General features: G+C 31.7%; 1 long non-coding RNA gene across 1 annotated transcript; it reads right to left on the bottom strand.

The window, feature by feature from the left end:
• Positions 1-34,685: 34,685 nt before the first annotated feature.
• LOC118600442 lies at positions 34,686-125,366 on the bottom strand. The gene is made up of 3 exons (XR_004950109.1): positions 125,317-125,366; positions 37,837-37,883; positions 34,686-34,714 (listed from the first exon to the last, which is right to left on the bottom strand). It is a non-coding gene; the product is annotated as an uncharacterized LOC118600442 (long non-coding RNA).
• Between the last annotated feature and the right edge of the window lie 18,813 nt (positions 125,367-144,179).

Below are 144,179 nucleotides of genomic sequence, written 5' to 3'. Positions count from 1 at the left end.
AGCATATTACTGGCAAATTTTAGATGCAACATGATCAGTTTTGTGTTTTAAATGCATCTGGCAACAACAGAAAAAGTATGAAATAGAGAAGGAAAACACTAGACATGGGAACACCAGTTAAGAGACGACCACAGTATCCCAAAGAGAAACAATGGGGTGAGAACTATAGTCAGCAATTTAAGTCATTGACATTTAAATAAGGGAAACCCATGCAGAATTTACTGATTTAGCAAAACCCCTTTGGACTTTGCCCAAATTCTTAGAGTTCCTTGAAGTTTAGTATGCCCATCTTATAACTCTCACCTATGCTGCTGTCAATGGCTCCTTCCTACAAACTCTTCCAAAGAATTGTCCTTGCATAAATGCAGCAAACTTGCAGTTTATATCTCCTCATGATTTACTGACATGACTGGCCAATTTGATAGTATTTGGGGTAGGACTGGGAGAGAATTGGCACAAAAGACTAGTTCTCTAGCCTCAACAAACTAATTCTGTAGGGCAATTTTTACTTCCTTCTGGATCAAGCTAAGCCTAGACTTCACTTAAAACTTAAAACATAATTATTTTGTTTTCCGTCTTGTTATGGACTTAACTGTGTGCTCTGAAAATTCTTATGTTGAAATATTAGCTCCTAAGTTGACTATATTTGCAGATAGGGCCTTTAGAGAGATAATTAAGGTTGAACGAGGTCTGATAGGACTGGTGTCTTTATAGGAAGAGATATCAGAGATTGCTCCTTCTTTGAACATAGACTTAGGAAAGGCCATGTGAGCACACAGGGAGAAGCCAGAGGTCTACAAGCCAGGAAGGGAGGTTTCAACAGGAAATGAATTTCCTAGCACCTTGTTCTTGGATTTTTAGCCTACAAAACTGTGAGAAAATAAATTTCTGTTGTTTAAGCTACCCAGTCTGTGATATTTTGTTATGCCAACCAGAGGAAACTAATACCTTCTCTCTCTCCCTCTCTCCCTCTACCTGTCTCCCTCTCCTTCCCGCCCTCATTCCATCCTTATCCCCTTCCCCACCACCCTCTCCTTACAAGTTTCTCTTGATAGAAAACCCTTAAAATTATCACTTGCATAAAAATCACCACCTCTGGGTTTGGAGAATCTGAGTTTACAGAGTGACTTATTAAAACCTGAGATTGGAGGAAAAAATATAGAGACCTCCAAATTTGAAGTTGTGACATTGCATGTAGATATTGGGGAGAAACAAAGAATGTGATTCTTTCTGGGTCATTTACTCAGGGTGGTATTTTGTCAAATCCTTTACTTTATTGGGTTTCCATTTCTCCATTTAAATTCGATTACTCTGACTCTAAATCACTGGGCATTCTGCTTTCTGTACTAGATTGTTAACATTTTAAGTGTATAAATGACATTCCACTTATTAATTGATGAAGACCCCCTAATCTTTGAAGGTAGTGACTGATCTTACAATCTCTTCACTTACTAATATTCTTCACTTATTAATCTCATAGAAAGCAGTACAAAGAGGCCAAAGGAACCACTCATATATTAAGTACAAATCAATGTTCCTTTCTAAGTGTGTGTGTGAAGACACCTAGGATATGCATGACATTAAATATGTACATTTCTGTTACTATTTTAGCTCTTTCAATTAACTATGGTCATTTGGGGAAAAGGTAATTAAAATTGGTCAGCTAATTTTTGCTTCAATTCGGACATTTAAAAGGTGAGCTTTTCTTTTCTAAACATGTTCCGTTCCACGTCTGCAGAAAGCTTATAATATACACCCATGACAAAGTAATCTATTCACCTTGGCAATACATACAAGATTCTGGAAAAGAATCAATTTAAAAAATGTAAAAAAGTCAGATTGGCATTATATGGGCCGGAAAACACCATAATCGCTAAAGCAAATGAGAGCAGACTGTGTAAAAACCATTCATCAATAATTGACATGTGTTGTATTTGTAGCAGGATGTGAGTTTGTTGAAAGTCCTTATAATTTGGCAAGCTTATGAAGAAATGAAATGGAAAATTTTAACTGGAGGACAAGAGCTTGGAATGTGAAAATACTAATGATGAGATCATTAGTAATGGTTACCAAATGATTTTAAAGTAATAGATATTTATCTGAAGGTTTTATTATAATTCATATCATGTGCAGGTAAAAATAAGTCTTTCCATGAAGGAATTCTGCAAGACTCTTCTTGGGGTTTGCTCACTCTGGGAACTGGGACTTTAACTCTAATGGGCTAGTGATAGATATCAGTTAATGGTTTTGTTGTTTCACATAGAGAAAAAGAAATTTATCATGGTAAAACTATAATTTGATTAAACAAATAACTTTCTATAATGAGAACATACAATTTACACGCACACTTTTACATAATAGTAAGTTTTAGTGTCTGACTCCAATTCTATCTCAGATTGAGATTGATACTAATGCTAAACCAGAGTGATGGAGATAGGGTGAGGATTGGGGTCTTTGCAAATTCAACCTAAAGCATTTCCTTATTTTCCAAGAACTGGGTTGGGTTGGGTTGGGTTGGGTAGGGATTACTGATTAGGCTGATGATGCTTGCTCTGGGACATATTGGGTTTTATTAAGAAGACTGCCTTTGATGAAGCCCTTGCTCACAGTGCTCTATGGAATTCTTTCACTTTCCTTGTTAGCTATGTCCCAGAAATGACACAAATCTGCAACTCTAACATAAGAGCATTGTTTCTACTCATTTTTCACCAAAATCTACAATTTTATTCTTATATGACTGAGTTCTATCCCCCTGGAGTATAAAGAGTATTAAAAGCTCTCTTCTTGCTTCAGAATATGAACTGAAAATGGACCCTACATTTAACCGTTACTGCGAAACATCTTTAATTATTAAATCATTAAATATTCTTCTACAAGGGTTGCCATAGAGTGATTCAGGACTTTGCTTAATCATGATTTTGATGGTTATATATACAAGTGAATTAATTATGGTAAGAAGCAGCAAAAACACTACAAATACAACCCAATTATTTCTTAATTAGCATTTGTAAAATACATTCATTGCTTTGTGACAGAAACTATGCGACAAAATTCAGTATGTTCTTTTCTAGAAGGTTAATAAGGAGTTGGCAATTGAGGTTGTAACAAAACAGATATTTCAGCAAAGACTGTATATCCATTCATTTCTGAAGAGGAATTTCACAAGTTTTATTACCTTCATATACATATACATACAGAGCGACTAGTTCCTCAAAGAAGACCCCTTACGAAAGAAGTTTTTAGATTCTGTAAATAAAGTCTTTACATAAAAAGCAAGTGATATTTCTCATGTACACTTATTATGAAAGGAAAGATGAACTATATGAGCTAAGTTTCTTTCAAGTACATGACAAAGACACCTATATTCTTTTAACAAGAATTGTGAAAAGAAAATATTTCATGAAGAAACTTTGGTAGAGTTGAGGTCCCCATAACCCTTTTTCCCTGCCCAAAACTTTGAAACACTGGTATGTTGTAGGAATAAAGGGATTCAATTAAATGTATATTTGTGATTATGGTGGTTTAGAAATAGATGATAATGTCAAACAATTGCTGGATTCAAATAATGTTACCAAGACTAATATGGCTCTATATGGTCTTCAGTTATTTTGGCCTCATTCTTTAAAATTATTTTAAAATGTAAAGATGACTATATAAAAGAGGACACATAATAAGAGAAATATAATAGTTACTGCACTAGACATTAAATCAGAAAAGTAGGAATTCTAGCTCAGTTTAGCCACTTATTTACATATTATCTCCACAAAATATGTTTCTCATCTATAAAATGAATATAAAAACTTTTAATTTATAAGAAGGCAACAAAAATATCTGCAAATGACTAGTGAAAATAAACTATCGCACAAAGCATAAATGTTAATATCACTTCCACTTTTTCAACTGCTGACTTTCTAAATAATCCATTGAAATAACCAACTGGTTAAGCAAAGAGAAGCTTATTACTTACTGCAGTAATGGACAAACCACACTGACACTCTTAGTAGTAGTGTCTCTGAAAAATAGGCAGTAAATATTCATAAGGATTAGAGTTTGATTTAGGGTAGATCTTTCAATACACTAATCCATAATACATGAAATAGTAATTGAGAATTGGTAGACCAAGAGTGATGAAGGTTTTGAAAGTGTCTTGATGAATGGCCATTCGTTTGATAAGAGAATGGTTTTTCTTGTTGAGTGATCCATTGCCCTGAGAAGGTAGGTCAATGGAGCAGTCTATTATTCACATTAAGTAGATTTTCAAGAAGTTTCTGAAACAAACAATAATTTTAATATTATCTTCCTAGGTAAGAATTTCCTGAAAAAGTAAAATTGTGCCAATTTAGATAATTTTAGTTTTTCATCCTATCAACTATGTGTTTGCACACAGTTTGTTACCATCACAATTATGAAGCTGAGTAGATGTTACCAAGTATGAGCTATGCTGAGGCATTCTTCTACTTGGTACCAGACAAATCAAATCTTATTTAATTCTAACAGCTAGTTTATGGTGTTATTACCATTTTAAAGATCCAGAAGGTGAGGTTGAGCATTTTTCCAATGTCACAAATCCTGATTACTCTAAGAAAGCCAACCCATACACATACAAACATAAAAAGTAATTTATAAGGCACTAAACTTTTAAAATATGTATTTGCTCTCCCACCAGTGTATTTAAGGTAAAGTTGTACATGTGTGTCCACTTTAATTCAGAAATATTAGAGGCACAGACTAGATTACTACTGCTCAGGACCCCAGGAGGACATTAAAATACTGTAAAATAGTTTACATCTTTTGACTCTTACTGAAGTTATTAAACAATGGAACACACTTGAGAAATTACCTTAAAATATTATCATTTTCCTACAATAGAAAAATAAAGATAGATTAAAAGTTTTAAAGATGTAAATTTCTGGTTCTCCAGCACATGAAAAATCATTATATTCAATGAGTTAAAAGAAACAGGATGTATAACAGAAAGGTACTGCCATATAGGAAATGTTAGTCTTCATCAGACTGAAATGGGACTGAAAACAGACTTGGACAAGCTCTAAATGGTTACAAATTCCAGTGACTGCCTCACTCTCTAATCCAAGTGTCCTTTACTTCTCATATTTCAGAAGTTAGAGTTACCACTAAGAAGGGGAAAAAAGAGTAATATACAGGTTAAGAATAAATGCAACTCTTTTTTTAAAGAGAACATTATTTAACAAAGACCTGTTTATAACAAATTCATGAGTATATGTTTTTTGTTGATTGTAAATTCAAATTTACAGTATATATTTTTATTATAAATGCAAATGATGAATTAAAATTAATTTGAAAGAAAATGTATCTATGAAATGTTCTGTAAGTCACTGATTTGAAATTAATTTGTATTCTAATTCAGAAAAAATTCCTCTGCATCTACAAAAAATAAACATTTGATTACAAAAAAGTGGAAGTTTTCCTTATTCATTACTGCTTATGATTAAGATTCTTTTATAATTAGTTCACCTAAGATGAAAATTTTTATAAAATTATTTTTTAGAAAATTAATGAGATATAAAAGGACCATATAAAATATGAAGTAACAAAAAAACTGAAACTCTGTTGTTGAATTTGCGTATCAAGCAGAGTATGTGAACAACTTTAGTTTCTATATTTCGGGGCCAACTTTGAGAAAATCAAAAAGCAATTAGGTAAATCACCAGAGTTATAAAAATTGGTTATATGTTCATCACACAAAATTAAGAGATGCTCTCCTTGGTACTACTAAATAATATATTCTTGAGAACACAGAAAATATCTTAAAGTTATACATTTTCCTAAGTTTATTATTTGCTCAAATATTATACATTATTTTTACAGTTTCAGAATATTTGATCACTAAAAGCTCATTTATCATATTTGTATAATATCAAAGAGCTATCTTTGGAATATCAGAATGTGTTTAAGGAAAACATTTGATAATCAGAATAATGTAAAATACATCGAGGATACAAATTGTACATTCGGTTTGGAAATATGATACATTCTGGTTTTTCACTTTTTGTGTGTATATGTGAAAATTGTGCTTCTACCTCTGTGAAGGAAAATCTAATGTTCTAACTTTAATTCAACTAATGCAAATTTAAATACATAGTATAAATGATAAAGCAATGATAAAGCAGTGGTTTTTAACTAGGTGACTCTAATCTATAGGCGTGAAGAAATGGATCTAAAAACCATGTAAAAATTTACAAAAGCTTAATGCAATTTATGAATTTACATGCAAACAGTGAAATAAAAATTATAAAATTACTAATGCTGTTTGTGACAAGATAACATAGGTATACACATGTTTCTTTTTTTGCCTTTTCAACATAATTAAACATATTTAAAGAACTTATGGTATTCTGATAACATTTTTTTAAATTTAATTTTGTTCAAAAACTATATGCCCCTGTCTAGCAGTAATATAAAAAATAAATCAGTTTTTTTAGTAAATATGAGATAGGAAAAAAAGCATGAGTGACATGAATAAATAAAAGAAAGTGATATAAACATTCTTGGAAAGTTTTGGCTAAATATTAGTTGGCTAAATAGATATTTATATATATTTAATATAATGGCACAATTCTTTTTGATTTCCACTTATACTGTATTTTTTAAAATCATTAATATTTATACAATTTTGTATCTATGCTTGTCATTTTCCTATGTTTTTTCCCAATCTTTGGTATTAAAAGTATGCACACAATTTCTATCCTTTTCACTTTATACCTTATTTCACTCACACTATAACATTTGTTAATTTCAAATTACTGTTCACAAAGAAATACCATAAATGTGATTTCATTTTTAACACACTGTGGGGCAGAAACAGTTTTGTACAGGGGCAAATTACAGCCGGGACTCTCCCAATCTAGTGTGTTGTTTTAAGTCCAACATAGACTGCTGAGTTTCGGTACCAGTTATAGCCAGGCATCATTTAAGTGGATTTATGGGTAAGTATTTAGACTTGGTACATTTGGAATACAGCATAAAATTATTTTAAAATTGTTTTGTTTTTGAAATCTGTAAATTATTTCTGTGCATTTTAAAAAAGATTTGTGAATAAATGTCAGAATATTCAATAAAAATATACTATATACAGACTTTATATTATTGTTCTTGCCTTATGTTCTCAAAGAAAATTATATTACAGGATCGAAACATTATAGGGTACTTTTAGTTTGACAAAATTAAATAGTCGTGATTGATTTATTTTCAAATCTAATAAAATAGATATTGTTTTGAATTTCTTAATGTAACTGACAGAGATTCTTGAAAAGCTCAAAATTCAACTGTGTAATTTTCATTTATTTCTTTGGTTATAAACTCTTTCCTTCCTGGTTTCCAACCTGAGACCACACGTCTCCTTTGCCTTTTGAAAGGATGCTCTCTATGGCCTCTAGGCAGCAGGGACATTCATTTTTTTAAAAATTCTTTTCAATACTCCAAAGTGTTTAATCATTTCATTATTCAAACAGGGAAATAAAAATACTGGAGATAAAGTGACTTGACTATAAAACTCAATATCAAGAAACAGTTTTTAATTCAAATATTTAGTATAACTCTGGTGCCAAAATAAAATTTTATCCTTATAAGATGTTACTCTTATAAGAATAGTAACATCTATATCGTGTCTTGGGATCAGAAATGGGAAAATGGAAGGCATGGAAGCCTTCTTCCAAAGGCAAGAAATGCCATTACTTCTTTTCTTTCTCTCTCACATTCAATAAATGAGCCTTGTCCTGTTTTTAAGGGCCTTCAATCAGTACTCAGTTTTTCAGCCTATGTGGTCAGGCAGGGCTGATTTGTGTAGATAAGCTAAAAAGCACCACCTGACACTATGTGTAGCATATAAGATATTGTGTTAGTGGTAATGGAGAAAACTCAAATTGTTAGTGAACTGTAAATAAGAATTGGAAAATGTTCAAATCTATGAATCTAAAAATAGGGTGGCTTTGTATTTTCAAGTGGATTGTTTGGTATAATTGTATTTATTTCAGCCACATCTTAATAGAGTATTAGTTAAGTATTAGCTTTCCCATATGAATAATTAATCATAAATTATACCACTATTTTTGGTTATTTATATTTATATGTTAAATACTGGTGATTTTCAAGGGTTTCTCAAAATATAAAAATTCATATTAATAAAGAGTAAAAATATAAATTTTCAATAAGGTATTATTCTTTAGGAACAAGTTTTTATCATTTCTCGAAATTTAATATGCTAATTTTGTCTTCCGACAAATTGCTTCTGCTAATGGAGTATGTGCAGCTACCTACTTTTTCTCCTTTCCTTGAGCTGTGGTTGTACACTTATTTGTTTCCCAGAGTAAAGATCTGTTGCATTCAAGTCTATGAAGACAAGCTGGCTGTCAGACAACTTTCTAGTTTTGTAACACTGGTAAATTTGTCCAATTTCTCCTAGCCTATTTTTTTAATCTGTTAAATGAGTATGATCATAGGACATTTATGCTTTATAGGGTGGTTATAGGGGATAAATAAAATTATGTATGTAGAGTACACAGCAGAGTTTAATAAATGTGAGTAGTTTATTGATAGTAACTATAATATTAGTTATGTGATTGTTCATTCATTAAAATATAATTTGTTCAGTACATTTCTGTCAGGAAGTGATTGGTCTAGTAAAAGATAAGATATAGTCACTCAAAAGGGAAATAAAAAACAAAAAGCACAGCATTACTGACCACAAATTTTCCTAGAGTTTACCATGACATGGCTAAACTAGGGCAATGACATGCCAACGAGAACAAAAAACTCATTTTTTGACCAGTCATTACACATTTAGCTTTTAATTTACCATTTAATAATGGTAAATCATTTTGTTTTCTTCTAGATACTTTATTTTTATGCAGACATGCTCATATTCATTTCTCGATTTAACTTATTTCAAATCTGTGGAGTTGTAGTTGGAAAGTCAGGGTGTTGGCTACCTTTTAAGACCATATGAAGATACACATGAGTATATTTGGACATCTGTCAATTGCCTCTGTTTCCAAGCCAAAAATATGTTTGAAAAATAAGTTTTCATGCTCAAAAGAAACTTGTATAAAGCTGTAATGGCTACTGCCTATCATGTGCGTAGTAAGAAATTATGCATGATTCTTAATATGAATATTTATGTAATAATAATCAACTATTGGAGTTAATAAATGTGATTGTAGAGAAAAAATTGAGTTTTAGTAATAAGTATCTACAAATCATATATTTTCACAGGTGTTTTAAAAAATGTATTTCCATAGCTTATGGTCGATTTTTCATTATGTATATATATTAATAGTTAATATATAAAAATTTTAAAAATCAATATTTTATGAGATTTGAACCTGAAAACTATAAATTCTTCAGGGAATTAGTAGTTTCTATGTAAATGCTATTCATAAATGCTTTTGGGTATTATTATCAGGCTTCTAATCACAGGTTAAAGATCCCTAACCTTTATCAATTGAAGAAATTAATAGAGATATAGTAGTATGTACTGTCTAAAGATAGCTAAGTAATATGCTAAAGCACAAATATTTCACTTCAGTGCAATTAACAGTATAGTAACCTCTAGATCAGGAAAGTTTGAAGTCAATAGCTGAGAACCACTTGAGTGGACAGTGATTGATTTTGCTTCCTCTAGCCTATAGGGGCTGATTGATCTAAGGTTTATTTTGTGCTAGCCTTTTCTCTATTCCAAGCCTAATGAGGCATAAGGGGTGAAGTGAAAATGGAAACAATGGAAATAGATTTTGTCTGTATGGGGCTAACAGTGTACTGATGAAATAAAAAATTAATCCAAACCTCTAATTGGAATCTTTTAAACTATGCTATCAAATTTTAGATTTTTTCTCCCTCCTTCCCCCCAAAATTATTGTTTTACATTCCAGCAGTTCAATTTTCTTCAATTAAACAAATAGTTACTGAGTAACTTCTGTGATCCTAGAACTGGCAGGATATGTTTAGAAGGAACATTTTATTTAATATATTTTATAGAAATGCCATTACAATCAAAGATTCTGTTGCCAGAATACATAAAAATGTACTCTTAGCTTTCTGCTATAAACAACATTTGTGAGAATCAATCCTATTAGTAAATACTTGTTTTGATGATTTATTGACGAGGTTAAAAATAAGTGCTATTCGAAAATACTAGCTCTAAGACTCCACTGAGCTCGTTATAAGCTCTCAAACTATTAGCACATGGTACCTTGAGATTTGAAACTAGACATATTTACAACTAGAAAAGTACATTTAAAGAGTTTTGTAGAAATGGTAGTTAAGATATAAATAAAAAAATGTTTCTTGGAAGAAAAATATATTAAGTATAATTGGTCACAAGAAAGAAAGATTTGATATGGCTAATAAAAAATCATTGTATTTGTCTCTGGAGTGTAGTTTTATAAACATAAACTACATTACTTATTTAATAAACATTTATTATGTTCCCTCTTACTCCAGCTAATTAATTTCTACTCAGTCTTCAGAATTCAGCTTACAAAACATTTCTTCAAAGCAATTTTCTAAACCTTTAGACTATGTCAGGTCTATTCTATTTATAGCACTATAATTCCCTTTCTTTCCTTGTACTTACCATACTAGTAAAGGATAAACGATTGAGTAATTAGTTTTTCCATGTATATGTACAGTGAATGAGGGCAAAAACTATTTTTCTTGTTTATGTCTATAGCTTTAGCACCTAGCACAAGGCTTTTCACTTAATAAACACTAAATTAAAACTGTTAAATCAGTAATTGCATAAACCTGTCAGTACTATTTAAGGCACTAAATGTGTATAGTCAAATAAAGCATGGGAATGTCCTGGGGAAGACTAGGTGTTGGGAGAGTAAGATGAGTAAATGAACAATTATAATTTAATGAGAGAAAGCATGAAGGTGGAAAAGGAAATTGTTGGACTTCAGTTTTAAGGAAGTCCGAGTTGGCAAGATGATACTCTATAAACAGGACAGAGTAAGTATTCTTAGCTGAGGGATAGCTTGCATCAGTAGGTTACTCTGGGAAATGAAAAATAAGATGAATCTGAGACTGCAAAAGGTTTATTGGAGAGTTAGACCTGTGAAAGGAAAGTGAGGGATGCAAGATTGAGCTGTGGAAATTTAAACTGCAATGCAAGTCTGATAAAGTCTCTGACAGACCAATGTGGAGCATTGGGGCAAAGGGTCCTGGTTACAGGGTCCTGCATTGGGCAGAAGTGGTCAGGCCCTATTACCATACTCTTACTCACCCATTGTTTGGGGTTATCCTGAAAAGAGTATGAGTCCTTGAAAACTGAGGCAGACATGAAGTGGTACAGCTGGCCAACATAAGCTGTCCATAGTCCTACAGCTAGGCAGTGAGTCTTCCCTTAAAGGGATTGCCTGTCTGCTCCAAGCTTGGATGGAATGGCATGTGGAGCAACTATCTCTATTTCATACAATGCAGGGTATGCCTGTTAAGACAAGAGCAAGGCATGTGGCTGGTGACAGGACCAAAGCCAGGACTTGAAGGGCCTTGTGCATGTCTCTGGGAAGTTTGGATCTTATCCATAGGCAGTGGAGGCCTTGGAAAGCTTTAAATAAGGAAGCAATGGGAACATATTTGCATCCTAAATCTCCTCTTCAGTGTTAAAATGAAACCACAATGTAGGGCTATTGGTGAGGAGCTGTTAGAAAAGCCCCTGTGAAAGCATGAATACAGAGGTTGACACAGGAATGGAGAACAGGGGTAAACTAGAGAGACTCTAAGAAGGCAGGCTCTTTAGGATGTGATGACTGATTAGATTTGAGGAAGAAGTAAGAGCAGGAAGTCTGGACCACCTCCTAATTTTCTATGACACATAATTTCCATATGCTCTGAGAATAAGCTTTAAAGGAAATAATAAAATGAGGCTCGCTGTAAACTTCTACCATTCAAAATGTAAAGTTGTCCAATTATCGCAGCCAGATCCTTTATCATCTCTCTATAATCTGGTTCTTGCTGTGATTACACAGCACTGTGTCTCAGACTGGCACCAAGTGTCAAAAAAATACTACTAAATATGATATAAAGCATGGGAGGAGTCTCGGGATCTCAGTCTTGAAGGAAAGCCTGAGACAGTGGTAGGAGAAAGTAAATGCAGAAAGCTGATTATTAAAAATAATAATAACAAAAAAAGCAAAAAATGCCTCCATCACATAGATATGAAATGCAGTGCTATGAATTTACCCTCTGAATTTGAAAGAAAATAAAATGCCATAATTAGTACTGAGTTACATTACTGTTGTTAATTAAGTGTTCAATGAAACCTTTATACAGAGTACACAGCTGAATTTAATATGAACATAGGCCATTTAATCCCTGATCTCAGGATATTTAGTCAGCACCATTCACCAAAAAACAAGCACATTCACACCTCTGACTTTACTCATATACTGTGGTGACTTTTTCTCTTCCCTCTGTCCTAAAATTTCTACTCATTCAACAACATACAGCCCAAATTTCACTTTTTCTGGGTTTTTGTCTCTCAGGTTCTCCCATGAAATAAATCAATGGCTTATTCCCCTTTGCCTCCATAGACATTTACACATATGGATATAGATATATACATATAGTTATTTAATTATAACTATATAATGATATTGGAGACTATCACTTGATCATATTAAGTACTACAAAAAAGTATAAATAAAATATAATGTAGAGATAAAAAAATGAAGAATATAAGAATAAAGGAAGATTTTATAGTTCTTATTATAGAGTTGAAATTTCTTATCCCCGACTTAAGATATCTAAACCCTAATAATCCCTTAAGATGAAATAAAAGTAAAGCTTCATTTGAAATTTTTCTAGATTCATAGATTCAAATCATTCTTTGAACTCCCACATAATTTCAAAATTTTCTTCCTCAATAATTCTATTTTTATCTCCATTTTTATTTATATTTCTATATATGTGTGTGTATATATATAAGATATCTATTATATTTACATATATATATAATGTCTCTTTTCTTATTAGCTTACACTATAAGCTCCTTGAAAACAGATTTCTTATAAATTCATTCTTTTGTTCCCAGCAGCACTTAGCACAATGTGCTATGGTATAAATTAGTATTAAATGTTTACTAAATGTATTAATGAAATATAATTTTCTTTATTGGAGTATTTTCCAACATAAAATGATATCTAAAGTAGGATTTTCCAACCCTAGCATATTGACATTTTCAGTTTTCCTACAGATCTCATTAAACATTTGAACATCATTTTGGTCTGTCCTGTGCATTGTAGGATGCCTATAGCATCTCTGGCCTCTATTCACTAGATGCCAGTAGCTTCCGGATCCCTCCTCACAATGTGAAAATCAGAAATGTTTATAGATGTTGTAAAATGTCCTCTGGTTGGGGTGAGAGGGCAAAATTGTTGGGAGCCATTGATTAAAAAGATGAAACTACAATTGTATAATTACTTTTAATTTTGGTAAGCAATAATCACTCATTGACCCTTGTATCATGCAGAGGACTGTGAATAATATGGGGGTTCATAACATTATTAATGTGTATTTATCTAGAAAATGAGAAAACATAAAGGAGACAGAAACTCAGAATTAGTAAACATTGCCACTGCACATTCTTTTCATAGCAAACATTTTTGATAGTGATATAAACTGACACAAATATTTTCAGGGTCAAATGCAGACCAATACAAACCATCAATCCACATGGAAGTACATAAGCTTAAGTACTCAGCACGAAAGCATATTTTGAAAATGCATTGTATTTTCACATTTATATAGATACTAATATAAATTTGAGTTAGCATTTTCTTTTATACCTTGCTATAAAAGTCAATTGGTTTCTGTTATTAGTAATCTTAATGATTTACTCTATCAAATATTCATTAAGCATGAATTTTTTTTCCCAGAAGTTCCATTAGCATACAACTGAATAGACTTGGTTATAGCTCTCAAAGAACTGAAAGTTAGTGGTAATAAGCTATTTTATAAAATAAAACAATATAATGTACTGGATTCTATACTACAGATGAAAATATTATAGAGGCATAAAAAAGACACTCAGCTCAGTCACAAAGTCAGTATAAGAGGACCCGGTAGTGTGATATAGTTATGGTTACAGATAAAGCTTTAAGCCTGGAGGCAAGGAAACCACTTCAAAGCCTTTTATAATAATCTAGAAATGTCAAGGGCTGAAATAGGCCAGTAGTTCGAAGAAGGCTGGGGAAAAAAGACAAACTTCAGAAATACTGAAAGACAAATATTATTAGAATTGCATGAGTGACATGACGTGAAGTTTGGTACAGAAAGGATCGAGATTGTTCCATCGGAATATAACTATAGGTAACTGGATAGTTTGGTGTACCGCTAATTGAGATAAGAATAGCAGAAGCTGAAAAGCTTTAGGAAAAAAGACCTTGGGTTCCCTGTATTTTCACTGACAGTAGTGCATACGTCTGAGGCATTTTACTTGGGTTGATTCAAGGTTAAAGTAGGTGTTTTTTTTTGTTTTGTTTTTTGGTTTTTTGGTTTTTGTTTTTTCGCCAAATGGGTATAGTAGAAGGAATGGAGATAGATAGAAATTTGAGAGTAATGGTGAGAAAGTTCTTAAGATGATGAATCAAGGGTCTTAGGCAGTCTACAAAAGTAAAATAACAAAACCCCTCTTAGACTCTGGAAAACTATTAAAATCAATGCAATAAAAGTTTTAGAATTTTATAAAGTAGGTTCACTATATGGGAAGTCGGGATGGGGAAACAGTTTGTTTTCAGCAAGTGAGGAGCTGAAACTTAAGAGTTCTTATTTCTGAAAGTACTACATGGTAACAAAGTTTAGGCTATCATCATGGTGTGTGTAATGGACATAGTCAAGGTAGTTGGAAATAGCTAGCAAATGGTGTTTAAATAAAACATTTACATGAGACTTGCAGTAGGCCAGCGTTACGGCAGGATTTAGAGTAAAGAAAAAAATATTTAATGGAAATGTTTTCAGTGCCTGACCAGATCTTGAGTATTAAAAGGAGTAGAAAACCATATGGAATGGACCTCCAAAGAAAAAACAAGAGTTGTGTTATTCCTTAATGTTTTAGAATTTGCATTCAACACTGAGGAGGTAGTCAAGAAACATCTTTCACTTGAAAGAAGGACACACTTGTCACGGGCAGGAAAATATATATATGAAATTAATCAAAGCTAAAGCAATACTTGCTCGCTGATATAAACTGACACTGATTTCACTATTTTTCATTCACTTTAATGTTGTTTGGGAGCTACTGTATAAAAAGCCCAAGACAGAATGTTATTTAAAATAAAGTCAAGACTTGGAAAGCACTGTAAAATTTGATTTGTCCTGATCAAAAAGCAAAGCATATTTAGAGAGAAAATTTGTCATTAATAATAGAGAAATGTTCCCAAGTTTCATGGTACAATTTTCTTATAAAGTACTTAAGTTCTTTGAGTCTTATATAAAAATCATCAAAACTCCATTCAAGCATGCTTCTCTGTATAATAGTGTTGAGATTCTTCTGTAGTAATAAAATGGCTTTAAGATCCTTGAGATCAATAACCAATTGAAATGTTGGAAATATTTCAAAGCATGGTAATCAAAATGAAGATACTGACTAGAGGAAGCATTAAAGGAATCAACCGAATGTATGCAGGAAAGCAAGTGAGAACAGATTATAGTAGACTTTATAACAATAGTAGTCCCCCTTATCCACAGGATTATATTCCAGACCCTCAGCAGATGCCTGAAACCCTTGATAGCACATACCCAAACCCATACCCCCCCCCACACACACATTTTTTCCTATACATGCATGTACTTTACTGCTTTCGTTTGGCATATCTGAATTGTCAACAACACTACTCTTGTACGTTGAGGCCATTATTAATTAAAATAATGGTTATTTGAACATAAGCACTAAAATACTAAAACAGTAGATCTGATAACTGAAATGGCTACTAAGTGACTAAAGGGTAGGGAGCTTATACAGTGTTGATGCTCTGATGAAGGGATGATTCACATTCAAGGCAGGACAAAGCAAGACAGTGTGAGATTTCATCAGGCTCCTTAGAATGGTGTGTAATTTAAAACATGAATTGTTTACTTATGGAATTTTCCATTTAATATTTTTGAACTGTGGTTGACTTTGAATAACTGAAAAATGAAGAAAGCAACCACTGATAAGGGAGGATTATTGTACATAAGATAGTATACTCATATCTGCCAAGACTTTTAATAACAAAAATTATTATTGGGTTGCTAAAGGTAATTATTACTGTAACTACAAAAGTATAATACAGTACAACAGAAGAGTACATTTTACATTAAGCTTGTGGAGAGTGTAGAATCCTGGCATATTTTCCAAAACCCAAAGATGGTGCCCAAACCTCAGTTGTTATAAATAGTAATAGCTTTATAACATCCTTTTTCTTCCCTTTCTTTTTCTTTCTCTCTCTACCTCCCTTCCTTTAATCCTTTCTAAGAGCCCATAAAATAGAGCCAGTAACATTCCCATTGCATAGCTTGAAAAACAAAAGTCAAAGGGTTTTCATGCCTTTTCCAATGTTACGCCATCAAAAGTTTCAAAATTAAATGTAGATGTCATTCTTTCAATTACAGCCCAAGTGAATGAACACCTTACTTATGCTTAGAGCTGAATAGTTCTTTGCAGTTATCATTTTGCTAGTAAATTTTTTACTCTTTTCACATTCACATTAACACCAAGAAGTAACAGGTAGTGTAGTATGGCTCACTACTACACTAACAAGAGGAAAAAGACTATATAGATTAAGAAAATAAAATATATTAACCATAAAATATCTTATAGATGCTACATTCACAGAAAGTGGTTAAAATTTTATTGGAAAATTCATATCAGGCCTTCATAATCTCCAAGTGCTCAGCCTGAGGAAAAGGATCTACCATCAAAACACTTAGAAGCCCTTTTTCTTGCTCCATTCTTTCATTTAACAAACATTTATTGAGCACCTACTATGGGTTAATAGTAAAGACAACATCGAAGAAAAGAGACATTCATTTTTGCAAATGAAAGATATAGAAAATAAACAAGATGAGCAAGGAAAATATATATTATACGTAAGCTGGTGATAATGAAGTAAAATGAAGGAGAAAGCAGGAGTTGCAACTTTAAATAAGGGCAATCATTAATGAGAATGTGACCTTTAAATGATCTACAGGGGTAATGAGTCCTACTACACATAAGTGAAGAAGATTCTAGGCAGTGCAAATAGCAAACACTAAGTTTCTGAGGAGGAAGCATGCCAGATATGTCCCAGAAAAGAGGAAAACAGTTTAGTGGAATTCGGTGAACTGGAGGAGTGTAATAAGAGGTATGGCAGAGAGCTATGTGTGAGGGGTAACAAGTACTATCATCTAGGGCCTTGCAGCCCATTTTAATGAGTTTTTCTTTTACTGAGTGAGGTAAGAAGGTATCTGAAGATTTCGGTCCAAAGTAACATTATCTGACATATTTTAAAAGGCTTCCTTCATTAGAATAGACTGAAGAGGACAAGGGTGGAAATAGGGAAACAGCTTAAGATGGCTGTAAGAATCCAAGCAAGTCATGCTGGAGTTTCGAATTAGAGTGGTTATAGTGGAGATGAAGAGCACCTAGATTCTGCATCAACTGTGAAGGTAAAGATATCAGGAGTTAATAAAGGATTGCATGTAGATTCTGAGAGAAAGAGTCAACAAAATTATTCCAATTTTTTTGTCCTGAAGAATTAGAAGCATGAAGTTACTAATAAATGAGGTTAAAGATAATGGGCTACAAGATTTAGGCTCTGAGTGCCTATAGTCAATACCAATATTTTAGGATAACCTGCCTTTTTGTGTCTTGATATTTGCTTTTCTCATGTTGGTTTAGTTTCAAGTTGTATCAAAACATCTCATTCATTATATCTATTAATAATAAAAATCCCAACTCTGTTCACATGTCTTCAATAAGATCATATAATAAATGAATAATGAAATTTTAACTCATGTTTGCCAGTTTGAAAGGCTGATAGTTTTATTCTCACCAGAGAATCAGACCCTCTCAACAATAACTCTTTATTTTACCCATCAATTTGGCAATTTTTAGCCTACTAAAATGTCAACTTGCCAATTTTAAGTTCCCCTACTTTGTAAGTGAAAAGAAGTGCAAAGATGCATTGAGGGATACAGATAACTCTTTAATTAATTACAAACAATGTATTTAACTTTTTTTATTTTTGCATTAGGGACAATGGTGACCTCTAGAAATAAACAATTTTTAAATGATTGTAGTCATAAACTAGAAGAAGGCAAATGATATACAAAAGAAGAATCGAAGGCATTAAAGTTAACTTAGCCCTTCTTCAATTAGTGAATAACTGAGTCCCTTGGTAGAGTCACATAATCTAGTTGATCCTCAGCCTTCATAATTATTACCATGCAATTGTTATGCTTTTTGAAAAAGTTAATAAGATAATGTAAGCAAAATATCCGAAGAGACATGAAAAATATTAAGTGCTAAACTAATGTTAGTTTATAATTTTCACAGCTTCAAGAAACACAGATCTAACAAATGGAAAAAAGATTTAGATCACTGAAAAAAAAATAGATGGTACATCCCATAGCCTCAAGTATGAACCAATTATACTTTATTCCTCTTCTTTATCTTCCTCTATGTTTCGCAAAAGTTATTTACTTCTGTGTTACGAAACCATTTCACTAATGTCATTCCTATGTGTTTAGAGGCAGAATGATTGCATCTAAAATTTTAACACAACTATTTGGCCATGAGCAATAATAAAAATTAAGTAAATGGCAGATAATGTTTACTACCAGTTACTGTTTTTATGCTAAACAATAGGCACTTTATTTTCACATTCTTAGTTTTCTTTTAACAATTATTTTCATGTTATAAAAAAATTAATGCTGTAAAGAGCACAGGCAAATTAAGAAACTAAAAATGTGTGTACATGCATATTTGTGCAGCACTAATACTTTTAATGATTAAAATTAGAACACAATAGTGTTATAGTAGATATCGTTAAACGAATATCACTTGGACAGATTAAATATACTTTTAAAATTTTACTAAATCAGAGAAAAAATTACCAATATAAAATTAGAAAACAAATATGATTATTCTATTTCAAGGACAAATTTAAAATTTTAGTTTTCAAGGAAACAGAAATTTTCTGAAATTAATGTTACATTATAGGTAGGTACTAGAAGACAGATTGTGAAAGATCATGAAAATTACATCATCTTTAACAATGACCTATATGTTATTTTCTACAAAATAGAATGTTAACAGCTAAGGCATTTACTTCTAAATAGCAATGCTGCTAAAAAGTTTGATAAAGTAGCTTGGATAAAATCATCCCAAAAGAGCCATATGAGGGCACTGAAGTATTTGCCATTTATTTCACTTAGCCACAAGATTTTTAGTAGTAATATATGTTTAAGTACTCCCAAAAGTACGTTCCAAATTGTACACTCTTTGTATCAAATTTAAATCGGGAACATTAGATTGATAACTTAGAACTCTACAACTCAAATTCTATCCCTATGTCAGCTTGGAAAATTGGACCAAAATTTAACTTATCTTTGGAAACTACATAATCAATATTCCAAAATTTGTTAACAATAAATATGAATACAAATATTCAAGAAAGAAAAATCAATTACTGTCATTTTATCCTGTTATTTCTCATTTTTTTTGAAAGCAAAAGTAATTTAAAGGATACAAGACATCTTTTCTTGAAAACTATATTAATACCAATCAGAGTCCCTTCACAATCTAGGATTAAATTCATGTTTTAGGTTAAGCAGCTATTAGTTACTAAAAGGCACAATATATCTTAGTGAAGTAATACACTCTTATCAATTTACATATTTGGATAGCTTAGTTGATTTTTTTTTCACTTTTAACTCAGCAAGTCATTGAAAATAAATTATTCTAAATATAAAATGAAATACAGAGAATAATGAGAATACAGTAATATTCTTAAGAGAAAAATAAGAAAACATGACAAGCAAGTTCTTCTATATTAAAAATTTAGCTAGATCCAGTTGTGCCTTTTTCCCCCTCTAATGCCAGAAAGAATTTCAATTACATACTTTCTTTACTAATGATTTTTTCTTAGGCTAGACACCCATATCTCAATGTCTAAGGCAAAAGCATGTTTGTAGGAGCAGAAATGAAGAACTGGATAAGTGACACAGAGGAGGGGAAGCTAATGCATTGGTGCATTATTGACTTAGCCATAAATTTGTGTGTGATTAATTCTCAATATTGCTAAGACTTGTTGAGGAGCCTTAGGAAAAGTATCTCAGAACCATGCCCTCTGAAGATGAAAAATGGAAACAATTATTTGTCACTCTCTCCCTTCATGAAATAAAAGACTGCTCTATGATACATTAACATTTTAGTACTTTCGAGTTGTACATGGGTGAGAGACATAAGGTTCCTATAAAACCTCACATCAAGGCATTAGAGACAAACTAGGGTAAGAAGTAAGAGGTGCAGAATACATGCTTGACATGAGACACTCTCAGGTTATACTCAGTCAAAATCAGTTGCCACAGCTATGCTGGTATGTTAGATGAAGACTAGAGAATTTGGAGTACTTTAAAGAGATATTTTATACAATCAATTTAAGTCCCACTTATATAGATATATGTATATTTTACTTAATCATAATTCACCCTATAGTTCCCTTCAGCCAGATTCAAATTGTACGGTTACATAAAAGACAATTATTATGACTAATTATATCCCTGCTCCTCTAATTCACCCTGAGTCCTTAACTGATATTCATCTTTTTCCTTCTATCCTTCTCTACCATGTATTCTAAATTTCTTGATCCCTCATTTGTCATATCAGCTAGTCAAATGTTTTTTTTGTCTGGTGATATAATTTAGAATGTCATTCTGGAAATATTCTCTCAATTTCCTTATTGTTTTGGGACCATGGGCAGGTGTAGGCCAGTAGAAGTTAGGATGAATGGGACCCATGTTATGTTTACTTCTTGGTTCCCATTTTTGTTTGTTCGTTTGTTTAAGATGTAGCACGGCATGTCAGTCATTGGTTCAACATCTATGCTACAACTTGGATGATAGAATTCAACCCTCAGTGATAGTCCCTGAGCTAGTCTCTTTGCTGTAACTTTATAAGGTCAATTATTATTCTTTCAGTTTAGATGTTTCTCAATGACAAGATATATTAGAAGACTAATGGGTCCCATAGTCATGTGCATATTGTAGAAACTCTCTGTTATAAATTGAGACACTTTTGTTCCAATGTAATGTTGGAAGGATATCATGCTAATAAATCAGGATTCTGTAAGCATTTATATGGTGCTGCTGTCTGGCAGCACTTAATATTATCAATAGGCCACCACTGTTGATGGATAACTAGTAAGTAACACAGTCCCAAATCCTATCCTATGGGTATGCCTTTTAGGGCTACTTCCAAAAGCAGTGCCTGAAACCAACACTTATAGTCAGGTAACTTATTGTGGAATGCCAGGTAGTTGGAGTGAGGAAGAGAACAAAAATTAATATAAGAATGGTTATGATGCTAAGGGTTATAAAGCTACAGCTGAGTGAATCAGTCCTCGATGCCACCAAAACTTTCTGAGGAACTTTATGAAATATACCTCAGAATTAGTCACACAGGGGACAAATGAAGAAAGCATTTATCTGTTGTCTCCTATCCCCATTGATAAAGTATTGCCCTGTGAATCCTTAACTCTTCTACACTTCCAAGTAGTGCATTCATGAGAATCAAGCAATTCTTGCAGGCTTCCCAGCTGGCTTCCTATACTGTGTCTTCAGAGAAGCCCTGGGGCAGAAAGTGAAAGGTGCAGGGGATGCAATCCTGGCAAGGTGCAAAGCTTGTGGAAGACTACACAGAATAAATATAGTGTAGCTGAAATAAATGGGAGATAAAGGGAAGAGACTATGAAGGTGACACAAGAGCTCTCAGGAGGCCCAGTACTCTCTAGTAGTTATCGAGGTAGACATAGTAAAAGTGAATTCTCATTCAGTAAGTAAGTACTCTGTTAATATGTCTTTCTATTTTACCAGGGTAGATCAAGGTGAGCTATCTATATCTGTATCTATCTGTATCTATATCTATCTATTATCTATATATATCTCCAGCCTCTGGATTGTATAAATATAGGCTAATAAGGCATTATTAAATACTACTTTAAGAAAATAAATGGCAATTACAATGGATATATGTAATATACATTAATTTTGAATGATTTTGTTAGTCAATGAAAGGATTTGATCCATTAAAAATTAATAGATGAACTTCCACTAAAAATATTACCTAAGTCATGAAAATTGGATATTCTCCCACACAAGTACTTCAGAGAGAGTTTCAAAGCAAAGAATTGGAGGCTGGCAATTTATCCAAGGGAAATTAATGTTTTTCGAGGCTTTTGCATCAGAGGTTCGATGAAGCAATTGCTATTATTGTTGTTTTCCCTTTTATAATAAAATTAGATAAATTAAAGACATTAATTATTGAGTGAGCTAAAATAATATCAAACTAGTTAATTGATTTTGCTATCCCATACACTTACCCTTTATCCTGATTTAGTAAAGACACCAGGTGGCTTTATTTCATTCATTAAAAATGAATGTTATTCACTCTTTCGTGATGTACCTAGAGCATTGAGTTTTTGGATAAGATTTGTGAATTGAATTGTTAACACAATAAAAGTGTTTTTCAGTACACCTTGTTAGGAGTGTTGTAATTTATTTCCTAGGCTAAATAACATTAAAAACAGAGTTTTAAATGGCAACTTTTCTATAAGGATAATAAAACTAATATCAATGAAATGCTTACTGTGTGCCATGGACCGAACTAGATTCTGGTGGAAAAAAAACAAATACAACTCAATCCTTTATCTTCATTGCCTAGTAGAGAATTTAAGCTCATTTTTTAAACTCAATGGTATCTTTGAATTAGAATTTCAAAACATTATATAATTTTTCTCTGACACATGCTAAATTTGAAATTAGTAGGACAAATTTACTGATTTTTAATGGTGCTATATTCTCCCAGACATATCTTGCCAAGATTGCAGCATTTTTACCCATTCTTATAACCATATCCCAGAAAATAACAAGCTCTGTTGATTTGTCTCTACTTGTGAGTTTGAGTTGTTTGCTTTGAGCTTACCTTCCTTCCCATCATTGTAGGCCAGGCCCTCATATTTCATACGTGCACTATGATAGTATTCTTTTTTTCTTGCTTTCATGCTCTTACATGCATCCTTAATGCACATCATGACTTATAATTTGGGTGACCATACATTTCAGTTTTGTGACCATACATTCTATGGTAATTATTGAGAACAGACACTTTTAGTCTCAAAAATTATCCGAGTGATAAGTTGCATGGTCATCCTACCTATGATGACACTAAATTCAATTTGGTTGCCTTATACTTCTAAAGTCTTTCAATGACTGAAGTAAAAACTTTATGCAGGATTCAAAACCCTCTATAATTTGACCACAATCTGTATTTTAAATATTAACATATGTTCTCACTTCTCAACCTACCTAAATCATTCTCTTTCTTTAATGATCTTTGTGGCCAACTCAAATTCCTTAAAATATTATCTTTGATCCCTTCCTATGAATAATTTTCTTAACTTACATATTTCTTTGAAGTTCTTCTACTCAGTTCTTTAATGAAATGCTACTTGCACATAAAGCTAGACAGAGAAAAATACAAAGTAGATAGAAATGCAGTAATGCAAATTAAGAAAAAATACACTTATGCACATACACACTTGTCCTGTCACATACATTTTGGATGTAGTTTGCTAGTTACTAGCAGTCCTGGCAGGTGTTTATTAAAGGTATTTTGAAGACCTATAAAAAAAGCAAATGAGAGTGAAGAGTAGAAGTCATGCCAGATTAAAAGGTGAAATTCCCCAGAAGGCTCTTCCATTTTGTGTGTGAGTGTTTGGAAGTCAATCATATGCGAGGTTAGTAAGGTCAACTAAGATCAGTGTAGGCCATTAAATAGCAGCTGGTCAGAAAAGCAAATATCTGGGTCAGCATGATTATCAGCATTCATGGCAGATAAGAGTCAGCTATAAGAATGAAAATAGCAGGGAAACCACAGATGTCATCAGAAATATAAAGATGATGTGGCATGAGAGAATTACCCAACAGAGCTATCCATCCATACTATTGAGTAATGGGACAGAAAAGTCTACAGGAGCTGAAGAAACATATAAAAGACATGTATGCATGATTCAGTGAGGCAGTTTTTTGCTTCCTGCCCCTGGTTTATAGTAATAAGAGCTGTTAGTTTATGACCAGCGGCAATATATCTTCAACATATCCAGATAAAGTTTGAAAAGCATATTTAAGTTTCACTTGCCTCAGCTGACTGCTTGATTTATTCATAAAATATGTATTTGTTAAACAAGTTAATTTCTCTTTGATATTGAGGTGGTCAATATAACCATAAAGGAATTGTAATAATATTTTAATTACTTAACCAAAAATTTCAAAAACAGATCACATTTTTATATCCAGATACCTTATATTTATTTGCTCAGTGTAGCAGAGAGTCTGCTAACTGCTCACTGAGTTTATATGGTCCCTCTCTTCTTCCTAGGCACATAACAAGATAACATATCTTAGCTTTCAATTTGATATGTTCAGTTTACTGAAACCTAAGTAATGAATTATAGGTAGAATCTATCTCTTTTCTAGATTAAGGCTTTTATGAAGTGGCTATTTTTCCTCAATATCCTTTTACTCCCTCTTCTAGCCAGATGCAGATAAGACTTTAGGTTTACACTTTGCAATACAATAGCTACTAGCCACATGTGATTATTTATATTTTAATTAATTAAATATAATTATAATTCAGTTCCTCAGGCATACTGGCCATATGTCAGGTGCTCAAAAGCCACATAAGTCTTGGCTACTACAATTATAAAATATGTCTATCATTACAGAAAGTTCTATAGGACAGTGTTGCCCTCGACAATGGTGAAACAAAAGTACTGAAATAGACTGAGCCCTGAATCACCACAGGAAAATTGCATAAAAGCCAGTACCATTTAATTATGTCTATTATGTGAGTGAAAATGGAACTTGCACTATGGTTGAGGCATTTTATAGTTCAAGCTCTATATTGTTACAGTTGCTAGTTACCCTGACTAGGACAATCAGTATGATATAGTTACAGAAAATGAAGTTTCAGTTAACCCAAAAGATAGCAGTGGCTCATTATCAGACACAAAGCTAGATTGGCATCAGGTGAATTGGATGGTATTTCATTTCTATGGCAGACAACATATGATACTCAGGTAATTATAAGTTCTTTGTAACAAAATGTGATTTCAGTGTCCATGTGGGGCATATATCAAGTAAGTCAAGACAGTTCAGAGTTTGAGTACATGTGGAAACGGTTTATTTTATAACTAACCCCATTTTCATTACACAGTACAAGAGATTCTCATAACTAAGTTTGGGAAGCCACTGGTTCTTCTACTGTTGGTCTATTCAAGGACAGACAGAAATTGAGGCTGTATAATTTCAAGGCATCAATCAACAGCAGATGTACACTCACAAATCTTAGAAAATCAAAGAAAGAATATCTAAATATTCACTTAGAATGATGACGTTAAACTGAAGAAAGGACTTAGAAAAGGGTCTTAATTATTTATTAGGACATCTTTAGGATCTTTATCAAGGGAGTAAATTTTATGTTGCGATTCATCTGTTCTGAAAATTGAAATTATATTTTGGTCTTTGGCCAACAGCCAAGAAAACTGGGTATATCAAAACTGGTTATTCTTAAAAAAAAAAAAAAAATTGGTGACTAGAAAAACAGTAAAGAGAACATAGTAGATAGAAAATGTATCTTTTCTCCTACACTGAAAGAAAAAATTCAACTGAAGTATAAATCTTCAGAGAATGAAAAATAACAGATTCCTTTCAGAGTGAAAGAATTTTTTTTTAATTTTTTTTTAATTTTTATTTTTTTCTTTATTCCCTGCATTTACTACAAGGAAAGCAATAAGAAAAATGTGAAGAAGCTTTTATGTAATCTTACAAAATAGTAAAAAATAATCACTCTTGTACCACTAAGCAGTGATATGCAGGAGAGTAATTTACTCTATGAGCCTTTTACTTTAGGCAGGAAGGTACACTTGTAATAGTTGTTTAATCTTAACCTCAGGATTTTACAGCTCATGAACTTTTGTATTGACGTTAATGAACAGCGTAGCAAGGTAAAATACTGATCAACACAGACATCTTCATTTCTTTAGAAAATTAATAAGGAGAAATCTCTAGATGAGAATTTACTGTGAGTGCCTTGAATTAACTGCTTTAATGGTGAGTCTTGATTGAGAAAAAAAAAAACGTTTTGTAGGTTATGGTATGGGAAATTACCACACTATATCAAGTCATCTCCAAATTTCATTATTTTTGTTTTATTCCCTGTTACCATTTCTTAAACAATGAGCACTGAATAAGATAGTAGATTGGTAATTAGGAACTGTTGGAAAAAATTCAGTTCATTAGCAAAATAATTAACTGTTTCTTAACACTTAATACTGCAATGAAGTATAATTAATGGTGCTATACTTATTGATACAAAGAAATAGAATTTTCAGAGAATAACACATAAAGAATCTATTTTTCTTGCTTTTTCATAGGAGGGTGCTACCTATAATGTGTAGTCATTCTGTTCTTACCCTAATTGTCCATATGTCCGTAGAAAGATTAGATGCAGGACACTGAATCAGTACTTTGTTTCCTAATAACCTCAGTATTAAGTAAACATAACTGTTTGGCAAAATCAACGAGTAGCAGAAATTAAACAGCTTTGGCCCTCCCTGGGTCATATATCTTTCTAGACTATGTGCCTCACAATGTGACTATATTTTTTACTATGAATGCTGAAGAAATAGAATTATGACTGCAGGTACAAGGGTGTGGGAATACTAAAAGATCCAAGTTACACAACTATACTTTTAAATAGAATCCTTCCCACTAGCCATAAAGGTGCAGCAACACTAAATGAACCATGTTACCCAGTATCTTACCCAGTGTGAGTTGTTATAACAAAGTACCATAAACTGAGTGGCTTATAAACAACAGAAATTTGTATTTCATCATTCTGGAGACTAAATGTGCAAGATCGGGGTGCTGTCATCTGGTTCTGGTAAGAACTCTCTTCCAGGTTGTAGACTTCCAACTCTCCTTATATCCTCACATGGCAGAATGAGGGCTAAAGAACTCTCTGAGTTCACTAATTTAATTCATGAGGGCTCTACTGTTATGACCTAATTACCTCTCAAAGGTCCCCACCTCCTAATATCATCACATCGGGAGCTAGAATTTCAACATATGAATTTGTGAGGAATACGAACACTCAGTCCATAACACTCTGGTATTCTTGCTGTGATCACTTTGACAAAAAGGTCACATCCTGCCATGTTACTTGCCAGAATCCTATTGCTCTTTTAGAATGAACATGTTAGACAGATGAAGACTATCAGAGGTTGAGGAGAAAAGTATGTGAAGGTCTTAAAATTTGTATCAGAGCAAAGGTAGAGCACACATCAATGATGTGGCCATTTTGTGTTAGAAAATTATATTTTGATTTCAGGAATGAAGGTCAACAGTTATGTTTGACAAAATGAAATATTGTCATGATCCTGTCATAGGAGACTTATAAATGGAGTTGTTTTGTTATTTCTCTTTGACATTTTGAGAATTTCAATATAAAAACTTTGAAAATTCAAATAAACTAGCTCTCTATATACTACCCAGGGAATAATAGACTTCCATAATTGGAGACTCCAGAATCTGTGTGATAAACATCATTTAATCAGAGGACCTGATTCCTCATGGAAGACAGAGATTTTCTCAATGAGCATGTCATTATCTGCTTGCATAGAAGCCATTTGGCCCTGATATGTGGCAGCAGGCATGTTTGTACTTGAGGTTGTTGGCTATTTTAGGAAAAACAAAGCAATTAACTTCATTAGTTCTAGATTTTTTCCCTTTCTCCAGATAATGAAAAGTGCATAGTTAAAACTTTCAGTAGCGTATTCTTGGGACAAGACCATGTGTGTCTATCTGATGTCTTTTTACTGGGCATCGCATCACTCACCTAACCAGATTTGATTTACTTTTAGCTCCCCTGAAGGAGAGTTTGGTTCTTTGCTCTGGAGCTTTGGGATTCTCCTTTAAAGAGCTCTCTTATTACTGGGTACCACTGTGCATTTTTTTCAATCTTTCATGCTTAACTGGTGCCACATTTACAGGGCCACATATTTGATTCACTCTGCAGTTTCAAACTTTGTCTTATATCCACATTTTTGGGAATCTCAAATTTCATGAAGCCCCTCATAAAGACAGATTCAATGTTTTTTGAGTATAGCTTGAGAAAGAGAATTAGCAACTATGTGTCTTAGCTCAGAAGTGAGCACTAAACTACTTGGGACAATCTAGTTTAGCAATGTTATTAATCTACAGCTAGAATGGGACAGATCTCCACTAGAAACAATGTAAGACTTTTGCCCCTTTTTTTTCCTTTCATTGTCTTTACATGACAGTCTCTCTCTCTCATCGTCAATATGAAAATAAATAAAAGTCTTTAATAAACATGAAGAACACTATGAGAAGAATTAATCAGCTCCTGGTACCTCAAGATCCATGTTTCCAAGTTATCCTCATCCCCTACTAAATTTCAAAAGGTTCAAAGGGTTTGGTTTTTGGCTAATCACCATGCTTCCCCTTCCATATTCATCCTCCAGTCCAGAACTAATAAAACTGTGTTGGTTCATTAAATGGATTTGCAAATCTGTACTTCTTTGCCTAAATTCATACAGACCTTATTAAATGTTCAAAAAGTTTTAATTTTCTAAACCAGATGGATTAAGCCATTCAGTAGAAATAAAGATATTGTCAGGACTTGTGCTCCAAACATTTCCTCCACTCTTCTCTGTTCTGATTACACATCAAGATTATATGATTATATGATTACATGTGAGTTTTGTATAAATATAAATTCCCACACCTCATACCCAAAGATGCGAGTTAGCAAATGAAGAAACATACAAAGTGATAGTATTACACATAATTGTAATGTATGTAAATATAGCATTTATCTATTTTAAAATATCTTTTGAAAACAGAATTTTAAGCACATCTACTTCAAATGTTTCTACTTTCTTATTAATAACAGCAGAAAACCAGGTAAAATTTAAATCATATTAATCTCACAATGACCATTTAATAAAAGAAGCTCAAGTACATTTCTCAAAATATTTTATAATTCAGTTACAACACTGATGTCAATCAATGTTAACATTATTAACCAATATTTTTCATTCGGTTAGTTCCAAAAATTGTGTTTGAAATAATGTATTCTGTTTTTATTAAAGCAGGTAAATTAATTGTTTTATAGTATCAATATGCAAAAAAAAGAAACAAAAAACATAGCATTGCAACTATCAATTGAATAGAATAGCTTTCTACTTGTATAGTAGAAAATTCAAGTTTTCTAAGTCATGTGTGGCACAGAAATACAAGGTAGACTTCTATTCAAAGAATAAACACAGTGGTTTACTCAGACATTCAGATATCAAATCTGTTGCTAGCAGAATTATGATTTTATATTTTATTATTATATATTCTTATAAATTTATTAATTTTAATGTTATTAAATTTCCAACTTTAAAGATCTTATTTTACATCAAGACATGAATTCATTTGTGATTAAAAATGCATATTATAAATTAGGAGTCCAATTTTGTCTCTTCTGGACAGACTATTATCATAGAATATGTTCATTTTTCCCATGTACAGGAATACCAAAACTGTCATATATCAATTTTCCACACGCACACACACACACACACACACACACACACACACACACACATGCATATACATGCATACACAGACATAGATACACATTTGGTTTGGTCTATAATAATTATCTCATAGGATAAAACAGTCTCAAGATATTAGCAAATTGAATCTAACAATATATAAAAAGAATTTTACACCATAGCCTAGGGAAATTTATTGAAGTTATGCTAATCTAGTTAAACATTTAATTATGAATTAAAGTAGTCCACCACTTAAAAAAAGACTAAAGAAACCATATGATTATATCAATAGATACAGAAAAAGCCTTGACGAAAGACAACACAATTTTCAATGAAAACTCAGTAAATTAGGAATAAATGGAAGCTTCATTATTTTATTTTTTAAAAAATCTAGAAAAAGCCTACAATGAATGTTATACTTGATAATGAGAAACTGGGTGCTTTCCCCTAACATAGGGAATGAAGCAAGAACATCTCTTTCACCTCTCCTATTCAATATTGTACTAGAAGTCTAGTTAATGCATAAGGCAAGAAAAATAAAAAGCATAAAGATTAAAAAGAAAAATATAAAACTGGCTTAATTCACAGATGTTTATCTATGAAGAAATCCCAAAGAATTAACAAAAAACCTCCTTGAACTTATAAGCAGTTATCATGTTTGCCTATTACAAGGTTAATTTATAAAATTTCATTGTTTTTTATATAGCAAAAATTAACAATTGTAATTTGAAATTAAAAACACAATAACATTTATATTAATATCAAGAAAGTGAAATACTTTTGGATTAATGTAACGAAATATAGACAGGATCAATATGATGAAAACTATAAAACTATGATGAGAGAAATATAAGAAGGTCTAAATAAATGGAGAGGTATCACATGTTCATAGATAGGAAGACAATATTTTCGAGATGTCATTTCTTTCCAGTTTGATCTATAGATTCAATTCGATCTTAATCACACTCCGAACAAGTTATGTGGATCTCGACAAACTGATTCTAAGGTTTACATCCAAAATCAAAAGACCCAAAACAGCCACACAGCAGTGAAGAAGAAATTTGGAAAACTAATAATACCAATTACAAGGCTTAATATAAAAGTAATCAATATAGCATAATATTGAATGAGTAAACATATAAGTCTCACAATACATATAAGTTAAATCGTTATGCTGCATGCCTTAAACTTACAGAATGCTATATTTCTACAGCTCAATAAAACTGGAAATAAATATATGCTGTCTCCCTACCAAAAAAATAAATATACAGGTCAATGAAAAGGAAAAGAGCCCAGAATTGGACTCACACGAATAGAGTCAATTTTTTTTTTTTTTTTACAAAGAAACAAAGGTAATGCAATGAGGACAAAATAGGCTTAAAGCAAATAGTATTGAAAAAAATTGGATGTCCATATACGCCCAAATATTAACCTAAACACAAACTTTACATCTGTTAGGAAGGTAATCAAGAAGACTGTAGCAAGCTGGACCTGGCAATTGGTGGCTCCCTAATCCGTCTGCTATGCTTAGAATGTGTGCCGTTTGCCTTCCCCACATTAAAAGCTGCCCAAGGGCACAGCTTTGAGATAGTAATGCGGTGATGAGACCATCTGTGCTGAGTATATGACTGAACCCAGGTAAAGTTTCTATATAAACTTTTATGATTAGGCGGGTGGATGCAGAAAACTACTCATCTTGAGGCTGCTCAAGACAAGTGTCGTAAGTAAGTTCTCTTTCTTATTAAAACTGCCACCTTTGAATCTGGAGTGGTCTGCCTTCATATTTGGTGTCTCCCTGCCCTCTGCCTATGGGGGCTGGAACGGTTTCAAAATACACCCAGGAAGCTCTGAAGGAGGTTGCAACCCAATAACAACTTTCCTAAAAATTAACTCAAAATGGATCACAGATCTATGTGTAAAATGCAAAACTATTGAACTTCTAGAAATAACACAGGAGTCACTAGAGGTGCCGCTGGATTTCATGAATAGCTTTAAGATACAACATGAAAGAGGGTCCGTGAAAAACATAAGTTGACAAGTTAGACCTTATTAAAACTAAGGACGCATGCTCTGCAAAATACACCTAAGAAAATATAAAGACAAATGAACAACTGGGAGAAAATACTTACAAACCATATATCTAATAAAGGACATATTTAAAATATATGATGAACCCTTAAACCTCAAAGATAAAAAATATATTAAAATATAGGCAAAAGATTTAACAGATGCCTCACCAGAGAAGATATTCAGATGTCCAACAAGCATATGAAAAGATGTTTTACATCAAAGATCATTAGGGAAATGTGAATTAATACAACAATAAGATACCAATATATACTCATAATAATGGCAAAATTTTTTTACAAACTGTGACAATACTAAATGCTGGTAAGCATGTGAAGCAACAGATTCATTGCCAGTGGAAATGCAAATGGAACAGTCACTTTGGAATATAGTTTGACGTTTTCTTAAAAAGCTAACATTTTCTTACCATATAATCCGGCAATCTTTCTCCTATGTATTTATCAAAAATAATTAAAAACCTATGTCCAAAAGACCCTGTACACAAATATTTATAGCAGCTTTACTCACAATGTGAAAAATTGGAAGCAACTAAGATGGCCTTCAATAGGTGGATGGATAAACTTTAACATCTATACAATATAACATTATTTCACAATAAAAAAATCTATCAAGCCACAAAAATATGGAGAATTCTTAAATGTATATTTATAAGTGAAATAAGCCAGTCTTTAAGGTATTATTATTTTGGAAAAGGCAACTCTATGGCATTCTGTAAAAGGTAAAACTGTAAAGAATGATGGTTCACATGATTTCATGGGCAGGGGAGAAGGGATGAATACATTGAGTACAGAAGATTTTAGGCTGATGAAACTACTCTGTGTAATAGTGTAATGATTGACTTGTTACACTATATATTTGTCAAAACCCATAGAATCATTCAATACAAAGAGTGAACCTTAATGTAAACTATGGTCTTTAGTCAATAATAATATATCAAATTGGTTCATTATTTATAGCAGATACACCACATTAATGCAAGATGTGAGTAACAGGGAAATCTTTGTGTAAGAAAGTGAGGAGGGTACATGAAATCTCTCGATATTTTTGTTTTTTTCTGTAAATATAAAACTGTTCAAAAATAAAGTCTGTTAATTTAAAAAAAAATTTGAGAAATTTTTAGGTTAAGTGTTCTTTTTTCAGCATAATAAAATCATCAGTTCTATATATGTACAACATTCTTGTAACATAAGATTTTTTTTCTAAAGTGACTCGATACTTAGCTTTTAAGTATTGCCAATAACCTATGTTAATAACAACTAGTATAATACCAGACAAACTAATTGTTATTTTACTGGTGAGAATAATTGTGCCATTAAAGTCTTCCCACTGAGGTTTCTCATTAGAACAAGTTACAGTGCTATAACATTTGCCAATTAGGAACAGATTTATATCCAGATTTATAGTTAATTCCTTAGTAATTCATCAATAATTGATTTACTTAAAATGTTTTTACTCCAAAGAGGCCACACTTTCTATATTCATTAATATAATTCCTCATCCCCATATTTACTTTGTACCTGCATTACTTTGATAAAAATATCTTAAGTTTGTAGAAGTAAAATGCTAACTGGCTTCTATCAGTTCCTGTAATACAGAAGTTGTATATGATGTTTTCATTCATAAATATTTTATCTAGAAATTTCTCTAGGAATCAGAGACTGTCACCTTAATTTTTATAGAAGAGGAAATTTAAGCTCAAAGAAGTAAACTTGTAGGAAGTGGTAGAGTTGAGATTTATATCAAATTCCTTTTGAAACAAGCAAAAATCTATAACATTTCATTATACTGTTATACCCTTTTCCATAAAGGTGAAGAGAAATCTGTACAATTATAGTAATTCTCAGATTACATTCTAAAGTATGAATCAAGAGCTAAAAATGTCTCCAATAAGCAATTCTGACTGCATTATCTCAAATGACCTTCATGAGGAAAAGAGGGACTACCTGGAGAAATTGACTGATTTGCATAAAGAACTCATCATTTCAGACTTTAAACAATCTTCTATAATAGAAAAATAGGAAACTTGATTACCGAAGAAAAAAAAAAGACTGATAAAAGTGGGTACAATGCAGAAATGGTATGAAAAGGCTAAAGACTCAAATAAATCAAGCTTGCAAATATATTACTATTATAAATGAAGAGAGACATAAATGAAGGAAAAGATCATAGTGTATGTGTGATGGATAGCGGAGACCTGCTTTCTCTTTTTTTAATCTAAAAAGTACTAACTGAACAGTAATAATAATAAAACCTATAAGTAACCCACTGATAGATGAATCATAAAGATAATCTAAACAAATTAAATTTAGCTTAAAATCTCTTGGTCCGAATATTCTACTGACGGATTTAGATAATAAAAATTATAGAATTGGTAATCTTTGATAAACCTTGGGAAAAGAAGAGGTGATAAGAAAGCAAAGACCAAAAAATGTTCCAACTTTCTAAAAATAAAAATCAATGGATTTTGAATACCAGAAGTATTCTAAATTAAATGTTTTGGAATTCAGTGTAAATAAATGCTGCTTTGGGGACATTAAAAAATAATAATAAAATAAAGGAAGATCTGCCAAAAAGAATTCCTGAGAAATTTAGGGATTAGAAGTGCTAGTTTGTACAATGATTGGACATGATAATAGAGTTTAATAAGAATGTAATATGTTTAAATATTTATGAGAAAAATCAACATTTCTTACCTCTTAAGGCCTCTTGGACAGAACTTCTGGTAGTTGCTAAGCAAAAAATAAAAAAATAATAATAATTAAAAATGAGGAGTGGAGGAAGATAAAATAGTGTTACATGCTAGGGATTGAATAATCTCTATAATCTCAATACTTGATCACTTTAATCTACTGTCCATTTGTTAGGAAAACATGCCCAAACTAAGAGCCCCCACTGGCCTTTTCATTTCTTAATTAAACAGAAATGAACAATCAAGGATTATCACATATTTGAGAAACACACCAATAAAAAACAGAAAATAAAGTAAGCAAATAAAAATATGTATCAGGAAAGAAGCAATTATAAATAAGAGAACACAAACCAACCTTTTTACAGAAAATAGCACCTCACAGACCTACGTTTAAATAGTAATCTTAGAGCAAGAGAAGAGAGTTCATCAATAAAACAGGAAGAAAAAAACAAAATATAAATAAATGCTTACTAAAACTAAAAACATGCAGAAAAATAAGGAAGTAATTAAGAAAATCTAATAAATCAATTTAGATAACTCAATGACTGACTAGCAGAAATTACAAAGGGGGAAATAAAAACTAAAAAGAGAAAACAATTAAATGATATAAAAAAAAAATCACAGAAATGGAGGATATATGTTTCCAGATTAAAATGACCCACTGAGTTATTCCTTGACAAATTAAGAATGATGATCCTTAGAATGTCACAGTCAGTCACCTAGCAAGTTTATGGAGAAATGTAAGGCTGCTTAATTTATTAGTGTAATATTTTATACTAAAAGGAAGAGACAATTATAAAAATTGCTATGTGAGAGTAAAATAGGGTGCCTATAGTAAAAAACAAATCACATTGACAACAGGTCTTTCTTCAGCAATGATAATTACCAAAAGTAATGTTGAAATTGATCAGACTTGAAGGAAATGTAAGATTTTTGTATAAAACTGTTCTTTTCCTTCTGAGACCCAGATCGTAAGGACGACATATATTTTTTATTTAACAGTTAATTATGTTATTCAGTTTCATATACTCTAATTTCAATTTCTTTTAAAAAAATATTATGTGCACGGAGAGAAGGTGGGCCTGAAGTGCATAAAATTTTAATCAGATTCTTTGGTTCCTGGCACATTACATCATCAGCCAGAACAAGCACACTCTTTGTCATGCTGTTTTTAAATTTTTCTTGTTTTTCTCTTTCTTTTCCATCTCTCACACTGAGAAAAAGAATAGTAGCTTCTGACTTCTGGGACCGACCTTATATTCCCATCTAGGATTTGCTCTTCCTATGCTGAATCTAAACTGTTTTGTGTTTCCAGTAAGGTACTCCATGACTCTGATAGATCAGGACAAAAACAAGATTACCTCAGAATTATTTCTGAACACAGACTAAAACATTGTCACTCAAACTACAGAAATGAACATACATTTTCCTATTTTTTAAAAATAAGTGGCTGCTGCTCTTTTACAACTTTAGCTTTGATTAATTCTTTTTATCTTACAGATTCAATTTATTAAGATAGCCAATGGTAAATTGTCACCTGCTTTCCTGACAGCTTCCAATTCAAAATTGAGCACTCTCCGAAATCACCTAACAAGTGCACAAATGCTATAAATTTATTCAACATCCTCTTACTACAATGCCCCATAGTTCTCTATGATATTTGTTTTTCCTTGTTGCAAAGTGCAATAAACTTAAATTATTTAAGTATAGGTACGTTCTTGTCAGTCTTTGGCTGGGGGCATTGATAATATCACTGCTTTCCCATTTGCACCAACCTATAGTCACCATTTGTATGCATATATTACAATTTAGTTATTCATGTTATCTACAGTAGGTCGCTTCTTACTCTTTGCTACAACAATCACTACTAAAATGAGAACTCCAATAAATGTGTCTTCAGGGCCTATAATAATAGAGACACAAGCAGCTCCATACTCAGGAGTGCTATAGCAAGACTGAAAGATGCTCTATTGTAATATATGCATACAAATGGTGACTATAGGTTGGTGCAAATGGGAAAGCAGTGATATTATAAATGCCTCTAGCCAAAGACTAACAAGATTATATGAAATTAATATAATGTTATATATATTTTTATCTTGATAAAAAAGAATGGAAATCATAAACTGGTTGTCCTATATTAAATAAACACCCAAATTTATGAAAGTTTGTTGAAAGGGAAGAAAACTGTCATTGTACAAATGAAGTCTCAAAATTGCCTTTTCTTTTGACTTTGTGATCACAGAAAAATTTATAATTTATACATAATCACATTTATCAAAACTTCCAGCATTATTTCTATAAATTATTTATAGAGTACTATCCCAACAATAGTCAAATAGGTTTTTTCAAAAACACATAAACTTGTACAATGTTGTAGGTAAATTATATCTCAGTAAAGCTAGAGGGGAAAAAATATAACACACCAAACTTTCACCAAGATAGACTACCATTAGGAGAGTAGAAATAAACCAGTATCAAAATTTAAAATGGTTAAAAATTATAAAGAAAAATTTCTCTGACCGCTAAGATGTTAAATAAGAGATAATAACAAGTGATAGCTAGAAATGTCTCCAAACATTTTTAAATTAAACAGCACAAATTTCAATGACCTATGGGTGAAAACAAAATTAAAAGGGAAACTACAAAACATTTTTAATTCATTTAAAATAAAAATGCATGTCAAATGTGAGAGATTCATTTAAAGCACTGTTTAAATGGCAATATTTAAATTTAAAGGAATTCATTAGGTAAAGAAAAAATATATTTAAAATTAATGATCTAATTATTTTACAGCTACGAAATTACCAAATTCAACAGAATAGTAAAGATAAGGGTAAAAAAAAGTAGTAAGTGGGTAAGTAATAAAGAAAAAGTAATAAAAACAAAACTCTTCTTTAAAAAATAATAGAATAAACTTCTAAAATTATCGCAAAAAAGAAAAAAGTCAGGATATAATGGAAGATGGGGTATCACTTTTGATTCTAAAGATGGGTAAAATTAAGAACAATTTTATGCCAAAATATTCAATAACAGATAAAACTGACACATTACTTAAAAGACACAAGCTACAGAACAGCCATGGGAAGAGATCAAAAATCTAAATAATCTATATAAATAACAATATCAAATAAATTGTATTTTAATTGAAAGGCTTCTTACCTGAGTATTTCAGATTTAAGAGGCTTCCAAGGTGAATTCCACAGCACCTTTAAGGAAGACATAATGTCAGTGTTACCACAATCTTTTTCAGAAAAGCAGAGAAGTAGGAGGTAATAATACTTCCAAACTCAATATATAAAGCTACTATTACCTTAATATAAAAATATGAAAAAAAATTAGCAGAAAACTAAAGATTGCTCTCTCTCATGAACACAGACACACAAAAATACTTAACAAAAATATTAGTAAATATGTACATAAATTATAACACAGTAAAAATGATCCAAAACATTAGCATATTATATCTAGCATATCTATAAAAATAATATTATAACCAAGAAGAATTTATCCTATAAATGGTTCCTTGAACATGTGAATGTAAATCATTACATTAAAAAGGAAAAAAATTGCATACTATTTCAATAGATGCAAAAAAGACATTAGACAAAATTCAAACTGGGAAGAAAAGGGATCCTCCTTAACCTACTGAAAGTCACTGTAAAAAAAATGTATGTGTGATATCAGGTATAATAATAAAAGACTGGAACTTTCTCTTAGGAATAAAGGTGATAATGTCTGATCTCACTATTTCTGCTTAACATTTTACTGGATATTGCAATTTACTAGCCATTGCAATAGAGCAAAAAAGGAAAAAGAAAAAGTCACAAAGCACTGAGGAATATATAAAACTGTCTAGTCACAAAGTTTATGCTAATAAAAAATCCTAAGGAGTCTATAAGAACACTGTTAGAAGTAATAAATTAATTTAGAAAAATGCAGATTACCAGGTGAAAATATAAAAATTAATCTTATTTACACATAATAGCAACAAATGATAACAATTCTAAAAGAAAAAAATAAATAAAATTAAAAAACATGAAATGCTCAGGAATGAATTTCACAAAATATAGGCAATGCACATTAAAAATTATAAAATCTGTCCACAATATGCAAACACAAATAATTAAAGAATTCTTATTCAAGAATATAAACACCAAATAAAAATGGTCCCAAAATTGGAAAGACATTTCACAAAAGGGAAATAAAAATGGCTATTAGAAGAAAAGATGTTCAATAGCATTACCTATCAGTGAAATCTAAACAAACCACAATGAGAACCTTATAGACATTAACTAAAATAGCAAAAATTTTGATGAAGTACAGACAATACCAAGTATTGTTGAGGATGTGATATAATGTGAACTCTAATGCACTGCTAAATAGTGTAACCATTTTGAGAAACAGTTGGCAGTTTCTTAAGTTTTCCTTTAAGATATGAGGCAACTATATTCATAAGTATTCAACCAAGAAAAATGAAACATGTACAAAAAATCTTGTATATGAATGATTATAGCAACTTTTTTCACAATAGGCCATATTCAGAAACAGGTTAAGGGTCCATCAATAGAAGAGAGAACAAACTGTGTTATGCTTCTTTAATGGCATAATATGTAGCCATAAAATACAACAAATGACTGATATACTTGACACTTTCTCAAAAACAAAATGATTAACAAAAGAAGGCAAACACAAAAAAGTACAAACTGGATTATTTCATTTATAAAAAATAATAGAAAGGCAAGACTAAAAAGGCCAGGTGTTGATAGTACTGATGTACTAAACATAGCATGGGTAAATTTACTTTTTAAGGATGATGAAATATTACATACCTTACTTGGCTTTACATATCTGTTAAACCCACTGAACACTTAAAATATGTATATTTTATCATGTTCAAATTAGGTCTTAAAAATATTAGTCTCCTTTTAAATGATTATGACATGGTCCTTAGCCTTTAGGAGGTAACCAATGGAAAACAAACACTTTTACTTCTTCCATGCTTAAATAAGTCATCATAGCAGGGGATAACAAGCTCAAGGCCTGTGGTCCACCTTTAGCCTACAGATGTCTTGATTGGACAGCACAATGTCTAAAAGAATATATTCAAGTGTTTTTAGTTGGAATAGGTTCTTTCTACTTCAACACACTGCCCACAATTTCTTGTTTTTAAACACTTGGCTTCTAATATATATACTACTCTCCTGGCTATTAAAGACATTGGAATATGCAACCTCTGAATTTGGGCAGAATATTTCCATATTATGTCCACTGCCATAATCAGAGGTAGATTCCACCAAATTCCAGAATCTGAACTACCTGTTTTTGTAATGCTACTCACCCTGGCTGCTCACCCTGGACATTTTCACTTAACCTCAGATTGTCCTATATGTTCATCATTACTGAAGCAGATTCTTGGGCAATAGATTTACGTGCTTCATTCAAAAATTCTAAGAAATACATTACTGACTCACTGATTCATCATATAATCATGCATATATTTAAGCCTTCCCATTTTCACATGCTTACTATATAATATTTTAATGTATATTTACTTTATGATACTTTTTGATCCAAAAATTACTCAAAATATAGCGTTAATATGGTCTAATAACTTTATAAAGAAATACTTTTTCATACACCACTCTACATTTTTTTGTTGTGTATAAGTTGTTCTAATGTTAAAAATTTACTGACTTGATTTGTATTGTTTATGATGCTCTTTGACCAAACATAGTAATATTCTTATTTGATACAGCCATGAATATTTTATAAAATTAAGACATTGGTGTCAACTTCTTTTAGAGGAAGAGTTTTCTAAAATAAGACCCACTTTAGCTTCATAGGAGAGTAAATTTTTAAAGATAATTTGAAAGCTATACGTTTCACATCAACAGCTTTCCTATACATTTTAAGAACTGGTGATAATCAATTTTAATGCCTAATGTGGACTACTTTAGATTTATATATTGTTTAGATATAACTGCATATCTTTGGAATATATTAGGAATAGTTACATTAGAGAAATCATGTCTAAATGCCACAATCTTCACTGTGGGGAGAGTCTGTACATTGCTGTAGAATTTCAAAAGTATTCTGTAATATATTTTGTTTCTTTTTCAGACATATTTTGAAGCTCTAAATTACAAGGAGAAAGTCATTAGAGATTCAAGGAGAAATCTTCAATAGAAGTGAGTTTTGGTTTAATAGTGTCTACTTTTACATGACTAGTTATTAGGAGCCCATCAGATTCCCTGGGAAGGCTTCTTGTATTTGTTTGGAATGTTTTCTTTGGACAATGTAAATCTAATTTCTGAAAATGGCTCTCAATATTACTATGACATAGAAATAAGTGAACGAGTAAGCCCAAACTAAAAGCTGTCAGAAGAGAAAACTTCACTGAATTCAATGCTGAAGTGAAAATATTTGTCAGGTCACTTAGGATTTATTTTGGTTTGCTACAGCTAAAAGGTGTTAATTATAAAAATCCATTTACATGTTAGTGCTATCAAAAGTCCTTTTTAACTTGTATGGATTCATTTCCTATTACTTATTTATAAAAATAAGTGCATGAAAGTGGTAATAGACAAATAGGTTATGCAGCATTGAAATTGTCATGGATTGTATTTTCAAGCAAAACAATTTCTCTTTTTAAACATATTTTTTCTGTTACAATCAGTTGAGTCTTAATCAATTCATGTAAAATAAAGCCATCTTTATAACATGAAAGCTAATATTTCCCATTTTATAATAAAACTAATAGATATTTTTACTTAGATTTTATGATACTTTTAATATTTCACAATAATTTTGTCTTAGGGAAAGAGAACATTATTAATAAATGAAATTATAAAGTGCAAATATCATCTTTGACATTAGTCATCACTAAAATAATTTGTTAAGAACTCATGTATTATAAGAACTGATTTCCATAAGAAATATGAGATTTGAAAATTTTACAGAATTAAGACAATAAAAACATTTCTTTAAAAATGTTTCATTTAAATGCATATCAGTTCTAAAGATAATCATAACAATTATTTCCTCATGAATAATAACCCAGATTTCAGCATATAATAATTAATCGCCTTGCCAGTCAATGAAATATATCATGTATTATTTTTATTGCTGAGAAGCTGCTTTTAGTAGTCATAAATGTGTGATTAAGAATAGAAACCCAGAGATAGATTAATGTGAAGCTAATGAAGCTTAACTTTCAGAGCTACTCACTATCAGGGTCCCCTTCCTGGGCTTTAGGAGAAGTTCTAGTATGTGTTCATGTAATCATATATTTTTTTAAAAATTTGCAAGGGTGCTATTTTAACTACAATTGAGTAAAAACTTTATACTTTATAAACAGTCATTTTGCTGGAATGGTTGTGAGCATTTGCGGGATCCAGGAAAGGAGAAGTTGAATTTGTGTTACATTTAGTTAAGGCGTAGAAGATGTGAATGCGGTGACTTCTATGTATAGTTAGAATAAAGCAGCCATCTGGTAGAGATGAGCTCCGCTATGCCAATTTCCCTAGCATCAAAACACAGAGGTGCAGGGGCTGAGAGCATATCATGATATAATTTGCCCATGGTGCCTCACACTGGCTATATGGATGTAGCAGAAGAGAAAGTCTACTATGAACAGAATAAGAAGATAGTTATGAAAATCCTCCCAAACAATGAGCAAAATCAAAAGTAGAGACTTAAATTTAATGCCCAGTCAACTTTTCCTATCGGGAATATTCTTAATAATGCAGTATATGTAATTAACTATAATTATGCATGCACAATATTTTTTCCTTTTACTTTTTCTGATGACAATCATGCAAAAGAGAATTTCTAGTTTGTGTATCCTATATGTGTAGAGGTGCTACAATAAGCAGATTCATGTGTTGAGTCAAATCTCAAAAATAATAAAATTTTGATAAACTACATTAGAGGAAACACCGAATTACCTTTGTATTTCCTCTTTAGAAAATTGTTACACAGTCATGGTTAGATGAGGAAATCTGAAGATTCAAGCCAAAAATATGGGAACAATTATGGATATGTCAGGAGATTAATATTTATTTCTGAATTTTATGATGTTTGTGGTATTAATAAGCAATGTTACTTTATTGTCATTTCATTTCTCAATATAAAGATGTTAAAAGAAACCATCTAATTTATTATTTATAATCTTGTATCCTGTTTTTAAAAGAAACTCTCAAAACTTTAAAAACTTTAGGCCTCAAAACACAATTCTTCCATTAGAAACAATTTTCACATTTGATCAATTAGATCAATAGTTTTAGAAATTATTAATTCTTCCAAAGGAAACAATTGCCATTCTCCTAAATACAAATGTCTGAGAAATTGCATTACTAAGCTTCTTATTTGTCCCAAGTATAGTCCACCATGTAAAACAAAACAAAACAAAATCCACACGATGCTTGTTTCAAGCAGATTTTCCTGTGATTCCTGCTGAGTTAGGGAATGCAGGTATCCAAAATTTCTGTTCAATTGTGAGAATAGCAAAATAAATTTGGGAGAATATTTATTAAAGTTAACAAATGCAGAAATCTCATCATTTTTAAAAAATAAGTTATTTTTTTCTATTTTGAGTAATACATAATGAATGCAAATCTTGTTATACAAAATATCGTAAATTATATGATTTATCTAATCCAAAAAAAATCACCTTTAAATAGATTGTAACTCATTTTGAAAATGGATACCTGTTTTAAAAACACCTCCAAATAGGTTGACTCTAGTTAAATAATTGCGATGCTTAAAAACATTACTGCTCAGTAACTTTTCTTCCCTTTTACTCAATATTCTTTTGTTCCATTAAAACTCCTTTTCTTTACTATACAGTCTATATGGAAAATGTTATTTATTGCCTTTATTAATATTTTGTATTTTATCTTCAGAAATATGTGACAATGAAGAATCTCATCTATAAGCTGAAATAGGAGTAAAATAACTTTTCTCCATATTTTTCTGTTATCATCTTGGTGATGGAACTTAAGATACATTTGAATTTCATAGAATACTTTAAAATGAGTCTATAAAATTTAGCTATAAAAATCAAATACATTCAAATTATCACAAATTTAAAATATAATACTCAAATTGCTATACCGATGCTATAAAGCCTTTCATTTTTCTTTCTTAATTAGTTTAATTATGTGACCAGGTGCCTTAGGTTCAAGCCTTTATTCACCATTCATTTTAATTTATTTTCTTTCCCACTCTAATATTTCTTTAAAAAATAAACTATTTCTTGTGTCAGTATATTTTTGCATTAGGAAAATATTCTGTTGTCAAATAATTGACAATGTTTTATATAATATACATTAGAGATTCTTTGCAAATAAGTGACTCTTGAGGGCCCATAAAACTATGCTTAGCAAGAGGGTCTATGTAAGTTAAGAAGATATTGAATAATAAATGGACCCTGAAAAGTAATATTTCATATTAGAAGGATTTCTACATATAAGGAACTAAGCGGACTACTTATAGTTTTATTTTCTTTGTTCTTAAAATTAATTTTTGGTATGTGGAAAAAGTATTTGAATATTTGAATCACTTCTTTTTTGCAGTGTCATTGAGAAATAATTAACATGTAACATTGCGGAAGTTTAAGGTGGGCAATACAATAATTTAATATATGTATATATTACACAATGATTAGTACGATAAGTTTGGTTAACGTTCATCTCACATAGTTATAAAATTTGTTTTTTTCCTCCTTCTGAACTTTTAAGATTTATTCTCTTATTAGCTTTCAAACATACAAAACCATCTTGATATAGTCATCATATTATACATTACATCCCAGAACTTATCTTGTAATTAGAAATTTATACTTTTGGCTATCTATACTCACATCTTGCTCTTTCTAAAAGCTTCACAAGGAGGAAATAGCTTTCTTCTTATTTTGAAAAAAATATACAGTGTCCAATTTGAAATAATTTATCATATTACCATTTTTTAAAATTCCCTTCCACTAATTTTTCCTCAAAATCTTGCTATATCTTTCCACGCTACTATTGGAGATATTTCATTGCAATCTCTTTGTCCTCTGCTAATCTCTTAAATCAAGGGTCCCCAACCCCTGGGCTGCAGACTGGTATCAGTCTGTGTCCTATTAGGAACTGGGCTGCATGGCAGAATGTAAGCAGAGGGAAACCGAGTGGAGCTTCACCTGTATTTGGAGCTGCTCTCCAGGGCTAGCAGTGCTGCCTCGGCTCCATCTCAGATCATCAGGCATTTGAGTCTCATTAGAGTACCAGTGGTCCCTGGTGCCAAAAAGGTTAGAGACTGCTGCTTTAAATTGTTTTCTTCCTTAGGCCTCTCTTCTAGGTTCTCTTCCCTATTTCTACAAAATCTCTCCATGGCTTGAATTCATGCATAAATCTCAATGAAGAGCAATCTTGTATCTCTAGTTCACTCTTCCTTCTGAGTCTCAGGCATATGCTGGACTGTTTCTTGGGTGTCATTATTGGATACCTCACATCATCACACTCATCATGACCAGCACAGCCCTTTAGCTTTCTCCAGCCATCCAAATTTGAGTGTTTCTGTCATTGCTTGATCAACAAATCTGACACATTAATCATTCATTCTATTATGAAATTGATATAAAATTCTGTCAATCTACATATTTAAATATATCTAAACTTTCTCATGGCTATTTCTCCACAGTTGCCTACCAATATCTTCCACAATGCAGCCAAATTTCCCAATACTCTTGCTTAAAAACTTTAAACAGTTCCCCATTCAATATAGTATACCAAATTTTAAAAATATGGTGTCTTACTCTGTTGGGGCTGCCACAACAAAATACCACTGACTGGGAAATTAAACAACACAAAAGTATTTCACAGTTCTGGAGGCCTATGATCAAGGGCAAATTTGGTTTCTTGTAAGAGCTTTCTTCACTATTTGTATGTAGTCACCTTCTCAGTATATCTTAACATATTTCCATGGCACATGTCCACCAGAGATAGAGTCAGCTCTCTTGTGTCTCTTCTTAAAGGAAATTAATCTTATTGGATCAGGGCTCCAACCTCATGCCCTCATTTAAACATAATTACTTCTTTAGAGACCCATTACCAAACACAGCCACAATGGGGATTGGGGCTTCAACATATAAATTTTAGGGAGACAAACCATTCAGCCTGTAACATTAGACAATAAATCATGAGTTGATTTCTGCTATGTACTCTTTCTTTGTGTGCTAAACTTTTTCAATCTATGCTCGACTGGACTAAATGTTTTAATGTTCATTCTATTTAATGAGTTATTTATTTGTGTTTTGTTTTGTTTTGTTTTTAACACCTGCAATATTCTAGAAAACATTTTCATTATCTGGGGCAACACCTGAAGTGAAACCAAATACTGTTTTTTACTTTCATAAAGCTTTTAATTCTCATGGGGAAAGATTTGTAAATAAATAAGTAGTATCTCTAAAGATATTTCCAAAGCTGGAATATTCTCTATCTCCTTATATCTCTACCTCACCAAAGCCATATTCTCTCATTCTCTCTCTCTCTTTTTCTCTTGAAGCCATATACATTTAATAAGAACTCATTGAATATTGTTTAATACTATACTGCATTTCTTATACAATACTCCTGAAAGTATTTTGCTAGGAACACTAATTATTTGGACTACTAATGGGTGTTATGATGAAAAACATAAAGGTTTGGTAGTCAATACTGAATTTAATAATGTTCAATTTGTTTATTTACTACAGAAGTACTCGAAGCATTTGATAAGAAAATGTGAATTATGGATCATAAAAACATGTGTTTGCTTTTTACAAATGATTTTATTACCTAACCTTTTCTCACAGCATATCTCATAATGGTTAATCTGTATAGCTAACTTTCACTCAATACCCTTACAATCTTTTTCTTTCTCCACAGTCAGATCAGTGATAAGTCTTTCTGTAAGCGTTAATGTTGCACTGTACTCTCAATATCTGTAAGCTAATGAGTGACAAAGTTGTAATACTTCCACAGATCAAAGAATCATGTGGAAGTTCTTTAAACAGAACTATTTTATACTAGCTCATTAATACTTACCATCAAAGGCACATGCAAATGTGAAATCCTATTGTCAAAAGAACTAAATAAATAATCTCATTAAAATTTAACCCAGAGTGCATGTATAAAGAAATAATTAGAGTTTTCATGATAAACATTTTAAGAGGTAATTAGTTCCAATGGGAGGTCTTAAGATTATAATTTTTTTGAAACTTGTTGGCTACTGCAAAAATGCTCATATAAACATAATAAAAAATAACAATAACATCAATATAAAATACCTTGTTAGTTGACCATAATAAATATGAACAATATCATTAAGCTGAATTTCTTGAGATCTGCAATCAATCATGAAGCAAAGAACAATCACAAGAAGTAACAAAGAGTAATTCTGAAAATGTAGATATAAACTATCAGAATAGTTAAGTTGCTTGTTAAATTTCTGGCTGTCTCTATGAAATATGGATTCTGATTCAATAAATCTGAGGAAAGCTTGGATTCTATGTTATTAAAATTCCATTAATAAGGTATTCTGAAGCTTTCCCCACAGTTTTAATGTTTTGTTTTATTCCACAGCACTCTTAGGCCAAAATAAAGACAAAATAGTTTGTTTATTGAGTGGTTACGTCTAAATAACATTAAGTATTTAAGTCCTAAAACTGTAACAATCATTCAAAACTTAATGAATGCAAAGTAAAATGAAAATATGTTTATTTTATTGTTAACTAACATCTATTACTTATTGTGATGTATGTAAACAACTTTTGAGCCTTATAAAATTTCTCAAACTTTGGACACTATCACCCTCATTTTAGGTCTCACATTGATTTTTATGCATCACTTGCCCCTTGTCACAGCAACTATGAAATCAAACTATTGATTCTATGTTTTTATGCTTTAACTTAAATGACTCATATTCAGAATCTGCTTTCTAGAACCCTAGAGTCATGTTGCAATCATAGAGAGGTGTTGGTAGCAAACAAGGTGATACTATAGGTCTCAAAACAACAGGTATTAGAGCAACTGTACTGTGTTTTTAACTTCATTTGCATATGGCCATTAAGTTATATGATTTTAAATTATTACAAACCAACTCTAAAGAACATATATTGCTGCTTAGTTGTAGCATGCAATATAATTTTACTATGCATAAAAACTGACAAATTTTCATGTATTTATTCATCCGTATCGTGTATCACATTCGGTATTTTAAAATATTTCAATTTGTGGATCTTTTTGTCAGATGGACAAAATGTTAGGTTACTGAAGTAGTATAATAGTTATACATGTATAGTGCTGGGGGTCCTCAAGACCATCTTAAGTTTGATGATTTGCTAGTACTCACAGGAATCGGATAAACTGTTATACTCACAGTTATACTCGCAGTTTATTACAGCAAAAAAATAATACAGATTAAAATCAGCAAAGGGAAAAAGCATATGGACATAGTTGAGGAGCAATGAAAAGCAAACTTAAGAGAGTCAGAGAGACAGTGTTTATTTTTCCCAGCAACAATATGTAACAATGTGTGAAGTGTTGCTAACCAAGGAAGAACACCAGGTCATTCTCCTGGATAGTCAAGCCAATAAGCTTTACTGAGAGTGCAAGGGGTCAAGTTGACACAAATTTGCACGAAGGCTTGAATATACAAAAAGAAGGTATTCACCATTAATCACATTATTAGCATAAACTATCTAGTTTGGCCCAAGTTCTCAGACATACACAAACACTACTATACTGCAGAATATTTTAAGGCTTGGAGCTCTGTCAAGTTCAGATCTTTTTCTTGAAAATTTATAGGGTTTGTATAACCCAGCCCTGCCGAGTTAATCCTTTACTGCACATCTATAATTTGGCTTCATATTGATATGAACCGTACTTCTCTTGAAATTATTTTTTAATCAGTCTTTTTACTATATTTGTCCCCTGTATCATTTTAAATTCTCAGTTTTGCATTACTTCATATCTAAGAACTCTATTTCACACTTTTTTTCTTGTGCCATTAATCACCTATTTTATATCTTTTTACATAAAACGATATCCTTTTAAATTCATCAAGTACAGTAGGCCCCCATTATCTGAAGTTTTGGTTTCTGTGGTCTCAGTTATGATCGACTAGGATCTGAAAATATTAAATATTTTAATTAAATAAAAAATACCAGAAATAAACAATTTATAAACTTTAAATTGTGATGAAATCTTGTGCAGACCCATTTCATCCCACACTGAACGTGAATCATCACTTTGACCAGCATATCCATGTTGTATATGTTGCCTGCCCATTAATCACTTAGTAGCTCTCTTAAGTATCAAGTTGACTATTGTAGTATTACAGTTCTTGTGTTCAAGTATCTCTCATATTACTAAATAAGGTCCCAAAGTTCAAGAGTAGTGATGCTGGCGATTAGGATATGCCAAAGAGAAGCTATAAAGTCCTTCCTTTAACTGAAAAGGCATGTATGTATAGGAAAAAATATACTGTATGTAGGGTTTGGTACTATCTGCAATTTCAGACATTCCATGTGGATAAGGGAGGGAGGCTACTACACATTGATAAGTAAAAAAATATATCTGATACTATATGTAAAAACAGAATTGGGAAAAGTCAATTAAGTATATTGTCTCTTGGACTTCAATGTGGACTTAAACAGTCCTCAAACGTATGACTCCCTATTTTTTTTTCTATCTAAATGATAAATATTTCGCCTTTAAAATTCTTAAAATTAAAAGCAATCCACTGAAGTCAATTATGAATAGATTCTTTTTCTAAAACAAGTGCTAAATATCTCATTAATTCTACATATACAGTATCTACAATTTGATTAGTAACACTGTTTTGGCACAAGATGTTTAAAATTGGGTGTAACTTAGAGGTCTTTCTGTTTGATCTACTTATTTTACATACTAGGAAATTAAGGGGTAAAGTAATTGGTAACAGTTAAAAGGAAAGGTTTCATGAGTAACTATCCAAGAAACAAAGTAAGTTCATAACTTAAAAACTCAATGGTAAATATATATTAACCATCAGATAAATGTAGTTAATTAAAATCACAGTGACATAATACCACACACTCACAAGAATGGTTAAATTGAAAAATGATGGAGAAGATCTATTTCTGAAAAGCACTCAAGTTAAAAGAACTTTTACATACTATTGGTGGTGGTGATAGTGGGGTACTTAATTTTGCAAACATTTTAGACAACTGTCAGTATCTACTAAAACTGAATATATGCATACCCTATGCCCCATAAATTCCACTGCTAGAAATAGAACTAACATGCTTAAAAGAAAAATTTCATATACATGTTCCTGATGCTCATATTGTAATGCCCCAATCTAGATACCACCCCAAAGTCATTAAGTATAGAATGGATGTATAATTTCTATTATGCTCACACAGTAGAATACTACACAAAAACGGGGATAAATGATCTCAAATGATATACAATAATATGGTTGTGTTTCACAGACTTAATATGAATGTTCACCACTAGAAGTCAGGAATTTATAGATAATACCAAAATGGAAAAAACTATGTTTTTAGTAGTCTAGATAGAGCATCATTGGGGTGGCAGTTGGTCAGAAATGGCTACTTAATAAGGGGTCTCTAGAGTCTAGGGAATATTCTATTTCTTAATTTGGGTGTATTATCTAGGTGCATCCAGTTTGTAAAAATTGTTATATAATTATCATTTGAGCCCTCCTCTGAATATTAATTTTTTTAAATATAAAGTAAAATATAAAAATAACACAAAACTCAAACCTCTAGCAAAATTTTTTAAGAGAAGATTAAGATGTAGGCAATATTAGGAATATAAAAAACAGTTACAGCTACAGAAGAGATTAACAGGATAATAATATAAAAACGTTTAAAAATAAATTTTTAAATAAAGAGGAATTTAACAACTTGCTAAAATAATACAATGAAAGGAAATTTAACTTTGGGTGAATACACAATGCAATATACATATGACATATTATTGAATTAACCAATGTCACTCCAATAAATTTTTTAAAAACATAACTGTCCAAAACTGACCCAAGTAGAAAAAGCCTGAATAGACCAATTAATGTAAAACAAAAGAAAACAAAACAAAAAATAAAGTTCTAATTTTTTCTATAAAACAGTTCTATTAAAAATAAAAGAAAAAATAACTTATGATCTTATTGTTAATCTCTTCCAAAGACTAGAAAAAGAGAAAACATTCCCAACTTACTCATTGAAGCCAGTATAATAGTGCGACACAAGAAAGAAATATTAAAAACTGCTATTGTTAATGCAATTACTATAAGTATAAAACATATTATAAACTGAGTTTTCCCAAGGAATCAAAGAAATTTCTAATAATGGAACATCTCTTAAAGTAATTCTTCAATTATAAAAATATTACAGTTTATTAATATCATCTACATAGATGCAGAAAATATTTGATATAATGAATGTGTATTCATAATTTAAAAAAAAAACTCTCACCATACTAGTATTAAGATATTTTTACCTAAAAATGACATTACCCAAAACCCAACTGATAAGAATTGAAATTTTGTCATGTTGTATAAATTGTATATTACTTAAGCAAGATTAGTTATTGTTGATGAAAAACTATTTTTGTACTTCAATTTTTGCACCTTCAATTTTCAATCATAATTTAATTCTTATATTTCTTTTGTACCTTACAGAATAGCTATAATTAAAATAATTTTACATCATTTTTCAAGACTTACTAATTTTATTTTCAGATTTTATTGAAGGAGCTAGCACTTCAAGAAATCTTTTAAAATAGTATTTATCATAAAATACCTTCCTTAATTATGACTAATATAAATTCATTTATTAGCTTAGCTTTTAGTATGAGTGTTGTAGTTTATTTTTCACATAAACCTTTACCATATTCAGGAAACTTCTTCAGTTTATCTTTTCTCTTTGAATTTATTTCAAAATTACTGTTAAAATGCTGTTTTGCATCAATATAAGCATTCATGTTTTTCCTTTGGTTTGATTTAAGCAATTGTGTACAGAATAATTTCAATTTCAAACAATTTTTGGATGTCATTAACTATATTAGGTAATTTTAGTTTCCATAAGTTTGCTTCAATTTATATGAGCCTATTAAATGTCATATATAAAATCAGCACTCTATTGTTTAGGTAAGAGGAGTTTATGGATCAGCGACAAACCAACAGATGAGGAAATCACATAAAAAGATGTTACTTTAGGTAGGAAATAAATAAACCATCGATTCTTTTAAATTTTATTTTAGATATCTTTCAATGAAAGTGTGGATGACCTGCCTCAACATTTGTTGTGCCTTGGATAGAGTACATGCAAATGAAGATATATATGTCAAATATCTAAATATTTAGGATTTTAAATAATGCTTAACAAAGGTTAATAAGTGTGGTATTATTTAAATAATAGACCAATAGATCCTTTGAAGAGAAGAGAGAGCCAGGAATAGACCTACATAAATATGGTCAACTGATCTTTGACAAAGGGAAAAAAAATGGAGAAAAGATAATCTTTTCAACAAATAGTTTTGGAACAACTGGACATCTATATGCAAACGATGACTCTAAATAAACATCTTCAACTCTTCACAAAATTAACTCAAAATGGATCACAGACCTAAACATAAAACACAAAACTATAAAGCCCCTAGAATATAATAGGAGAAAATCTAGATGACTGTGGATTTGGCAATGACTTTTTGATACAACAACGAAGGCATGATTTATGAAAAAAAGAATTTATAAGCTATAATTCTTTAAAATTAAGAACATCTTCATGAAAAACACTGTCAAAAGAATGAAAAGATAAGCCACAGACTGAGATAAAATATTTGCAAAAGACATATCTGATAAAGGATGGTTACCCCAAAATATACAAAGAACTCTTAAAACTCAATAAGTAAATAATACAATTTTAAAAATAGGCCAAAACCTGAATAAACATTTTACTAGAGAAAATATATAGATAGCAAATAAGCATTTTAAGAAATGTTCCACACTGCAAGTCATCAGGGAATTATAAATAAAATTGAGATACCACTACATACCTATTAGAATGGTGAAAATTCAGAACACTGATGACACGAAATGCTGGTTGAGGATGTGGAGCAGTAGAAACTCTTATACATTACTGGTAAGAATGCAAAATGATACAGCCACCTTAGAAGACAGTTTGGTACTTTTCTTACAAAACTGAACGTACTCTTACCATATGATGCAGCAATCTTTGTTCCTCAGTGTCTACACAAAAGAGGGGAAAACTTATATCCATGCAAAAATCTAAGCACTGGTGTATATGACAGCTTTATTCATAATTGCCAAAATGTAAAAGCAACCCTTCAATACGTGAATGGATAAACTGTGGTACATCCAGACAATGAAATATTATTCAGTGCTAAAAAGAAACAAGCTATCCAGCTATGCAAATACATTTAGGAAACTTAAATGTATGTTGCTAAATAAAAGAAGCCAATTCTAGAAAGTGGTGTATACTGTATAATTCCTACTTTATGTCTTTCTAGAAAGGTAAAACTATGGAGACAGTCAAACAATCATTAGTTACCAGAGGCTGTATAGAAAAAAGAAGGAATAGATGGAGTGCAGAGGATTTTTAGGACAGTGAAACTACTCTATAGAACACTGTACTTATAGATTCATGCCATTAGACATTTGTCAAAACCCACAGAACCCCAAGAGTGAACCTTAATATAAATTATGAACTCTGGGTGACAATGATATGACAATTAAAGTTCATCAGTTATAACAAAACCATTCTGTGAGGGATGTGGATAATGGGGAAGCTATGCATGTGTGAGTATAGGACTATATGGGATATTTGTACCTTCAAAAAAATAATCTATGTTCTACTCTCTTAATTTTTACAAAATACAAGATAGGCAGCCATTAAATTTAGAGTTTTATAACTCCCCACAGTTCCACCACTGATGCCTTATTCTTGACCTATCTCTTTTTATTTTTGCACCTAGTTTTACTCTGAGTCTTGAGAAACCTCATACTTGCAGAGGCCTAGCCCTGCATGACCATGACACATATACAGCCCATGAAGTCTTGAGCCTAAGGTGTGCACAGCAGCTATGTAATTCATATTTATAAGAACAGATCCAGGAATCAGGCAACACAGGCTCCCAAAATGGGTTCAAGTTCATTTGAACAGGAAATGCTTATAATGTGTGACATATAAGCATGGGTATGAACTCAGATGAATAATCCCCTTGGTCATTGAAATGAAATTCAATCAATAGAGGACTGGAATGAGACCATCTGAATTATACAGTCTACTAGAGAGACCCCTTTTGCCCAGGTCTAAGGACAGTGTTTCAAATGATCCTATTTCTAGAGATTTTAGAGTTGGTTACCATAAGCAATCCTAAACTAAGGACATCCTGCTCAAAGTATTCCATAAACCAGGACTCTCCTAGCAAATATCACTGGTCTATTTACCAGGAAATCAGTTATCATACTGTTTACAAAGATATTAGACAAGGTCTAATAATTATGTCACCTGCCTTCTTCCTTTACCCAAGAATACCCTCCCTTCTATTCTAATCGTAATCAAGAATTAGAAGAAAAATGAATCACAGTCCTAATACTTAAACTTCTTCATCTGCATTATATTTTTTCAGAGAATGATAAGGAAAAAGAGTATCAGGGACTTATTCTATGTTGCTATTTTCCCAGAAGTCTAATATTTTTTTCCTACATAACATGAATATTTCAAATTAGTTATAAGAAGAATACATTTCTTTTATAATAGAAAAAAATCAATAGGATATTTTTCTAAAGTCTTTATGGCCATAGAGCACAGAAAAATATTGACTCTTTAAAGACATGACTTCTTATTGTAATTTTTATTTTCTACTTAAATTATAAATAGAATTTGTCATCCTTCAAATTCTGAAAGCTATAAATAATTCATTGTAGTTAATAATGGACTTTTCCTCTAAATTAATTGCTAAATAGCTCATTAATTCTACACATACTGTGTATGCCAATTTGTTAACTAATTCATTTTTTTTAACTTCTACAAATGATAAAAAGTAAACAAGATGAGTTCTTCTTCTTCAAAAGATAAGGTAGCTTTTTAGGGAGATTTTGTATGTTTGTTTATTTTTAATAATCTGTACTTTGGCACACTGTAGGAATTCATTAATTTCCCACAGATTGAAGTTTTTAAAGCTGCAAAATAATTTATAGGCATTCTTTGTTTAATCTATCTACTTCTCAAACTAGGAAATTGAAGGAGTAAATTCAATGTACTGTCAATGAGCTCTATTTTGTCTGTCTTCTCAACACATTTTATATACAAACTCAAGTAATTTCTAAATTTGCCATTGTGATATTCAAATTACATTCTACACTTATTCAGTTGCTTCTAAGCTCATTTCAATATTTTTATTTTAATTAAAATATAATTTATTTTACCTATAAACCTGTGTGTATTCAACCTGCTAGTCTATTGAACATATCATAATTATATGCATTCTATTAAGCAGTAGAGTCACAACTTTTACTTTTAAGCAACCAAAACTGAAGATTTAACATGTTTTAAAATATTGTATTAAATCATCTAAAATTCTCAACTCATTTTTAATTCAGAATTGTCACAAACTGACGATTCCTACAAAATGAAAAGATGCCAGTTTCAACTGAACTTTAAATCAGTCAGAGAAAGGGCACAGGAATTCCGGGAAACTAATAAACTTAAAGTACTTATTAACTTTCTATTTCCTTTATATACACACACTAAATACAAAGATGATTTGTGAATTATATGCATCATCTTTCTAGTTAATTATATTCTAAAATAATCTCTAATGACACTGTAATAATGATACTATATAATTAGGTCTATTTTCAGACAATACTTCCACCTTAGAATTGAGTGCATATCCTTAAAACAATTGGTGCTTTTGTTAAGCATATAAAGTAAATGGATTCATATTTCCAAAGTTAGTTGGAATATTTGAGTAAATAAACATAAAATTATTTGTAGGAGTTATTTTATAAAGATTTTTATAGAATAGCTAAATTGAAGCACTTTGAAATTATTCAAATTATTCAAAATTTGAAAAAAGAAAATATTTATAAATAATAAAAACTTGGTTCTGGCTTTATTGTTCTGAGTTTACATTTTTCGGTACCTAAGACATATATATTTAGTCTCTATCATGTGACGAGCAATATATCATTGGCTGAAGATCACAGAAAACCAGATTTTTCTGGAAGGGAGTTGCTGTTCCCATGGAAGGCACAGGCCAAAATTTCCAATTCAAAATATAGTAGGTTAAGTCTAAATATTGTGTATGTGCAGTGTCCTATGAGAACACTGTTGAGGAGAACTAAATTCATCTGACAGGCTGGTATCAAGGTAAATACATCAAAGAGGAAATGAGAGTTCACAACCTGGAACAGAGGAAGACAAATATATTTGCTGCACTGTTATAGTAGTTTTCAATTTAAAGAAAAAAACCAACTTAATACTACTTTTATCATTTCTATTTAGTGCTTTTTAGCAATACAAACACACATTTCATATATATATATGAAATGGGAAAAAAACAAAAAATAATTACAGATGAATGGTATGATATTACTACTAAGGTGAGAATATTTACTCACTACTACTCACATTGACAAAAATAAAAATGTAACGTATTTTATAACAAATCGAACTTATACGTAAGCATAGATCCCACTGGTTACTCGAGGAGAAAGTCTTTCATATTGAATATTTGAGGAATTGAAGTGTTTTCTAGTTTAAACAGTCACCCTTAGATAATTCAGCCTCTATAAGGTAAATACATAGTGTTGCAATTATATTCCTCACTCCTACCTGATTGCTCCCCTCCAAGATAACACCTAATTGTTATTTGCAGAAGCAGGTAGCTTAAATGATTTCACGACGCAGGGAATAGGAGCTATGATCTATACAGAGTTCATACTGTTTTCTGCAACAGTCTGATCAAATCATGGACTGGGTACTGCAGTGAAAACATCCTGGTATACTTTTAGATCCAATGTGTTGTCACCACTGCTTCTGTACCTGTTTTTAGCAAAGAGAAAAAAGCCTCGTTGTTCCAACTTCAAGCTTCTAGTGAATCATCAGTCATCTTAGCACCTTCTGGCTCACTATCTTGGGAATGTGGATGTTTCCTGATTGTCTTCGTGGCATATTAATACTTAATAAGATACCTGACAATGATGGGGAGATTCACACACAGGCATCTGATCATTTGTGACCCCTGCCATCATACCCCTAATCTCTTTTTCACAATCTGTCATATTTGGAGTATCAGGTTTCCTACCTAATCCACTTGCAGTAATTTCTGTCATAAATCCTGCTTAATACCATGGGATTTGTTTGCTGTTTTCTTCACGGATTTCCAAATTGTGGATGATGACCAGAGAAACCAGTTGAGAAATAGGAAAAGACTGAGCAAGAGGGTTTCCAAAAATATTATTCCTGCCGGAAAACCCAAGAACATCGTGTTAAAGTTTAGCTACATAATATGTAAAGGCAGAAATTTCCCATATGTTAATGAAAACTACCTAGAAATATTTAAGTACCTGGTATATTTCTGTATATAAAGCCAAATGCAAACATATTTGTATGGGTTCATTTGATTATGTTTATATAGATTAATTTTGCAAAAACATTTTAAAATAAATTATATTAATTTGGAACAGTGTAAAATTACAAATAACTTTGGAATCTAGTTGCTAATCAAGAAATGAGACTATTTCATGCATCTGTGACTGCAGAATTTCACACAGAAATTTCTACATGAGTAGCTCTTTTTTAGTACATACCACAAACAACAGGGCATGAGCCAACTGCATAGGCTCTTTTCTATGTATTTTTCTTTAATTTATCTAAATATAATTATCAAACACGATATCAATACAGGAATGATCATTATTATAAATGGCTTTGCCCTTTGAATTTCATTATTTTAATAATTCTGATGTTAAAATATGACTATGGGATAAGACACCATCTGTTATCAGATATAAAAAAAAAATTCCCAAATGTACACTTTAAAACTCTACAATTAGTCAACTGTTACAAAAATAATAATTTTGTAAAATTGACTGAAAGATCAATTTTGGTCTTCTTGTCGAATATCAAAGCTTCTAAAAAAATTAGTTACTCCTCTGTGAGCTCAATAATTTCTACTTCCCCAGGGAAACATTTTAGAATTTGAATGGCATTTAGTCACCCTGAATGGATCATTCGTTCTCCCTGACTTCATATTCCTAATACTAACTTTTCTACCAAGGTCATAAACTACAGAAATAATTGCCTGAATTTAAAGCAGATTGCTACTTCTTAGTGACACATTAACCACCACAAACTCTATAGAGATCAGCTTTAGTGGCAATGCTATGAAAGTGTATAGTGATGACTGCCTAGTGAAACCAGCAGTTTAATATGTCTCTAATTATGATTCTTCTACATCACTGATGTTATAATGCAATGTCATATTTATTATTCTTTTAAATAAATGTTTCATTTTGAGCTTTATTTACTTGTGAAAATAAAATTTAAATTAAGAATACACATATAATATAGTTCATATATATATATTCATGACTAGCATATATGTATCATGAATGGCAATGATCATTAATTTATATTTGATTTTCTAGTATATGTAATTTGAAAGGCATTTGTAGTTTGTGTCTCAGTAAGCTATTACATTGCAATTCATAATTTCAGACTTTATATTCTTATCATGATTTGAGGCAGGATAATACAATAATAAGTGCTGATGCTTTAGAGTTTGAGAGCTCTTACAATTATTTCTGAGAATAAATAGTAAATGTTAGCTTTACAATAGTTTACAAATCCAAACAATCACAATTTCTTCCTTCAAATGTAATATCCATTATATTTAAGTATCAGAAATTGACAGGAGGACAAGTAGGCAAAAACTCTCTGAGGAAAGAAAAATCTGAGATAAATTTAGCTGTCTAGGCAATTTCACTCAGCAGCAAGGTAAGGAATCTCTGGATCAGAAAGCTGTGAAGAGCAATAGTAGTTTAGGGTCTTTTACAGCTACAGAATTTATCGAATCAATGTTTGGCAGATGTTAGTTTCACTGATATGAAAAGTAGGCAGGCTCTAAATTGATAAAGATATTCCAAGTGGGCAGTTGGATATGTAGGAATTTGAGTTTGATGCTGATAGTCTTCAAGCTAACAGTCCTGGCCCACTGTGAAGAAATAAATAACATAGGGACCAACATGCATGGACCATCTTTAGCCTATTTTTATAACAAACCTAGAGAAAATCGTAGGTCCTAAAGCCATAGGACTGCACTGTAGAATATCTATGAATACAAGTGGATTGCTATTAATGAGTGTGGACAGGAAATCCAATTGTGTCCCGGACTGTGCTCTGTTTTGAGTCAGGAGGCGTATGCAGATTTGATAGGTGTCATTTCCAGACAGAAGTTTTTAGGAGCTGCTGCTTGATTCTTCTATCCCTTTCCAACTGTTTTAATGACAGTCAATATTCATGATGAAGACTCAGTCTTCTGGAGTGAGTGAGTCCAACAGAGAAGAGTACACCAGCTAAGCGAAGATGACTATAAAGTGTAAGAAGCAGATTCTTGCTGTTTTAATTTACAAAGATTTGGGCACAGCATTAACTAGCCAAACATTACTAGAATAACAAAAATGAATTTTAGTCCTGATTCTGATTTGGTCATTTGTTCATGTAAATTAAATTTACCATCTTACTTAGAGGGTGTGATTTTTAATCAATTTCCCATAACTAAAATTTTTTATAAATCTCATTTTAACAGTAGAAATAAAATTGAAGCAGGCATATTTTTCAAGGTGTAAGTCATTTTTACTGACTCAATCTCACTTTACCATTAATCAAATTTTAAGAACATTGTATAAGTCTTGAGCTTGCTTTCTCGATTTTGTATAAAACAAGCAGCATTTTCACTCTTAGATCAGACACAATTCTGTCTTATGCTTACTCTAAATTTTATCACAAGACACAAATCGTTTTGTCATGAATCCACTACTGGATAATATTTGTATCTTTAAAACTGTAATATAATTACTAATAAAGAATATTGAGGTATCTTTTAGAAATCCAGATATATATATATATATGCATGTGTGTATACATATATGTGTGTGTATATATATGTATGTATGTATATATGTATGTATGTATGTGTGTGTGTGTGTGTGTGTATATATATATATATATATAAATTGTTCTTCACCCCTTTAACACCAGTACAAAGCTTATATTTCCCAATGAGGATTTTTCTGTGTAATGTGATAGAAACATGGCAAAACAAGAGAATAGGAAAAATTCTAAGAATATTCTTTGAACACCTTGTCGAATAGATTAGAGTATCTTAATGCAATTTTACTAGACTTAAAATCTCACAATGTCTTTTTCAAATATCTGTTATACTAATCTTTTTCTTTTCTCACTCACCTCTGCCTCCTTATTCCAGGCCCTTGTTATTTTAGATCTGGACCACAGCAAGCAAGAGTTCACTCTTTCCTAAATCTTCCTACTTAAACATTTCTATCTTCCCAAACATCTTTATTTCAATCTTATGCTCAAAAACTTCTAATAATTGCTGCAAGATAAAGTCCAGTGGAAATCTTTCCCTCTATCCCTTCTACAGTAGCAAAATCACAGCCTATTGCTTTTCACAATAATCTTCTTTTTCATAGACTCTCAATTTCTTTCTCCAACATCCCCTCGAAATCTCTTTATCTTACAAATTTGATGTTGGGAAGTCTAGTTTTACCAGCATAATGTTTGTTAGGTCATTGATGCTCAGTACATATTTGATTATATCTCTCTATAGAGAATATTCAGAAGTTCTCAATCTTTCCTCAGCTGATTTAAAGTGTGAATTGCCCTTACGTGTAGATTAAATCACTCCTAATGTTACTGAACGTATAAAATAGATTAAATACATTTTCTATGTGGTCTTTTCTGTCCAATTCTCAGAGCTTTACATTTTGGGCCAGTTGTTTCAGAGTCATATTTAAAGCCACTATTCAGAATACACACACACACACACACACACACACACACACACACACACACACACTTACTTCATTGTTAGAGTAGATTTAAGTTCACAGTAAAATTGAGCTGAAGATACAGAGATACTTTACAGAATATCTTTTTACAGAATGTATTTTCTTTTTACAGAACATTTTTCAGCACTAGTAATCTAGAAAAAGAAAAACATTTGCTATCCCTCTAAGCCAGTCATGGTTACAGTTTTTATATAACATGAATCTCACAGAAAAACTTTTGCTTTTTCAGTAAAATGTATTAGCTATGTTAAAATACAGCTGTAGCTAAAAGATAAAAACTTTCATTTCTCTTAACAAGAGGACATGTTGAAAAAAAAGTGATTATTATGATAGAGCTGAAGGAAATATAAGATCCTGCTTTAAGATATAAGATACGACCTAAAATGCTAATCAGAAAATCAGAGCTAATAAAAAAAAATAAATTCAAAAATAAAAGTGCTAAACAAGTGTTGAGATTTGGGGCAGTACAGTAGATCATGACTTCAAAAAATGATAAAATACATTACTGTCAAAAATTTTAATACCTAGGAATTTTTAATTTTTTTTTACATTTTGACATGTCTGAACATATAGGTTTCTTATATAGTTCATGATTCTTTGATAATTAGATGCATTTTTAAAATTTCATGGTGGTGCATAAAATAATAGCTTGTGTTATTATAAATTACAACTTAGATCCCATGAAATATGGTAAATATATATTTTGGGGGTTAATATTAAAAGTTAATGTTACAGTGGATATTATAATTGAATTCAGGAATCATTTCTTTTCAAAGCATTTAAATTAATACTATATTATGAAATATGTATAATGTATATGATGAAAGGAATTATCAATAATCCATTTAAAGTGCCATATATATGTATTTATAATCCCTTTAAAGTGCCATATATATATATCAATAATCCATTTAAAGTTCCATATGTATATTTCAATAATATGTTTAAAGTGCCATATATATAAACATATATATAAATAAAAACATATATATATATATAAAACATTCCAGGAAACAGTAGTGATATAGCATTTCTGAAGCATGTTTATATATGTATAGTGGTGTGAAATGAGACATTTAAATATTTTACACTTTGGCATTATGAAATATTTATGCTAAAACTCCCACAAATGAAAAGAATAAGGTCGACGAAAGCTGTGAAAGTCAAATGCTTTACTTATAAGAATGTCTTTGGAAATAGAATATGAGTATTTACCCTTAAAAAAATAATTGCATGCATTCACTCCATGCTTTAAGATTTAAATATTGATATTTGGCTGAAAAATATTTATGTGTTTTGTTTTCAGTTTGGAGGGTTATCTTCCAAAGGCACTATATGTCAACTTAAATATAAGTTTTAAAACATCTCATGTTTTTATGTACATAGATAATAGCTGTTTTCATTATTGAATACTTGAGTCATATTCTTGACTTGAGTAATTTTTTTTCTTGATTATTCTATTATGATAATCTTTGACACAGAAGACATATTCTGAAATATATTGGCACAGAAAACTCATATGTAAGAAAGTAAAAGGTCCCTGATTTTAAATTTATTTTATTGCATATGTTGAAAACTGCCATCAAAGTTCAATCATACTTAATGTTATCATCATTAAAAAGAAAATCATGTACCCACTAAAAACAAGTAAACAATAGCATTGTCTTTGAACTCCTTGTGTATGCCTCCAAAAAATATTGTTCTTTTTGTGCAAATAACTGCTATTCTAATATTTTTATTAATACTTTCCACATTCCTTTTTATTCCAAAATGACATACTATTTAATTTTGCCAATTTTGACCTGTTTTGTTTTTAAAAATTATGTGCTTAAAGTTACACTCCTAAGAATAACAGATCTGTTCCTTCATAAGTTCTCTTGCTTCTTGCCCTAATTGTTAATGTACCTGCAGGCTTATTAGCAAAGCAGCAAATATATTGCTAAATGGCTAAATGTTAAGAGGAAAGGTACCTAATCTTATAGTATGAACTGCTATTTATTGTCATTGCTTTGCTTTTTGTTCAGCCATTTGGAGTTAGTTACTGGTGAAAACTGGTCCAGTGCAGCATAATGCGCTGATGTCCACTGCTATGATGACTTAAAACAGCAATGATGTACAGAGTTAATAACATTACTTTAATGCAGATGATGGAGAATACATTTAAGTGTAGTTGGACAAGACGAGTTATAGCTAAGAATTTCAGTGCAGGCACTTGGTTCAGCTTCCTGAAAGTTAGAACCGTGCACAGAAGCAGTTGCATTAGAGAATATAGGTTTGTTTGCCAACTGGATGAGTGTTTGTTGGTTGTGTTTTACCATTCTATATTTCTGCTGTTGTAAAATATAAATCACAGTGAAAAAGAGTAAAATTTTGATTTGTCATTATAAGACGTGAACGGGCAGGCATATGTCCAGCATTGTTCCTGCATTTCACGTACCTGCCTTCCTTATTGAATTTCTTTTTATTTCCTTTTGTACTTCTCTGCATAATTATAAATGTGCTTCTCTACATAATTATATTATCAATTTTTAATGGTTAAGTTATGATGCATGAATATATAAAAACATTTTCTCAAATTTTATTTTAAATTGTGCAGCAGACCCTTCTTATCTTCTGTATCTTCTACATATGCAAACATTTTCTGTGAAAGTCTAGATACTAAACCGTTTACGCTTTACGATCCATACAGTCTCTGTTCCAACTACTCATCTCTGCTTGTGTGACACAAAAGCTACCACAGACAATATGCAAATATGCAAATACATAAAAAGTGGCTCTCTTCTCATAAAACTTTAATTATGGACACTGTAATTTGAATTGCATATAAATTTCAAGTGTCCTGAAATATTTTTTTATTCCTTCAATTCTTTAAAATTATAAAAACTACTTTTAGTTTGTGAGCTATGGAAGAACAGGCAGCAAGCCAGATTTTGCCCACAAACTGTAGTTGCCAACCTCTGTTCTAGATCTGTGCTTCTCAAGCTTAGGTACATATTGGAACTAGGGCCTAAACCAATTAATTAAATCATAATTCCTATTAATAGGGTCTCCTGGTCTTTGTTATATTTCAAAACTTCCCAGATGATTTCAGTGCTGAGATTCTAATCTATTCTAGTAATGAAGTCTTTTTTTTTTTCAATCCACGGTTTGAATTTTTTCTCCTCTATTTACACTCAAATAATATCTACCTAAGCTCAATTAGTATGTGTGACAAAAGTGTTAGGGAATTGCAGAGCACTCTGTATACTCTCCACTCTTGTGAGCAGGTGAATATACTTATTAGATCAGGAATTAGGGGGTCTAGTTGAGGTACATGTATCTTTGTCCTAATCCCCTTTTCTAGTAAAATGCAAAAAAAAATTGCACTTTCTTCCTATCCCTCACCTCCTGGTTGCCTGGTGCTCTGAGACAACATAATTCTTGAAAAGTTACTTCCAAATATAAACAGTTGCCTTGTTCTTTTTCTACGAATCTCTTCCAACTGCACTTTCCTCATAAAATTGAAAACTATGGAATGCATTGATCCACCCTCTTACAAGCCTTACTTCTTATTCGGTTACAGTCTAAGATTTGCAGTCTCCATCTGGGTGCAGTAAGATCTCAGCACACCTGAAGGTAAGGTAGACCCTGTCAACCCTCTAAAACCTGCTAACAAAGCAAGGCTAAGTTAATTAGAATTACTGCAATGATGAAGGACATTATTCTGACTAATTTTCGTAGAGTCTCAGAGGAGTAAAGTCAAAGGAGTACAGTAACTCCTCACTTAATGGCCTTGATCAATTCTCTACTTTGAGAAGAAAGGATGTAGAACAAAACCAAATTTGCCACAAGCTAATTACTATAAACAAGAGTTAAATTCCTAAGGCTTCTCATTAGCATTATAAAAAAACAATATTTATAATAATGAGGACTTTCTTTGAGAACCTGATGTATACTTAAAGGATATAAGGGACTGGGCTGAATGATCTAAGGTGGATTTTTTAGGAACTGGACTCAGTGATTCTAAGACAGATTTTGTAAGGTAGAAAACACACTGATAAAGAAGGTTACAACATAATAGTTTTATCTTAGTAGGCTTGGTGAGGTGAGAGTCTCTAAGTAAATTTTGATGATCAGCAGATAATTTTGAAAAATAAGCTATTTTAGTTCTTTTCCCAGGTTTACCTTCTAGAAACAAAAATTTCTTAGGTTAAATTGATAAATTGTTTTGCCTGGCCACAATAGTCTTTAGCCCAGCGACAGGAAATTATCTTGCTATCAGTTCTCAAGGCAAAAAGAGTGGGGGAAAACAACACTCTGCTTATTTCATAAAGCAACTCCTCAGAAAAGTGAGTGGGCAACAGTTTTAAATTTGTTTAGACCCTAAAAGTCTGAATCACAGAGACAAAAGTGGAAAGGTCCAAAACACATTTTGTATTTTTAGATTGGGTTTATTTCGTAAAGTACAAATTTCAGGTATTAAAACAGCTTTTTTTTTAAATCTCATGATTAATAATGAATTATTCCTGATTCTATAAATAGGTTGTTCAATGTGTAATTTTCTTTTTTTATCACCAAGCAATTCTCCAATTTTTAGTAGAAACTGACTGTCCTACAAATCTAACTAAATTCTGAAACTATGTACCTGGAGGTAGCTTCAGAACCCACAGGTTAGGGGCTCAGTGGTACAATACTTCCCCAACTTAGATGCCAATCACAAGTCCAGATTGTGCTGCTGATCAACTGACTCTTAATCAGAGTTCCCATGAGTTTCCCCTCAGGTCTGATTAATTTGTTAGAGAGTCTCAGAGAACTCAGGAAGCTAGTTTACTTACCAGATTTTCACTTTATTACAAAGAATATTAAAAGATACAAATGAACAGTCAAATATTGATGCATTGGGTGAGATGCAGAAAGGTCCAAAACACAGGAGTTTCTGTCCCTGTGGAGTCTGGGGTACATCACTCTCCCAGCATGCAGATGCATTCTGGTTCACAACCTGTAAGCTCTCCAAACCCTGTTCTATTGGGTTTTAATGGGAGTTTCATGACATTGGCATGACTGATTAAGTCACTGGCCATTGGTGAGTGAACTCAATCTTCTCTAGTCTCTCTCCCCTCCTGGAGGATGTCAGGTGGTGGGACTAACTAAATATTCCAATCTGTTTATCACATGTTTGGTTCCCCTGGCATCTGGCCCCATCATTGGGTCACCTAGGGGCTCTCCAAAAGTCACCTCATAAACAAGTAAGACACCCTTCTTAGCACTTGAAAAATTTCAAGTATTTTAAAGAGCCCTGTGCCGCTAATGAGGACAAAAAACAAACACATTTCTTATTGTAAATAATAGTATCATGGTTTGCCTGTTACTGCTTTTATTGATGTACTGTTTTCTTTTTTATGTGTCTATTTGTAGATACTTTATACAAAGTTAAAGAAGTCTGCTTAATTGTGTAACATTTTGAAAATAACTTCTTATTTAATAACTTCCTATGTAATAACGTGTAGGTCACTAACAGTTCAGCATATGTAGGTACCTTCAAACTATCTGCATTAGAACTAATTAAGGCTTTCTAGAGGATACAGAAAAGAAAAGCTAGATGATCTTGGATATGGCGATGACTTTTTAGATATAATACCAAAAGCATGATCAGTGAAAGAGATAATTGATAAACTGGACTTCATTTAAATTAAAATTTCTGCTCATTGAATAATGTCAAGAGCACGAGAAGAAAAACAACAGAAAGTGATAAAATATTTGAAAAAGATATATCTAATGAAGGACTGTTACCCAAAACGTGCAAAGAACACTTAAAATTCAGTAGGAAAAGAATCTGATTAAAAAATAGGCCAAGGACCTTAACAGATACTTTACCAAAGAATATAAGCATAGGAAAAGATTTTCCACATTATGTCAGCAGGGAAATGCAAATAAAAACAATGAGATACAACTACATACCTATAGAATGACCAAAATTCAGAACACTGAGAATTGCAGACACTAACAAGGATGTGTGGCAACAGAAACTTTCATTCAATGCTGGTGAGAATGTACAATGAAACAGCCACATTAGAAGATAATATGTCAGTTTCTTACAACTAAATATGCTTGCACTATATGATCCACCAATTATCTGCCTTGGTATTTGCCCAAAGGTGTTAAAATAATGTCCACACAAAAACCACCTGCACAGGGATATTTACAGCAGCTTTATTTATAATTGCAAAACTTGAAAGCAGCCAAGATATCCTTTAGTAGGATATACTCTGGTATATTCAGACAATGGAATATTATTTACCACTAAAAAGAAATAAGCTTTCAGGCTATGAAAAGATGTAGGGGAAACTTAATTGCATATTACTAAATAAAAGAAGCCAATCAGAAAAGACTACATACTATATGATTCCAACTATATGACACTCTGGAAAGAGCAAAACTATGGAGACAGTAAATAAATCAGTGGTTGCCATAGGTTATGGAGTAAGGAGAGAGATATAGGTGGAGCACAGAGGATTTTTAGTGCAGCGAAAATACTATACCATATGATGGACATATGCCATTATACATTTGTCTAAACCCATAGAATGTACAACAGTAAAAGTCAACTGTAAATTGTAGACTTTGAGTGTTTAAGATGTGTCAGTGTAGTTTCATCAATGGTAATAAATGTACTACTCTGGTGGGGGATGTTGATAATGGGGGAGACTATGCATGTGTGGGGCAGGGAGATATATGGAAAGTCTCTGTACCTTCCCCTCAATTTTGCTTTGAATCTGTTCTAAAGAAAGTAAAATCTTAATTTAAAAAGTCTATGTTATATAAGCCACCATTCTGCTATTTGCCGTTGAAAGTGTCTTAACTGATACACTGCCTTGTGAGGTAATTATTGTTGTTATTACCATTATCCAGATTTTCAAAAAATATAGTCAGAAAAGGAATTGGCAAGTTGATTAGGTAACAAAGCAGGTGTCAAAGCCAAACTATATATCAGCTGCATCTGATTTCAGTGCCCAAGCTATTAACGACATTGCTATATTTCCTCTCATACTACTCTACATTTAATTAAACATGTATATAAAAATAATGATTTACAGTTGAAAGTAGTCCTGTTATAATCAATTTGGAATGGAGAAACATGTATTCTTTTCTTTAATTTATTAACATGACTTCACTGAGCTTCAATTTTTTTATTTATAAAAGTGAAACAAACAAGAAAATCATCATGCAGGCATGGTTCTTATGTTAAATAAGATATTGAAAATATTTTGAAGCAGCAAAATCCTATACCAACATAGGAATTGAGGTAATATTTATTAAAGTACATTTAATATTTTATTTTGTTCTATATATATGGAGATAGGTTCTGAGAATGCATCCTTAGGCAATTTTGGCATAAGAACATCACAGAGTGCACTCATACAAACCTAGATGGTATAGCCTACTGCACCCCTATGCTATATAGCATGACCTAGTGCTCTAAGGCTACAGGCTTGTATAGTATGCTACATACAAAACAACATAAGATTAGATCAAGCACAAGGGGAAAATGATGCATTCAAGAAGAGATATGGTAAACAGGAAACGTATGAGGCTGCTGCTTGAGTAACACAACCTACTGTTTGACAGCAATTTTTTTTTATACATAGAAAGTGTATACTCTAATATAATGATAAATAGTATAGTATGGTAAATACATAAACCAATAATAAGCCTTTATTATCATTATCAAGTAATAATACTGTACATAATTGCATGTTCAATATTTTTGTAAGGATGGCAGCACCAGCATCACTACGAACACGTGAGTAATGCGCTGTACTACAATGGTAAAAGGCTATAATGTCATTAGTTGATAGAAATTTTTCAGCTTCATTATTATCTTATGGGACAATCAATGCATATGGGGTCCATAGTTGACCAAAATGTCATTGCATGGCACATGACTATATTTCTGTACCAATCAATAGATTTCTCAGAAAAAAAAAAAATCTGTTTTTACAAATATTTTATTAGTAGCTTTTTGCTGTTTTTTTTTTTTTCACCATTCCTTGTCTCTTCTAATCTAATGTATGCTATTGAAACTAAAGATTATGACTTCGCAGCTTTTTATCTCCACGGTCTTCTGAATCATAAAGTAATACACATAAAAAATGTTCAATAATTTTGTTGAATGAACATGATATTTTATTCTTTTGCATCAGTACATGGTTTTCCTATTATTTCCTATGAAGTATAAGATAATGCTTATCTCCAACATTAACTGAAAACACAATATCAACAAAAAGTAACTTATCTTGCTATAGCTTAGTGTAGAAGAAACTCTCTCACTTGTTATTCTAAGGAATAAAGCAAACTCACCAGAAATGTCATTTCTGAATTCACTTCAATCGGCTCAGATTTTTGGAAGAGCTGAAAAGTTTGGAATAAAAAGGAACCTGCTGGGAATCAATAAAGTTTCATTTCCACTTGCAGCTTTTTTCTACATGTTTTTTTTCTTTCCACCTATTTATCTAGCCACCCATGGTCCGCAAGACACTGAGAGCATAAGCTTAAGTGAAAGAGTTCTGGCAATGTATTTAGAAGCACAGCTTTCTTTCTTATTCTTACAATTGCCAAAATCTATCTTTTATTATAGAATTCTTAGGGTTTTAAAAATTAAGTGCCACTAAATGCAGCAAATAATTGAACTACACTTAATCCCCAAAACGATGAAAATGTAAGAGTAACACTAGATAGTTGATGCATCTGACCTTTTAAGTATGTTAACACCACTAACAGAAAGAAGAAAATCAAATGAAATAGATGGTTTAGTTTATGTCTTGACACAATTTCTACAAAGATAATATCTATTGTGTAAAATCAATCTGCTTACAATTCATCCATCATATTTTTTTATTCCCCATTGGCAAAACTAAGAACCAATATTATAATGCATTTTATGAATCAGAAATATTTTACATTGAATGTTTATTTGATTCTATGTAACCTAAAAATAGTGATTATTTTAGGTATGTGAATATAATTTTTAAAATATATTTATTATGCATTTACTATAAATCAAGGAAAATCTTGAAAACTATATTATTATTTTTATTTCAGAAGCCATTCTCAAGTATAGATAAAATGCCAGTTTTACAGATTAAAAAGCTAGGATTCTGTGACAAACTTACATAACTCCATTTCTTGGGCTTTTACAGAGCTTCATAAAATGTGCAGGCTCCAGATTGAATAGCAAAAGAATAATCAAGGTCTTGGTTCTATGGTCAATAATTGTGTAGCCCTAAGCAATTCTCAACTACTCTATATGATTGTATCTGTCCTAACAAAATGATAAGTAGTCCATCCATTCCTTTTTTCCTATACCATTCATTCATTGATTTATTCATTTAATCGCTCAATATTTATTGAGAATATAATACATATTTAGTCTAGCCCTAGTCTCAAGATCTAGAAATATAAGATGCAAGCCCTATATGAAGAGACTTCCAGTATACTGGAAGAGACATAATTTAAAACCCTAATTACAGTGCTAGGGATATAAATGCTATAATAGTGACATACACTTGGTTCTACTTAGAACACAAGAAAAGTGCTTTTAATTCAGACCCAGTCTTTTATCTGAAAAGCTTCCCAGAGGAAGTAGCATCTGAACTGAGTATTTGTGGTATAATGTCCTCAAGTTAGTATCCAAACTCTAAAGTAAACTCACTGTTTTTAGCACTCAGTAAAAATTTCCTTTATTGTCTTTATTTTCTGGGTCAATTAAAATAAGCACCAGGCCCTTAAAAAGGCCAATTTTTGATGTTGAAATACGAACCAGGCCCTATTGCATCTTTTCTCATCCTCTTGGTTTTAGAGATAGGTGGGGACTCAATAAGAAAGAAAAAATAAGGTGTGTGTATCCTTCTGATGAAGAACCAATGAATGAAATAATGGAAGGTCTTTGATGTCAGGTAGGAAATGAGCTATTAATGAACAAGAGTCTTTGGGGTTTCTGGACCCCATTTCCAATATGTGGAGGAGTGGAGATTCCCCACATATCCAATATCAGGACACCTGCTGGTCACTATCTACCAGGAGATCGTGTCAGGTTCGACATATTGAGGGTTGAGTCCTATGAGACTGCCCCTGCCCACCTATACAGATGACAATGACAAGCCCAGGTTATCAACTGTGCTTCTGACCAACTCATTATAGATTAGAGGTTCCAGCATCCCCCCTCCATTCCTTTGTGGTCAGATACCAGTTAAAAATTCAGGCTGTTACCTGTACTTCTGACAAGTATCTATAAATCAAAGTTTCCTACAACCCCCTTCTGGGGTTTTATTAATTTGCTAGAGTGCCTCACAGAACTTAAACATTCTATTACTAGATTATCAGTTCATTATGAAAGTATATAACTGAGGAACAGTCAGATAGAATGCACAATGCAAGATATGGTGAAAGTGAGTTAAGATTTCAAGAACTTTAGGCATCCTGTTGTGTGCTCTGGGAAAGAGGAAGGAGGATAAAAGAAAAAAATGAAAAGCCTTATTTCTTGTTGAGTTTGCTCCCTTAAATAGCCTTTCTGGAATTTCTACACTTCTATTTATATATTATATAGACAATTTTAGCTACAAGTAATAGTAGTAGTAATAATAGTAGTCATCTCTGCAACATACTTGGGACTCAGGATATATTTTGTGGGCAGAGTCAGCAAGATTACTAGTGTTATACATATAAGAATTGAAGAAAACAAGGAATTAAGATAACTTCTAGGTTCTGGACCTGAGAAAATGGGTGGTTATAGATAACATTACCTGAAAACAAACAAACAAAAACAGGTTTTGAGTCAGAGAGAAAAACCAAGATTTCTGTTTTGATATTATTAAGTTTTCAGTACTTAAAAGACATGTAAGTGTTAATCGAAGTTTATATAAATTTAGGAGAGAGGTCAGGATTAGGGTTATAAATTGAGACTATAAATAGCTTGACTATAGCAAAAAATTATCTGCTAGCAAAAACCTGTTTCTCTCTTTGAACTGACATGGCTTTTTATCTCAATTATGGCATGTATCTCTTTCTAACTTAAGTAATAAAACACTTGTACACTAGTAGTCTATTTACAAAGCACTGCCATCTAAATCACACCATTACGTTGTCATAACATGATTTATAACCAGGATCTGGGAGGGGGAAAAAGATGCTATTTGCTTTGATTATATAGTCTTAGTTCATCAGAATTTATATTTTTAAAATAAATTGAAGGCATTTAATAACATCTATATAGAAAATTACTGATGATTGATTATAAATGACAAGCTTAAGAGGCAGAAAATGAAAAAAAATACTTATTTTATGAATTCATCCATCCATCTACCCATCCTATCTATATCTAGCCATTTATCTACTACATAAGCTACACACACACACACACAATTAAGGCATATTATAAGCATATCTATAATAAAGAAAATAATAGAGTAAAAGTTGTTATTCTTTAAGTTTGCTATTCTTTCTCATGTCTCATAACTTTTGCACTTCTTTTTCTGCCAAACTTCTCTGTCTCTGTCTCTCTTTCTCTCCGCTTCATTTGGCTAATTTTTATTTGAAGGAAGAGACTATACCTATAAAAAGGATAGCACAAGAGATCCTTGTGATGGAACTATTTGTATCTTAACTGTGATAGTAGTCACATAAATCATCATATATGATAAAATTGCATATATTTAAGTATACTCATCCCCCATAAATGACTGTAAAACTGGTGACATCTGAATAAGGTCAATGGGTTTCATCCATGTAAATTACCTGGTTGCATATTACACTACAGTTATGCAAGATACTACCACTGGAGGGAACTGAGTGAAGTAGGGTAACAGGATTGCTCTACATCTCTACATCATTTATTCCAACTCTGTGAATCTACAATTATTTCAAAATCAAAAAAATAGTTTAGAAAATAATCTTCCCAGATGTCTACAAGTATTTGTATTATTAGTATGACATTAGCAGTGTCTGTTTATTAAAGAGATTGTTTTATTTCACAGATGTGTACATAAATTGTGGTCAATGACAATGAATTATTAATTTCTCAAAGTTAATACCCAATACTTAACTTAGGTGGAGTTGTTACTTAAGTAGTTCCTACAGCATGTTAGACAATGTTGCCAATTACCTATCTAAACAGTTGGCATCGAAAGAACAAAGATGACCTCAAGGAATATAGGATTCCATGAAAGAAAAAAGTGAAATAAATTATTTGGATTTTTTTCTATATGACTGGCTATTTCTTCTTATTTTCATTTCCTGTATCCTCCATCACTCTCGACCTGTAAATGTTGACTAGTCCAAGATGTGACTCTTTCTCTTTTCTCATTTTTCATTTATGTTTTTTAAGAACTGAAAAGGCTCTGAAATTTTACCTTAATTGCAAGCTAACCAATTGGCTTGCAGAAGTTCCAAGGATGCTGGCAGAAGCCATGAGACTTCTAAGCCAGAGACAAGAACTTTACTGCTCATGGCACAACAGATAGTATAAGCTTCATGTTTCTGCTATTTTCTCCTTTCCCCAAGGCCCACAGAGATGTAGCAGAGTGACCCAGGTGGTTACTATGGCACAGATCCATCACATATTCAGGAAATCTCTGATCTGTTAAGGGCTACTAGCAAATATACCCAACATTTGCACTGTATGGAATCATTGTTTTTATTATCCTGGTCAAGAAACAAATTTAACCTTTGCTCGAGGTGGATACACTAGCTCTGTCTTCCAAAGCAATCTGACTTGAAAGGTAGACATTCACAAACATTCTTTGAAAAGACAGTTACAAACAAAACTGCATAAATATCTTGGAGAATTGTTTCCAAACACTTTGTTTCCTTGGTGATCGCATCTGGTTCCATGGTTTTTAATGCAGTCATAAACGCTTTTCCTATGCATTTTGTCACCAAATAGAATTCAGATTCATGGTTAACTACTTCTATACTGGAATCCATGAGATGAGGTAAGAAGGACTTCCCACCCTGTACTCTGTGACCCTCCAGTCTCCTCTGAGATAATAAATGCAAAAATTCCAAAAGTAAGTACAATGGAGGAGTAAAAAATTAGGCTCTCACTACTATAAACTACACCATATGTCTCAAAGAAAAGGGATCTTTGAAAGTTCTAATTTGCGTCCTTCTCCCCTTTAAACCTAGGTTTCCCTCCCTTAGCTTTATTTTCTCTTTCCCTAGGTCTTTCTTCCTCAAGCCTCTTCATCAAAATCTCCACTTACATTCCTGGAAACATACCTTCTACTGACAAGAAGAAATCTTGCTCTTTAAGCCTCTTTATCTTTTGTATCTCCCTCCTTCCTTCCTAGGTTTAAATTGCTCTGTCTGAAAGAACCCCTGGATTTCACCAATGATGTCTGTTGCTCTCCAAGTTTGCAGAGGAGTTAGGGACTCTAGGATACCCTTCTCTAACATCAGTATGAATTGTCTGGTCAGCAACTTTTTTTTTTTAATTTTCTCACCCAAGTGAGGTGAGACATGCCAGTTCTCTTAAAGTTTCTGTTCAGTTAAGCATATGCACCTTTCCAAGTATAAATATTAATCTTCATTGGTAACATAGTTTATACTCTTATTAAAAATTTTGCTTTACTAATTAACATATTAAATGGCCCTTTTCATAAAGGCATTATGTCCATTTAATGTAAAGATTAACTTCAAAAATATCTTTCTTTTCAGACAGTCTTTCTCTGGTAAGATAAAATGGCAGTGGAGTGGAGGTAGCCAGCTCTTCTCTTTACGATTGCCATATGAGTTGATTTTAAAGATGGGATATAGAAATTGGGGCAAGAATTGAATTCTTCAGATGTGACAAATAGTGCCTACATATAAAATCAGGGAGTTCAGGGAAACAGTGAATAATTCTGCTTTGCCACATAATAGCAATGTGGAAAACCATGAACTCAAAGCCAAGGAAACAGAATTATAGAAAACCTTTATAAAAAGGACAAATCTCTATGAATCCAAAGGGAGCAGCATGTATGGAAAATGCAAAAAAGAGCCTAAAGTGAAGTGAAAACTGGACACACTGAGACTATTAAAATAATCCAGGTAAAGGAGCCCTAAAATATGTTTTATCTGTATTACCTAGAGGAGTAAATGTCTCTTTATTGCATAGAAGTAATAAATAAATTTAAGAAATTTATAGCCAGATTCTTAACAAGTTAATGAGCAAAATAAAGTGTGAGCTAGGAATTTTGTAAACTGTTAACTTTCCTAGAACATCAAAATATAACCTTTTAATATATTAAAGAACAAAGATATTATCTTAAATACTCATCTTCATTTTCAGCTAGCACTCTGATTTTGAGAGAGAACATGGTGAAGCATGTAATTATTTTAGACAAACTTGGTAAAATATGTTTTGATTCCTCTGATTTATCTGATATCAACACTGTATTAGATTATAATACCTGATATTTGAGTATACTACAGTGATCAATTTTGAGCTATAAATCTTATATTCCATTCAATTGTAAATGTGCAATAGTGTTTTATAAAATGCCTTTTTTGTGATGAATATGAGATAACGACTTTACAATAAAAGTTGCTAAAATATGCTATTCATAACCACTTATCTTTAAAGCAAAGAATTATTTTTATTCCATGTTACAGATAAGGAAAATGGAGCTCACTGAGTAAATTACCCCAGTCAACAAGTTGCTAAGCTGTGTTTAGTACTGAACCCAGTACTAAAGTTTATAATGATTATGTCAAAATTGTCACTGAAGAAACATTAATTCTAAGACTTATCAACTTTGTTCAAAATATCAGTTTAATAGGTCTTCAAAGCAAGAACCTACTATTACTAAAACCATTCAAGAAGCTCTTTTAAAATTATAAACAGAAATAGGTTTTCTTTCTTCAGTGTATTTGATTTAATTCAAGAAGATATTTCCAATCTAAAAAGGAACAGCTTCACTTCAGTTAGACGGCTATCATCAATAAATCAACAAGCAAGTCTTGGCAAAGATGTGGAGAAAGGGAACCTAATGGAATAGTACTCAGCCATAAAAAATGATATCTTGACATTTGTGGCAACATGGATGTACCTAAAGGGTATTATGCTAAGTAAAATATAAATGAACAAAAAAACAGAAACAAACTCATAGATACACAGAACAAATTCATGGTCAACAGATGAGAAGAGATGGGAGGATGGGTGAAAATGGTGAAGGGATGAAAAGTAAAAATCAGTAGTTAAACAATCATGAGGATGCAAAGTACAGCACAGGGAATATAGTTGATAATATTGTAATAATTATGAATGGTGTCAGGTGGGTACCAGACCAATCGGGATGATCAAAAGTTTTATATATCAATGTCTAATCACTATGTTGTACATCTGAAATTAATGATATTGTGTCAACTATAATTAAAAATAATTTAAAATATTAAAAATAAAACAATAAAAAATAAATAAAATCTGCTATTCTAGAACCCACCTAAGGAGCAGATAAGAGGGTCTTCTTGCTTTTCTGAATCAATGTAGTATTTCTCAAAATTCTAACATGATTCATTTCATTGTGAAATAAGACTCAAACATTTTCAGAAGGCTTATACCATGGCTGGCAAATGATGTTAAGCCAAGAAATATGAGCAGTGTCTGAATTGTTGTTTAGGGAAAAGATCATTGAGTGGAAATGAGACTTTCTGAGGCATGGCTCCAACTTGGGGATTAATACACTGTGTGATTAGGGGTTAGAGCTCCCCATTTCTATAAAATGAGAAAAATAAATTTGATTATTTCTAATGGTTATTCTAGCTTTAAAATTTATTTCTGATTATAAGCTTCTTAGGATAGTTCTATAACATTGATTTCTATTGAATGACAGGATTTGACAAATAGAATGCTCTCAATATATTTTTATCAAAAGAATGAATAATAGAATTTCAGTTAAAAAAGGAACTGGTGCCAAGGAACTGGAACAAGTCTCAGACTGGCAAACGCATAATTTTGTTGCTCCTTCTTATTACAAACTTGCCTTCTATTCAAATCCTCTTCTCAATAAACACTCAATTCTTTTGTTAGGATACATGAGCAAAGCAAGAATTGTTTTTTTTTTCCCCTCACCTCTTTATTTTTTTAGGTTCCTTTCTAAACTGTACCAGAAGCTTTTTCCCACTTTCCTCTATCCTTTAAACAGCCATGTTTTTTCTAATTTTTCTTCAACTAAGTATTCATAATATTTTATTTTTTAAAGAGAGGCTCTAGAAAACACAGAGCAGTACAGATATTTTTTCATCATCAAAGTCCAGCTCATACCTATAATATTAATGTCTTCCCATTCATCCTCTCATCCTTAGCTATCAGATGGGGATCTAATTAGCAAAAATACATTAAGGTGCAAAGGATATATTATTTGCTTTATAATAGAGAGTAAATGCCTAGGCTGCAAAAAAGGATCTCAATTACAAAATTTAGGCCTCGAAAAGGTTGAAGAAGTTCTGTAGCAGAAAGGAATGCAGCATAGAAATTAAAGTCATGGTTCTCTTCTCATTCCCTGTAAATTCACCAAACTATGCAGCCAATTATATCCCTCAAAAGTAAATGAAGCCCTGATGATTGTAAAATGCTGACATAGACCATTCCTGCTAAAAGAAACTTCGATGACACATAGAACACTAAGTCAACGATGGTAATTATACTTGTAAAATCTTAATCCACTCCTTCACAAGCCATCTAGATAATCACTTAAAACTAAGAAATATATTTGAGAAGACAGCTGCCTCATTGAAACACTGATAACCGAAACAGAACTTTAATTTTACAAACTAAGAAATGCTTGATAGAGGTTAACTGAAAATGAATCATACTCAGGAGAAAACATGTAAGATCTATTTTATTGCCTGTGAACATCAGCAAATAAACTATTTTAATAGAATAATCGTGTTTATTATTGAAAGTATACTTTCTGTATGTAGAAGATCTTTTATGCCCCTTCTCACTCTTTAGGTTAATCTTTTTGTTCCACCCATTACTGTGGCATTCAACTGTATACAAGCGTAGCTTATGATCAACTAGCCTCAGCTAACATAAATGTATCTCTTGTTCTCTGTCCTGGGTATCTCTGCCATCACCACACAGGTTGCAGTAGCCCAACTAACCACTCTAGCCCATGTATCAAACAAACCTGGTGGTAAGAGATGTTTAAGATCCCTGCGTCAATCTTTAACAAATAGAGAATTGAATGGAGCCAGTACAAACTATCCCTCATTCATGTCTCAGGTAGATAATGCTGAGGGGTATGTCACATGGCTCCTCAGAAAACTCTGAGTGGGATTGAGATCCAGTTGCCTTCAGTGGTAACTAGCTCAATAATATCTTTTGAACAGCTTTCTCCCCTTCTGGTTCTTGACCGGGTAGGTACCAGCACACAAGACTTGTCTCTGGTTCCGAAACAGCAGGTTATAGGCGGGCCTTACCAGTAGTAAATAGACTGGTCACTTGGCCTGGGGCCTGAAAGAAGAAAAATTAGAAGAAAAGCAAGAAATTCTGGGAAAGAGGCATTATGAATAGAAGTATGTAAAGACTGTTAATCATATGTGAATTCCTACAAGAGAACAGCTTCAGTGGAAGTGGCAATAAATAACCAATGTATAAAAACATATATCAGAAATATTTAACAAACATGTCCTCACAAAGAAGAAAACCATTTTCCAATGGAACTTAGAGTCTTATTTGGTAAACATCTGAGCCTACAGTTATAGGTATACCAAATACCCAAATGACTACAAGTGTTCTCAGAAGAAAAAAACTTCTGTAATGAATATTTAACAATGACACCTGATCCCTTGTTCTGCTTAAGGCTTTAATTGTTGGTGTGCCTGACGCCAAATCATCCGACAGTTTTAGAGATATGTAATGTGATGGCTTCGTACATTCACCCACATATACTATTACAGTCCCTTGAATGACCAAAAAATATAAAGTAACACAGACTTACAAGAGAAAATCTATACAGGTTACACAAACTTAAACTTCACAAAAAGGGAAATTTATTGGGGTGAGATTAGAGATGAATTTCTAACTGGTTTCTGAAAGAAAGGAAAAGTTGGAGTTGACAAGAACCAAGAGCAAAAGGTTTGTAGGGGTAAAAATAGCATATGTGGTTGAAAAGAAGAGCTTGTGCTTACTGTACTCTTTGTAGGAGACAGGCTATGATCTGAGCCCTACCCAGCCCATGCACCTCCCCAACTGATATCCTACTCTTGTCTCAGGCCTTCTCATCTCAAAGGTCATATCTATTTGTATAGGTGCTCAGGTAAAACTTTGGGGGGCTATATATCTACAATCATGTGGGCTCTGCTTACAACAGATATCCTGAATCTAGCACTTTCTATAACATCTACCACCAGTAGTTTCATCTAACCCACAATCATGTCTCTTTTGGAACACTGCTATAGTCTTCTCATTGGTCTTACTGCACATACTCTTTCTCTCCTAGAGAATGTTCTTCCTCAAGAAGCCAGAGGAACAATTTCTTAAAATCCCAAGGCAGATCATGTTATTGATTTACACAAAACTCCAATGACATCTCCTCCTGATTCGATGTAAAATCCGCAATCTTTATTATGGCTTCACAAGGACTGGCACTTCCCACAACTACCTCTCTAATCACCAACCACTCTCCTTTTGACAGGCTTTGACACATAATGGGTAGTTTAAAAATATTTGGTGAATAAGTGAATTTATTACTTTCAGTCTTTCAAAACCCTATGAGACAGATAGTACTCTCCACTGCAATAAGAGGAAACTGCACACAGAAATATTAAATAGCTTTACCACAGTCAATAGCTAATAAGACTTATAATTCAGATTTATACCCAGACTTCAGAGTCTACATTTTTAATGATTATTTTATATTACCTTTTCAGGAAGGGACTATAAGAATAGGAGGTATAAATGAGTAAAAATTGCATATTAGCAAGTAGTAAGAGGTAAGTTTCGATAAACTGTATTTTCATCCTAGGACATAACATAAAATCACCCATACTTAAATATATCATTATTAATGCTTGACTCAGGGGTTACAGGATGTTTATTTTAGCCCATAAATCTAAGTTTTAAAAGGAAGAGAATTATTGCTGAGATTGTAAATGTTATTCTATTATTTTACTACAATAGTTACAATAGCATAAAAAGAATATCTAGAACATATCTTCCATTTTAAAAACTCCTAGCTTTTGAGTGCTATTTGAAAATTTTGCAACTTCCCACGGGGGAGGGGGAACCAATAATAACTGACTGCGATATTGTCAGAGGGGAGGAAAATATTGTAAATATCATTTAAGAACAACTATTTGTTGATTGCTGTAATTTGAAAGTGCATATGCAAAAAACTATATGTACTTCCAGGGTAAGTATCACTCTCTTCAGAAACATGTGATTCAGCCTAATGAAGACTGGGGTTGTATTCTCAACTACCATTATTAACTGGAGTCATCACTAAATATCTACTATTGAACAATACTTCTGAATCATCTTAATTTAGTTGAGATATATGGGTCGATAACAAATTAATTTTTTAAAAACTTAAGTCATGTGTTAAACAAATAAATTTTTAGAAAACATAGATGCTATCCTCAACTATACAAATAATTATTTATAAAGTATTTATCAATTTTTAATTTATTTATAAAATAAGACAATTTAATTAAATGCCTTTGCTTATTTTCTGGTCCCTTCCTTTTCATGCTTACCTAGACTGCAGTGGCTTTAAAAACCATTCTTTACTCTCCAAATTTTTCCAGCAAATTATCTTATTTTCAGTTGTTTTAAGAAGGTTAGCTTTGTTTCTCTATATACATTGTAAGCTTCACCATGGCTTAAATTCTGTTTTATCATTCTTTATATCTTCAATGGTACCAAGTTTGTAATTTTTGATTCATTAAAAAATTAGGTATGAATATTAGCTTTTCTTAAGACAGACAAATAAAAGTTAATTTAATCAGCACCTATGAAAGAAAGCAAAGTAGTACTTAATTGGAATGTTATAAAATGATATTGGATGTCTGAATAGATGTATCAATTCAGAGATATGACTTTAAGGGAAAAAAATGGGGCCATCATTATTCAGAGTGATGTACACATAGTATTGTACTAGTTTTGGCTTTCTCTTCCAACATATAAAGAGCTTAGAAATTGTCATCCCCATTTTCTTTTTAACAAGAAAGAAGCTAAATAAAGAAACTAAGAAAGAGTAACTTTTCTTAGACCCAGCAAAGAGCCAACCCAAATTCTGAAGAGACGAGAGAATCCAGAGTAACAACTGAGATCTGCTTACATGGAGTAGAAACTTCTAGAAAAATAAACTGGTTGGAGGTGGAACATTTCCAACCAGTCCCTTTTAGGAGACCCTCACACTTAGGCTGATTTTATCTCTAGGAACCCTAGCTTGTTCTACACAATAGTCAAAAAAGAAGAGGAGAGGAGAGGAGAGGGAAGGGGAGGGGCGGGGAGGGAGAAAGGAGAGGAAAAAAGAAAAAAAGAGAAAAAAGAAAAAGAAAATCCCCTTGTAACTCTGGTGAAGGGAGAGGAAAAGTAACCACTGTGAAATATTCTCACACCTTTTTCCATAACAAAAACCTAATTTCCAAGGGGAAAGATGCTATTAGACTTTCTTGTACCTGACATAAAGGCACTTCCCAGACTCCAGTACATTCTAATGGGGCGGGGATAGGATAAGAAACACTTATGAAGGTCATGATCCAGAAACCTGTTTAACTCTGATATATAATCACATGTTCACAGAACACTCCCTTTCTCCTATACTTTACCACAACCACAGCCCAGTATAGTAACAGTGAATTAAAACTGAAAGCAGTGCAAAATGAAGGCTCCATCTAAACAGGTGGTCTTGGGGAGTCACAAAGACATCAAGAGAGATCAAAACAAGAACACAGAGGATTTTGGAATCACTGGAACCTACAGCCACATCAAAGATTAAACATAACCCAACCTCTAGCCAGATTAACACATTCTCACAATAAAGGCCTGTTTACTTCAGTTCCTTTTACCCAATACACCATCTCTAGCTTTCAACAAAACATCAAAAGGCATGCTGAAATCAAGAAAAAAGTCTGAAGAGAGAAAACAAATATCAAAATAGGACTAGAAACAGATTTTTGGAATTATCATCCAGGATATTTTAAATAGGTATGATTAATATATTAAGGTCTCTACAGGAAAAAGCTGGCAACAAGCAAGAATAGATAGATAATATAAGCAAAAGATGGTAACTCTAAGAATCAAAAGGAAATGCCAGAAATCAAAAATGCTATAGCAGAAATAATCCCTTTGATGAGTTTATCAGTAGACTGAACAAGACAGAAGAATCAGTGATTTTGAAGGCGGGTCTATAGAAATTCTCCAAATTGAAATGCAAACAGCAAAACAATGATAAAAACAGAACAGAACATCCAAGAACTATAGGAAAATTACAAAGGTTGTAATGTGTGTGAAGTCAGAACACCAGGAGAAGATATTACAGAGCTGAATAATTGAAGTAAAAATGGCCAAAATTTTTCCTAAATTAATGACAGACACCAAAGCATACACACAGAAAGCTTAAAGAATGTCAAGCAGATTGTCAAAAAATCTACACCTAGGCATATCATATTCAAACTGCAGAAACCAAAAACAAATAGCATCATAGTTTTGTATTAAACTTCATTTTGATTTAAAATGAGGTTTCTAACATTATTTCCAGCAACAGAGTGTTGTCCTGAGATCAAATTTTATGTGGAAAGCCCAACACATAAAACAGATTAAAAGTATAAGAGAAGAGCTGCACTTGTGTAAGGAAGTTTGTTCCGGGCAGGACAGCCCGGCTGACCTTCTGTCTCACACACCCATATTCTAGATCAGCTCTTTCCAATAAAAACATAATGTGAGCTACATGTCTTATTTTAAATCTCCTAGAAACCACCTTTGTAAAAAGTAAAGTCCTAAGTGAAACTAATTTTATAATTGTTTTATTTTACCTAATACATATGAAATATAATTTCCCTATGTAATCAACATAAAATCTATTAATGAGATATTTTACTTATTTTGCTTCTAAGTCTTCAAATTTAGCGTACATTTTTTACTTACTATATATTTCAATTCAGATGCTTAATTTTCAATAGAAATATATGATCAGTATAAAGATTCAGAAAAATTAGCATTGAAAAAACATATTTACATGCCCATGTTGTTCAAAACATAATTATCTTTTCTAAACTAAATTGAGTATCCATTTTAATTTTTAATTTAAATTCATATTAAAATCCAACAGAATTAAAATTGTAAGCAAAATTAAGATTAAAAATTCTGTTCCTGAATTTCACCAGCTAAATTTCAATTGTTCAATATTAATGTATTGCTACAAGTTGCAATATCGGAGTGAAGTTCTAGAGCTTCACAAAACACAACTTGAAAACATTGGCCTAATCAAAATACTTCACAACACTATCATTCAGAAGCTAATACCTTGTTCAATAAGAAACATTCTGCTTTGTGTTTGGTACCTGCATGCACTGATAAAATCGCGTTCCTAGACTTATAGGTGGAGTTTCAGACCACTGACTTTGTTAAATTCACCGACATAAAAATATCCTGCGAAGGATCTGGGAATCTAGCTAGCTAGGCAGTATTTCCCTGGCAGTGTTTGTTCCCTTCCATCACACATACTGCTTTCAAAATGTGAGCAGCATCACTCTGAGATTTGTTCTTCTCTCTGAAAACAAAGTCAGCTCCTTAAATTAATCAGCCTAACCTGGATGACATAAGAAGTATGAAATAGATTAGGCAAGAGTTATTTCCCAAAGGTTTGTCAATCCACCAGCTTAAAGCAAAGTTGATCACTGTTTTAATAGTTGCAAGTAGTTGCTAAAGGTAAGCAAAAAATAAATAAACAGAACTCCCAGATGGACTACATCTACAAAAGTTAAAGGAGGGAATAAGAACTACATCTACAAAAGTATAATCATAAACTGAATTATAATTTCAAGCCACGTAGTCTAATTGTGGGCAATAGAGGGTATAGTAATATAAAGTGAAGCAATTGAATGAATGCTGTCTTAGGCTATTCTTCAAGACCTGTAAAAAAAATTAATTCTTCAGGAAGCACTCAATTTTGGAAATCGTGGGAATCTTTACAAAAATGGGTTTCACCTGGAATTTTTGCTAGCAAATCCTGAATCCTTGACATGGACCTCCTAATAAAGAACTAGGAGGAATTCTCGTGAAACATTCCTCTTGTTCTCTTCCTTTCTGTCACGGGCATTTTATAATCCTAGAGAATGCAAATGAACACAGGCATAGTGATTTACCTTGAATCTGTTGTACTTGAAGCCACTCTCCCCAGGTGTTTTCCCATAAAAGAAACCTGATTTCACAGTGTTTTGTGTAAATTTATGAGTAATGTGAAAGTGCTATTTAACGAAGTTAGAAACAATACAGATTCGATATAAAAAGAACAAGAATAGATTTCAAAGAATAACATTGGATAGTATCTGTGATTTCACTTTTTCTATTGCAACTATAATTTTCTCCTAGCTAATTTTAATGCTTACCTCAAATGTCAAATTCATGCACTACCTTACCACTAGTTATTTTTTAAAAAATAATTACAGTATCTGGTCATGCCACTTTCTTTTCATTAAAATAACAACATTAAATCTCCCCAAATCCTGGGCATCAAAGTCAAGGCTCTTCACAAGATATTTTCAATTTTTCTTTCTAGATATATTTTCCATTCTAATCTATTTACCCAGATTCAATCAAAAATCATAATTACCACCATGGTAAATTTACTAATAAAAATTAACATTAGACAGCTTTGGTTCGAACTAGGCTCTTTGAGAGTCCCTGCTGTGCCAGCCATGTTTTTTCTTTCTCTCTTTCTCTCTTTCTCTCTCTCTCTCTCTCTCTCTTTCTCTCTCTCTCTCTCTCTCTCTCTCTCTCTCTCTCTCTCTCTCTCTCTCTCTCTCTCTCTCTCTCTCTCTCTCTCTCTCTTTCTTTCTTTCTTTCTTTCTTCATTAAATCCTGGAAAGGTACAGTGAATCCTCAAAAGAGTTCTGGGCTGGACAAAGCAGAGGGGCATATTTGAAGGATGAAGTCCTGTCTATCAAGTGGAATTACAGCATTTCAATATTTTTACACCCAGAATGGCTGTATCAGCATGTACCAGCAGAGTGTCAGTCTGAAACACACCCTGAATTATAAATTTCAGACTTCTAACCATTCCCCATGCACAGGATCAAGAAAGTAAATACGTCTTGAAATGAGTAAAATGAAAATAGTCTATGAATTTTTCATACCTCTCAATGTTTGCTCTTTAAGGTTCCCCTTAGATTTCTCTTTAGTTTTTCCACTATCTACCTTCAGTTCATCTTTTGTGAATCAGCTGCAATACCACCTCTGCTCTTAGCCTTCCCAGATCCCTATAGTTGGAATTAATGGCTGTCTTCTCCTCAAGTATCCCCAAAAACAGTTACCTTAGGAAGATTTCAATTATGGTTACTTCTATACATGTTTAGGACAGGATTATTATTTATTTTGTAAATCTGTAATGAAAGCCTAGATGAGTGTCATTCCAAAATAATGCCAACTAAAGAAATTTAAGAAGAATCCACAAATGATGGATAAGTAACCATAGTGAAAGTTTATACCCATTCAAGAGTGCTGAAACCAACTCTTTTATGTATATTAAACTAATGAGTTTATTCTCTTGGGAAAAGATAAGCAATTGTGAGCACAAAGGAGGGAAGCAAAACTAAGGGCTGCTCTTAAAATGTGAGAGCTATAGTCTAGTACTAAGCCCCATTTTTACACTTTTATGTTTCAACCTCATATTACTTTAATAATTCAGAGTGGTTTAATTTACTTTTAATAGTGGAATAAATACTATAATGACCTTTTTACTGAAAAGAAAAAGAAATGTAATTTATTCCCATTGCAGCACTGAGCACTTTTTCTCAACTTTCTGCTGAATAGATCATCCAAGGGCAGTCTAAAGTAACTTGAAATTAAACTTTGTTAGTGCAGTGATGTTAACTTGCAAGAAAAATATAAGTCTAATTATGCTTTCTCTTCAAGATGACCTTTCTGTAACTTCCATTTGCTTTTATATTTTCACATATTTTATATGTAAAAGTTCTTTGAACACTATAAAAATATCTCAATTTTAGGGCAAAATTGCTCTTTTACATTGAATGAAGAGAACATGGCAACCTCGTATCTATTACAGGCTTACTTTCCAACTCTCTTTCAAGACATTCACTGCTTCAAAGGTTAGAACTGTTTTTGAAATACAATTTATAACACATACTACACAGTTCCTGTTCTGTATATCCTCAGCTTCATATTTGTTTGCTTCTGAGAGACAGAAGAGGGTAATTTGGTAAAAAGTGTTCTCTCTCTTCTTTCTCACAATTCTTCATTTGTTTCCAATCTCAAGTTTCCCAACTATTAGAAATTTTGAAAGGAACTGTGAATAATGACTCTTCTATCACTGTCAATTTTCAAAGTTTTGACCTTTTATTTCAATGTAATTCCTTCTAATGACTATTAGGCAGCTGCATGCGGTTTCCAGCAGCACAGGGAATAGAAATGGCTTACAGCTGGTTCTGCCATCTATATCAACTTGTTTTCCTTAGGTTTATGGTAAACACATGATCGAAAAATTTCTTTCCCACATTTTTGCCTCCCTTTTCACCTCCGATGCATACACTAAATAAGGGCACAAATTAATATTCCCCTCAAAAGTCTTTCAATATCTCATATTATTTCATCAATTCTTGTCTTTTAGTATGGTATACTGTTACTAAAACAGTTGTCGGAGCAAAATGTAAGCTATTAAGACTTTTCTAGTGTTGGTACACGTGTATTTTTTAGTTTTTAGTTCCTACATTCACCAAAAGTTAATGAAATCGCAACTTGTTTGGTATATATTTTGTAGCTCGTCTCATGAACACTTATTTCACATTTTCAAAAGTTTAAATTATTTTTTCATTTCTATGAGGTATTTAGAAAATACAGTGAGAATCTTGGTAAGAGGGAACACCTTATAATGGGTTTATATTTGGGTAGCAGAATATGAATTAAAAGTCATTTTATGTCTAACTCATATGTGTGAGTATATGTACTGCAGTTAAGGCTTTCTCTTTTTGTTGGTTAAGCTGAAAATAATTTACATTATTCTCTAAAGGTATCTGCCAATGTAAAGCACATGAAAAGTTTTACTAAAACAGATATATTTTCTTCCATATTCCATCTTTCAATCTTTCTATATATTTTCTCCTGAAATGTGAGAAGAGAAAAATAAGAGAGACTCTGAAAATTATTTGTAACGGGTGAGTGCACTAAAACAAATGAACACTCGTTAAAATTTGGTCTTGAAAATTTATGAACAAGCATAAAAATAATTTATATAGACATGGCTATAATTACAGATTACAAATCTGAAAAAATTGACTAGCCCAGACTCTTACTAAAAACCAAATGTGATACATAATAAACTTTTTCTAGCAAAGACTAGAAATTTTAAAAATTATCCTTGCTTAGTCTTTCCAATGGTTTATAATCTAAGTCAGAAAAAAAAAAAAAAGCTTTATAACTAATAGAAATTCTTTCTGCTGAAATTTCAAATTTTAGCTTCTGGTTTGTTATTGAGATGGAGACAATCACCAATTTCTTAGAACTTTTTATTGAGTACTTAGAGAAAATAAAACTATTACCTAGGCCTTTTTCTGTTTTCTTTTACCCCAGTAGGCCCAATGTCTGTATTTTGAAAGCAATCCCCTGGATCTCTCATTCATCCTTATTTTGAACTCCTTTGATTTCAAACATTCTGACTCAGGAATAAAGGCAGATTTATCTTTTAGGAGATTTATGGCTATTTTGTTTTTATGTTTCTTTTGAGGTCTAGCTAGCTGAAGACATCTCATTCCAAAGTATTTACATGTAAATATATTTTAAATGCTCCTTTCCACTTTATTCTTACTCTATCTTAACTCGATGATAACTTAGCTCATTACAGAGGAAAAAAAAAAAGGTGTTTTAAGAATACCTTTTTCACTTTTCATGTAAACAAAGCAAAGAGATTACCAACAGATTATGACATTTCTAGCCTAAAGAAGGTAAATGTCTATGTTCAAGTTCACTCTTAAATGGACCTAGGTGTATTAAATCTCTTTAGAAGTTTCTATATTTCTCAATTCATCTGAGATGCAGAAATTCCTGATCCAATTAATCTCATGTCCAGTTTTCTAAAACATACCTAAATTAGACAAGTTTCCCAGTGAAGAAGGATATGACAAGAAGAAACAGTAAACGGCAAGTCTGTTAGTACTAACAGCTCAGTCAATACTTATAATAAAAATATATAGTTTCTTCCTAACACTACATTTAATGCAAGAATACAAAAACCCAGAATATGCCATTCATTTATAACATCAAACACTTGACATTTTCAAGTTGACAAAGAAAATTATCAAAGAAAAATATACCACCTATGATTTAATAATGTTTAAAAAACTATACCTTGGGTTTGCCTTTCAACAAATTGGAAAGAATAGTGTAACATTCATATTGGGCTCTATCTTTTGCGTCAGCGACTTCTCACCTTTTAAATATTTCTTGCTCACTAGCAATTACCTCACTTGACAACACCTGGAAAGGCCCAAAAGATTTTCTTCTTTGACAGAGCAAAGTACCTATATCCTATCACCTTGGGGAATATGTTGAGTAAGTAAATGTATGGAACTTAGTGCGACTTTCTCTCAAATGATTAAAACAGAAAAAGTATATAAAGATTTATGAATTGCAAAATTTATTCATTCAATAAATATTTATTGAGTCTATTATCTACCAAGCCATATGCATTGCCATAAGTATAATCTAAAAAGAATACTTTAGTTAAGAATATTACTATTGGATGGAATATTTTGCTGTGGGAGAACATTTTGGTAACTTTCAAATTTATTACTGATGTTAATGCTTCATAATGCAAAATCTACATAAAATATAAATGTATATGTTTTAAAATTAAAAGAAAAAATTTCCATTATCTTGCAAATAAATATCACAGATTTATAAGGCTGAAAGAAGCCTGGATATTACTAGCATCTACAATTTAACATGTGAAAACACCAGGTATCTTGGAACTTAATCTCAGATCTCTAGATTTCCAATCCAATTCTCTTTCAAAACTAATAAAATGATACCTTCTTATAAACTATTTTATGATACCATGTTTCTTGACAATAATTTAAAAGTATTAACAATGGGACTTTTTCCCCCCATGACTCTCAAAAGTGCACAATGAATTTTATCACTTTAGCCTGAAGGGGGATACAGAGATAGATCAAAATTTGGGCTAAAATGGAACTCTAATACAGTCATGTATCCTTATAATAACTTTTGGTCAACTTCAAACTGCATATATAACAGTGGTCACATAAGACTATAATGAAGTTAAAAAATCCCTATATCCTAGTGACATTGTTGCCTTCAAACATTGTAGCACAATGTATTACATGCATGTTTGTGGTGATGCTGGTGTAAACAATTACTGGGTTGCCAGTAGCGTAGAAGTGTAACACAAATAATTATGTATAGTACATAATAATTGATAATGATATCCATGTTACTGGTTTATATATTTATAAACTATGATTTATTATTATTTTAGAGTGTACTATTTCTACTTACAAAAAGTTTGCTGTAAAACAGTATGCCATGTTATGCCAGCAGCAGCCTCATGTATCTTGTATTTGTGGTATATCGATTGCATCATTTCACCTGTCCTTGACTTAATCTCAAATTGTTTTGTTGTGCAAACTTGTAGCCTAGGAGCAAGAGGCTATACCATGTAATAGGCTACCATCTAGGTTTGCATAAATGGATACTATCATGTTCATATAATAAAGTAACTGTCTAAGGATGCACTTCTCAGAACATATCCTCTTTGTTAAGCAGTGCATGATTGTATATATAGTTCAATGAATAAATTTTACATTTTAAAAGACATAGTGTCTTTATCTATATAAAAGTCAAATCTTAGACATTGTTCTGGTTTAAGTAGACTTGTTTGAATGCTGCTGTCACATAGGAGTTTTCAATCTGATTGACAAGATACAGGAAACATGAAATGCCCTTTGAAATTACTTAGTTCTCAGCCAAGTTAAAAAAAAAAAAACGTTTAGGAGTTATTCTCTCTTACAAGCCAACAATTAGTCACAGATCCTTCTGCATTCTCACTTTATGGCCCAGCTGATGAACTGTGTTAACATGGAGCAGCAGAGGAGAGTTTCTATGTTCTACCATATCAGAAGGCACATTTCTTTCTATTTTAGAATATCTCCCTGTGCTAAGTAATCTCCTTGCCATTTGGGTCAATGAATTATTTCTGCCCAGGTGAACTATTTGATCTCTTTAATGAACACAAACTTCCTTTCACCTCCTCTGAAAATAAAACCACATATATTTGTCACTTAAAATTTAATTTCCTATGTAATTATGAAAAATATTGCTGACGGCATTTCATATCCAGCTGTCTTTACCTTTTATTACCATATAAACCAACAAAAGCATAGTGAAACTAAATTGCTTATCTTATGAATAATTAAGCTCTTGACTTCACCCAATTAATTTGTCTTAATACTGAAGTCTCTAAATTTAGGCACAAAAATCTGAAATTATCAAGATAATTATACAAAAGAGCTAATACAAATGTTTCTAGATATTTAGGCGAAGTAAGAGGTAAATAAAATTTAGTTTAGCAAAAGTTAAATTCAAAATGAGCTTAAAATCATAATGGTATGATTGAAGAAATTTCAATAAACGAAACATTTTCTCAGAGACTATTATATAAATAAAAATAAAGTATTACTCCTTTGACAATCACATCTTGATTACTATGTAATGCTTGAAGTTATATTTGTTCAATTAATCTCATAACTTTTGGCATCAGTTCCTAAATACTGTTGATAGCTTCAAATATTTTCCTTTTATAAAATATTCTCCAAGATGTATAGAATGTTATCATGTGAAAGTTATAGGCTTAATTTTTAAATATATACATTTTAAAAAGGAAAATAGAAATTTTGTTATATAATATTGAGAAAAATGATTTCATTGTATTGAAGAAGGAAAACTATTAGCTATTAAAATACATTGGTTAGCAAAATTAAATCGGTGGGTTAAGAAAACATCCGTAGGTTGGAAAATTTTAAAAATTTAAAAATCTTGAGGGAAATTCTACCATAGACGTGGGAAACCAGGTATCCTGAATTTAATCTTTAGAGGATCCTATTCTCCCCTCTCCCTGACCATTCCTCCCCACATTGGGCCAGGGGCAATGGAACGAAGAGGATGTTTCCACAACAAGGCTTTCACCTATTCTAAGCCATGCTCAGGATTCCAAGTCACTGGACTATCTGTTCAAATTGCTTGTGTTTACTTCTAGGGCATATGCAGATCTCTTTTTGATTTTGTCTTCTTGGGGAATAATGAAGCTATTTGTATGCCTACCCATAGACTATACTTTGTCTTTTTTTGTGATAAACATATGCTATCAAGTGAAATGGTAGATTGGCAGGCAAAAGGAGAAGGGTATAAAATGAGTAGGGACCGTTCAGACATTTTAGTCTGGCTCTTTTTTTCTCTAGCAGGAGACAAAACAAAGATCCTTTTCTTTGCCTCACTGGCATCCACTATTCCGATGAATAGTTTGTAATAAATGCCTTAATATATGACTTGCTACTCTTTGCTGAGATTATATTTTATTTTAACAAGAATTTTCAAGGTTTAACTCAGAACTCCACATATTATGAAAAAGAATCTGTGAACAGTTTTTTAGTAGTCTTTCATATCACACTAAATAATGTTATATCTTTGTAGGCAGCTGGAAAGCTCTAGGACCAGTATCTACTAGGGTGGAGTTGCCTGAACAAAATATAATAATATATGCTGTCTCTTTCTTCATGCTAAATATCTACAGCACTTACTCTTCTTAGTATGGTGTTCCTCATTAATTGTTGGAATTTTATATCAAGCCTTTTTTTTTTTGTCCACAAAATAAGATCTACATGTCATCCTCAAAAGTGCTCATATTTTTTGAGTTGATCAAAGAATTATATTAACAGTTAGTCCCCACTGTTCGAAGTTCTATTGCTTGATAATTAATCACAGTGGGAGTTACTTATAATGGCTATCAATTCAAGAGCAATTAATGGGCAGTAAAGCTTACAGAGAAAGCCACACAGACTGGAAGAAAGTGCTTTTAGATCAATACAGCTTTTAAAATCATCTAAATTTTAGGGGAGAAAAAGAATCCCTGATGAACAGAGAATATTCAACCACTTATAAACATTCCCATCATGAATAAATGAACGTTCCAGGGAGCTGGCACAGGAGGAAGTTCTGGTTTAATGGTAGAAGGTTATGTTTCTAATTATATATTATCTTTTAGATGGTAAGACAAGAGAATATAGTACTTGAATAGTGGGCAACCCTATATAACCAAAGGTAGTTTCTCTATCCAAAGTTCATCCTTTGCCCCACTGGGATAGTTTCCAGTTAAAGGAAAAGTTAATGGCAGAGCTTCCATTTTGTCTCATCAAATGGATTTCTACTATGACCTAAGTTAAAAATAAAAAAAGGCAAAGTGAAAGCTAAAGTATAATTTGTAGATTGGACTCGATCAAGTTAAAAATAACATTTTAAATGTTTCAGTGCAATAAACTTTACCCTGAAAATGACTTTTTTATTTTTGTATATTAATTGGTATATAATTATCTAGGCACATAAATTGGTAAGATCTAAGTCATAAATATTTCAAAATAAAAGTTTATTCCGGTACAGAAATATTCCCAAGCATCTTAAGCTTTTGTTCATTGGTAACTTTCAGTAAATTATTAGTATTTTTAAATAAATTCAGTATAATGTGATGAATTATCTGTACTATTTTTCTATTTCATAAAATATTAAAATAAAACAATCATATATTAATGAAAATATTGTTTGATAATATTAGATACTTTTGCATTATACATTCCAAAACACAAGTGGGACACAAGTACTCCTTGACTGATATGGATAAATGTTAGAATACTGTAAAAGTGCAAATGATGAAAAAATACTTTAACATTTCTCATTCTTCCCATCATGAAAGTGTTCAAGTACATCCACATTTATAGGGTACTCTGTTCCAAAGCATCAATTCTGAATTAAGTCAAGTATCTGAAGATCACTTCTATAGATTAAAATTACTTTTATAAGAGGATGGTCACAGAAGTCTCTGTTTAGTTATGATACAAAAATCATAAAACTTTCATAACTACAATGTTGTTATTTTTTAGTACCATCTCGCTGGTTATAATTAAGTGTGAAAACTACAAATTAAGGTAACATAAACAATATTGTTTGCTCTCTCTTAAATTATTTACATAGAGTGTGGTAGGCAAGATTCTAAGATGGCCTCATTTATTCTCATTCTCAGTATCCTTTGTGTAATATCCTCTCCTTGAGTGTGTGGGCTGATCCTGCCACTTGCTTCTAAGTAATAGAATATGGCAGAGGTGAAGGGATTTTGAAGGTGTAATTAAAGTCTGTAGTCTGTTGTTGACTTTATGTTATTCAAAAGAGACTTATCCTGGGTTGGCCTGACTTAAAGAGATGGGCTCATTAAAAGAAAATCTAAGGTCATAGAGACACTCCTATAGGTCTTAAAGAAGCAAGCTGTCATGAGTTCTAGAGCTACAAACAAACAAAAAAAGATAATTCTGCCAAAACTGGAGTGTAGTGGAATCAGATAGAGTCTAGACTCCTGACAGAAACTATATGATAAATTTAAATTGTTTTAAGCCACTAAATTGATTGTTATATATTACACATCGAAATAAACTAATACACAAAGAAACCACAGAAAAGGAAAAAATGGATATTGAAAAAAGTGAACAATCATATTACAAAGAATGTTTATAGGGGATTAAAAAATCACTTTACTTTATAACATTTATCACAACTGATATATTTTGGATTTATGTATTCACTTATTGTAGGAATTATCTACTAAAAAATATGGTTTTGGAAAATAGGGACTTTTTGTTGTTCACTGCTATACCCTAAAAATCCAAATAGTACCTGATGCATAATGAATTTTCATTATATTTAATTGACTATTACTGAAATTAATATATAAATATATATTGTATTTTGTGTTGATACTACAGCTATGTCCAGAAATAAAACAAAATTTGAAAAGAATTCGTAATATGTCTCACTGAAAAAGTACCTTCACTGATCTAATTTCACTCTTTTTTCTTTTGTCTTCTACCTTCTTTCCTTGGTTTATAAAATCAAGTTCCAATATGTTACTTCTCTGATACAAACAACAATGGCTCCATACTATACATATCATTATAAGTGAACCACTCTACCTTATCATAAAGACCTTCCTTAACTCGGCTCCACCCAGTCTGTCTCATCTGGTATCATTTAAACCCAACTTTCCTATGTATGTACTAGACAAGTAGGTATCGCCCTGCTGTCAGTCCCCTGAACCTCTGTGAGTCTGCTCAATTTCTCCCTCAGTTCTGAGCTGCTTCTTTCCTATTTTCATTTATCTCACTTTCTCTACCTTTCAAAGTCAAGTTTAAACACATAAAATCTTGCCTACTTATATTGCACTGAACTACAATTTCATTTCTCCAGTTACATGTCAAAAACTGGAGAGCGGGGTAGTGTAGCAGAAAGTGTAAAATACTAGTTAGTAATTATGTGAGTTTTAATATATGATGTAACCTCTTCAAATATTTTCTACATTTGTATAATGATATAATAATCTCACATACTTTACAGCTTGCTTCAAATTTAAATAATCATTTTAGCACAATTTCTGACAAAAGTTATAGCTTATGAATCCATCTGTATGTTTTTCTTCCCCAAAACAAATAACACATCAGGATATATCAGCTCTCAATAAATATTTTGTCCAATCATTTTCATTTTCCTCTAGAATATTAAAATCACAACTGACAAAACATCAGATCTCACACTATTAAAAATAATTTAATGTAGAGTACATCGAAACAAATAAAGTCTACTCACAGACACATACACACACCTTAAATGTTTCATGAAAGTTCTCTATGACCAGAAATCTCTCTCTCATTTGTGATGCTATTCAGGTTACAGCATTAGGAAGTATAAAGGAAATGCATTTGAGCTCCCAAAGTTATGTTGACACAAAAATGCCAACCTACTACAGACATATTTTTGTTTAACTTCAAATGAAAAGTATTTCTATTTAACCTGTATTTATATATAACACAAAATCTAAGATAGCTTGTTTAGATTTAAATATATTGTTATATGCTCAATTTTATCTTAATAAGTGAAAAATAGTGTATTCCAAAACAATTCTCTCATAGCTTTTTAAATGTGTATTTTCATGAAACCATCGTTATATATTAATTATTGAAATTTTGGAGATTTGCATGCTGGGGGTGGGAGGGAAGCACCTCTAAGGAACTCCTGGACTTATTAAGTGAAAACTCTTGCTGGTTTTGTTTCAGAGTCATGAGAGCAGCCCTTGAGAATCACCAGAGAGCTTCTCCACGCAGGAATTGTTTACCTCCAACCACACTTAGAATCTACTTCAAACAACTTTAAAAATAACACTATTTAGCATTTGAAAGACAACTCTTCAATTAAAACTGTTTTATTCTGGATTAAAAATAATTTTAAAAAATGCATCACACTTCTTTATCAACTGTAATACTTCTTTCTAGTGGTTTACAAGTTGATGGTTGAAGACACATGAATTAAAAAGGGCTGAAAGGGTTCTAATTTGTTTAGGGAAGAGAAAAGCATTCATTAATTTAACAAATATTTATTGTGTCTCTTGTAAGTACTGAAGGCTGAAAAATATGGTTTAAAATCTGTCTTAATGTTTTCCCTAGTTTTAGAGACTAGATAAAAAAAAATGAGTAATCATGACAGAGTGTTGGTCAATTACAGAATAATTACAATAAATAATTAACTTACATATTCTATATACATACTTCCATAAATTCATTGTGTGTATATATATATGCATACGTATATTGTGTGTGTGTGTGTGTCCACGCACGCGTGGATGTGTGTGGAGAGAGAGAGAAAGAGAAAATAGAAAATATATATGTATTGGTTTCTACCCCTGGTTCCTGGCACAGAAGTATCTTTTGTTCTAACATCTGGTATTTGACCTTAGTTCCTGACACAGAGCTCCTATATCCCTTGGAATTTCCCGGGTAACAGGAATGTCGTTTGTTCTAACCAGGCAACCCTTGGTGAGCTCCTGGATTACTTCAGGATGGACACTAGTCATCAGTAACACCAAGCCATAATTAGAAACTCAGTATTTCACCTTCAACTTCTATCCTCTAGAAAATGAGTTAATGATTGATCATGTCTGTGTGACAAAGCCTCCAAAAAAATTCCAAAACTTCAGGATTCTGAGAATTTCTGGATTGGTAAATACATCTATGAGCCGAAAGTGTGGCACACTTTGAATCCTTGGGGACAGACGTTTCTATGCTCAGGACCCTTCCCTATGCACCAATTTGTTAGACTACTCATCTGTATTCTTTATCATATAATAAACACAAATATAAACAAAGGTTTCTCTGAGGTCAGTGAGGCACTTATGCAAATAATTGAATCCAAAGAGGGGATTGTAGAAACTTCCAAGTTGTAGCCAAGTTTGACAGTTATAGATAACCTGGGGGCCTGCTACATGTGATTGACATCTGAAGGAGTGGCATAGTCTTGTGGGACTGAGCCCTTAACCTGTGGAGTCTGTACTAACTTGGCTAAAATTCAGAATCAAATTGTTTTGCAGTATGCCCAGCTAGTATCAGAGAATTGGTTCTCGTTGAATTGTCCTTCAGTGACCTTATCTTTTTCAAGTAAATTAAAATTCTAATTAAAACTTTTTTTACATCTTGATAAGTATTTTTAATAAGAAAGTAGTGAGGGACAATATAAGTTAAAAATTGAAACTATTTTAAAGGGCAATAATTTTTATGATAATCTTATAGAGAATTAAATAGAAATTCAAGGTACAAAATTTACACTATATACAGAGTTAGTATTTACTCAGTGTCATTTTCAATCATGAAGCAAGAAAGAATGGTTCAAAAATACTATTGGCACCATAAGCCTTCGTAATGGGGGAAAAATACAACTTAAATAATCTACTCATTACGTATATCATTAATCAAAAGGACTAAAATAATTATTTTTTAAAAAAAGTAAAGCCATATATTAAATAGAAAAAAAAAAAAAAAACAAGCTGTTCATTGTAATGCTTAAGTGCATGGACCATGAAGTTAGACTAACTGGATTGAAATCCTGGCTCTGTAAATCACAGGCTGTTATAACTTTGGAGAAATTATTTACTTTTTTTCATTCTTAAATTTCTTCATCTGAAAATTATTTACAAATGTAGTGACTTCTTATAAGAATTTAGTGAGGAGTAGAAGAGTAAATATGTTGTAAAGAATCGTGCCTGACACATAGTAAGTTTCATATAAATAAAGTAGAAGTGTGAAAACTATTCTAAGTATTAAACCAGATAAATAATACAAGAATGACTAATGAATATTTTAGAAGTGAAATACTACCTCAAAAATACTATAACTAGAACTGAAAAATAACAAACAGAAAAAAATTAAAACATATAAGTAGAATTGACAGTACCCTTGATGTAAACTCGCAAATAAAAAAATAAATGAGTCTGACATAGGAAAAATGAGCAAAATCGAGTACTTTACCAAATAGTAAAATAAATAACTTTATAAAAACATGCTTAACCTAGCCTCTTAGAAAAAGCAATGTCTCAAAAATAACTTTTGAATAAAAAGGAACTTAAAATAGAAACCATGAGAGGTTTTTTTTAAATCCATGCATTTTAATTTGGATAAGAATATAATAAAATAGAAACATTTTTGAACCACTAGTGAGAATGTTAGTATAATCTTTCAGGATGGCAATTATACACCGTGAATCAAAATTCGTAAATGTGTTCAAGTTCTTTAACCTAGAAACTACAAATCTTATATTCTCGATAGGATAAAATTAGAATTGTGTACAAAAATTTATGCGAGTATGTTCATCAAAGTCTTTTTAAGAAATAGAAAAAAATTAAAGCAATATGAATGTAGAAAAATAAAGGAAAGTTAAATTAGGATATGATAGTCATATTAAAATTAGTTTACAAAAGAATATTTTGTGACTATCAAAGCAGAAATGTTACAAAGCTATGTAAGTAGAACTATCCCAATTTTGTATAAAATAGAAGAGAAAAAAATCAAATTTTTACAATGGTACTATCAGTACCATTACTTTTTAGTGATTTTAACATTCTTAGATATTTTTCTATATTTTCTCATTTTTCTGTAGAATGTTGAATAATTATACAATTTATAATTTATATTTTAATAAAACTGCACTTTTTATCTAGATGCAAAAGATTAGATACACCAAAAGAGTATTTTGAATTTTAATCAATGTTTTTAATAGTGATTTCATTTAACTATTAAAGTATTTTGGGTTTGTGCTTTTCTTGTTACAGTTACTTGAATCCAGTGCCAGCAAAGATATATTTTAATGCTAATATTACAACTAATTACATTTCCAAATTGACTATTAAAATTGGAATAATGTATTAGCCTCCAGTAAAATTTCTGAAAAATCTCAGTTATAATATTTTAATTGACCTGGTCATACAGAGTTAGGTAAAACTTGCTGGGACAAGTGATAAGTATACTGAATGTTAAAGAAAAATTAAGACAGACAAAGAAGACACTTATATACTTTTCTAATGAGAGTGATCACTGAACAAAGGACAGAGAGAGAAACAGTTTCTTGACTACATCCTATTGGGTGGACGAAGAAATTAAAAATTAATTAGTAAAATAATAATTAGGTGATAAATGCTATAGAGAGAAATCAACCAGGGAAAGTGTTTAGTTGGTGCCAAGGTGGAAGCGATGGGTGATTTTAAACAGATTGTCCAGGACACTTTTCAGTGAGGAGATTATATCTGAACAAGTATTTAAAGGAGGTGAGAGAGAAAACCATAAAGATATCTGGTGGAGACATTTCAGAGAGAAGAAATAGCAAGCGCACATCTCCAAAGGTAGGCATGTAGATGTATTCCTAGCAAACTTCAAGCACAAACAAGGAATCTGGCAGAGAGAATCAGAGAGCACAGGGGAATACTGAAAATGAAGCAAGGGAGGAAAGAAGTAGCTTGATCTTTTGGAAAAAATGGAAATGGCAATTTAGATCCCTGACAGTGAGACCATCAAGAGATTAAGTATGTGGATAGAAAAGACTACAAGGACTATGCCTGGGAGATTCCAATGTTAATACCCTCAGAGATAAGAGACATACCAAAAAGGATTTTGAGGAATAAACAAAAGAGATGGAAGGAAACAGAGGAAGTATGTTTTTCTAAAAGCCATTAAAGAATATGTTTCAAAGAAAAGAAATGACAATTTTGATGAAATTGGCTGAAAGGTCAATGTAATTTGATATGAAAATTAACTACTGAATTTAGCAATGTGGAGATCCTTGGCAACTTCGAAAAGGCTGGGTTTAGTGAAGAGGTGGGAACAAAAAAAGATGTAAGAGGAGGAAGCTGTGGCAGCCTTTTGTGGAAAGATTTGATGTAAAGGGGAACAGATCACTGGGAAGTATCTAGAGGAGAACTGTGGTCAAATTTGATAGCTGATGAGAAACACCCAGTAAAATGGAAAAAATCAGTTTCCTTAGACAGTGGGAAGATTTGCTGAAGGAATGTCCTTGAATAAAAGAAAAGAAATGGGATTTAGAAAATAAGTAGAAGTTTTGGCTTGGCAGGGGGAAAATTAGGAATGACATGGAGGTCTGTGCTTTTCCTTGTAAACTAATACAAACAGGAGGGAGTTAAGTGCACAGTGAGAACACTGGTGTTGGTGGAAGACAGATAGTGGTAACAATGCAGCGATTGTTGGGAAGTATAAATCTGGAGGCCTGAACCTTCCTTCAAGTTAGCAAGTAAAGTCGTTAAAACCCAATGGGGTGGTGAGCCAGAGTTGGTCTGTCTTTGAGCTAGTGTAGATTTTTCTTAAAAACTGCTTACAGAAGTTTGGAGGTTTAAGATGAGAAAGCCATGTTTCCAGCATGGAGTAATCTCTGTAGACTCCTGCTGATGGAGGCAAAAATACAAGAGAGGATTTCAAGCAGTGTAAAATGTTTGCTGGCAAGAGAAAGCCTGAAACTTAAAAGGAACAGCAACACGGAAATAAATATGTCTTGCCCTATATGCAATGAGGAAAGTGACATGAAATTGAGATAAAATTTAAGTGACTATCAGTGAACAGAACATGAAGAAACTTGGCACACATTGTAACCAGTTGGGGCTTTTTCCTGATGGATTTCAGAGAATAGCTATTAAGGAGATTTAAGTAGAAGATTGCCATGGATAGACTATAGTGTTTGCAAATATATCCTACCTACAATATGGATAGTGGATTGGAGACACAGGTGGGCTTTATATAGTCTCACTTAAATAATATAAAATTTTAATTATAAAAAAAATTGTGCTTTTTTTTTAAAATAATTCAAAAAAAAATCTAGTAGAAAATTAAACATGACTAGTTCCACATTTAGAGTAAAATTAGTGATTTTACATATTGGATCCTTCCTTTTTGGAAACTTCTGTATACCCATCTCCTCCTGTTTCTTTTATTTATGCTTTTAAAGATTGAGCTCAGGAGTTATGTCCCAGTCTGTCAAAGCTCTTCCCTCTTCCACCATGGCAGTTATCACATGTTATTGAACAGATAATTCAAACATCTTCTTCCTCTCCAGAACCTAAACTCTTAAAATCAGACTGTATTTTATTTATTTTTGAATATCAGTGTCTAGAACAATGTTTCATACATAGAACTTAATGTGAGATTTTAACTTAATTTTTATTAAATTAGCAGAGCACGTGAGTTTTATCCGGTTCTATATGCAAATCTGTAGCTCTCCATTACTAAGAACAGGGAAAGAAGCTCCATATATTCTCTTTAAAGATGTTAAAAATCAGTCCTAATATATATTTAATGTGTGTATATCACCGAGTGTTTGTCTTCTGCTGATGAAAGACAAAAGCAGCATGGAAGGAAATAAGTGGTTTCTTTTAAACAAATACATTTCTTAACTGACATTAGCACTTTGTCAGCTGAAAGTTTTGATCCTAAATGTGTTCCCAAATAATATTTGTATAAATATGTATATGATATGTGTATATATACACACACACATATGTATTATGTATGTATCATATGTGTATATATAATATATATGTGTGTGTGTATATATATATATATATATATAAAAGAGTTGTTTAGAAAATTTCTTTTAAGGTGAAGGCAGAATACTAAATAAACAATGACAAAAAAAGCTTTTATCTTTTAGCATTCTGGAGTCCAACACTGGACTAAGTTCTACTAAAAGTATTTTAAAAACTTCAAAAGTCATTTTTTGTTGTCACTTTTAATTGTTTAGATATAGATTTTTAACTTATTACCTTCTATCAAAAAATTTATTGTTAGCCAGCTAGTCACTAGATTTGATTACTCATCTCAAAATATGTGTCAACTAAAAAAAAGTCCACTTTTTTTAAGTTTATGACAAAACTATTATTTGCTTCTAAAAACTGATCACTCCTGCTTTGACGCGAGATGCTGTAGAAGATATGATTTACTCTCCTATCTAAAATAACCAAAAAACAAAGCAGGTGAAATATATGAAACAATGGTTTTCAAGACACTAAACATCATGAACCAAAAGACAGTGATCCCTGAGAGATAAGACACAAACAGGTGGCCCTATGACTGTCACAGCTCACTGCTTTAAGAGTTTCCAGGTCATAACATTGACAAGAAGAACTATGTGAAACTGATGTGCTTCCTGAGTTGAGAATCTAAGATAACCAGGGATCTGAGGTGGATATCCTTTGGGTATTCAGCAGAGTACTGATCAATGTACACATTGAGTAAACTACCAAAGACCGAGGTAAGTACCATCCAAAAGGTGTAAAAGAAACAATAGCTGATGTAGCAACAGCTAAGTTGAAAAATACCACAATTCACAGGGCATTGGATAAAGTATCTTGACTCATTATTAGGACAAAATCAGCTTTAGTCTAAATACTGCTTTAGTTCTAACACATTTTGAAATCAAGAACTGAAAGAATCAAACTTTCAAAGTAATTTAACTGCATCCAAGAGCAAAACTCAAATATATTTACAGAAATGCAAAAATATCCAACCACTGAAAGATAAAATTCAAAATGTGTGGCATTAAATCCAAATTATCAGTTAGGAAAATATGAACCATAATGAGCACGAAGAATCAATCAAAACAACCTAGAATTCTAACAATGTAGCCAGCAAAGAACATTAAAGCAGATATTAAAATGTATTCTATATGTCAAAAACTAGTGTAAATATTGAACAAGTATAGATATGGAAGTTAGAAAAGAGAACCAATTAAAACAATCAATTAGAGAATCAATTAGTGGTGAAAATGACAATGCCTGAGATGAAAAATATACTTGATGGAATAAACTGAAGATTAGATCTCACAGAAGAAAATATAATAAACATGAAGGCATGACAATAAAATTAATCCAAAATAAAACACATACATAAAACAGAAAGAAATATCAAAGGGTCATAGGGCAACTTTAAGATATATACTATATATACAAAATGGAAAAAAGAATGGAGAAAAGAAATACTTGTTGAAATCATATGATGTTAGGATTAGACCATTCTTATTTTTTAAAGTTGTGTTCGCTATTCTAGGTCTTATGCATTTTTATTATGAATTTTAAAATTGGCTTCTCAATTTCTACAAGAAAGCCTCTTGGGACTTTGGTTGAGATTGCATTGACTCTATATATCAAATTTGGAGAGACTGGCATTTCCCTTCTATTTAATTGTCTAAACAATGAATTTAATATAATTTTATCTTTAGATCTTCTTCGACCATATTTTGTGGTTTTCAGTATCCACACATACTTTACACATACTTTATAGGATTTTGTCCTATTTCATATTTTTTTAAAGCTATTATAAATGATAGTGATCATTTGATTTCAATTTCCAAATGACTTTTCTATATCAATATCAATCTTACATCCTCCACTCTTGCTGACCACACTTGTTAGTACTTAGAGTAGTTTTGTAGAATTCATTGAATCTTCAATGTGGATGATCATGTTCTTTTAGAATACAGTTTTACTTATTTTTCAATTTAAATGCCTCTTTTGGACACAAAGGCAGACAAGTACAGTGGGAATATAATGTGAATGTAAGGAAAAATACTGCCTTTAGGCCAAAGAATGCCTGAAGCTACCAAAAGTTAAGACACAGATATGGAACAGTTTTTCCCTCACAGCACTTAGAAGGAACCAACACTGCTGACACCTTGATTTGTACTTCCAGACTCCAAAACAGTGACATAATAAATTTACATTGTCTAAGGCACCCAACTTGTAGCATTTTGTTCTGGCAACCCCAAAAAACTAATATCCTTTATTATGTTGAAGTTCTTTTATGACTCCATTTTATTTGAAGATTTATTAAGAATGAATGTTGGATTTTTGCAAACATCTATTCCTTATCTGTTAAGTTGAGCATATTGTTTTCTTAACATTTTTTAAATCTATTTAATTGTACTGATTAATTTTTAAAAGTTAACTAAACATTATATTCTTGGGACAAATACTACTTAATCATAATGTATTTTTCTTTTTATATATTATTGATTTAAATTTGCTAAAATTGTGTTTATTAGGTGTATGGTGTGTTCTATAATTCTTAATGAGCTCAACATTATTATAAGAACCTCAGGAGAAAAGTTGCTAGGTTAAAATATTTTTGCATAGCTAATTGTTATTAACATCTACATATGTGTCAGAAACTCTATACTTACAGACAGGATTGGAGGGTGTGTAGACCAGACAATGCTATGACTATTCACAATATATTCTAACCCCCAGGGGAATCAATAAAGAAATCCCAATGAAATAATTATGTATTTTACTCCAACAAAGAATATATTAAATTAACTGTATGTATTAAGTCTCATCTACAGTTGACTTCAGCTTCCCTAAAGGCTAGATCTTGTTTCTAACAAAGAAAGGCAACTCAGAATATTGTAGAAAAAGTGAACGAAGTACTCTTAACTATTAATATTTGAAAGACTAGGCCAAGCTTCAAAGATGAAAGCTGACATAGCTCAGACATTTGTCAGACTGTATCAGGGCCTGCTGAAATTTCCTGGACTTGCTCTAGTTCAAAGTATGGCATTATGATAAAGGAGAGGCTTATCCAAAACACACTTTTATGAGAATTAATTATACAAGACTGAATTAATTAATGAGTAAAAAGTAGTTGTGGTAACTTGTTTCTGTTGGTATTATTTTTTAATGTTCTGTTTTCTAAAAGGTATAAGAAAAAGGCTCTTTTTCTTAATGTATTTTCAACTCTCAATTTAATACATGATACTTTTATCAACTTAAATTAAGCATTTTAAATGGAACCTGATTTTCACACTGTTCAGAATTCAGAAACAAATAATTTATTGAGGATTCTTTGTAAAAACTTCCCCCCAAAATTCACATATTATAAAATTAACCGTTTTAAGTGTATAATTAAATGGCATTTAGAATATTCACATTGTTTTAAAACCACACCCTTATCTAGTTCTAAAATATTTAATACCCCAAAAGAAAATTCTGTACTCTTTAAGTAGTTATTTTCTATCTCTCTTTCTCCCAGCCACCTGGCAATCACCAATCCACTTTCTGTCTGTAAGGATTTACTTAATCTGGATATTTCATATAAATGGAATCATACATGATTGTCTTCTTCATTTAGCATAATTTTGAGGTTCATCCATGTTGTAACATGTATTAATACTTCAGTAATTTTTATGGTTGAATAAATACCATTGTATATATATGGCACATTCTATTTATCTATTTGTTCACTGATAGACAAAGTTTCTTTTCACCTTTGGCTCTTCAGAATGGTGTTATGAAAAATTGAATACTGTATACTATTTTCATTTGCATGAAAAAAAATGTGCTATAATGTAAAAGAAGGGCAATATATGTATATGTTCTTTAACAAAAATTAATTACATTATTTTCCCTTATGGAAAATTCTGTCTAATCTATTTGAAACTGTCAGATTCGGAAGTAAAATATAATTCATACTGGAGTTGTTTGTTTTCAATTTTTTTTAGATGACATGGATGGATCTAGAGGGTATTATGTCAAGTGAAATAAGTCAGATATAGAATGATAAATACCATATGATTTCACTTTTATGTGGAGTCTAAAACAAAATAATCCATATTGTTTAATAGTTGTGTAAATAAGGCCATGAGGGAATTTTACAGATAATTGTACTAAAAGTACACTTTATCTGGTAGAGTAAATCCCTAGGTCTATCTTCAGCAGCTTAGACTAAAGATAAAAATGTTACTGAGGATGCTGAGGATGTTTATAGGGCAGAGAGAAAAGTACATAGTCTGTGAATATAATTCTGAATATGATTGAATAAAGAAATGAAAGGAAAAGATATAATCAGTCTTATTTAGGTAACCTCGGAGCTCGGTTTTACATGCAAATCTGCTAACATATCAAGTAACAGAATGTAAAAGTCTGCAAAAGCGGTAAAAACATTTTAACAAAATGTTTATCAAATTGAAAGAAAAAAAAAGAAGTAGGAGGCTATCCTCACACCTACTATTAGCATTTAGTATTGATTAATGAGTATTGCCAAAGAGCTACATTTCTGAAGTTGTTTTTATTGAGCTATTTGGTAATTGACACATAATAGCTGCTAAAAGAAGTTTTTGCTATTAATAATTTGTTAAGTCTTAGGTTTATATCGTTTTTAAGTGGTATTTTTAAAGTGTTAAAATATATGCTTATATGAAGATTGTTTAAGAGATGTAGCTATAACAGCATTAATTTGTGATTGTGAACAAGCTGAATGGTTAATGATAGCACATCAGTTATTTAGAATAAGGTACACACTACAAGAAAATTGTATGTAGTCATTAGCAGTCATCTTATGGTGAAATGTTTATTGTTATGCACCATGTACCAAGTTTTAAATAATATAGCTAAAATATAATTTTATTTTGTTTGTATGTCTGTGTATATAACATATACAAAGTAAAATAGCTGGAAGAATATACATGAAGATAGTAGTGTAGTTACCTAGGGGGGTTGAATTTGAAGTGTTTTTCATTTCTCTTCTTTGTTTATATGATTATATTTTCCCTAAACATTCACAAGTAATGCTTTTATTTTATTTAAATAAAATATACTTTTACTCTGAATTTTATTTTCAAACGGCTTTAGTGAAGGACAAACTAGATTGAGCACGTACATTGTTACTCAGATATATGATTCATTGACTGTTTTTCATGGACTGCCTATACGTTTCAAGAAGTTTCCAATTGCCTCTGGTATTGCTCAATCTGTCTTCCAAGAACTCCCATGAAAGAAGATTCTACTTTAAATGAAATGTACTTGATTTATCTTGGAAAAAATTCAAATAGCTATTACTTTTTAACAGGTTTCTTTTCCCTCTTTGCTGAGTATTCATTTGAGGGGTTTCATTGTACCATTTCTACATTTTTTCAGTCAGGGAACAAAAAGATTTATTCTTTTAAAAGTTTTCTGCCTTTAGTAGGTATTCTTTTGAGAGCAGACTACTGAACTGAGATTTTTTTTCCAATCAAGTTCCACAGTATAAAAAAAATAACAAAAGATTAAGAAAAAACAGAAAAACTATTATCTTGAAAAACAGGTTGCTGGTTGACACATTATTGTTTTAATGTCCTTCACATATAAAGAATCTAGTTGAGGACTCAGTCAACTTTTTTCCTTAGTTTTAAAAATCCTAAAACATTCTTCGGTGAAAGAAAATGACAATGACTCACTTTGCAAATACCTAGTCAACAATGGATGCTGTCAGCTCTACCAAAGATCATCAGTTTCAAATCTCAGCTCTGTTACTAGCAGGCTGTATCACTTGGGCAAGTTAAATAACCTCTCTGTGTCCCAGACTCCATGTGTAAACTACAGATAGGTCATAAAAGTATCTATTTTAGAGGATTGTACTGAGGATTATGTCAGATAATTTATGTAAGGTATCAGAATAGTGCCTGAAACACTATAAATACCCAATAGATATTAGTTATCATTACATTATTATAATCAATATTATATAATAGAAACAATGTTCTCAATATTATCAATGCTATTATAGAGTTTTTAACTAATCTACTAAAAACTTTTGAGCTATAAAGTTAAGATGGCCTAAGTTGTTCTATTATCGGAAGACAGCATCTATTAAAAACTACTAATTGGGTATATAAATAACTTTTCTTCTCTTCAGTGATCCCAGATGCAAACCTTTAATGTATGACCACGGATAATTCATGATAATGTCTACCAGGAGAAGGAGACCGGAAAACTAGGGATTCATAGGGAAATGCAATCGCACCTCCAAATATTTACTGTGCAAATAACATTCTTTGATACTCTAAGCTGCTTATATGTCTACTAAAAATGCAAAAATGTGTCAAATTTAAATAAAATCCAATTTAAGTTTAACTGAAAGTTCAATAAAAATATTGGTGGAACTGCCAATTAGTACAGTACTCTGGACAACAGTATGAACATTCCTCAAAAAACTGAAAATATATCTATTGTGCAACCCAGCAATCCCACTTCTAGGTATTTATCTAAAGAAATCCAAAACACTAATTCAAAAAAAAAAAAAATGCATTCCCATATTCATTGCAGCATTATTTACAAGAACCAAGATACGGAATCAACCTGTGCCCAACGATAGAGGAATGGATAAAGAAATGGTACATATACAAAATGGAATATTACTCAGTCATTAAAACTGAAACCTTGCCATTTGAAACAACATGGATGCACCTAGAGGGTAGTATGTTAAGTGAAATAAGTCAGACAGCAAAGGACAAATATTGTATGGTTTCACTTAAAAGTGAAATCTGAAAAAAAAAATGAAACAAATGAACAAACAAAGCAAAACAAAAACAGACTCAAAATCTGAGTCAAAGTGATAGTTGCCCCAGGGGGAGAAAGTGGGTGAATGGGTAAAAAAAGTGAAGAGAATATAGTCAAGGATATTGTGATTAGTTTCCACAATGACAGAAACCTTGACTTGGTAAAGTGATCACATTGTAAGGGACAAAAATGTTGAGTCTACATGGTGTGCCAGAAACTAACATAATATTATAGGCTAACTATACTTAACTTTAAAAAGTTGTATTCCCACCAGCTATGTATGATGATTTTATTCTTCTGTATCTTCTTAAAAATGTGGTATTTTCAAATTCTAAAATATTTTTTTTCTACTGAGTGAAATAGTATCTTCAGTCAGGTTTATTTTTAGTTCCTTGATTACTAGTGATGGTGAGCAGTTTTTCATAAACCTTTGGCCATTTAGTTTTCTTCTTTATTAATTGCCCACGAGTATAAAAAAGAGTCTTTTGTAATTTTGATTGAAGCAGTAAGTTATGTAGAAAACATACACCAAAGTGAGATGTCAGATGACCAAGATGGCCTAAATGTTCCCCTCAGCTTGATTAGACTGTAGACAAATTTTTTTCCTGATTGTAGGCCCCTGGCTTCCTTTTCTTAGAGCATTTATTTTAGAAAACATGCCATTGTACATTTTTTCCCTGTAGCTTTGAGATATAAATCTTCTCTCAGCCTCCTGCCAGTTATACAAAGCAGGATTGTCTTTCCCAAGGACCTAGAAGCCATCCTTTTGAAATGTAATCATCAAGAAAGATAGTGGTTCTGTCTCCCAGTCTCTGTGGGAGGATAGAAGCCTAACTTCCTTAAGTACCAACTAGCAAACACAGAAGACCTAATCACATTGACAAACCTCTGCCCTAAAGTCCTCCAGCAGTTTCCCGCTAGTTCATTCCTAGCTCAGACATTCCCCTGCCTTCTGTTTTTGCAGAGCTGAGTTCAATCTCTCATCTCTGCTGCAATAGTCTTGAATAACATATCTTCCTTGCCTGTTTAACTCCATCTGGTACAGTATTGTTTTTTGATGGAGATTAAGATGCATTTTTCAAACAACATCTGAGAATAGTATTATAGTTCAAAAATCCCTCATTCACAAGAATAAAAAAATGGTATGGATTTTAATAAGATAATTTAAGAAAATTTTCTTTTAAGATAGCTGCACTATGGCTCTCAATATTTTGTCTATAATGTGAAATCAAATTGGACCAGAGAGGGTGGCAGTGGGCATTGTGGAGGTGCAGGAGAAATGGAATACAAAAGTGCATAAGGAGACTTCAGGGGAGATGTGTATTATCTCGATCATGGTGATGACTTCACAAAGATAGAGATACAGTACACTTTAAGTAAAAGCAGGGCATTCTATGTCAAGAACATAAAAGAAAAAATAGAAAATAAAGGAAAAGGAAGGAAGAAAATAAAGCATAACTGCGAAGAGACAGAATCACTCTTGTCAGCTAATCTAACACTAAAGTAGGGTGATAAACAACTGATTAGCTTGGGTACTTGTTTTTGTTTTTGTTGTTGTCTTTAGAACTGTATGTCTGGACTAAGTGAGAGTAGTAGAGAGGGAGAGGGACTGGATTACAATGAGGCAAGCAAAGATGATAGCATTCCAGAACTAGGCAGAGGGGACAGAGAGAGTTATGCATGTTGAAAAGGCATGTTGAAAATTGGTTGGATTTGGAAACCAAAAAAACTGAGTGGTGGGGAGAGATCTGGACCCTTTCAAGGGAAAGGTGTGAAGCCGTCTAAGAAAATAGTTTTGTTTTGTTTTTTTTTGCTTATTTGTCAGTAGCATGATTGTTAATTTTCGGATATGTTTCTAAGTATAAATATAGCAATAAATATAGTAATATGCCTGGAATTATAATTAAGACATAAAATTAAATAGATACAGCTCATGTGATACAGTGCCAAAAGTAATAGATTGAGTATACCTCTTATGTAGCCTGCTTCTAATTAGCTTTGAGACTTCATTTTCGGGTCCTTATTGAATTCTTCACCAAGAAGGTCTAAATGTTAAGAAAGCCATCCTTGTAATCAAACAAACCTGAATATGCACCCTTGCTAATTTACTAGTCGTGTAATCCCAAACAGTTTTCTTTCTAATCTTCAGTTTCTTGCATTACAAAATGAGAATATCCCCACTATCTTGAGGTGGTATGAAAATAAAATTATATACTTTAGAGTATATAAACTGTGTAACAATGCCTTGTACAAAATAAGTGCTCAAAAGTAGAATTAGTTTTATTAAAATCTCTATCCTCCTCCTCTTAAAATCAATCAAAACATTTCTACCATTGTTATAATTTATGACTTTGTAACTGGTGGTTTTTATGTTTATAAAACTGTTTTTAAAATGATATGGATAATAAAACTGTAACTATAAATACATGAGAAGAATGAATAACTGAATTACGAAAATCAATTGAAGTTTAAAGCTCATAAAAGTTCCTTTGTGTATTTTAGATAAAATATTTTGGACTTAAATGTATTTTAATATTTCATTTTCCATAACTACATAGAAAAAGCATATAGTATTTTATAAAGCAATTGTATTTTTCTCAGAAATGTTTAATGTTTTCATTAATGTCTTGTGAACAAAAAACAGTTTTGAAATGGTAATATTATATATTTCTTTGCATGTATTTGGCACCTTAAACAATTGTTTCAATGCTCTCAACAAAGTCACCTAGTACTTTGAAAGAAAGATTACTTCTCTGTAGGACATTTTTTCTTTTCAATCATTGGACCACAGTTTTGCTTTCATATAATCCACTTTCATCTTGACTACTATAGAGAAAGATCCTAACTATGCACAAGTTTTATCATATCAATACTATATTTTCACCAGGTTATCACCTGAATAATAAAATTTAGAATTGTGAACTTAAAAATAGTCATATTTATCAAGTCAGTAATGTATATATATATATAATAACAATTTATGCATTTGAAAAAATAGCTTCAAACCTCAGATAATGCCTACAATATAAAAAGTAATTATCTTTTTAACCACAAAAGTAGTAGGTGTCCAGTTTTGATATAATCTCAACACATAAAAATACAAAAATAACAAAATCATCTGATCCGATATGATAAATTTCAACTGACTACAAAATATATTCGAATGGCCCAATAGTATCTTCAAGGGTAAATTCATGCGATGTTTAATAGATTTAACTTGTAAATAATAATGTGAGCCAAGTTGTTAGCCATAGATAACCTTAATAGAGTTAATGTTTTGCTGAAAAAAAAAAAACTATTTATTTATGAAAGTTTTCTTGCCATAGTGAAATATCTACTGTGTAACACCATTTAGAATTTCATATTTTTTTTAATTGGATGTCAGACTCTCTTTAAGCCTCATTGTAAACCTGTATACAGAACTGAATTGTCAATAACAAATGCATTTGTATGAAGAGTATTATTATTTTCTAGTCATTATTTAAACATACGGGATTACGCACATTTAATATTTATTCTTCATCCTAATCCCTATTCCACTGTGCTACTCATTTATTTTCTCTAAACAGTAACCACCTTCTTACTTTATTTTGCAATGAAATCTTGCTGCCAATAATCTTGCTCTTCATTTCTATGCTTTTCAAATCATAAGACCCTAGGCTTTGGGGCATGTTTCTAGTAGAAATCTGAAGGAGAGCCATATTACCCACCTCATTCCATTTTAGTTACCTGATCTCATTTTGCAGAATTTCATCATTAGAAAATCTTATTTTTTTCAATGGTAGATTGGAGAAATTAAAAAGTACACAATAAAAAATGTGATTTATATACTGTTGGATCATCTGTGATTATTTCAAGAATATTTAGAAATTTTTTTTATATTTATGTAAATTTTATAACCTGTATTATTTTAGTTGGAAAAACTGACCTAAGATCACACAATGACAAAACTATTTCTGTAAGCCTGGTTTTCCCATTATTTTAGTTTCACAGTTGATAATAATCATCTGAGAATTACAGTCAACAGAAAATCTTTTCTCCTTGATTCACCAAATTTCTAGATGCACTACTACAAAATGCGAAATATATCTTAATATTTATGTGTTATTACATTTTTTCTTATACACTCAGTTACAGACATTTTTTCTTATACTTAAAAAAGGTTGTGTACTGAACATTGCCTTTTAAATTCAAGATCTCTCTTCTGTATTCTATCTATATATTTTTGGCTTCAGCATTGATACTAAAAGTCCTTTGCATATATCAGTAATGCCTAATTCATTTTTTCACAGCTCATTAGGCCCTCTTCCTTCTTTATAAGTCTGGATCCATAGAATTACTCTTTCCATAGATTTACTCTACTCATTATCACCTCATTTTCTCTGTCACATTTAACCAACCAACAACCATCTCTGGATCAATTCTAAAAACTAACTTCTTTCCATTATGACTAGACCACAGAGAAATGCTGAAGAAAAACAAAATACAAGGTTTGGGTTCACAGCACTTCAAATCTTCGTTTCTTCATCTTCTTTTAATTGACTTAGGTCCTTAAATGCTGCTCCCTAATTTTGTACCAGTTTATTTGTTTTTCATTAACTATCTTTTGAATTCCTATTCTGAGTATGTAGTGCTGGTTAAAAATGCAAACATCTTGTCTTGTCCTATATCTACCAAATCGGAATGTCCAAGCAGGACACCTGCATTTTAAAGAGTTCCTCATTGATGCCTATGAAAAGTTTGAAAACCTCGATGGTGGGAAAACACACAGACACACACACACACATTAAATTTGAAAATTTAAAGATGCGTTACAATTTAAAAGCTAAAATGCATATTAAAACCAAAGTTTGGAGGTGAATAGAACACTGATAGCATTAGTAAGTTAAATTCTTTATCTTTCATAGTAGTGAATCAATTGTATTACAAAAATAATTAATGTTTTTAGTTATTATTTACATGCATATTTACTTATAGGTAAGGGAGATAGTCAAAAAATTGTTGTCTATGAACAATAACAAGCACAAAATTTGAAATCTGAGCAGAGAAGTTAGAAAATGCAGATAGCTTTAGTATATCAGATTTTGCTTTTGGGGAATATATTGATTAACTAGTTTCTAACAAAAACGGTTTGTGGTCAGATACCTCCTGCTAAGTTCAAATATCACCCATTCGTTCTATTCTCCTATACCCACTTACTTCTAGCCTAAGTACTTACTTCTCCTTATAAAAAAATATCCTTTTTCCCACCCTTTGTGATGCTTGTAAATCTCATGCTCTGAGTGTTCTTTCTATGCATTAGCCTTTGGAATAAAGGTTTTATTTGTTTGATTGTTTGTTTTTTGACAATAAAACTCCTACAAACTTCCACTTAACTGCTTCTTCCTTAGTAAAAGACAATATATTTTGATCATTTCTTTTCTAATCTGGGGTACATGATTGAGTGCTTTGGTAGTTTTCGTGCTCGTTGATTAATTCTGATGAGGAGACACTGATCAACAATGTTAAACAGAATATTCTAATGACATTTAGCAGGTAATAAGCAACAAACACTTCTTGGGCAACAACCCAAATGCCGTTGTGTAGCAAATACCTGAGAATGTACTACAGTAGCTGTTTTACAAAGAAGAGCTTGGAGTTAATTGTTCAACAGCTTGGAAGACATGCAGGTACTTTTTAAGTCAATGCCTTCACCTCTTATTCACTGCCCTTTACCTTCAAACATTCTGGTCACTGGATTTTTTAAAAAATTGTATATTGAACAGATACTAACTATATAAAGTTATGCCTAACATTCACTGTTAAGAAGGAAAGTTTTGAAATACTCCTCTCCTCTACCTTGCTGTTCTTTATGCTTACTAACAGAGCAAAGAGACTATAAAAAATGAATGCCAGATAGCTTCAAGATGAAGAAAAAATTGCATGAGTCAAGGAAAAGTTGGCATGTGATTAAACACAAGAGACAATTATACTATACATGTATAGAAATCTGAATTATGGCCAACAGTGAGAAATCTATGATTATCACTTGCTATAATTAACACCCAATTCCTAAAGCTATAATTATTTTTAAAACAATTTTAGATTTAACATATGGAATTATATGTTATAGTTACTCAGGCTGTTGGCCCTCCTCAGTCTTGTGTTCCATCACGGTTTCACAGTCTCCTACCTGGATCCCAAAGGTCCCACAAAGTCACTTTTGTCTATTAAGGGCTGCCAAATTAAGAAAGGATATAAGCGGGGACTGCCTATCTGTCTTTTAAGTTTAAATTTTGCCATATGACTTCCTTTAGTCAATAAAATTTGGTAAAATTATATCCTAAACTTAATCTTCAAGAGACTTTGAGAGTTTGCAATTACTCTCTTGTGCCTTGTCATTGTTGGGAGAATATATCCAGGCAACTATGTTAGACCTTGGAGAGAAATGAAAGACAAGTGGAAGTGAGCCACCCAGCCAAGTCCGACCAGATTTGTTAACCCCAACCAGCTAGAGAAGTATAAGTCTAGATTAACAGCTCCTCACAGAACCTAGAGATGTATAAGAATAAATCATTGTTATTTTAAATCATTGCATTTGGGGGTGGTTTGTTTCACAGTATTTTTGTGGCAATGGCTAACTGATAGAGTCTTCACAATATAAATTTCCTTGAATCTCTAAAACCAAGAGTGATTGTTTTAATCCAGTATTCATTTTAGTAGTTATAAGCGTGTACTCAGGAGCTGGGTTGCATGGATTTGAATTCTAGCCCTACTATTTAATGTGGGCTTTTGATAAGTTATATAAAGTTTATATATCAATTATCTCAACTGCAAAAATGTGCAATAACAGAATGCTAGTCATTGAAGTATTAAAATGATTAAGTTAAAAATAGACCATATATTTTGTATCTTGCACCCATGTTAGTTATCATTATTATTATTCATTCAATCATTTTCATTACACATCACTATTTTGTACTTATTTATATTCTGTTTTATACATAATATAAAACAAATATATTACGTAGGTAAAGTGAGGAAACCAAAGTGAGAGGCAATAAATACAGGAAAGCAAAATGACATCAAGAATGAGCTTAGTACATAGAAGTAATTATCATAAAGACCTATGAGTGTACTAGAGATTGATTTAACACACTTATTTTTAAGCTTTAAGAAACACTGTGAATAGGGGAAAGATCGTTTATAAAATACACAGTACCCATCAGATAAAAGAAACTATAGAATGTCCTCAAATAACATCATTTTGTTCAACGTCATTTTTTTATGTTGAGATACCACAGGAAATCAGCTCTTGTTTATATCAATTAGCCTATGATATTACTGGTTTCATTATATGTCGTTTCTCTATCTACATTAAATGAGGGCTTACTGTAGTTATTTAGAAAGAAATTTTATTTTCTTCCCAAGATTATTATAGAAAAGTGCGGTTATTAAGTGTGTGACATGTTGTCCTAAATCTCAAGGATACTACAGAAGTGGAGATATCATAAATTAAAAACATTTTATTTAAATGTGACACTTATAAACAGCTCAAACAAATGCATCACAGCAAACAGACACACTGTTTTCAGTACTCTGTAATATTTTTAAATCCATTGCCATATTAAAAAAAAAACTTTACTTATCAAAATATCCTGCATAAAATATTTTATAGATTGCACTGAAGAGTATTTAGCTTTTAATCATCTAAAACTTTGAATTAATTTAACTGACCTAAACTTGTCAAAAAACTCTTTAACGGGATGAGACCTTAGAAGTCATAATTTAGATATGGCTTCATATAGGTCCATAAAAATACTTTCTTTTGAGGACTTTTTAAAAGGTAATAAACTAAATAAAATGAAGTATTTTTTATTTTAAGAACGAATTCCATAGATACCTATGATTCATGTGAGAATGTATCTGTGTGTTTATTGGAGGCAAGCTTTAAAATGGTTTATATATTTTTTTAATAATTTACTTAAATAACACAAAAATTTTGGAATAAATTTCAAATTTTCTTATACCTATTTAATTTGGAAGTCAGGATCCAGCTAGAAAATTGTTAAAATTTTTATTGAGAAATAACTAAAATAAGAAAAAATACTGAAAGCACTTTGTAATTAACATTTTCCCCCACATATTAAAAAAACTGTCATGTTAGTATATAAAAGTCTGATTTTCTTCTACCTCTCCTTTCAGCTATTAGTGTGTGGAAAAAAAATTGTTTCATATTAGAGATAGTATCATGGCCAGAAAGAAACCATTTATGACATTTAAAAGAATTTTATATCTTCTGCACATTTGAATTGGTTATGCTCAAAGATATTAAATGTCTCAAGTTAACAAATCACATAACATTAATATAGAATGATATGATTAATTTTATATTTTATTTTTCACAATATTATTTTTGATATTTAAGTTAATGGCTTTACTTTCTTATTTTTTTGGTAAGCCTAGACTATAACATTAATCTTCTTCAATTAACCATTTTATTTATATTCAATCTTGCATATGTGCTATACAATTTAACTCTTTGATTTTTTCACTCAAGTAAATGAATATTATCTAGAAAATGAGTATTCATTCTATTGAGTTATTCTTAGTAATTAGCTAGTAGTTACAAAGCTTCTTTTTAGAATACAAAGCACTAAACAAAAAAGGATTATAACATATTTCCACAATAAAATATTATTATTGCCATCCTCAAATTATTAGAAATAGCTTTATATACCTGTAATAAATATTCCTATTTTAATAAAATAAATTATATAATACATATTTGAATATAAATAAATGTTAGTGTTTATTTGGTTAATTAAGTTTTTACTATTTTATTTTCTTTGTAGAAACTGCTTTTTTTAAAATGACAAGCTTATATGTAAGTTAAACATAATTAAACATACTATCGATAATTAAAAATAATAGTGATTCTGCTGGATAAATTCTATTTGTGTTTTATATCTACCATTTCTCAGTCTCCACGTCGTGTTCTGATGTCTGGAGGCTACCTCGTACAGACTTTATCAAAGCCTTTTCTCCTTCTTGTCTTTTGATTGGGTATGAGATTGGAGAATAGGAGGGTCATATTTAAAAGGAAAATCAGGTTAGGTAGTGAGCCTAGGGGTGGTAAAAGCTTCCAATGTTTGCTAGTCCCTAACTAGCACTATCTCTTGGTGGTTCTCCTAACTGCTGCTCACTTCCTGGTAAATAGTCAACTTTTAAAATCATCCCCAAGTATTGTTTGAGAGTGAATCTTGCTCTCGCTAGGATCTTGTTGGATAGAGAGAATTATCAAGGGAAATGAATACTAGTAAGTCTCATAGATTATTTAATTATTATATTTTACAAATATAAATTCCTGTAAAATGTCTTTACTATACTTTCTTCTAACTGCAGACTTTCAAATGATTTGGGATGTGAAGACATGGTGGAGCTAATTATACCCTCAAAACAGTTGATATAGTCCTTCTTAATCAGTATTAAGTGAAAGCTTTTTATTTTCCCTTCATTTATTAACATTAACATTTATGATAAATTATAAGTCAGGCTCAGTACTGGACAGTAAAAATAAACGCAAATGAGTAAGACAGTTATTGACTCCTGAAAATGCTCACAGACTAGTGAGGAAGTCAGAATGCAGAATGATAAACATTATTTTAATAGACATGTAGAGATATACCGTGGAATATTGGTGAAGGGATTGACTGATTTCAGCTGGGTTGCTAAGGAAACATTGATTAATGATTTGACATTTGAACCAAATTCTTGAAGGTAGAGCATGAAAGAGGATAATTAAAGGCAGAATAAACATTATGTAGGCATGATGTTGTGAAAGACGCACTCATTCTGTAGACATGCCAAAGTTTAGTGTGGCTGGAGCACAAAGTGCCTGTTAATGAGTAATGGGACTGGATCGCTTCTCCTCTCTCCCACTCAAGGACTTTGCTGCAGTAATTGGTACCTCTCAATGTTGCTTCAATTTTTCTTCTCACTTCCATTAATTTACAAAGTAAAATAACCCATCCAAAAATGCCAACATAAAATAGAAGCCCTGACATAAACAAACATATAATACCCTCTCCTTGGCTACATTATCCCTTCCCCATCTACCACCTATATCTCTTCTGCTTTTAAAACCAAACTATTTGAAAGAGCTAAATATATTTATTTTCACTTACTTTATTAATTGCACTTCATTATTGTTCTTTAAAATTGTGTTTAATATAAATTGCTTAAAAACCAAAAAATAAACAAACATGTAATTTATGTGCATGATATATACATAAAAATAAAAGAACACCTGCATGCATGCATCCATGACACAGATAAAAATAAAGACTATAAAAAGTATCCTCTCCCTAAGCCCATCTCCTTCCCTGGGGATAAAGTCTTTCCAGAATTTTGAATTTATTACTCCCTTGCTTTTATTTGTAGCTTTACCATAAATGTAAGCATAATCGACATATCACTTAATTTTGCAAAGATTAAAATCTTATGTAAATTGGATTATATTAAATTGTGTGTATTATGTGACATTTTTCACAGCTTTTTATCCTGTGTGATACTGTAATTCATACACTTCAACTTCTGCAGTGTTCCACTATCTGAATAATCCACAGTTTACTAAATTGCTCACCTGTCAATAGAAATTTGAATTGTTACTAGGTTTTTGCTATCGCATGTGATGCTACTGTTTATTCTTGAACATCTCTTCTTGAGCCTATGTGTTAATTTCTCCAGAATTTATATGTACTTATCCATCTCTATCAAAAATGGTAAATTGTTTTCAAAAGCAGTTGTACCAACCTATAGTCTTCTAATAGTCTGTAAATTGCACTGTTGTGTTTCATTATTCCTGGAACTCTTTTTTTTTTTAACAACCTTGTAGATTTTTAAAAATCTCATTGAAGATTTCTATTTCCATTTAATATTTAATTTGAGCATATCATATATTTATTGGCCTTATGTTTTCTGTAATGTGTCAGTTCAAATATTTTCCAATTTAGTTATTTGCTAATTTTTCTATATTTATGTTAGTTTCATCTAGGTTTTCAAATTTCTCCACCTGTGGATAACTGGATAACTCTCCTGCTCTGTCTAAAAGTAGCCGACACTCTTTAAAGTAACTATCAGATACAAACTATTCTTCCTCCCCATACACAGTATTTTCTTATTATCATTTTGTGTTTTTTCTTAAAGCATCTGTCATATAACATATCTTTTTGTTATTTATACATTTTTTGATAGAATGTAAGCTTCACCAGGACAAGAATTTTATTTTAATATATACGCTGTATCATTATTGCCTAGAAAGAAAACTGAAATATGGTATGTGCTAAAGTATTATTCATTGATGAATATATTGGACCTAGTTACATGTCCCTATAACACTCCCCTTTCTTAGCAAATAAAAAAAAAAAACTAGGAAATACAATCATACTCAATTATAGTTTAATGGAGAAAACAGGATATTTGTGATTTATAGACATAGGACCTATATTCGCCTCTCCATTATGTGTGTTACTTGTTCACTTTACGACTTACTCTCATATAAAAATTGAGGTAATTCTTAATAGTTTGCTGTGGATCTTAAATAAGATAGTGTTTATAGCAGAAGATCTATAAACTTAAAATTCTTTCCTAAAGATGGGTTTAATTAAATACAACTTTTATCACGAATCTTCTATTTGAAGATGTTTGTTAAAATGATGCTTGTTAAATAGATGAATGAAAGATAAGACTTTGATATTTCTGAATTTGTCTTGCAAATTACTGGCCATAACATTAGAAATCTGAATCTTGATCAGAAACCCAAGGCCAAAATCAAATCAAATCAAATTGTTTTTAATGCTGCACCTATTTGGATAGTTGTCTTATTAGAACATAGGACCATTATTTAGACTATCTTAATTATCAAGGTTTTTCTTTTATAAATCAATTAGAAGTATTTGTCAAATTACACCAAAGTCAATGGTTATGAATTCCTAAAGAAATAGTTACCAGGCTTCTAGAGAATGCAAATGGAAGTACCTCAATATTGGAAACATTTTTCGTTAGGGCAATTGTTTCTGTGAGCAGGCTTGTGCTGTTAGTCATTTTGCTATAAGAAAACAGTCTAAAGAAGAAAAACTTTCGAGCAAATTTACAGATTTTTCTGTAGGCTTATAAAGATAATAATAATTGTTTCTTTTATGAACAACTAATTTGCAAATATGTTGAATTTCCCTGCTATTTAAGTTATGTACCAATTCTCATAGTTCTATTGCTGATTTTGAAAACTACCAAAAACATATTTCCTTAACTGTCACTTTCAAAAAACCCAATTAATTAAATCAAATAATTATCTCAACCTCGTTTTTATTAAAAATTAAAATTATAAATATAATGCTTTTTATTGGCTCACTGGCTATTTCTGTGAGTTATTTTTTCAGTACTTATTTTCATTTTAATAATAAGGTATAAACTATTCAATAGGATTTAGATTTAATAACCTTCATAAATCACACATTTTATGTTTTTGTTTTTTCCTGTTCACTATTCAGCAAGTGGTTTTAAAACTTCAGAAATCTATTTTCTAGATTATACACTGGAGTGGTAAGCAATCCATTGCTGGTTTATGATCATTAACTCATATACTCAGTGCCATTCACTATCTCATCTTATGATCCTTTGAGAGCTTGAAATCACCTATCATAATAAATCAAATGACAAACAAACTGAAATCATGAAGGATTGTACAATGCAGTTCTGCAGTGACAATGTCTCACTCTTGCTTTTCCCGGCCCATCAAACTGAAAATAGTCAAAACCATTTTTATCATTTATCCTCTGGACTACAATAAATTTCTGTTCCTGACTTCCCTATTTCTGCCAGGAGCACCACCATTCTTCTAGTTATCCATGCTAAAATAACAACCTGTGCATATATTTTAACTGCTCCTTCTCTTGAGATGGCACATGTCATTAAATAGCATCTTTTGTGTACTGAATCTTGATAAGGTCATTTCAGTTTTATTTCATTACCTCCCTAAATTTATTTAAGTTTCTTCTTACCTCTCAATTTGTCTTTTATAAGAATATCCTAAAAGAGTCACAACTTCCACTGACTGGCCTTCTAATGGACTTTTTCCTGGCAGATAACCTCAAGACACATACTGACTAGATCACCAGCACACATACAGACTCTGACAGCTTCTTTTCACCTCCTAAAAAGTCCACTCAGAGTTGTTACGAATAGCACAATAGTAAATTCTAAGATCTAAGGGAGATCCAAGATGAGAGCAAGTCATTTATCAGCTATCCAAAGGAAATGCAAGGAAAATTAAGGAAGACTCACTATCAAATTTTCTGTGGACATTTGGACTTCTTATTATGAAAATCCCTTATTTAGAGGAAATTCTTCACAAGATGAGTCTCTGGAGGAGGCAGAGCATCTACCCATCATGATGGCCTAAGAGATATTTTCCTCTCCCTACATCCTACAAGCCATGGTGAGGGCAAATGATCCAGGCTTGAAAAATTAGGTGTAACTGCCTAGAAATATGATTTGTAAAGAAATGTCACAAGAATGGGAGAGGAGTTTGAATTTGTTGGCAGCAATAGCAGTATATAACTGTATACAGTGGCAAGCTCAGTTTACAGATGGTCACTGTAGGGGTGGCTTCTGTCCATGGTGGAGTTTGGCAGGATAGTTTTATTTTTACCTAGCTTCCACTGTTTCTTGACCATTTTCAAACATATAGTTCTTAAGCTTTCTTACCAACTTAGAGAGCTATGCCAAAATGCATTCAATAAAGAGTTTTTTTTTGTTGTTTTGTTTTTATTTTTTTGTTTTTTGGCATGAGTTAAGTAGGTCAGTATCCATGGATTGAACCAAGTACCATAACTGAACTGAGGCAGAATTTCCTCAGAGAAATGTGGGGACTATGATTTGGTAAACTGGCCTGTGTATACCAGAAGGCAGAAAATACAATTGTATTCAAGCATTGGAATCTAGCAGCAGAGAGGAAATAGCTAATTAAAAAATTGCCTGTGGTCACCTGAAAATGAAAGAAACAAAATGTTTCAAAATTCTTTGAGAACCCTGCTATAAGAAAGTATAACTATAAGAAAGTATAAACGGTAGTAAATGTGAAATTTATGGACACAAAATTGAATGCCTCCTTCTAACAATCTGAGTCAGAGTAGCATTCTGTGACTTTGCTGACAGAATTTATTCTTTTTTCCAACAGCTAAAACCAAAGTCAGAGCTTGATTCTACAAGTTATTAAATTACCACATTCATTGAATCATGACCTCTGCACATCTCTTCTGTGAAATTTAGGGCATTAGGAAGTAGTAAGATCACAAATGATGCAATGTAGATATACATGCAAATTCAAAGAGCCCAAGAATAATTTCCAATGTCCACTAAACTCTCCTGGTCAGATTGGTAATAATCCCATATCTATTAGGCATAGTAGTATCACTTTTTTTTTATTTGAGGAACTTTTCTCAAGACCTACTTTAGTGTATAGATACATATCTGGAATTACATCCTAACATTCCCTACATGGCCAATTTCAAAGTCAAAATTTAGAAAAGAGGGCGCATAAAAGAACTGCAGAACTCTTCTAATTTCCATCAGCCGAACTCTGGGAATTATATATAAGAATGGATTCCAAAGGTGTATAGAACATAATTTTATTTAGAATGCAATGCAATTTTTAGGGATGCATTATCAGCGATTCTGCATTGGTTGTTCAATGGCTGTTTCTTTCAGCTGTGAGTGTGCCTGTCGCTGGGATGCTTCATTTCTATATGTTCCTTGGAATGCAGTATGCAGAAACAGGATCTCGCCTAGCATTTCAAGTCACATCTGAAGTATAAATTAACTAGCTCTGGGTGAGGGCCTACACATCTTTTAAATTAAACCAATTTCATAATCAATTTACCCACACATTCAATCATTCATTCCCAAATATTTAATGAGCAATTACTATGTGCCAGAAACAATCCCAGGTGCTAGGGAATCAGCAGTGAACAAAACAGGGAATGGTCCATATCCTTAAAATCTCACATCCTAGTGAAACAGGCAAAAGAAATATTTAAAAGCAAACTATGTAATGTTGATTGGGGATAAATACCACAAAGAAAGAAAGATAGAGAATGTTGGAGGTGGGGCTGCAATTTTAGATGGAGTTTTTAGAGAAGGCCAGACTATAGGGAGATATCTGAGAAACAAGATGAATAAAGAAATGCTGGAGGGAACATGTTTGTCCTCAGACCCATTGCTCAGTTGTACCCTGATATGCTTTGTATTTCAGAGATTATGATATAAACCAGTGGTGTTTAGCTGGATTTGGCTAATGGGGAAAAATAGAGTAGGGAGAAGGAAGAAGACAGGGTATTCTCTCGCCTCACTGTTTTAGTCAATGCTGAAACAGTCTGGCTGCCTCGTTTTTGTGGCTTTAACTTTTACTAAGATGGGCTCACTGGAGTTCAGGATTTTTCTGGTTGACTTCAGACTTAAGTTCTGATAACATTTTCTCTTTCTGTTGACTCTCTTGCCCAGGGCTAGCTGGTTCCCTCCTGTGGCTAAACCATGCATTCCTATGCTCCCATCACTTGTATAACCAATTCAATGTGATAAGTCTCCTCCTTCAAATATTTTAAATGCTTGTTTCAAATAACTAAGAAAGTTTATAAATCAATATCTGGACTCCGATACTATAAAAAATGAGAGAGCAAGACTCATGAAAATCTAGGTAAAAATCACCCTGGACCATGGGAACAGCAAGCCCAGTGTTTTGGAGGAGAGCTTCCAAGAGCATTCATGACACAGCAAAGTGGATAGTGTGGCTGCCACTGAAAGGGAAGAGATAAGTCCACAGATGGTAAGAAATAAGTCAGAGATAAAAGGAATTGAAGATAAAACATATTTTAAGAGCCTAGTAGGGCATCTTTCTGATTTTGGCTTTTACGCTAAAAGATATAGAAAGTTATCGAAGCTAGCTAGGGAATGAGATGATCTAATTTTATTTTAATATAATAGTTCTTTCCTGAAAGGGACAATGGCAGAAGCAGCGAGACAAATTCAGAGAGTATTAAAGTATTTGGGTAAAAAACACTTGTAGCTTGAACGGCAGTGGCAGTAGTCAGAAGTGGTTAGATCATGGGCAGATTTTAATGGTCAAGCCTATAGGATTTGAAGATGAATTGCATATGGTAAAGGAGAAAAGGATCTTTTGAGTTTCAAAAGTATAGTAGACTGTTAAGTGGAGATGATAGGATATGAGAATGAGCTATATGTGTATAAACATAAATGAACAGATCTGACCTATAGACATGAATTTGGAAATCACCATATAAATGGTATTTTTTAATGAGACTGAATAACATCACTAACAATATCCCTTGCTTATTTGTAGACTTTGGGGTATTTGTGCTTCTCAATAAATAAAAATTATATTATATATACATTAATATAGAAAAAGTATAGATTATTTTTAAACAAAACTACAGAAAAATATTTTAAATGTTCTTGCTAAAGTATTCACAATGAGGCATCAACCATTTATTTCAAGTATTTTTGAGCTTGTCTTCTAAACTGTTATTTTTTTGAGCTGTTGTTTGTATTAGTTCTGTTACAAATCTAGCTCAGATTAAGTAGAGACTTTATAAGATACTTGTGGTCTCTAACAGAACCCTATGACATACTATCACTACTTGAACTCTGTCAGGGATCATCTGTGTCTCTTGCCTCAGAATCTACATGTATGCCTGCTGCATTTTTCCTTTTCACTGCAAGCCAGCTTTTTCCACATAGCAGAAAGAGTATTCACCAACAACTCTACATCTTTACACTCTATGGTGCCTATGATTCAGTTGAAAAACAGTTCTCAAAGAGAAAAAAAGAAAGTGCCAGAAAAACTATATGTTCAGTACAGTGTTCAAACTCAACTTTTATAGTCTCTTAAGAAAATATTTTATTATTTTCATTTATTGCCTACATGAAGTTAGTCTCCTTCAAAATTATGTTAGAATAAAAATAGCAGCAGCATTAGAAAACATTTTCATTTCATACAGTTTTTTTTTTTTTTTTTTTTTTACAAATCTTTGGACTTTATCCCAGATCTCATGAAGAGAATTAAGACTGATGTAGAAACTTATCTGCAATGTATTTGATCAGTAAATAACAATAAAGGTTAGCATCGGTGACTTTTCAAAGATATAATATTTGTTAGAAAGCAACACAAGAAAAAATTATTTAGTTTTAAACTAAACACTACAGGCCACATTTTAGGATTATTCAGATAACTACAGCTGGAAAAAAATGACCTTGAAGTTATTGAGCATGCTGAGCTTACCATAGTATGATACAATGATAAATTATTCACCACTGCATGTGAAATAGATCTGCAAAATAGGAAAGAGATACATTTCTGTCATTTATTTATTCAACTGGCATTTATTGAGTTGTCTCTTTTTTTTCAAAGAGCAGTATTCTTGTTCTAAAGAAAGAAAAACTAAAAAGACAGATTTGTGTAACTGCAAATATTACAAAGAAGAGAAGCACTATGAGTTCGTTAATTAGGAGTCCAATCAATATATATATAGAATTACTTTCACCAGTGCTAACACACAGTCTAAGCCCCCATCATCTCTGATGACCAACACAGAAAACAGAAACAAACTGAGCGTACCCTTGCTGTGCTGACTGTCCTCCACACAGAAATCAGAGCCATCCTTAGAAATCAGACTAAGCTATTTTCTCTGTGTCAACCCTCTGATTGTTTTCCTACACTCTTAGAATAAAATACCAAGTTCTTCCTTTGGTGTATACCATCTGGTCTCTAGCTCACTTTTGAAATCATACACAATTCTCTCATGACTCTTCCCTCTCCCTTCCTGAGATCCCTCCCTAGATCACTTTGCTTTTACTTGATTGTGCCAAGCACATGCCTACCTAAAGCATGTAGATTTGCTCTTCTCTCTTCCTGGAATTCTATAATTTACATATCTGCTCTGGTCATTCCACCATTCCACTTGGCATTCAAATCTCTGTTTAGATGTCACCTCTTCACAGAGCTCATTTTAGACCATCAACTCTCTACCCTCTGGGTTGCTTTAATTTTGTTCATAACATTTATTTATAACTGGCAATATTGTGTGCATTTAACATCTCTGTCCCCAAATAACATGTACGTCCCTGGAGAGCAGAGATTTTTGTCCGCTGTATCTTGGCATGGAAGTGCATAACACACAGGCACCATTCAATAAATACTTGTTAGACCTATTAGTGTATTAATTGTACCTGTACATACTGTTATGTAAACAATATAAATCCTAGCTGACCTCTTTCTAACTCTGAAGTTTGGGCAAGTAAGCAAAATTTCTTTAGCAAAACGGTTATAATGATGCATTTTATATGTGCAGTGTTTGTAATATTACCTGGCTCAGTATAATGCTTATTGAAGGTTACTTATATTTTAATTTTGTCTCTGTTATGTCATTGTTCACCTTTCAAAAATGTGTTGCTGCATTCATGTGAATGGAACTACATATATGTAAAATATATATAAATATAGGGTCCTCATTATCCTATCAGTATTAGATTCCTGGCTGTAATGAGGTTTCTTGGGGAGGCAAAAATTCTTACTACACAAAAATATTTACTTATGAAATCACCATAAACAATTTTCAAAAAGTTTGATTCGTTCCTCAAGTTATAGTTTATATTTCCATCTACATTTTATTGCAGTTCAATATACAATGGAATATTACTCAGACATAAGAAGAGATGAAATACTTCCATTTGCAACAACATAGATGGACCTCGAGGTAATCATACTAAGCAAAATAAGCCAGACATAAAAAATTGAAATCCACGTGATATCACTTATATGTGGGATATAAACCTAAAAGCAACAAATGAACAGGTCAAACAAGCAGAGACTCAAAGACATGGACAATAGACTAGTGGTTACCAGAGGGTGGCGGGGGGGAGGACAGGGGAGGTAAATGGGGTAAAAGAGGCCAAATATGTAAAATTGGAAGTTATGTAAATTACATCAAATAAAAAATATAATAATATACAAAAAAGGCAGAAAAAATAAATTTTATTACAGCTTAAAACATTTTTACAATATTAAGTTTTAATTTTTATTTTTCACTTCAAGTTGACTTTTTCTAGTAACAAACTTTTCTCAAATTATATAATTTTTTTTTATCTTTTACATGCCTTCAAGGACCAGAGAAATAAATGAGTATGGATAATGTTTAAGAGGAAATCAAGTTAAATGTATCATTAAGCTTTCATTATCAATGGCAGAATAAACCTTGATAAATAGAATTTATTTTGTGTACTTTGCTTTTGAGGGAAAAAGATAAAAGACATGAGAGTATGATCACTGTGTGTCTTGAGATCAGTACATATCCAGCCTAATCTCCCACACATTTTCATATACAATGATAACATCATCTAGTGACACTTATGTTTAAAGTTCCTTTTATAAATTGTCATATTATTCCATATGGATAAAACCATAATGAAACCTTATCACTTGAAACTAAGAAGAGTTTTTTGTTGTTGTTCTGCAGCAAAAATAATTAAGAATTTAAAAATGTATTTATATGGTTTTGTCTTGACCTGGAATTAATATTCAGAGGATTGATTGATTCTGCTGAGCCAATTTTCCTAGCCATCACTCAAATGTTATAATGGATCACTATACATAGCACTAGTGTACTGTGAAAAGGCAGTAAAAACAACATCTTTATTATTAGTAATATAAGTTGAATCTTTGCTGCTATTGCTGATGGGAAAATATTCTCAGATACTTAAATTTTTCTAAGTTTGTTCATAAAAATAGCTCAATTTCCAGTATTTCCGGTATACAGTTTATGAGACAGTTTTATTGGCATTGCATATGGGTTTATTTCAGATGATTTTAAGGAAGGTGTAAACAAGTATCTCACAAAAGTTGACACTATCAGAGGATTGATTAATCTTACAAAATGAGAAAAGATATTTACTATTTTCTGAAATACTTTCTGGAGCTCTACCAAGAAAACTGAGGATATTTCATTAGTCGATATATTTCTACAGTAGTTTTCCCTTATCCATTGGTTCACTTTTCAGTTTCAGTTACCCGCAGCCAAGGATGGTTCAAAAATATTAAATGAGAAATTCCAGGAACGAACAGTTCATATGTTTTAAATTATGCACCATACTGAATGGTATGATGAAATTTTGTACCTTCCCACTCCATCCTGCCCTGGACATGAATCACCCCTTTGTGTAGTGTACCCATGCTGTATATACTACCTGACCATTAGTCACTTAGTGGCCAGTTCAGTTATCAAATGAACTGTCCAGGCATTGCAGGCATATGTTCAAGTAATCCTTATTTTGCTTAGTAACGGCCCTAAAGTGAAAGACTAGTGATGCTGGCAATTTAGACATGCCAAAGAAAATCCATAAAATATATGTATGTATAAGAAAAAAATATAGATAATATATGTATATATTATATATATTTCACTACTATTCTCAGTTTTAGGCATCCATTGGTGGTCTTGGAATGAATCCCCACAACTAATGACAAGGGAAATAGCAATGTCAAAAACAAGTAACAACAGGCTTCATCAACTTAGGCAGACCCAATAGAATAAGTAAATTTTAATATTAAAAAGTAACATCAAAACATAAGGCCTTCATAAATATAGTCAATTAATCTTCATCAAGGAAACGAAGACAGACGAAGACAAAATGGAAAAATCTTTTCAATAAATGGTGCTGGACATCCATATGTTAATAAATAAATAAATAAATCTAGATATAGACCTTATAACCCTTATTAAAAACTAACTCAAAACAAAATTGTATACCTAAATATAAAGTGCAAAACTATAAAAATCCTAGAAGATAACAGAGGAGAAAACCTAGATGACCTTAAGTATTATGATGACTTTTTAGATAGATCACCAAAGGCACAATTCATGAAAGAAATAATTGATAATCTGGATGTAAGATTTTTTTTTTTTTAATTCTTCTCTGGAAAAATCACTGTGAAGATAATAAGAAAACAAACCATAGACAGGGAGAAAACATTTACAAAACATATATCTGATAAAGGACTGTTACCCAAAATATATAAATAATTCTTAAAATTCAAAAAGAAAACAAATGACCTAATTTAAAAAATGAGTCAAAGACTTAAACAGACACCGTACTAAAGAAGACAAACAATGACAAATAAGCATATGAAAAAAATACTCATATGTCATCAGGGAAAAACAAATTAAAATGAGATAACAAAACATACCTATTAGAATGGCTAAAATGCAGAACACTGACACAACCAAATTTTGGTGAGCAACAAGGACTCTCACACACTGCTGGTGAGATACAGACACACTGGAAGATAGTTTGGTAGTTTCTAACAAAAAAACAAAAACAAACAAACAGACAAATACGTATCTTGCCATTATGATCCAGCAATCATGACCTTTTGTATTTACACAAATGATTTGAAAACTATGTTCACAGAAAAACCTGCATATGCATGCTTTATAGCAGCTTTCTTTATAATTGCAATACTTGAAAGCTACCAAGATGTCCTTGGTTAAAAATAATAAATAACTGTGGTACATACAGACAATAAAAAATTATTCAGCACAGAAAATGAATGAACTATCAAGCCATGGAAAGATACAAAGAAATCTTCAATGAATATTACTAAGTGGAAAAAATAAAAAAGCCAATCTGTAAAAGCTACATACTATATGACTCCAATTAATGACATCCAGAAAAAGGCAAAACTGTGGAAAGGGTAAAAAAGATTAGTGGTTGACAATTGGTGGGAAGTAGGGAGAGATAAATAGGTGAAGGACAGAGAATTTTTAGAGCAGTGAAACTACTCCATACTAATGGGAACATGTCATTGTACATTTGTCAAAACCCACAGAATGTAAAACATTAAAAATGAACCCTAATATAAACTATGGATGTTGATTGATAAAGATGTGTCAATGTAGGCTTATCAATTGTAATAAATGTACCATTCTGGTGGGGAATATTATAATGAAAGAGATTCTAGTGGGGAGTGGAGGGAAGGAGGTATATGTGAACTTTCTCTGCTTTTTGTTAAATTTACTGGGGACATAAAACTGCTCTAAAAAATAAAGCCTACTTATGAGGAAAAAAGAAATTAAAACATTTAAGATAATAAAATAAAACAAGACAAAAAGTCTCTGGAAGTAAATGGAATTGTAAAACTTAAAATAATTCAATAGACAACCTGAAGAAAATGGTCATCAATGAAAGTTATATATTTGTTTTGGAAGATAAAGTAAAAATACTATGTCACAATGTATGACAAAAATATAAATAAATTATACATGAAAACAATTTCTGGAAAAGAAGAAATAATTTGTAGTTAGAATAATATATCTTTCATATGTCAAGAACTAAGAAAATACGTTTCTTTTTTATTTGTGATAGGAAATAATTTCTTAAGATAGAATATGGAGAGGTTCTATGGAAAATATATATTAATACAGCTACATAAATTATATTGATTTATAAGCAACAATAGGTCAACAGAAAAGATGAATGTCAAACTGAAAAATATTCACAATATATATGAAAAAACAACTGAACTAACACATATAAATATTCTACAAACTGCAAAATATAAAAAATAAAAAGATGAGCAAATTATATTAATAAGCAATTTATCTATTACTTAAAAAAAAAAGGTAAATTAAAATAAAAATGAGATACTATCTATTTGTCCCCATCAGACTGGGAAATACAAAATGAGTTGTTAACATAATAGAAGCAAGGATTGAGGAAATGAGTAGTGTCACATGTTGCTGGGTAGAATATAAATAGCTTCTCCTCCAGAGAAAATAAGCTAGAAGGAATTATCGCTTTTCCTGGGCACAATTAAGAGTACCTTTGTTGATCCTTGCCAAGAATCCTCAGATAGGCAGATCTTGATTTTCAACCTGGCCTACTCATTCCTATTGATGGAAAAGAAGGGTACATATCTATACAAACAGGAACTCACTGTTGAGAAAGCCACTTTCATTATCGTATGAAGACTAAATCTACTATTCCTCTCCAATATCAAAATATTGCCAATATTTTGTTATATTAAATTCCATTAACATTATAATCATGGAGCAAATGATTACTATATTGGCAATTTCTAAACATCTCACATTCTTCTCATACTTGAGATGTTAATATGCTCTATCCTTTCTTATTTTGTCTGTTTTTTCTCAAATAAGCAAATTTATATTCTATGATCATTTGTTTCAGACTTGTTCCCATTGGTGTCAAAAGCCAAAGGTATAATGTTCCAAGTTTATAATCACCTAGGGATCTCTTTTTTCTTGACCATACTTTGATAAAGTAACACTGCTATTTGATATAAATTATTTTCTCTAAAAGTTTTTTTAATGGTTAGAATATTAATTTAAAGTTTCTTTAATGGATTTTGTCCTAAATAATTTACTGAAAACTGCATGGGATTTTACTATCCATTAACCACCTCCTAAGTTGGTGGTGGGGGGCGGGGGAGTTGGAGAGGGAAATACCAGGACACTAGGAATTCATTCTCTATTTTGACTGCAACAGGCTGAGAAAGATTCATGTTTAAAATTCAAAGACTGATTGAATTAGAAATACATATGTCTTTTAAAATCTCAGTGGTTAGTATTAATTCTCTTTTACTTGCGGCGTGCGTGCGTGCGTGTGTGTGTGTTTACCACATATTCCTCTTGGAAATCATTAAAAATTAACCTTTAAAAAAATTTTTTTATGGTGACATTGGTTTAAAAGATCTAGCAAGTTTCAGGTATACAATTTAGCAGTAAGATATATACACATTTTTACTACAATGCAATATATATAAACTCCAACAAATATCAAATAGCAGCTGTGCAAAATTGGAAAAGTAAAATTATTTTGTATGTGTCTGTGATTTTAATAATGTTAGAGGAAAGATAGGATGGAGAATTGAGAGACTTAGAATTTGGTGATTTTAATGTAAAATTAATGACCATTAATGGCAATTAAAAGAGAAACGCACAGTGAATTAAATGAATAAATGAATGAGCATAAGATCTTTAAAAATCTGACCCTTCTTTGTCAGTCATTTCTTTATATTGCCTACAATTTTTTTTAATAACATGATTCGACATTCAATGAAATACAGTATAAAGAAAATATAAATGCCTTTTTGTGTTTGAGTTTTTCATTATGTCTATGATGTTTATGTCATTGAAAGCAAAACATATTTCATAATTAACAGCAACAGCCCCTTTTAACTAATCAATCTTCCTCTACATTCTTCTTCTATTTTTTTCTATGATGTTTCATATTCGAAGCTGGATGTAATACTCAAAATGCCAATAATCAATATAGAAATTCAGGGTTGCCAATTTGAAAAAAGGCAAAAATAAAAATGCAGCAAGTGAAAGGTTTAACCTCTTGCTTTTATCGCCTCTAGGAATAATATTAGTCCAATAGAATGCAGGAATAAAAGAACTCTCTTGGTGTCTTGATTAATTGAGTACTGTCTAGCAGTTCTTTTCATAAGGCTTGTGAAAAATGTTCCCCGTGGTAACTTTAAATCCATTTTTATAATTAGCATTTAGTTGTATTCTTGAAATGAAATCAACTTCTTTTTTGTCTGCCAACACTAATTTTCAGCTCAGCAGCTAAAAAATATGTCCTGTGCATTAAAACCAGCAGGTCTGATGTCAAGTGGTAATAACATATGGAAATTTACAATTTTACCCATGGAAAATTAATTTCTTCTAAATCTGATATTTATGCATTCAAAATTCTATTTGTATCCACTTTTGACAAAAATATAGATCTTATGCTTATAAGCTAAAGATTATTAATTGGAAACGGTTATTTTAAATACAAAGGCAATCCTTTTTAAGTCATTTTTTCCAGTATACTGAATACCTGTATACAAATTTCCTCCAAAAATAATAGGATATTAAATTTTATATTCTGTTCCCTGAAAAAAAATCATCTTAAAGGGCTCAAATGCATTTATTTCATCTTGTTCTATTGCATACTATATTAATTGTGATGATCACAATAAGAAAAAAATAATTTAAATATTCATCTGAATATTTATGAACTGAATCAAATTCAGAAAACTTGCTAAGTAAGAATAGTTATTTTTCAAATTTTTTAGATGTTCATCAAGTCATCTACTTTAAAATTTTACACCTAGGATTGGAAAAGAAAACAAAATTTTCTAGATAAATTTTCTAGCTTTTAGAGCATTCAAAATACCTACACAATCAAACTACAAGTGTCCTGGTTGTGTACTCACCCTTCAGCTAGGTGACAGTGCTGTACAAAACCAGCATGAGATGAAAATGTCCTTAGAGTCTAAAAGTTAATTTAAGAAATGAGAAAGTGTGTGTATGTGTGTGTGTGTGTGTGTATGTGTGTATGAATTAAAGACTATAAATTAGAGCCTAAGTGAAATTTCACAGAGGATATCAAACTGTCATGAAATTGTCATATTTCATTGATCATTGTGCTAATATCTGTCTTAATCTACTTTGGATGTCATAAAAAAAATAGCATAGAGTGGATGACTTAACCAACGGGAATTTAATTTCTCATTGTTCTAAAGACTGAAAAGTGCAAGATCAGGTTCTGTCAAAGATGGCTTCATTCTGAGGCCTCTTCTCCTAGCTTATAGGCAGCCACCACATCCCTCTGTGCTCACACGACCTCTTCTTAGTGTGTGCATGGAGAGAGAAAGAGGAATAAAAAGGGAGGGAAAGGGAAAGAAAGAATTCCCTGGGGTGTGTTTCTTTGCTATAAGGAGACCATTTCTGTTAGATTAGGGCCTCACACTTATGACCTCATTTAACCTTAATTAACTCATTAAAGGCCCCAACACCAACATATGCATTTTATGGAAACGAATTTCAGTCCATAAAAATATATGAACTTTGATTAATGGGTAAAATCTAAATAAGAAAAGAGGCATTACCATTAAGGATTAAAAATGATGGGAAAAAAGGTCATATGAGTTCATGAACAACCATATATTTTCTGTAATTAGATAAACAGAACTAAAACAGAGGGTTGATAATAGTGGGGGAAAAAATACTTACTAGGAAGAGAAGACTAAGTATTAAAAATTTTTATAATTCCAAAGCAAATATCAAAGTCAGTCTCTTTTTCTTTCTCTCACTCTCTCACACACACACATACAACTCTCCTTCTGCTGTATGTTATTAGTCACAAAAGGTTGAATTTTATATAATTTTTTGAAAGTTTTTAGTCACATATTGAAATCAGTTATGTAAAGTAGTTGAAATGATAAAAATGTAGAACTTATGCTTCCTCACAGGCTACTTTAACATGTTGCCTCATTATTTGCTGCTATATTACAACAGCAGATCACATAGAATATAATTGTATATAAAAAGCTTAATCTTACATAAAAAGTCTTGAGAAATGGGATAACTTAAGATATCATCAGATATTAAAATGAACATCTAATCAGTATATCTATATCCATCTTATCCTCTCTTTAAAAGACAAACACCAAATTTTGAATATCATTTTACTTCTAAAAGAAAGAAAACACAACAGCTATGATTTAGACAGTTTTGGAAACTTAACACCTTTTCTTATCAATTACAGCTCTCTCTTACGTGATTACTCTGTTGTAGCAACCATTAAAAAAAAAAGTGTCATAGACTGGGTAGCTTTAACAGCAGAAATTTATTTTCTCATTATTTTCTCACAGTTCTAGAGACTGGGAAGTGCAAGATCAAGGTACTCTCAAGGTCAGGTTTTGGTGAGGCCTCTATCCTAACTTGAAGAACCACCCTTTCATTATGTCCTCAGATGGCCTTTCCAGGGTGGGGAAGAAAAGGTCTGGTTTCTCTTCCTCTTCTGTTAAGGACAACAGTTCTATCAGATTAGGACCCTACTCTTATGACCTCATTTAACCTCAATTACCACCTGATCCCCAAATACAGTCACATTGGGGGTTAGGACTTTGATGTATGAATTTTGGGGACACAATTCAGTCCATAATAATCTATCTTTAATTTCAAAGAAAAAGTACTTAATTTTTCCATACTTAAAACTATGCCCTGAAACAAGGAAATCAATGTAGAAACAGAATCCACCTCCAGGGAATATCTGTAACTCCAAACCAAAAAATAAGGGCAGCTGCCAAATGTGATAAAGATTAGCAAACCAGAGGGATCCCATCAAGTGCAAACACATTCAGCTGCAGGTCTCAGACAAAACCTGCAGAGTATGCAGCTAGGCCCAAAATAGAGTAAATGCAGAGAAGTGAAAAGGCTGGTGAGCAATAGGATGCGAGCCAAATACTTTACCTAAAAAGAAAAAAAAAAAAGGAAGAAAGGAGAAATTTGTCAAAGACAACTTATCTCTCTTGCTAAAAATAAATTCTACTAGGCATAAAAGCATTTACAGGAGAATTATTTTAAAAACTCCTTTAAGAAGCTGACATGTTTAATGCTATATAAACTATTTCAAAGTATTGGGGAAGAAAAAGAAAAAAATCATTTTCTGTTCATGAGAGGGAACAAAAAAATATGATTTATGAAAATGGATACAGAACTATGTAATTATTAGCCTATGGAATTCAACAACCAAGTAATAAATACAACCAAAATCAGAGTTTTTTCAGAAGTCTCATTATTTAAAATATTTTAATAAATTTCACTATATTTCTAAGATAAAGGATATATATTTTAATATATATAATAAAAACCTATATTACAAAATTATACCAGTTAAAAATGAAAAAGCAGTAATTTTTTATCAGAGTCCAGAATTTTTATTAGAAAGGCATTATATATATATGTCCACCAATTGAGCTGTTGTAACTAAAGTATGGAACACTCATATAATGCAATACTAATACAAGAAAAAAAAAAATGTTTTCCTGTATGTACTGATACAAAATATACTATTGAGTGAAAGACAAAGCAGGACAGCGTATATGTATACATGTACACACATGCATATTATATTTATCTATATAAAAAATCAAGTGAATACATATGCTTGGAATATACAGAATGTAGAATTCACAGAAAATTTACAATAATCATGAGAAAATAGGAATTGAGAAAAATATACTTGATTATAGTCTTTCTTAGTATTAATTTTTATAGCAATTGCATTCATTCATTACCTCTTCAAAAATAAATCAATTTTTAAAAATATAAAAGCTATCTTACAGTGACAAGAAGAAAGGAGTGGTAAAAAAAAAAAAAGGAAAGAAATGAGGTAAAATGGATAGAGGGACCAGTAAGAATGAACATATTGAGAACTCCCAATCTTTAAGACACAGCCCAAATATGATTGATTCTAAGGACCCTGACTTGGGAGCCCTAAACTGAAATAATTTATACCTCTTCCATGAGCCATAGCACTTTCTTTCTTAGCCCTATACTTCATAACTTGCATCATAATAATTAATTTGCATACTTTAATTTCCCATATCTTAGTGTCTTTCTCATGCTGTTACTTTTTTTGTTAATCTTTCTTTAACACTTAAGACAATATCCATCCTTTAGGAAGTCTTTGCTCAGGAAGTAAACCCTTGCTCATCTAAGTTTTTAGTTTTCCAAGAACCCCCTCTTGATTCTTCTATGAATAGCTTTATCCTACCCACATGTCATACCCACAATAACTTTTTGCATGGTCTTTTTCCCTTCCAGACCATTAACTTTTGGGGGAGGAATATGTTATATGTTTCAAGTCATTCAACCTTGACTGCAACCCTCTAAGATAGAGACATTATTCTTATGCTGATGAGAAACCTGAGGTGCTAGGTGATTAAGTAACTTGTTCAAGTCGAAAGTAATCAAGACAATTTGATTCAAATCATCTGTATGGTTGTATATTTAATATCTATGCTACACTGTTGTCCATAATATTAACTTCTATAGCTGTGGGACTAAAAAAAACACACATTATTTCTACTATCAAGTAGGAAATCCTTGGATTTATCCTTGAAAGTAATAGTGGTATTATTCCTTATCTAAATCTAATCTATTATATTAGTTTGCCTTTGAGAAGGATGATTAATATTTCTAAACTTAGTCTAAATGATGAGCACATAAAAAGTCGCTTTGAACTAGTATACTTAGTTTCAAATTAGAGAGTAACCAGAAACAAATACAAGAAAACAGTATATACTCAATTTTCTGCTATCGTTTCCTAAAATAAGACTATTGGGATATAATAGAGTATAATGACAGGTGTACCTTTGATTATGTCAATAAAAACAGTCTACTATCTTAGTCTTATCTATTTTAAATTATCGCATTTATATTGAAGATAACTCAAGAGATTATATAATCTTCACCTTAATTTAAAATATTCCAAAATTATTCTTGCTGCTTCTATTTATAATTTTAATAACCCATTCTTGAGAACAACCATTCTACTGTCCAAGAGTATGAAAAAATATAATTTGGTTCTGTTTACCTCAAAAGGAGGAGACAGATTTAAAAAGGAAAAGATTTAAAAAAGAAAAAAGGAAGTGTAGCTTGTTAAATTACTCTCTCTTTGAGGACATGAACAAAATTTAGGAATTATAATCCAAAAACCTGTTTTAGATACTTGTAGTCATTTTGCAAAAGGGGGGAAAAAAAGAGTATTAACTGGATTTGAAATAAATCACTTCTCCTAAAGGAAGGATTTTAATTCTCACTTATCAATCATGATACATTTAATTTATTAAGTCCCAGAGGGTTTTATTTCTAGATTTGATCTCAGAAAGAAGTGTTAATAGAAAGCTTCTGAATAAAGACTTATGCATTTTGCCTACCTTGGTTTGATTAAATTAGGAGTGAGATGGTAAGTGGCTTATCAAGATTCATTAATTTTGTGCTATTCTTAGCAATAAAACATATAGGCTTTCAGATTTCAGTGTTGCCCTTTTTATCTAAATCTACAATTTATATTAAGGATATATTGTGGCTACGAAATAATTTTAAAGATGCTGAGCAACAAGAGTTCAACATTTATTGGTATGCCTACAGGGCAACTCTCTAAAAGAGGATTTTCAATCTGCTCTCACAGAACTTAACATGTTCAAGTAACTAAACTCAGGGCAAGAATGTTGTATGAATGTATGTTTCTAAAAGAGCAGCTGGTGTGGAATCAGCTCAGTATCAAAGGAATAAGATTAAAGTGACCTTCAGTGGGACAGCTAGCTTCTGTTGATTACCAATTGTCGTGAGACCATACTTTAGAATTGTGTACTACTTCCTGTCCTTATTTTTTTTCTTTCTTTTTTTCAACCTTATATTTATATTTACTTAAATTTATTTCTTTTTTATGTTGACATTGGTTAATGGAATCCAGTAAGTTTCAGCTGTACATTTTAACAGTAAGGCATATATATATTTGCATTGTGTGTTCACATAGTTAGATTTCTGTCATGACATATTTTACCACTTTTACTTCTTTTTTTTTTTTTGGTACAGAAAATTTACTATAATCCTATTCTCTATTCACTACTACTATTTTGAGTCCTCAAAGAAATAAAATTTTTAAATAGTGTAAAAAATATTTTTAATTATGACCACATTGGATGACTTTCCTGGGACAGCTTAGTTGAGTGACCTATGTGCTATCCTCTCTTAAATTTAACTAGAACCTACATAATCTCTTAAATTCCTTATATTAGGAGTATAAAACCATACACTATGAAAATTGAAGATAAGGTGCATCCTCCAAATAATTTACTTGCTTCTAACCTAGAACATCCACACATTTTACTTTAAGAATCAACTATTCAGAGTATATTTTACATGGTTTGTGTAGAAAGTGAATATTTTAAGTAAAGTGATGACCACAGAAGTTACATTCTAGTTTGATATGTTATGCAGAAATATACTCAGCCTTCTAATAGTTTAATCCTTATTACTATCACAGATTAGTACTCATCAATATATAAAACAAAATATAACCTATGGTTATGCATTATATATTGCTAAATATGAAAAGTGATTATCGATTATATCCTAGAAGGCATCATTTCAAAGTAAAATATCTCTTACCTCACATTTTGCCTCAGAATTTTTTTAAATTCCTAGTTACAATCTACACAATACTTTAATAGAAACAGCACTATTGCTTCCTTTATAGGAAGCATTTAACTTAATTTTGTATTTCTGAAACTGTAGTATTACAATGGAATGCCTAAGATTAGGTGGAAAGACAGAATACTATAATTTCTGATCACATTGGTCTCACAGTATGTCTGAAGTTACTTCCTTCCCCTCTTTTTCATGTCTAGGTGCTGGTATCTTTTATTTGGTTAACATCTATGCTCTGTAAAGATGCTCTCTTACAGCTACTGAATATTTTCATAGTAAATTCGTTTGCTTCTCTTATTTCACTTAGCATGATATTCTCAAGAACCATTAATGTTGTCACAAATGGCGGTATTTCATCTTTTCGTATGGCTAAGCAGTTAACTTTGAGTAATAAACACACAATGCAATACACAGATGATGTATTGTAGAGCAGTACACTTGAAACATCTCATTACCCAATGTCGCCCCAATAAATTTAATAAAATTTAAAAAATCCTAATGTCTAAAAGCAGCCTTTCATTGATATTCTTATTTCTAAAACTTGAAGTATGAAAATTGGTCAATAATGCTTCAGTAAGCTTTTATTCACAAGCTTTAAAAATTATTATAATAAAAATAAAAAGATATGCTATAAATAATAAAACTAGAGAATATATCTTGGTTTTTGATTTTACAATTCATACTGATAAGGTACAATATAATTCTTAGATAATAACAAGTTTACAACTATTATAAAATTTAATAAACTATGCAACATAAACCAACTATGAATTTAAGCAACATAAGGGATAAATGAAAAGGTATATTGCCTTGAAACTAATAAAAACCTAAAAAAATTAATATGTCCTAATTGTGAACTAAAACATTTGTTTTAATTTGAAAGGGATAGTATACAGGAACATTAGTTAATATGTTATTTATTTATAAGGCACATAAAATTTTAGATTTTTACTGAACGTACTGCAATCATCTTTATTAACCTTGAAGCAACTCTGGTTTATCCTTCATAAACCCATTTATATAAGAATGGTATACCTCATACTCAGGCCATTATAATTAAACTATAATCAATTCTGTAATCTGCTGTTTTGCAAATTAAACAAATCTACCAAACCAGGATAATAAATTATACACACACACCAGGAAATAAAATGTTTTTGTTACACCAGTATAGCCATTTTAGATGCTAGGGCCCTGTAAAGGAATTTTTTAGACCTTATTTTAGTGGACTGGTTCTCAACTTTCCCTTGCCATATACCCCGAATAACCCACTTATGTTAATTATTAGCCACTTTTTAAAATGTCTTAAAATGTGTCTCTAGATCATGCTCAAAAAGATAACAGTACTTTAAAAAAATATTTTGATTCTAACTATTGCCTCAATTCAAATCCTATGTATTTTATTACATTTCTCTTCCAATAAGTTTAGTTGAGCATAGTTAGAAATCAGCCTGAAAGTTAATTTTATGTATCTTACTTTAATAATTTCCAATATATAATTTAACGCATGGAATCAGCTGACTTCTATTGCATGATAAATCAACAATTCTAGCAATGATTAGAAATCATTAAGGTAGATAGTTCCTTTGCAACTTATGTTGTCATACATGTTGAGTTTTATAATTGAATTTCCATGTTGGATGTAATTATCAGTATTGTATGCAATAATATCAGGAAGATAACATTTAATAATACCTTATTTATGCTTAACATTATACTATACACTGATGATAAAGCCCCAAGTAATTAATTTCAAGCCCATACATTTTAATTTTTCAAATCTTTGTACTAGCCATATAAAAATTAAATTATTGAACACATCATCAAAAATCTATCTAAAAAATTGGGTGGTTATAGTGGAGAACAATTAGATGTTTGTTTTTCATTATGAGAGAGAAATAAGAGTTAAACATGCATAATGCAAAATAATAGAAGGTATGTTTATAACTCTGACTAATTTATGCATAGAGTTAGTTAGAAAGTAGTCTATACTTTCCAGAGCTATGATAAACTGACAGGATCTTTATTGTACCTTATCAATGTTAATTTTCCCCACAGAGGAATTAATGCTTCTGATTAGCTAAAGTAAATAGAAAGTGATATGCAATTACAAGTGGTTCTCAGTGATAGTACTTTCCCTTTTCAAGCATAATAAAGATTTAAAACATAAACATATTGCTCTATACACTCAGGAAAGAATAAGATGAGATTCAGAATTCAAGTTATGTTTAACTTGTCATTAATTAGCTTTGTGCTATATGTAACATCTCAGATTCTGTGTTAGTCAAATGCATAATAATACCTGCCTTAGGGAATTTAAAAGTATCTTAGGATTTCCAAGGAGATGAATTTTGAAATAAACTTTTTGCACCCAACTCTATTAAAGACCATTCATCTTGAAACTTCACTGTATATAATAAACCCCTATATTCTTCAGTATTAATGATACACTTTAGTAATTACAGAGCAAGAGATAAAGGGACTACATAGTTGGAGTACAGCAGGGAAAAAAGATATGAACTACTTTCCATTTTCTGATTATATCTACATGGCCCAAAGTTATTTTTAAAAAGTATATATTAATTGTATTAAAAAATTTCAGGTCTATAATCTAATTTCATGGACACAATCCTATAAAAAACAAACATATTCAATATTATCCTCAGTTCATTAAGAAACTACATTTAAATTCTTATGCAAACGTCAGACACATAATAATGTCAAACAGTGCATCAGAAAGGAAACTTCCTGATCCCCAGCTTAATGCTAATTTTCCAGCATAGCTATGACTAACTAGCATATAGCTTCAGTAGAAAACCTGCTACAATTACTGCAGCAAGCAAAATCTGCATGGAAGGATCAAAGTGATGAGTTAAATTCACCTTCCTTTAGAGACAAAGTCTGATGTCTTTGTTTGAATTCTCTCCCAATTCTTTGCCTTGTCAAGTTCCATTTCCTTCTTATAATACCTATCATTAACTTTCATAAATCAAAAGGATTCCTCCTTATGAACTTCTGCAGACTCTATTGAGCATGGTACTAAGCTTGAACTTATCGAATGGAGCCTTGTATTTCTTTGTAACTTTATGTGTACTTCTTATTTCACCAACTAAATTGCAGAAATGGGAGGGTTCGGTGTTTATGAAATATTTCACTTTGGCCAATCATCAGCTACTCTTCTCTGTTGAACAGCTCTCATAATATTTCCTATAGAAGCTATTTCTGTGCATGTCTGTCTCCTACAGACTTAGTTTCTGGAGAATTGTGATGACTATCATCCTGATGTCCCAGTACCTAGACAGTAATAAGCACTAGCTAACACTCAACAAATAGTTAATGAAAACATAAAAGTTCAACAAATATTTTTCTACATTTTATAATTGAAATAGCCAACAATCTCTTTAATTTTTTTAAAAATTAGAGACGATTTTTCCAATCGATATTCTAAAATAAAAATTAGGAACACAAAAATTGAAAATGTTTATTTTTATTAAGGAGGATTTTCTTTAATTTTTATTGTGAGGTGAATCAGTGAGCATCTTTTTAGAAAAAAAAAGTAAGTTGAACTACCCATCTAAATAAAAATTTTGCATTAATGATGTCTGTGGATAATTAACATATTCAACAAAAAAATTAATCAAAATGTATTTTGGAGTTGAAGATAAATGATTTTGTGATTTGTTATAACAATTCTTTTAAGATCATGCAGCATTTTTTGCTATTTCATATGTGAAGGATAAAAAATAAAATTCAAGAAAAAAATAACTATGTGGTTTTCATCATATTCCTAACAGATTACACAGTACCATAGTAAGTGCTCAGTAAAGTTAGGAAGAGAGGACGGAAGCTGGGAAGACCAGAAAGTGGGAGAGTGGGAGGACTGGAAGGAAGCCTACCAAAGATTTTATTTGGTCAGGGTACATCAAAGAATCAGTTTGAGTTTCCTTGCCGTTCATTTCCAGACACACTAAAGACATTTTCTAGAAATAAAATGACGCCATTACTCATATTTAGCAGTATGTCACTGTTAACTAGATTTAAATCATGTTGAGAGTGAAAATATTTTAATTGAGAAAGAGGGCAAGGGAGAGAAATAATAATAATCATGTCTAAAACTCATTTTTAAAGCTCTAAAATATCTGCAAATCTGCTAGCTACTTAGTTGTTGCGGCCCTTGAATTTCACTTTGTCTCTTCAGCAGCCTGTGTCCCAAACATAAAAATGTTAATGCTAAATATGTTCTCCGTAGGTAACAGATGGAATTCTATTTGAATTTTTCTAAGGTGGTCCATGTAATTGAGAATTTTTTCATTACAGGAAAAAACAGGTTTTATTTAATGCTTATTTTAATACTTTAATGCTTATATTCATAATCCAAAGATAATAAAGGGCAGTAACCTATCTTCTATTTGTGATAAAACCTCTACATAAGAGATAATACTAGACATATGAAATATTCATTTATTAGGAGTTATGTTCAATTCAACTTTTGACATTAGAATTATAACATGAAGTGATTCATCAAAATTATTTAAGATTCTAATGGGAAAAAGTGTTCTTACATGGGCATACTTAGCTATATAAAAAATTAAGATTAATAAAAATCTACTCAATTTATGTCAGGAAAGCTATGACATATAATAGCAGCTCACATTTAATGAGCATTTACCAAGTTCTTTAATGAATGTCATACCATAACTTCTTTAAAGATGTGATGTAGTTTGATACTGTCATTTAAAGTATTGTATTTTTTTTTGCTCCTTTTTGCTATTTTTGGCAATGACTTCTCCCTTTTTCCAAATTCACCTTGATCCACCTCCATTTACTGTTTAATATTATTTTCCTTGGCTATTACAAATATATAGAAAAACCTATATATTTTCATGTCTTCAAAGTATTTTATTTGCATTTTCTTCAACACTGCTCTTCCTCTGTCTTCATTTTTTATATGTATTGCAGATGAGACGCTCTTAGTTTAGGAGAATGCAAGAGAGAGGGGAAAAAGAAGAGAAAACAACTTAACTGAACTTGAATCAAGAGTTTTCAAACTGACACTTTCATTACTGCACTAATC

Source organism: Rousettus aegyptiacus, unplaced genomic scaffold, assembly GCF_014176215.1.
Source record: "Rousettus aegyptiacus isolate mRouAeg1 unplaced genomic scaffold, mRouAeg1.p scaffold_m13_p_3, whole genome shotgun sequence".
NCBI classification, from domain to species: domain Eukaryota; kingdom Metazoa; phylum Chordata; class Mammalia; order Chiroptera; family Pteropodidae; genus Rousettus; species Rousettus aegyptiacus.
Note: the sequence above shows the minus strand (reverse complement) of the source record. Positions and strands in the feature narration are given on the sequence as shown.